Source organism: Cupressus sempervirens, chromosome 9, assembly GCF_028749045.1.
Source record: "Cupressus sempervirens isolate cs-2001-9-10 chromosome 9, ASM2874904v1, whole genome shotgun sequence".
Taxonomy (NCBI): Eukaryota; Viridiplantae; Streptophyta; class Pinopsida; order Cupressales; family Cupressaceae; genus Cupressus; species Cupressus sempervirens.
This window is the reverse complement of record NC_143126.1, coordinates 44196335-44340513: the sequence shown is the minus strand read 5'-3', so window position 1 is coordinate 44340513 and position 144179 is coordinate 44196335. Positions and strand designations below refer to the sequence as shown.

The 144179-nt window shown below is 34.4% G+C and overlaps 1 protein-coding gene across 3 annotated transcripts; it reads left to right on the top strand.

Annotated features, from left to right (window-relative positions):
• The first annotated feature begins 63700 nt into the window (after positions 1 to 63700).
• LOC149537536 (FAD-dependent oxidoreductase family protein) lies at positions 63701 to 111839 on the top strand. 3 transcript variants are annotated; one of them, XM_089798940.1, is made up of 9 exons: positions 63701 to 63948; positions 64035 to 64092; positions 77556 to 77664; positions 77903 to 78053; positions 79565 to 79616; positions 79743 to 79889; positions 80043 to 80154; positions 110905 to 111031; positions 111131 to 111839. In XM_089798940.1, the coding sequence occupies exons 1-9, from the start codon at positions 63833 to 63835 to the stop codon at positions 111636 to 111638; spliced, it is 1380 nt and encodes a 459-aa protein (XP_089655066.1). In that variant the 5' UTR covers positions 63701 to 63832; the 3' UTR covers positions 111639 to 111839. The 3 variants fall into 3 exon arrangements, with proteins under 3 accessions (XP_089655066.1, XP_089655067.1, XP_089655068.1); XM_089798941.1 differs by lacking the exon at positions 77556 to 77664 and having other exon boundaries at positions 63753 to 63948; XM_089798942.1 differs by lacking the exons at positions 63701 to 63948; positions 64035 to 64092 and adding an exon at positions 76147 to 76250.
• Positions 111840 to 144179: the final 32340 nt, after the last annotated feature.

Sequence of the window (144179 nt, the reverse complement as noted above, 5' to 3'; positions counted from 1 at the left end):
AATACATAGTCTTATGTACCTTTCAAATATCTCAATATCCTTTTTACTTGTTGGGATTTACAAGTAGGAAGAATATTTCTTGGGGGGGGAGGGGTGAATCAAAAGTACCAAACTTTAAGCTATAAAACTTTTAACTGACATTAATACATGCGTGTAACATTTCAATTAACATGAAAGTAAAGGCATGCATGAAAATAGATAACACAATATTTGATCACCTAGAAACCCTTCAAAATGAGAAGGTAAAAGTGGGGTGGAGATGACACCCATAACTTATCACTGCAGTAATATGTAACTTGTCAAGGTTACAAAGTTTGACCATCATCACTGGTCTACCCTATGAGAGGCTTGCCCTATTAAAGGCTCCAACAAACTGTTAAAAGTGTACCTATCTAAAGGATTTAGAAAACATTCACTTGGAATGTCACTCTGTTAAAGGATTTACAAAATGGTTGTTAAACCAACCTATCTTGATAGGATTTTTATTCTCCTAATAAAATGGCTATAAAGTATAATAGAATGTGTTGACCTGATAACTTACAATCTTCAATTGCTGATTTTAGATCGATGTTCAGTCCATTTTGATTTGATATGATTCTATACAAAGTGCTGATACTCTATTCTGATGTTCATTGATCTGGCAATTCCTCTGTTTTTATAAGTGACCTTGAATGTACTCTTCACCTTTCTGTTCTTCACTCTCTTTCACTCTGTCATTCCTCTCTTCAATTCTCTTCTCGCATACTCTCTCATACATTTTTGAATTATGAGGTTTCAACCTCCTTAAAAAGGTTTCATGACTTTGGGTTAGGTATGAATCTACGATTGAGATTCATCCATCTTTTCTACTCAATTCTTTCCATTTTTCTGATTGGTTGCATGTTGATTTCATAGGGAATCAAATAGATTCGATCTTATCTTTTAATCCTTTGAGATTTATCATATGTCGGCTCAAAAAATGGTTTACATCTTAGTTTTTGAGGGTACAAACTCTTATGCTAATTCTGCATTACTCGACACTTACTAATTACTGATGCTCGATACATATAGAAATTTTGTCTTGCTTGACACCTATAGTTTACTCAACACATACACTGGCTCGGCATCTATTAGTCACTCGGTAGTTGAAACTTGCTTAGCATTGTCTATCTGCTTGGCATCTGAATGACTTAGCACATATTGTAACTCGGCATCAACTTAGAAAATTTCTTAAGTGTGTTGACACTTAATTGTCAAAACCAATATGAGATCAACAATCTTCGTCTTTGACATGAGCGTCAAAAACACTTAACTATACATGATAAGTCTAATTTCTTCGAGTATAATATACATTCTGTTCGACATATATACAAAACTTCAAAATTGTATTTTTGTGAAGGATTTTATACCTCAAAATTTGTAACTCCCCCTGAGTTGATGTGCCTTTGCTATATCCAAAATTTCTTATGTTGGATTTGTCTCATGTTGATTCTGATATGCCTTGCTTTATCATTCTTTCTCTTATCTACTCCGTTCTAACTCCCCCTTTCACATATCTTCCCTTGTAGTTATAGTTTCCTTTTGGCTTTTCTATTTCTCCCCCTCAAAATTTATCTCCCCCTTTTTGACACTTATGTCAAAGGAGTCCATACATTAACTGAATATTTTTCTTAAAAGGATTTATTTACCTCCATTGCTATCCTCAAAGTAACATCCCAATTTTGTAGTGCAATTTCCAATGATTTTACCTAGATGGTTGACTCTACTGCAAGGTGAACTATACCATCTAATGTAGAAAGATTGGGGTATTTCTTTAACATATTTTCAACATATGCCAGTTCTTTCTACAAAATTTCCATGTGTGGGGTTATGACAGATTGTATTTGGATTAATTTGGCCTTTGTATTTGCCTCATCTGCTATTAACATAGCTATTTCCTTCTAAGTGTGAAGCATAGTGTTAAAATGCTTCTCACTCTGAGCTAGATCTTTGGGTAGTTGCATGCTTGATATCTTTAAATTCCCCTCCAAGCTCATTATTCGCTAGCTAGTTTCCTATGTGAAAATTGATGGGTCACACAATTTTGAGTACAATGAGAATATGTTCTCAAGTACTACCTTTACCTTTTCAATTTTCTTTGCCAGCTCAACTTGTGAAAGTGAAATTTCAATAGAGATTTTCTCATTTACCTTCACCTAAAATTTCCTTTCTGACCATTCTAGTAGTTTGGCATTTGTATCAAGGTCTTCATTTTGCACCTGGTCCACTATATTGGATAGTTGTCCATAATGGGCTTAGTTTCATCAGGTGTTTGCAAGCTGAAGGCACCTAGAAAGATGTCCTTTATTTCAATCATTGCTTGCCTCTATTTGTACTCATTTCTGAGTATCTCCTGCTTCTTTTTCATCTCTATTACCTCTTGCACTTCATTGATTTGATCAATGTTCATACTTTCATAGTCATACTTGGGGATGACTATGTCCTCATCTAATGCAAGGTCTCCATAGTGAAGTACCCTTGCTACTCTTGTTGAGCTCGAGCCTGGTGTAGATATTTTTAGTGGCATAGCAATAGTGCTCAAATTTTGAAGGATTGTTGGAGTCCCTGTTGTAGGGAAATTTACCAATGTTTGTATTGCATCTTGCTCCTTCTCCTTAGGACTTTCCTTGTCCTCTTTAGATCTTTTCTTATGAATTTTTGTGATCTACGAGGCTACACCTTGTCCTTGTGCTATAAAGATAGATGTATCTATCTGTCTTGTTTGCTCCCTTGTAGGCTCTGTCTCCTCTGTACTCTATGTCTTTTGTTCAATCATCAAGACTTGAACTGTGGAGTCAACCTTTGCAGATGTGTCTACTACTATTTGCACTATTGGTTGTCCACTTGTGGCTATAGGGATGTGAGAAGGTGGTTCTTGTGGATTCACCTTATCCCTTGTGATTTCAGCTACAACCTTTTGTAATTCTTCTACACTCACCAAGACTGGATTTGTACACAATTGTGCTTGTAGTGTAGTCTGGTGAAGGATCCTTTTAAGATCCTCTGTAGTTAGTGGATTTATGTTTTGACTAGAATTGTCAGGAACATCTTGTACAATTATTGTATCTACAGGTGTGGAGGTAACATGTGGAGGACTTGGGGGTGGCAATTGTGTGTCTTGCACACTCTATTCTATTTTTTGTACTTCAGTTGTTGCCATATCATCCTTTTGTGTTTCCTTCTCCACTGTATCATCCACCTTTTCTTTTTCACCTTCTTCTTCCTTATCATTATCCTCTTCTTCTCCATTTTTTTTTTCCCTCAAAGGGATCTATCTCTCCTTCTTTGATAGTTGTCAGGCCAGAAATTAATTTCCACATTTGAGTGGACTTTTTGACAACATCTTCAATTTTATTCTGAAGTATATTAATGCTCTATATTTGGGTGCAAATTTGCTCCCATGCTTTTTATTTGCCTTGCTAATTTTCCCTTTTGTGAGTTCAAGCATTACTCGAGCCAATGTTGTAATGCCCCGCCAAGGGATCCAAAGAATTAACCTAGTATTTCACTAAGTTTGGTAGCATTTTTTTTTTTTTGGTCATGAAAGTAAATACCGCATATAACTTATGCACAATAACGGAAGCAATAGCAATGTCCATCTAAAGAGTAAACATAACATGCACAACAGATTACATTCTTTGAGATCCCTTAACGTGAGTACTTACATGAATCCATCTAGTACAACCTCCACATGAATAAATAATGATAAGTCCAATGTTCAATTATTACATATCCAACTGCTCATTCATCCACTGTACATGTCACAGGGTATGAAGGCTTAAAAGAATATACATATGTAGAATAAGGTACATCATCCTATTCTAATCCATGATACATCAAGTAAAGAAAATCACATGATACTTATGATACAACATCATAAAAGTCATTTACATCTATCATAAAGATCAAAGTAAACTAAATGCACGGTTCCTCCCAACCGTTAATAGCATCATTAGACCATCGTGGGCCCTAGCCATCGCTCCGTGTGTAACATCCCAAATCACCGAAGAGATCATCGGTATTAACATAGTAGGAATGTCACTCCTAATAAATACAATATCATATGTAGAAAGTAATCTAACATGTAGATATAAGCATAAGATAACATCATCTAACATATGTTAATCATCAATGAAACGATACATATCCACCATCACGAAGGACGCATCAACCACGGTGTCTCAATGAATCTCAAATGATAAGAATGGAAAATACACTACCACCCGACCGCGTGGTACCTAAGTGGTCCACTCCCACCATGCTGAGGAGATAATCCCAAGTCTCAAACAGGCTATCAAAACCACATAGCACAAGTCTCTAAATTCCAAGAATCCTAAAAGTATACTAACTCAAAGGTTCCAATCACCAAAACAGACATCTACTTCCCAGAGGCACACAATGACATGTAGGAACCTACTATGCAAGCGGGAAAGTGTCATCGCATTTATCTCGTACAAGTTACCCTGGCAGTTAGCTAAACTCCACGGGTCCATACAGATCTCATGCGGCCACTAGTATCCTTTCATACTGACAAGGCATACTATGGAATGCAAGGTCGCAACCATGCGTTCTCTCTACTCCCATCCTAGCCTATACAAGCACTCAAGGCATGGGCGAGAACCAAAACTCTTATCTTTTTAGGTTCATTCAGTTAGTATTAAGTGTGAATGTTATCACTTATTAATCCAACTTACAATGAGTTACCCTAGCAGCCTCTTAGGGCCTCGGCCCCCATTGCAAGCCACTTTCTGACACTACATGCAGATATCCTACCCTAATGCTCATGGTATCATAATCATAAAGAAAGTCCATAAAATCATCAAATATCCATAATAAGAATCATCAAATATCCATGATAAAATCATCAAATATGCATAAAAGCATCAAATCTCCATGAGCAATATCCATAGAAAATCATGACTACAACAACTCTCTATTGGCAACTGAAGTATCACTGATAATCAAAGTATCCATTGGTTCTTAATAACCAGAATATATCTCAAAATAGATCATCATATCCATTGGTTCTCAACAAGCAACCAAGAATATCTCAAAACATACTGATCAAAGACTCCAAAATGGTTGAGTCATACATGTCACCACATGACATCATCAAGAATAAATCCACATATTAGTCCCATCATGGTGACTAGAATATATCCAAGGATAACTGATCGATGACAAAAAATAATGGTTAAGTCAAGGGTCTCAAACATAAGAATCTCAACTATAACAATCAGTATTCACAACCAATACATAGAGCATTCCATCACATAATCATGGTTGGGTTTATAAAGATCGAAAAATAAAACATCATCATGACATCACAATCACATAATCCCCCAAGCCTTTGGTAGAAGTCCTATAACTGGTCAACACTAGTCAACCCAAAACTCAAAACATTAGCATAAGGAATACACAATGTAAACACATGTTTTGGTTTTGCTAAGTTTCAAATTTAAATTTCTAATGTCTCAGTTTACGTTTTCTCAAATTTAATTTCAAGTGGAAAAATTTCACGTTTTACCTAACCCATGTATTTACTTGATAAATAAAAGTTCCTCCATTAGATTCAATTTTCTAATTGATCCAATAATATTTTATTTATAAAAAACTTCGTTTGAGAAATAACATTTCCAATAATCAAAACTTCGATTATGTATATGCTAATAATTAATCTTAATTAAAACTAATGTTTAATTAAATTAATTATTAAAATCTCTACTAACTCACATCTTTTATTGATATAATAATTACTTGTTATAAATTACATATATACATATATACTTATATATATATAAATATATATATAAATACATATATACATATATAATAATAAAAATCAAAATATATATAAAAATCAAAATATTGATAACTGATTTCATGAAATGTTTTATAAAAAATCAAAATGCTTAGACAAATCTTTGATGTCGCGCGGTACAAGGTACCTGCTATCGCAGGTCCGCCCGACAGCGGGTACAGAGTACCCCTGTCATCGCAGTCCCTGCGATGGTAGGCCCTCTGCATACCCGCGGGGTGATACGGCTCCGCCGAATTTTTTTTATATCATTTAAACTTTTTTTAAAAACGCATCCGCCCACACGGTGCGATTTGGTTTGTAAATAATGTTTAACGTTTTTTTCAAAATGTTTTTGATTAATGATATTCGACTTTATCACACATGAATGAATATATATAATATACATATGTATGTATATATATATAATATACATATGTATGTATATATACATATATATACATATATATACATATATATGTATGTATGTATATACATATATATAATATACATATATGTATATATATATACATACATATATATATATATATATATGTATATATATATATACATACATATGTATATTATATATATATACATATATATACATACATATGTATATTAGATATATGTATATATATATATAATATACATATGTATGTATATATATGTATATATATGTATATATATGTATATATATATATATACATATGTATATTATATATATGTATATATATATATATATATATGTATATATATATATACATATATATAATATACATATGTATGTATATATATATATATATATACATATATATACATACATATGTATATTATATATATACATATATATATATATATATAAAGGTATATGTGTATATATATATATATAATATACAGAATCACAGTATATATGTAAAAATGATAATTTATGAATACAAGCTTTCATTTTCAAAGTTTCTCTATGAAACTTGTTTTCTTCAAAAAAATTTAATAACTAATTCTAATGAGTTTGTCCATGAATTGTAACCCTAGCCCGTGTCATTTTAGATCTAAGCATATAGATTCCTCAAATAAATTTTAATTGCCCAAAATGCATAATGAAGACATATGGAAGACATGAAGAAGACAGGGGAAAACAAGATGCAGAAGTAGCATAAGTGAAAACACAAGAATCTACCCGGATTCTGATGCTAACTCGCTCTTCCTTAGATAACCCGCTGAGCAAGCTCCCCTTCTTCAGAATTCCCGAACCCTCCAATGCTTCAATTGTTCTCCACGCTATCCACACTATCCACGCTATGTCCAAGCTTCTAAGGAATGCCCGAATATAAAGAGCTCTCAGGAAAACCCTAGAATGCTTTTAGAACCAGCTGGAAGATGTCACCAACTAAGCATGGGCCTTTTTCCAACCTTTTTGATAAGCCCTAGGGTTGTAGACACCATGTGCTCAATTGATGTACTAACCCCCGTGTTGTTGACACATGAAAAATGGAGAACTGCATTAATTTCCAAGCGAGCTTATAATTCCAATTATTTTTAAATAATTTCCATTTAAATATTTATAACTCCCATTTTAATTTAATAACTTTTATTTTAATTTTTATAACTTTTATTATTATTATTTGTTTATTAATTTTATTAGTATTTTATAATTATTATTTATTTTAATTTTCTAATTTTCTTTTTATTTAATTATTTTCTCTCAATTAATTCTCCTTGAATTAATTATAATCAAAACATCAAAATCATGATATTTAATCTTCTCAAATAATTAATTTTATTAATTAAATCTATTTGTTAAGATTTAATTAACAGAAAATTCACCATAGACCTTCATAACAAAATATGAAAACCCATCATAGGTCAATTCATACAAAACCAGTCTAAAGGATTAAAAATCACGAAATATGTCATCCGACACATTCAGTGGGTGCTCAACTCTGATACTTGTCCCAACTCACTAGGACAAATGGTTTTAAGGTTTGGGATTTGGACTTGAGAACTTATCTCCCTTCTCTTATCATTGAGATAGTATAATAGGGTACGCTCATCCTGGCAATTCAGGGAAGTCGATACCTGGTACCTGCAACCTGCAGAAAAATCATGCATGTACATACAATATATATAGTGCTAAGCTAAACAGGCAATGGCAGGAAGTGGTGCATCGTGTAGATCCCGACTAAGCAGGTGATTACGACTCCCTTCCTTAACCACATCAGAAACACCATACAATAAGAACACACGCACACCATACACATGCAAGTATGGGGGTAAGTATCCATAATAAAACACATGAAATAATAACCATCTAACTAATCATCAACAATAACTAAAAAAAACAATATAATGATCATCATACATACATGAAATGTAAAGTCTAAATGATCTCATCATATAACAATTGAATCCATAACATAATGTCTGATAGTGTCAAAACAATACCTACTAATCCATCAACATAATACTAGTCCATCAAAGTCTGATAATAATAGCAACAATGAGTCTAGAAAAGATGTGAACGAGGGTAGGCACTACAAATGTTCACTCTCTTATTTCTTTTTCCATATTAAGGAAATGATGCCATTTATTTTCTACAATAGAATATAACTCCTTAGGCATTGAATTTTCAAGTTCAAGTGGAGTGTTCTTGAACTTGGCCATCCTAGTGTAGACTAATTCTTCAACTATTTTTTGTTCTTCTCTAATCAACTTATTAAAATCAATGCTTTTAAAGCTAGATAAGTCTGCATTATCTCTAATGTTATCACATATATTTTCTAAGTTAGACTTGGTGGCGTGACTTATCACTCTAAATTTGCCAATGTCATCAGATTTAGTCCTTTCCTCATCTGATTCAGGAGGTGCAACATACTTTCTTCTCAGCTTCTTTTTGGCTGGACCTTCCTGCTCAGTAGCCTTCTTCTTTTCTTGCTTCTTAGCCTCCTTTAATGTAGCTCTTTTACTTGCCCTTGTAGTAGGCTTTGTTGGGCTAGGCTTGGTTATCCTCTTGCCTTTGGGCTAAGCTGTCGGCTATTTTTGAGCTTTTCTCTTCTTTGGCTCTGGCTTGGTAGGTGCTTCCTTGGCTTTCTCTTCTTCCTCGGCACCTTCTACCTCTTCAACATCTTCTCCCATACCTTATGTCAAGGCAAGTGGCTCCTGGCCCTGTTCTTCTTCTTCTTCATCTTCATCATCTTCTTCTTCTGCTTTTGTTGTCTCTTCACCAAATCTGGCCTTAAGCTTCTTGACCAATCTGTCCTTTTTCTTTAGGGTTAAAGCAGTTTTCAACTCCATTTCTACTTTGGACTTTACAACATCAAAATTGCCAAAAGGTTTTGCACTTTTGTCAATGTCTTCTACAAGCAATGTTGTGATTGTTGTGGATGCATCATCACTGTTGATTTTATATCCAAGTGGCCTCAGCCATCTCACCCTTGGTACTACTGCTTGGATATATGTAAAGTCAATGTCAACTAGAAAATAGATGTCATTGATGTGCTACTCAACGAAGGAAACAAGTATCCTAAGCCTCTGTTTCATAGACTTCTTAAAGTCTTCAAAGTAACTAGTCATTATAGTTTCATAATTTTCCCTCATCTTCTCTATGTATTCATTAATCTGTACTGTTACTAACCTGTTTGTCTTCCAACTTACTTTACCAAAAGAGGGGAATTCATTCTGAACATAGAAAAATAAGCATATCAAAATTGAACCAAATTTACATTGAGTACTCTTGGATCTCCTTATTGCTCCTAAATTCTCCATAATATGTTGCAATTATAATTCAACTAGATCAAATGTATGATCCTTCTTGATAATTTTATATCTTACGTCAACTACAATGCAGGGTACACTATTCAGTCGGCTTGACTAGTAGAATTTATGGGATATGACCCTAACAGCAAATTCTACAAGTGGATCTTTGATTGTACCAATGGTCATCCCTCTTTTATTCCACTTAGCCCTAGTGTTCTTTTCTATGGCTTCTTTTGAATCACTCCTCAGGGTCTTTGGCCATTCTAGGGTTAGATACCCTGTGACTCGGTGAATGATTATCTTGGTTATCTTTACTAGTCCTCCTTCTAACCATAAGTAGTTTTCATAAATTTTGCTTAGAAAAGGTCTGATCCATTCCATTTTAAAGACTGTAGGGAAGTCTAGGGCATGGGTAAGTCCCTTTTTCTCAACTATGTTGTATTCTTCCTTCAACACTCTGTTCTCACGTAGTTTATTATATGCTTCCTTAATCTCTATGTCTCCAATTGCTCCAATCTTACAATTATAAAACCTTCTGACATCTTGCACCATGACAACTTTAGATGGAATAATGGACAAAGTGTCGCCAGGGTCATTTTTATATGCAACTTCAGGAATTGGTCTAAAATTTGGTTGTTTTACTTCATTACTGACCAACTAAACCACAAACAATTCGTTGTCCTTGGGATTCCTAGAGCTAGATGTCATTTCTGTAAATTAGGGTTTCAAGATGTAGAAATTGCGTAACTGCATAGCTCGACACTAGAGTAAATACCTTAAATCAATGAAACAATGTTGAATCTTGGCTAGAATCTTCGCAAAAACTTCAATCTCTACTTGGAAGTCGCTTATGTGATCTTCTTGCTCTTGCTCTATGTTTGTGATGTTGAAAATGTTGGAGTTGATGAAATCCAACTCTGAAGACGCCCAAGATCACCTGCATGCAATAACCTGTCAAAGGTAAGCCAAGGAGAGAAGAGCATGTAGTTAGGAAAAAACCTTAAACAGACATGAGAGAGAAAATATGCAAATAAAAAAAATATGTATTTACAATGAGAATGCAATGATGTTGTACAATGAGAGAGAGGCTGCTTATAAAGGCCTCAAGGAAGCTTGTAGAACAAGCTGGAAGGTGGTAGAAGATAAGATTGACAACCAAGCACCCTTCCACAAAAAGGTGGAACATGCTAGAAGGGAACAAACTCCCGTGTTGTCAACAACTCACCACAACATGCATTAAATACTAAATATTAAATAAATGCATTAACTTAAGTAAGCTTAAGTAAATAGAATAAATAATAAATAAATAATTAATTATTTACTCTAACACCCCCCCTTAAGTGCAACTTAGATAAATGCCTTAAGCTCACAAAACTAAGATGAAAATGCAAGGATGGGTCCTGGAAACAAGGCCATGTTAGGTACCCATGTACAATGCAAAGGATGCAACCTCTAAAAATGGGGAAAGAGAGAAAATCACGTGGGAAAAACCCTCCCCCAAAAAGAGGTAAGAACCTAGTGAAGAACTGAAGAAGCCTCCAACTAGGGAATGTCCCCTAAAATAGGAACAAGGAGTGATCATGAAGAGCATCACTGAAGCTTGAAGAAGCCACAAAATCTGCCATCTGAAAGAAAACTACTGATCTGAAGAACCTCCATGGAAAAAGAAGGCATGAACCGAGTGTTTCTATATGGTAGATGATCCATCTCACCGAAATGCATAGGTAGCCATCCATTGCAATCGCCTTGTATATAGGATCAACCACTAAATACATAGTTCTCACTATCAAACCATCGAACTAAGGATGCATTAGAACAACAACATAACCCCCCCTTAATGCAAATGAAGTGAGATGACAGAAAATTAAGAAGGTGGGCCAAAAATCTCCTGTAGACAAACCAAGAACAATGAGAGAGGAAGAGGTACAAACACCTATAAAGACACGGTCACAACGACGTTGCATGGGGCTAATGCCGTGGAAGGGACACTCACTTGACAAAGGGAGAAGGCCTAAAACAACAAACAACTATCCCCCCATGGTACTTTATAAAAATAGTATATGTACAACTGACTCAAAAACAATGTTCATGACCTCCAGAATGCAAAAGTGGCACTTTATCTCAGTGCGTATACAAAATTGCTTACAAGTGATGTCTACAATGATCAAAATAGGAAAAAGTTGACACAAAAAGAAATGACAGCCCAAAACAAAAGAAACCATGCCAGGAAAACGATCATCAGACCTAAAACACCCAAGATATCCACCATATAGAAAAAAATGCCAAAAATATGATAGAAAGAGCATGGGCTAGAATCTAAGGAAAAATACCACATTTATAAAAAGATGACAAAACCAGCTTTCCAAAAATATAACGTTTTCAAAAAACTGACATGGGACGCAAAAGATATGAAAGCTAGAGTCAAAAACATAACTTTGGACTTCAACTAAAAAATGGGCAAAAAAATCATCAAAACCTAAAAATACCTACACAATTATTTTCGTCTCGGAAACATCTTTCCAGCACTTCTTTTGGATAGGAAAAATACCTCTGTATGCTCAAGTTATGGCCAAAAAACTGCAAGTAGGTCAAAAAGACCTTGGAGAGGTGCAAGAGGATGATGCAGGTGATGTCATGCTGACATCTGCAATTCATTAGATTAAAATTGATGGCTTAATGGTCGTTGCAACAAAAAAGAGGCCACGTGGCAGCAAGCTGATGTGGCAGGGTCCACGTGGCAAAGTGCCACGTGGCACGCCTGCGACATGTCACGTGTTAACCTCAGCTAAGTTGGCAAAAATGCCACGTGGGCAAGCGGGTGAGCTGTTAGTGATTGGACAGTACAGTGTCCATGCGGTAGAAAATGATGTGGCAAATGTGTTGATAGGTCACGGGTGGAGAGCGAGCTGTAAACACCGGTGGCGACTAGTGCAGAGCGGAGTGTCGACAGTAGAAAGTGGCCACCGACGGGTGGCGGCTAGGCCGGGGCAGTGTTGTGGCCACGCAACCAACTGCAATGGCCTGCGGGCTGAGCACTAGTGGAGAGCAGGCTGCCCCGTGCTGCTGCAGTGGCGGCCCTTTTTTTTTTTTTTTTGATCCTACATTCGTTCGATCCGTACGACACCCTGCAACCAAATTTTTTTTGCCTCTCAAAGCTCTTCTCCAAAATTGACAAGTTTAATATGAATCCTGATTGCAAATGGCCTTTTGGATCCAATGGCAACATCTGTTTGGGCTCAATGTGCTCCGAAAATTTGTCGTCCCCCTGATTTGAAGAAAAATGCACAAACAAACTAGGGGTTGTGACTCCAAATCACGGCTTCAAAAAACCTTCAACGAAGTAGCAGTAGGAAGGCTCTGATACCATGTTGGAGTTGATGAAATCCAACTCCGAAGATGCTGAAGATCACCTGCATGCAATAACCTATCAAAGGGAAGCCAATGAGAGAAGAGCATGGAGCTAGGGAAAAACCCTAAATGAACATGAGAGAGAAAATATGCAAACACAAGAAAATATGTATTTACAACGAGAATGCAATGATGTTGTACAATGAGAGAGAGGCTGCTTATAAAGGCCTCTAGAAAGCTTGTAGAACAAGCTAGAAGGTGGTAGAAGATAAGGTTGACAACCAAGCACCCTTCCACAAAAAGGTGGAACATGCTAAAAGGGAACAAACTCCTGTGTTGTCAACAACTCACCACAACATACATTAAATACTAAATATTAAATAAATGCATTAACCTAAGTAAGCTTAAGTAAATAGAATAAATAATTAATTATTTACTCTAACAGAAAAATGATAGAAAACTCAACCTTATACCTTTCATTTCATAGCACTTAGTGCTTAGTGCATATACAGTTGTCCACTCAGCTCCTTATGCAATTTCATTTTACTTAGCTTCCATTGATTTTTCAACACTCAGTATTCACTGGAGTTTCCCTTACTTGGCTTCAATAAGATTTTCCCTTCACCCAACAGCTACTACTAACTCGACTTCCACTAGTTATGTCCAACAACTCGGCACATACTATGATTTCACTTGACAACTTAAGGTAACTTTTCATACTCGATAAAAATATGAAAGATTTTGAGGATAAACTTGCATCTTTATTCATGTTATTTATATCCTTTTCAATACTGACTTGTCTTGGAACTGATGTATGATATCAGTTCCTCATACCTTCTTTTGCTTAGTTGGATGAAGTGTGACCACTTGACCTTTTAGGTGAAGTGATCCCTCCATTGGGTGTGCTACTTCCATCTCTTTTCTTCCATATCTTATTCATTTCTCCTCTAATGTGTCCAACATTAACTTTCCCTTTTCCTTTGTTGTACTTAGAGTTGGGTGCCTTTGATCTTGTTGGGCAATACTTGCTGATGTGTCCTATCTTTAGATAGCTAAAACAAGTGGTTTGACTCAACCACCTATTATAGTTTCCACTAAAGTGTGTTCTTATGTAGTTCTCAGGAATGTGTCCATATTCTTGATAGTAGTGATAGCTCTGCCTAGTGTTGTAGTCCCAATTGTAGTGATGTCCATGACTATTTGTCTTTATTGGTTGGTTTGGTGTCCACATAGGCTAAGATCTGCATTCAAAGGCTCAATGTCCATACTTCTTGCAATTGTAGCAGTGACCTTCAAATCTTGTTTCCTTGATGGTTTTAGTTCTACAGTCATGGGTCTAATGACCTTGCTTGTTGCACTTGTGACAATGACCCATGTTTTTAGGTTTGTCATGATTATTGGCGTTCTTGCTCTTGCAAAAATTAGAGGTATGTCCCTTTCTACCACAAAAATGACAAGTGGGTTTTGTGTTCTTACCTTTGTCACTTCTTTCTTCTACAGTCTTAGATGACTCTCCTTCTTCAGTGCTAGTGTATCCTAGTCTTGAAGTGTCATTATTGGATCTTGGTGATTTTAGTAGTTGTTCAAAGTACTTGATGGCTTCATTAGGTTTGTTGAAGCTTTTTGCAATTTCTTTTTCTCTTCTCAAGTCATTTTGCAGTTTTTCATTCTGATCTTCAATGTTGAGATCTCAATGTCCTTGACATTCAGTTCATGATGGGCATTCATCATTTGGCTTAGGGTGTCTAGCTACATGTTGGAAACTCTTGCAAGCTCACTTGACTTTTCCTCTAGTCTATTGGCAAAGTTTCTCTTGTCATCTTCTATCATAGCTTTATCTTCAATGGCTCTCTTCTTCTGCTTAATCACTTCACAAAGCAACATGGCTTATGATTCTTGTTCAATCTTGAGATATCTGATCTCTTCTGCTTGAGCTCTCTTCTTCTCCATTAGGTCTGCAATTGCTGCATTAAACTCCTTAGAATTTCCATTGGCAAACACTTTTGTGGTGTCAAACTCCTTCTACTGTGTATCATTCTCATATATGGCAATTTCTTTTTTTCTTTGTAGGGATTTCCTCAATTCTTCCCTAGCTTCTTCCAGAGAATGTAGAATGAGATGTATTTCAATCTTTTGATTTTCTATAATCTTCCCAAGCTTGTAGACCTCTATTTCTAGATCTTTTCTTGAAGCTGTAAGACTTCTCCTTGTAAGAACTAGGCTCTGATACCAATTGTTGGAATTTATAAGTAGGAAGAATACTTCTGAGAAGGGGGGTGAATCAAAAGTACCAAAATTTAAGCTATAAAACTTTTAATTGAAATCAATACATGCATGTAACATTTCTAATTAACATGAAAGCAAACACATGCATGAAAATAGATTACACTATATTTGATCACTTAGAAAGCCTCCAAAATGAGAAGGTAAAACTGGGGTGGGGATGACACGCACAACTTATCACTGCAGAAATATGTAACTTGTCAAGGTTACTAAGTTTGTCCATCATTAATGGCTTGCCCTATGAGAGGCCTGCCCTATTAATAGCTCCAACACTCTATTAAAACTATACTTGTCTAAAGAATTTACAAAACATTCATTTGGAATGTCACCATGTTAAAGGATTTACAAAATGGTTGTTAAACCACCCTATGTTCATAGGATTTTCATTCTCCTAATACAATGGCTAGAAAGTGTAGTAGAATATGTTGACCTAATAACTTACAATCTTCAATTGTTGATTTTAGATTGATGTTCAGTTCATTCTTATCTGATCCTCTTTGATCTGATATGATTTTGTACAAATTGTTTATACTTTGTTCTGATGTTCATTGATCGGGCAATTCCTCTATTTTTCTAAGTCACCTTGAATGTACTCTTCACCCTATTGTTCTTCGCTCTTTTTCACTCTGTCATTCCTCTCTTCAATTCTCTTCTTGCATACTCTCTCATACATTTTTGAATTATGAGGTTTCGACCTCCTTAAAAAGGTTTCATGACTTAGGGTTAGGTATGAATCTACGATTGAGATTCATCCATCTTTCCTGCTCAATTCTTTCCATTTTTCTGATTGGTTGCATGTTGATTTCATAATGAATCAAATAGATTTGATCTTATCTTTTAATCCTTTGAGATTTATCATATGTCAGCTCAAAAAATGGTTTACATCTTAGTTTGTGAGGGCACAAACTCTTATGTTGATTCGGTGTTACTCGACACTTATTGATTACTAATGCTCGACACATATATAATTTTTTTCTTGCTCGACACCTATAGTTTACTTGGCACATATACTGGCTCGACATCTATTAGTCACTCGTTAGTTGAAACTTGCTCAACACTGTCTATCTACTCAGCATCGGAATGAGTCGACACATATTGTAACTCAACATGTATATTATACTAGGCATCAACTTAGAAAATTTCTTAAGTGTGTTGACACTTAATTGTCAAAACCAATCTTAGATCAACATTACTGTCATTATATGGTTCTCTTTAGGATTTGCTGAAAATCTAGCAACTATTCCAACAACTAATGCAATATCAGGTATGCTATGAACAACATATTGTAATTTTTCAATCATGGATCTATGTAGTGTTTGGTTCATATCAACAAATACATCATTTTTAGATAACTTATGTCATGTAGACATATGTGTGCTTACTAGTCTTGATTCTTCCATTCCACAAGCTATTAGTATCTCCTTGATATATTTGGATTGGGTAATGAAAATACCAACCTTCATTTGGCATACTTTCAAACTAACAAAGAATTTGATTTTACCAAACATTGACATCTCAAATTCCTTCTTCTTTTCATCAACAAATGAATTGCATAATGCTTCTTTTCTTCCAAATATAATGTCATCAATAAAATTTCAAATATCAATACCTCATTATTCTTACTAGTCTTCAAGTATAGATTATTGTTATCATTTGTCCTTTCTAAACCAATCTTCACCAAATAATTATGTAGTCTTTCATACTATCTCTTGGAGCTTGTTTCAATCCACATAGAGCTTTGTTCACTTTACATACCATATTCTTCTTGTCTAGGCCCACAAATCCTTCAAGTTGTTCTATGTACACTTCTTCCTCAAGTATACCATTCAAAAATGGGGATTTTACATCCATATGATATACCTTAAAGTTTTTGTAGGCTGAATATGCAAGAAAAGTTCTGACTCCTCAAGTCTTTTCACAGCAGCAAAAGTTTCTCCATGTTCAACTTCTTATTCTTGAGCATATCCTTTGCATACTAATCTTGCTTTGTTCCTTGTAAATTCACCTTTTTCATTTAGCTTATTCTTGAAAACCCATTTTGTTCCAATTATATTTTTGTCCTTTGGTCTAGGTACTAGGGTCCAAGTTTTATTCTTCTCAATATGTTCAATTTCTTCATTCATTTCCTAGATCCAATCTTCATTGTTTAAGAAATCTTTCACTAATTTGGGCTCAAATTCACAAAGTAAGCATGTGTAACTTCTTAATCTCTTTCTTGTCATAACACAAAATTTTGCATCTCTAATGATTTGTTCATATTTATGATGTCTTCTTACATACTTGGCTAGTATAGGTGGTCTCCTTCTTTGTTCTTCTACAGGTTCATCTTGAAAAATAATCTCAAGTTCATTATCTCTTTCTTATTTAGGTCCAGGTTCTATTCTACATGCTCGACATTATCTATTTGATGGTCAACATTGTCTGTTGATGGCTCAACATCTTCTTCCTGTTGCTCGACACCCACTATCTATTGCTCAACAACCTATTGTTGCACTTTGTCATTCCTTGTCTTCTGGGAAATTGCAGCTTGTTTTCATGTTCAGTAAGAGTTTTGAGAGTACCATCATCCTTATATATGAATGTACTCTAATCTTTAGGTTCTTTCTTACATTCAACATCATTTATTACTACAAATTCATCAACTTCACATTTTCACTTTCCACAAGTTTTTTGGTATTAGAGTTTAAACACTTGTAAGCTTTACTCTTGGTGGAATATCTTAGGAATATACCTTCATCACTCTTAGCATCAAGTTTTCCATTCCTATTATCTTAAAATATATAGCATTTGCTTCCAAATATTTTGAAATATTTCATATTAGGAGCATATGCGTACCATAGTTCAAAATGTGTAGCATTTGTACCTTTCTCGACTTGTACTCTGTTTAAAGTATATACAACAATATTGATAGCTTCTCTCCAATATTTATGTGATACATTATTCGCCATTATCAATATTTTAGCACAATCCATTATTGACCTGTTTCTCCTCTTAGCTATCCCATTATGAGGAGACCCTTTGGTTGACACCTATCTTTTAATTCCTCTATCATTTTTGAATACGTTGAACTCATTTGAATTCAACACCTCTATCAGATCTCAGACACTTCAGACTCTTCCCTGTTTCTTTTTCAACTCTGGCCAAATACCACTTAAATAATTGAAAAATATTAGATTTAGCTTTGAGAAACATCACAGTCATCGTCCTAGAGTATTTATCAACAAACATAATGAAATACTTATCTCCACGATATCTTTGAACATCAATAAGTCCACAAAGGTCACTATGAACCAATTCAAAAATATCGCTAGAAGTGTATGTTTTTCTCTTGAAACTAGAATTTGTCATTTTTCCCAATTGACATTATTTAAACATAGCATTGCCAGGCTTCTTTAGTTTTGGAAACCCTCTTACTCTCTTCATTTTACTAATGTTCACCAAATTGTCAAAATTTACATGACATAACCTTTTGTACCATAACCAAACATCTTCTTGTTGTGCAAACAAACATGTCTCATTAGATAAATTTAGATAGAACAAGTTACCTCTTGTCTGATCACCACTTCCACTCAGCTTACCATCAACATCATATGTCTTGGCCTTTTTGTGGTGGAATTCAGCTCTGTACCTTAACTTATTTAACTATAAAACACTCAACAAATTATAGTTAAGTCCTTACACCTAGTAAACATTATCACACTTGATTTTGACAATCAATTGAATTGTACCTTTACCTTTTACAACACATGGAATATCATTACCAAATTTAACACAACCACCCTTGTATGGTCCAATGCCCTCAAATTTATTTCTATCACCAATCATATGATTAGAGTATCCACTATCAATTATCCATCTATCACTTTTGTTCACATAAAAATTGAAGCAATTTTATCATCTTCATTAAAGTCCTCTTTCATAGCAACATAGACAGCTTCATCATCACTACTTTTAGATTTAGTGTCAATTTCTTCTTTAACAAATTAACAAGATTTTTTACCTTTGTCGTCCTTATTCTTCTTGTAGGCTCGGGCATCTCTCCTTCCTTTGTACTTATTTTTCTTTCTTTCATCCTTGTCTTCTCTGTCAGGACACCTTGCATCAATATGACCAACCTTGTTGCATGAAAAAAAAATTATAGGTAATTTATCTCTGGCTCTTCCAAATCTTTTTGCAGTAAGTGGTTCAAGTTCATCAAACTCATCATAAAAAATGTTATTGTCACTCTTCACATGTTTGCCTTTTCTTTTGCTAAGAACAAATTGTGACTTCAAAGTAGTTTCAACAATAGTAGGTGTGTAGTTATCAAAATTAGACATCTCAAAAGTAGTAAGTCTACCAATTACAACTTCTAAAGTCAAATAGTTACCTGGGGTACATCTCAATTCTTGTATTGCAAAAACCCTAATAGCATATATAGGAAGTAGAGTTATGAATACCTTGCTTATCATTATTTCCTTTTTAATCTCTCCATTTGTGCCTTGAATAACATTAACACCTTCCTTAATTCTTGTGTAATACTGCACTATGTTCTCACCTTGCATTATTCTCATTTTATCAAATCTTCCTCTTAGGCTCTTTGATTTGACTCTCAAAACATTATCATATCCTCCATCTATGGTCTTTAGTTTGTCCCCACATTTTTTTTGCACTGTCACACTTTTATTTCATCAAACTCATCATATTTTAGGGATGAGGCAATCTCCAACATTGTTTGATTGTGTTCTTGCTTTTCTTTCAGTTGTTGAGTAGTCAGAAGAACAATTGTTATCTTCACATATTCATTGTCCATAAAGCTTATCACAACATCCCAATATTGGATATGTATAACCTCATCAACATTTTCCATGTAGGAAATTTTTCCTTGTTTAGCTTTGGTACCTCATGTTTGTGAGTCACAATCTTTAGTTTTAAGTACTTTCAAACTTCTCTTTATAAGCACTAGTGCTTTGATGCCAATTGTTTGAATATTTAGAATAAATGGGATGGGGGAGGGGGGTGGTGAATCAGTTATTCAAGGTCCATAAGTACCATTTGAACAATCAAATATTTAAACATTATTTGTTATGCTTAACTTGCTGTAATTTGGTCTCTAATGTAATCTAAATAGTAATACTAGCTAGTACTTCATTGTCCTAAGCTAATAGACTTTGTTGAATGTAAACATGTAAATGTAAAACACTATAAAACATTCAACACAAGTTAGAGACTAGGATTTAACGTGGAAACCTAATTTGGAAAAAAACCACTAGCAACATGTCACCACTTTTTCACTCTTTTGAAGTGAGCCCTGTTAAGATCCAACCATGTTAAAGGTTACAATGCACATTGTTAAGTGTGACCTAGTTATAGGATTTGATCACTTTGTTAAGAGTGACCTTGTCAGAGGTCTTTAGATCATTCCATTAGAATGTCACCTTGTTAAAGATTTACATGGACTGTTAAGTGCTTAATGATTGTTAGGTCAACCTTTGATTAAAAGGATTTCAATATAAACTATTTACAATGATTAGAAAGAAAATAATAGGGCTTGATCTGTATGATTACAACTCACTTTGCAATTTTAGATCTTTGTTCAATTCATGTGTTGATTCCCTAATAATCCTTCATTTTCACCTCTATCCTTGATTTTTTTGCAACCCTTCAAGCATTCACCCTTCTATTCACAACAAACTCAAGCCTTCTACTAAGTTTCTTTATCAATCTAAGCAACTTTGTTCCATCTTACAAGAAACACACACAATTTATTTGTTCCATTATCTTCTTCACATATCTCATTCACACTCATTCTAAAGTTCACCTTTGTAGCTCCTTAAATAGGTGATTCTGGTCATTTTTCATTTTCACAATCACTATAGATCTTAGGGTTTGTGATTCTGTTCATCTGGTTCATTGTATTTGTACATCTCCTTCTTTATTAGGAACTTCTCATAAAATTCATCTCTTAGACTATTTACCTAATCCTCTCCTTGAATTAAATGATCCAACTCATCAATCCTTATCTTCAACATGCTCTCCATATCCCAAGAAATCAATTGAATTGGCTGGAAATCATGACTTCTCATATGCATTCAAAATATTGTCATTCAACCATTACTAAGTTCTATCACTCAGTCATCACTAAATTTCTCGATCACTATAAAACTATTGAAGTTGATAAAATATCAACCCCACAACTCCCAAGAATCACCTGCATGCAAATACTTGTCATAGAAAGAGAGAAGCAAAAGGTTGTGGTGGCTGGAATTCCTAGATCTAAAAATGAGACATTCTTGATGAGTAAAAAAGAGATTGCTATTAATCAAAAGTGAATGAATTATTACAAAAAGATAAATCTTTATAAAGGATATCAAAACCCTAAAAGGTAAAACCTAGGTTGAAAGATAATAATTAATAAAAGAATTAAGGATATGCCCAAAGTTAGCTTAAGTAAACTAGAGATAACAAGTGACTTAATAATTAAATCAATATGATTTAAGTAATAAGAAAATAATATATTACTCTAACACCCTCCCCCCTTAAGATAAACTTAGGAGTAGCTAAAAACTTAGAAACTACTACTGAAAGTAAATTTGGGTCTTGGCAAAAAAGCTTGATGAGGTACCCAAGCACAACCAAATATCTGAAAAGAGGAGAAATAGATAAAACCACATGGGAAAAACCCTACTCAAAAAAGAGATGAAAATAATTTTGAAAATAACTAGTAAATACTGAAGAAACCTCTAAACTAGGGAATGCCCTAGAAGATAGGAACAAAAGATGATCATGAATAACACCACTAAAAAATGAAGAACACCATTGAAACATGAAGATGCAAACACTGCCAAACTGCTAATTAGAAGAACTTCTAGTGTATAGAACATGACCAGGTAGAAAAGACTAAGTCTCCAAAAATAGGAATGAAAGAATAACTATATGGTAAATGATCCATCTCATCGAAATACATAGGTATCCAGCCACTGCAATCACCTAGTACATAGGATCAAATATTGAATACATAATTCACTCCATCAAACCAAGAAAACAATAGAACCAACATAACTCTCCTATAATTTTGATAGGTAAGACATGAAAACTGAAATTCAATGCAATATCTCTTATAGAAAAAAGAACCAGGAACATCGAGAGTGCAAAAGAAGTGCAAACACCTATAATGACACATATCATTGACACATCATGAGGTTAATGTCGTGGAAAGAACACTCACTTGACAAAAGAAAATGGCAAATATGACCAACATGAAACCCCTCAAGGCACTTTATAATGTAGTGTGAGTACAACAAAACACAAAGATGTGCAAGATCTTGAAATGCAATAGAGTGAGACTTTATCTTAGTATGTTTTCAAAAATACTACAAAAAAATGTCAACAAAGATCAAAAGAGAGATAAGGTTGATATAAGAGATAGTACAACCCATGAAAAATCATTTGAAGAAACAAAATTGATCCCTAGACTTGAAACAACCAAGATATCCACTAGAATGCAAAAAAAAAAAAATTGAATAGGATGTGCTTGGAGCAGAATCTGGAAAATAGAATGTCTCAAGATATATTTCTTGGAGTGAACAATAGAACCTCTAAATTTGACTACATAAATTGGAAACCAAACAACACCAAAAGTAGAAATAAATTGCACCATCATGATGGGCTCAGAATCAACTTTTCAATGATATCTTGTTTCCAAAAAATGAAGTTTGGATGAGCAAATTACGACCAAAAAATAATAGCTAGGGCAAAAAAGTGTTGGAAGGGCAAAAAAGCATTACCTCAAGATTTGTGCTAGAATGCATTAGGAAGTGTGCCAACCATTAGTATAAATTACCCCAAGATTTATGTCAAGAAACATCAATTTCTGTACCAAGGTGCCTTAATTTGCATACCAAAAATCTTGATTTGTGTACAAAAAATCTTGATGCACATGCCAAAAATCTCAAATTGCACACCAAAAAAACTCAATTTGTGTGCCAAAAATATCAATTTGAGCATAAAAATCTTGATTTGCATGCCCAAAAATCTCAAATTTATACAAAATTACAAAATTGCCACCTCGAGAAATGTGCCCAACACAGGAGCAATATATTTTAGCCTCAAATTCCAAATATGTCCAAATTTGATAAATTTTATATGAAAATAAGGGTTTTTGGGCGCTCTAAACTTAATGGTAAGGTCTATTTAGGCTCAAAGTGCACCAAAAATGGTGATCACCCAGATTCAATACAAAAAAACTCTAAAAAATGAAACCCTTTGAAAGAAAAAAAAAATCCCAGATTTGAAAGTCAAGCCAAACTTCTCATAAATAGGACAAGGGCATAAAGATCTAGAGCTCTAATACCATGTTGGAGTTTATAAAAAATCAACCCCACAGCTCTTAAGAATCACTTGCATGTAAACACCTGTCATAGAAAGAGAGAAGCCAAAACCTACGGAGGTTGGAATTCCTAGATCCATAGATGAGACATTCTTGATGAGAAAAAAAGAGATTTTTATTAATCAAAAGTGAATGAATTATTACAAAAAGATAAATCCTTATAAAGGAGATAAAAACCCTAAAAGGTAAAACCTAGTTGCATGATAATAATTAATAAAAGAATTAATTATTATATGCCCAAAGTTAGCTTAAGTAAACTAGAGATAATAAGTGACTTAATAATTAAATCAATATGATTTAATTAATAAGAAAAAATTTCATTACTCTAACAAGAACTTTTGGCTCGGCATCAAAATTGTATGCTCAGTCAATAGGAATGCTCGATCAACACTAATTTTGTTCAACAATTATTGTGACTCGGTTGACACTAGAATCGCTCGATATGAACTTCAAAGTTCTTTGTTATTTTACTCTATTGCTCGGTCAAGTCCTATATTAATGATCTAACTTGGATTGCAGTATTAAAACTTCAACATCAACATGATTTAAACAATCACTTCGTCTTGTCAAAGTCTAACTAATTAAATGTCCATTACAACTTTATTTTCATAACTCAACCTTTTCTTTAGGTGCTTTTGTTAGGAGTAACTTCTCAAATCCTCTTCATCAATCAAATAAATATGATAGATCATATAACAACATGTCTGATCAGTAGATTTGAGATCAATGACAATACAACAATTGTTCTAATTGTAGTTTCCAATAGTATTAGATCTAATCTATTGATGACAAGCATAAACATAAAAGTAAATGATCAACACATAACACAAAGTTTTGGTTACCTAGAAACCCTCCAAGATGAAGGTAAAACTAGGGTGGGGATGAGACTCACAAATATTCACTAATGCAGTAACAAAGTTTTCTTGTTAGGGCTACAATTTTGATCACTTCTCATGATCTACCCTGTGAAGAATCTGCCCTTCTAAGATCTTACAATACTAATTCAATCTACCTTGATTAAAGGATTCAAACTTACAATAAAGAAATAATTTTTTTAGGAGATTTACATAGGCCTGTTAGGACCACTGTATTAAGAGATTACCTTGATTCACTCTACTAAAATGTATTAGTAACTGATCCTTTGGTTAGCACTATAATGCTTGATTACAAATCTCCTATTTCCACTATCTTATCCTTCTCTGATCTGATATAACTTTGTTCTGCACTACACTACTCTAATCGATCAGTCTTCCTTACATTCACCTTTAAACTTTGCTTCAAGCATTTGAACTTTACTTCTTACATATACACTCTGATCATACTAAAATTAGGGTCTAGATCCTCCTTATATAACCAAGTAGAGAAGGTTCTAGATCAAGATCAATGATCCATATTTCTCCCTTTTGCCACTTAAACATTCATTTTTTGATTGGTTAAATACCTTGCATAGGGATTAATGATCCATCTCAAAACACTTAATCGACTCCTTAAATTACTCCTTGATTGTTAAACATGCAATAAGTTGGCCAAAAATTGTTTACCTTAGTGTTTGTGCAATTCCAAATAAATATGTTATAACTGATTTTCTTGTTACATGAACACTTTGACACTCAGTCATAACTAGTCTTCATGTTGTCCCTTGGCTTTTGAATACTCAACATTTACTATATAACTCAACATGAGCTAACTCTGTGTTGCTTAGCACAAACAAACTTCTATCTTACTTGACATGTATAGGAGCACTCAGTGACCATAGAATTGCTTGGCCTTAACCGAAATATGAAGGATTCTAAATACATTTCTTGACCTCAGTAGGATGGCTTGATCATAGTGATGACTAACCAACTTTGCCAAATAAATGACTAAGTGTTTGACACTAATAGACAACAAACTATAGGGATCAACAATCTCCCCCTTTGACATTAGTGACAAAAACACTTTGTCATGATTCAAAATTTAAAATTAGTACCCTGCCCTTAACTATGAATTGGTCTTCATAAAGACTTCAAAATGTACAACATATATGCATGACTTTGACATACTTTGTCTTCAAAAATGTTCAAATAATTATACTTGTAACTTTTTGTATTCATATCCACATCATGATTTATTTCCCCCATACATATATATTTCCCCCTTATTTTTGTCACTTATGGCTGCTGGGTGCAGGGATCAAACCATACTTATCCAAAAATAGTTTGTACAACTGGAGTATCATGACTAGGGCATGATCTCAACCATTTCTGACTGATTCTAGCAATTGAATCTCAATCTTTAGCATGGTAGCTAAATCAATTAAACTTTCATCCATTGAGAGATTTGAATCTCTTTGTGCAACCTTACTGGCTGTTATAAGCTCTCTCTGCATAACCTCTAAATGAGGTAACAACATTGTCTGAATAGAGACAAGTTTAACCCTTATTCTTGCATCATTAGCCACTAGCTTGACTAATCTCCCTTGGGAAAATGTTATTATTAAAATAATTTGAACTAGAACCTAGGCCCATGTTCAGAGAATGTGCTGATGCTCTCAAACCTATTAACTGTCTATCAATAAAATCTTGATTCTCTTTTATAAAGAATTCAACATCACACACCTTTTTGTACAAAGAAAGAATGTTGTTTACAACATCTTCTACAACATTGATTAGATTTGACAAATGTACTTGCCTTATTTCAATTTGAGTAGAGACCTTTTCAATGATTTTCTTCTAAATTTTTTCGAAACTCTACTCCATCAACTTTTCATTTGTATCTATGTCATCTTTGTTTATCTTTTCCACAATATGAACCAATTGACATATAACAGGAGCATTATCATCAAGATTTTCCACATCAATTGCTTCAAGAAAAATATCCTTCATCTAATGTATCACTTTCCTTTTCTATAGTTCTCTCCTCATTTCTTTGCGCTTGGTCTTTTTACCCAACAAATCTTTCAAAATTTTCATGTGTTCAAATGTCAGTCTATCAGTGTCTAATTTGGGTATGACAATAACTTCATCTAAGGTTACTAGCTTGTCATGTGACCTTGCTTTCTTCTTTAACAATTTATTCTTTGGTGTGCTGTTGCTCGATAGTGCTAGCTGAAGTGAGTGTGATGAAACACCAAAACTTAGTCTTGGTGGCTCTTTTGCTCCACTAGCATCCATGCTTGTTGAGACTAATTCCTTCTAAGTCACAATCACCTGTTGTTTAGGTGTACCACTTTCCTTAGCCTTAGATTGTGTAGAGAGGTCTACACTTGGTCTTGTCTTTGGTTTATCTTGCTTCTAACCCTATAACTTGGTCACTATAACACTTGTAACTTCTATCTCCTTATTTCCCTCAATAAGAGGTCTTGGGACTAGTGCATGTCCTTCACCTATAGTATTATTTATTACTTGAATGTTCATCACATCAACCTAATCATCTAAGGTCTAATTTTCCTTCGTAGGATCTTCAAATCCATTCTCTTCAATTGTCGATCAATTATGTTCCTTGGCATCTATGACCAAATTCTTCCATTGCATTTGTTCCAATTGTTCATTCAAGTCAACAGTAACAATAAGTGTTTCAGTAATTATTACAATTACTTGTTGCTCCATTACTTTCTCTCCAATCTTTGGATATTCTTTAGTTTGCACTAATACTGGATTGGATGTATCAATCAAAGTTTCCTTGATAGGATTTGGAGCTTGGTCTCCTTATTTTGTCTCAGAAGACAGTATCTTTTCTGGCTCAATTGATACTAGAGTCATTTCAGGTGTTTCGTCCTCAATGATGACTATCTCTTTTTGTTTTTCCTTGTCTTGAGCCATCTTCTATGAAGTCTCTACAAACTGTTTTTCATCATTATAAAAATCTTTTGTATTATCAAACTCTATTTTCTCATCTTATTTTCCCCCCTCCTCTACAGTTGGTGCCAATAATTTTAAAACTTTCTTCCACACCAACTTACTTTCCTAAACTATTTCCTCAATTTTGTATGCATGTGTCTTAGGTACAAACTTCTTTGCATAATCTCTAAGGGCTATAGACATATGTGTCTTGCCTAAATATGGCATAGTTTGGGCTAGAGTAGTTTTCGTTATTTGTCTATCAATAGAAAATGCCCATTTCCATTTAGAATCCATTTTATTATACAACTCCTCTATGAGTGCTTTGCCTAACTCTATGGGAGTATATTTAAAATTTACCATCATATCCAAAACTTCATGTTATACTTTTTCTTTATTTCCTTTATTTAAAGAATCATATTTTACATACTTAAATCTAGAAAGGCCTACTGGACTTCAAATATTCTCACATACCTTTTCTTATCTGAAGGAGCCTACCTGGGCACAGTTTGAAATTTTCTCAAATTGTCAAATTTTTTCCTTTCTCTTTCATCATCCTCTTCATCATCATTAGGCTTTACAGTCAACTTCCTCCTCGGTCACTTATTTTGACCTTTCTCAATTTCTTTAACCTCTAGTTTTGTTTTCTTAGGAGATGATAGGTGCTTAGTGTAGCCTAGACCAGATGTGTCATGGGGTCTTCTTTGTGATCTCATCAACTCTTCATAATATCTCACAAATTCTTTAGGTTTGTTCAACCTTTCACTGAATTCCTTTTCACATTTTAGTTCATTCTTCATATACTCATTCTCAAATTTTAGATTTGCAATCTCCACGAAACCCATTATCTACTTGAGACACCACATAGGTATCTCATTTATGCTCAAATTTCTTTTCTAGTTTTCCAATTTGACTTTTTTTTTTTGTATTTAAAATTAGATTTCGGTATTGTTATGCTGGAGGTTAAATGCAATATTCATTTATGAAAATATACTTCATTTGGGTATTTTTTTGTTATTTTTGCTAGCTAATGTAAAATCTATTCCCAGAATTATTGAACTCTTGAGTTATAAGGAGCAACCGATTAGCCATGTCAAATTGATTTTGAGTAAGCCTTTGTACTACATTGTTCTTGTCATCAAGTCTTGTAGATATATGACTTTTATCCTCTTCAGCTTTCTTTTTCTATTCAGTCACTTCACACAATCTTACTTTCTGGATTCCATGTTCCCTCTTTAGTGCTCTTACTTCTTCATTCAATGGGTTGTTCTTTTCTAATAGATTTTTTATTGTTGCATCACTTTTAATGGAATTTTCATCATCAAGTGAACCTTTAGTGTCTTCCAGATATTGTGTATCCTTCTGCATGATTGGCATTTTTGTTCTTTTCTTTATGGATTCCCTAAGTTCTTCTCTTGTTGATTCAAGTTGTTGTAGTATATGTTGTATCTCAAGCTTCTAGTTTTCGATGATATTTCCCAACTTTTAGAAATCTATCTCCAAGATCTTGACTCTCAAGTGGTTAGACTTCTAATAAGAGAACAAATCTCTTCTAGCAATTGTTGGAAGTCTATTGGGAAAGTGAGATACTGAGAAGGGGGTGAATCATGATCTATAAAACTGTAACGTTTTAAACAATTATCATTATGAAATCTTTCACCACGAACTCTTATCTTATCAATATGACAAATCACATAAACATATATTGTAATGATGTATCAAATCTAATCTACTAATTGCAATCATAAACTTAAAAGTAAATGAGAAACATATAACACAAAGATTTGGTTACCTAGAAACCCTCCAAGGTGAAGGTAAAAATTGGGGTGGGGATGAGACCGCAAATCTTCACTATTATAGTAATAAAGTTTACCTTTTAGAGCTACAATTTTGATCACTTTTGATGATCTACCCTATGAGGGGTCTGCCTTGCTAAGAGCTTACAAGACTAATTTAGTGTCCCTTGATTAAATGATTTAAACTTACAATAAACTAAGCAATTTGTTAGGAGATTTACATAGGCCTGTTAGGACCACTCTTCTAAGAGATTTACCCCAATTCACTTTGCTAAAATGTATTAGTACTTGATCCTTTGGTTAGCATTGTAATGCTTGATTACAGGTCTCCTCTTTCCATTGTCTAATCCTTCTTTGATATGATACAACTTTATTCTGCACTTCATTTCTTTTCTCAATCACTCTTCCTTGTATTCACCTTCAGACTTTTCTTCAAACATCCAAATTTGCTTCTCACACATACACTCTGACCATACTAAAATTAGGGCTCAGTTCCTCCTTATACTACCAACTAGAGAAGGTTCTAGATCAAGATCAATGATCCAGATTTCTTCCTTTTGTTGCTTAAACCTTCCATTTTTTGATTGGTTAAATACCTTGCATAGGGATTAATGATCCATCTCAAAATGCATAATCAACCCCTTAAATTACTCCTCAATCATTAGAACATGCAGTAAGTTGGTCAAAAACTATTTACCTCAATGTTTGTGCAATTCAAAACAAATATGTTATAACTGGCTTGCTCAACACACGAACACTCTAATACTTGGTCATAACTAGTCTTCATGTTGTCCTTCAACTTCTAAATGCTTGGCATTCACTATATAACTCGACATGAACTAACTTTGTGTTGCTTGGAAGAAACAAACTTTTGTCCTACTCGACATGGCTAGGAGCACTTAGTGACCATAGAATTGCTTGGCAATGACAACTGCTCAACCTTAACTAAAATATGAACAATTCTAGATACATTGCTCTACCTTACTAGGATGGCTCAACCACAGTGATGATCGACCAACTTTGTCGAATAAATGACTAAGTTTTTGACACTAGTAGACAAAAAACTATAGAGATCAATAATCACCATATACAATTTCACAGATTAGTTAGGTCCACTCAGTACTTTCAAGATTTTTTACTACAATGGCTAAAAAGTAACAGTAGAGATGATCTATTAAGAATAAAAACTAATTTTTCTTGTTCAGATCTGTGTTCCTTGCTCTTGTCTCTGTCTGATCACTCTCATGGATCTCCTTTCACTCTATACTTTTGACTAGCTAATTAACACCTTCTCTTTCCCCTTCTTGTTGCTTGGTTCTCCTGACTCAACTATCATCTTTTACCTTCTTCAACTTCGTATTAACACTTCAAGAATATGTTCAATAAAAAACTCAACCAACATAATGAACTTCTAACCAAAAACCTAAAATTGTCCTAATCTTCTCCTTAAATATAAATCTCGAAGCTTCTAGATTCTTCCTTCTTTTATCGCATAATCATAGTTGTCAATCTTAGGTTTATACCATATTTCTAGATTCGAACTTCATACAATAAATCTAGAGACTCAAAAAATATAACTTACATAGAACTTTGTACACATCATTATACTTCTTCAATCTCCATCATCATATCCTTATTGAATCTTCCTAGTCATTGATCTTGTAATAGAATTTGACTCGTGCCTTAAACCATTTCGAACTTTCCAAACTTCTATCGAAACTCGGCCTTAGATTCCAATTCTCCAAACTTGTTCATCTAGCTCTTACTCGATAAACATTACATTTACTTGGATAATAGAGAACTTGTTTAATACTGACTTTCTCAAGCAATACTATGTTTTCCTTTTCCTTTTCTAATCGCTTAGGCAATATTGTAGTCACTTAGTGAATACAATTTCCCTTCATTAACCTTGTCAAATGGTTAAGCTTGAGTTTTTCAATACATTGCAAGAATATATGACTGTAAAATAATCAAAGCAATATTACATTATCATTTTCCCACTCACTCAAGTAACCATTGAATACCATGCTTATCAATTTTGTCTTCATCATACTTTCTTCTCCATCAATCAAATGATATGGCACTCTACTGAGTTGGCATAATGTCTACCCAACTAGGAGTTTGACATTGATGGCAATATAACAATTGATATGAATCTTTTACATACATTCATAGCATTACCTATTACATTATGAGTTGGGGCTAACAATCTCCCCCTTTGGCATTAATGAAAACACACAACATATGATTTTATATTACAAAACATTACATAAGATAATCAAATGTATGCATTTTCAAGAATAGAACTTTTAATCTCTTTTTCTTCAATTGTAAAAACATTGTAATTTGATGTGTATCTTCACTAGCATCAACAACAATCATCTCCAATATATCTCCCCCTTAGGTTATGATATTCATTCACTTGTAATCTTCTTCAATTCCATCTTCATCTTTGTAGCAACTTTCTCTCTTTAATATGTTCTCTCCCCCTTGGGTAATCTTTGCCCTTTACTATTTGTCTTTCTTCACTCGTTGTTTGATTATCTTTTCCTTTTGATATTCTGATCCACTTCTCCTTCTTTGTTGTAATCCCTTTTTAGTAGTCATTTCTTTTCAATAATCTTCTCTCCCTTTTCATTATTTCTCTCCCCCCTTGACGACAATGCCAAAGGTCATTATAAGTTTCAACATGAAACTTATAAAACCTTGTAGTTATCCTTGTACTTTGCATGTACTAAATACATTAGTTTCATCATGGTCAACTTCACAACTTCATAAATACTCCTAAATTATGAACACTTTCACATCAACTCCATAAAGATATTACAATTCAACCATGAATTGATGCAACATGCTTCTTCGCCTAGTGAATTTTGGATAGGGGCAGGACCCCCAATTTACCTCTTAGATACTCAAAAGATGTTGGAAATGATTGAAATGATCATAAGAAAAGTTGTTGAAAAATTTATGGAACTGTTAAGGAATGTCCTCAATCATTGTTTTGTCATTGATGTCAAACTTGCTACTTGCAGGGATGACAATTGCTTTAGTGATCCAAATACTATCAATTAGTTGATTGTCAAGGTGGAGGCAATCAATAAGATGTAACTAGAACACCTAGAGAAAGGTTGAAGTTATGATGTTGTAATGAAGTACAAGGATCAGTTAAGCCATTGATGAAACAGTGTATTGGATGACATATACAAAGAATGAGCACACTAAAACATATCAAAGGTTTTAGCTAAGTCTTTTGTAAAGCTCAAACTAAGTTCATTAGAGAGAAGGAGCCGAGCAAATTCCTAGTTAAAGTGCCGAGCATAATTAAGTGCCGAGTAGAATCAAGTGCCGAGCAAAATCAAGTGCTGAGCAAAACCAAGTGCCGAGCAGAATCAAGTGCCGAGCAAAACTAAGTGTCGAGCAGAATCAAGTGCCGAGTAACACAGAGGTGTTGAGCACCAGTAACTCAATAATGCCGAGTAACACAGAGGTGTCGAGCACCAGCAACTCAATAATGTTGAGTTGCTACATTATTTTGAAAATCGAAGATTCGTCAGATCTAAGCCGACAAAGTTGTTATCTAGAAATCTGTGAATTAAAAGGAAGATAAAAATGATGAGTTGGTGGCACAGAACACCATGTAGAATGTTTTTTTTTTAAGATACAACTGGCAAAGTTTCTAGAAGAGAACAAGATATAGGGTAGATACATTGTATCCTACCTAATCCATTTTGAAATCCTAAAATTGGAAAGGAAAAATTGAGCGGAAAAAGGCAAATCAAACTTCTATATAAGAAGACATAAGTTAATAATTAAAGTGTGGAAAAGAGGGAGATAGTGAGAGAGAGAGAGTCGTGGTCAAGCATAAAAGCATGAAGTGCTGTAGAATGTGCTAAGGAGAAGAAAGCACAGGAACTCTGCTTAAATAGATGACCACAAGCATGATTGCATTGGCAGAATGAGTAAGAAGACTCAAGGAGACAAAGCTTGAGAGGGAAACAAGCAGTCAGAGCTGAAGTGATTGAAGCCAAGCATAAGGATTGAACTGAAAGAGAGATCTGAAATCTGCAAAGTATGTTGTAAGTTATGTCAGATCAAAAGACCATTATCATTACTTTCTAGCAATTATAACAGTAAGATAAATCCTATGGACTTAGGTTGGTTTAACAGCCATTAGATAAATCCTTTAACAGGGTGACATTCCAAGTGAATGTTCTAAAGACCTTTAACCAGGCCCATTCCTAACAGTTTGGTGAAATCCTATAACAAGGTCACATTTAATAGTGTGTTGTAAGCCTTTAACAAGCTAGGCTTTTAACAGGGCATCACTTCAGAAGAGTGAGAGTCAAGTAGCATGTTACTGGTGGTTTTTCCCAAATTGGGTTTCCACGTAATTCATTGTGTCATGTGTTGATCTTGAATGTTTTATTTTTGCATGTTGATTTATAGTAATTTGCTTATATGACCAATTTAAGTTTGAACATATGAAAAAGGTATTAATAGGGCATTTGGACCTTAAATAACTGATTCACCCCCCCCTCTCAGTTATTCTAAAGAATTCTAACAATTGGTATCAGAGCTGACTGTTGATTCAGTTTAAAGGGACTACTAGCAGAAAAGATCAAAATGCCAAAGAGAGAAGTTCCCAAGCTCAACAAAGACAACTTTCTTGCATGGCAAAGTTTGATGAAGCTACATCTTGGATCCATAGGAGATTATGCTCAAAATTCAATTGTCACTGAAAATGTAGATCCAACAGGTGTTCCTATTGCCGAAGACATGAAAAACAAGCAAGAACACAACCAGACAATGCTGAAAATTGCCTCTGCACTCAGCTATGCTGAATTTGATGATATCAAAGGATGTGACACTGCATTCAAAATGTGGAAAGCCCTATCAGACATCTATGGAGGAGATCAGAATGTACAAAGAGCAAAAAGAGAAAATCTCAGAGGAAAATTTGATGATATGAAAATGGAAGAAAATGAGAATGTTGCTCAGTATGGTGCAAGAATAAAAGAAGTGGTAAGTGCAATAAGATGCTTGAATGGCCAACTGGATGAAGATATTGTTAATAGTAAGTTCTTAAGAACCTTGCTTCCTATCTATGCTATTAGAGTATCAGCAATACAAGAGATAAGATGTATACCAGGAAATAATCTAAGCTTTGAAGGTATAATAAGTAGACTCACTGCATTTGAGTTATCTAACTTTGACAACTACAAACCTGAAAATGTTGAATCTGCTTTTAAGGCCAAGTTACCACTAAAAGATGCCGAACAGGTGAAATCAAGGAAAGGAAGAAAAATGAAGTATGTATCTAGTGAGAGTAGCACTGATGAGGAAGATGTGGAACAATTGGAAGCATTGCTCGCTAGAAGATTTCACAGGGGCAAAGGAAAATTCAAAGGTAAGATGCCTATCATTTGTTTCAATTGCAATGAAGTAGGTCATATTGCTGCAAGATGTCCACAGAAAAAGGATTCCAAGGAAGGCAACAAATACAAGAACAGAAGAGATGATGACAAGAGAGATTACAAAAAAAAAGGTAAGAAGTGTTATATTGTTGAAGAAAATTCTGATGACAATGATGATGAAGTTGTTTATGTAGCCATGAAGGACCAATCTGATGAAGAAGAAGCCACAACATTAGTGACATGTATAAACAAGAATGACAGATGGATCATAGACAGTGGATGCTCACATCACATGACAGGAGACAAAACTAAGTTTGTTAACTTTACTCAGTATGATGGAAACAGTGTTAGATTTGGTAATGATGCTCCATGTCAAATCAAAGGAAAAGGTTCCATTAAGCTCACAGACCAAATTTCATGTGACAATGCATACTATGTTGAAGGATTAAACTACAATTTAATGAGTGTCTCACAATTAGGCAATGAAGGTTGCAAAGTGGAATTTGAAAACAAAATTGCAAAAATCTATGACAATGATGGTAAACTGATAGGAAAAGGAGATCAAACAAAGAGTAATTTATTTTACCTTGATATGGATGATGTTTCTTGTCTATTTGCAAAATTTGATGATGAATGGTTATGGCATAGAAGATTATGTCATGTCAACTTTGACAATCTAGTCAACATCAGTAGAATGAAGAAAGTCAGAGGTTTACCAAAATTTAAAAAGCCTGATAATATCATGTGCAAACAATGTCAACTAGGAAAGATGACAAAATCAAGTTTCAAAAGCAAAAACTATACATCTAAAGAGATACTTGAGTTAGTTCACACTGACTTATGTGGTCCAATAGAAATACAAAGCTATAGAGGAGATAAATACATAATGTTATTTGTTGATGACTATTCCAAGATGATGACTGTTATTCTTTTAAAACAAAAATCTGATGTTTTTCAAATGTTTAAGTGGTATGTGGCCAGAGTTGAAAAGGAAACTGGAAAAAGCTTGAAATGTCTAAGATCAGATAGAGGTGGTGAATTTACATCAAATGAATTCGAGATATTCTGTAATGACAATGGAATCAAAAGACAAACATAAGCTCCTAGAACTCCCCCACAGAATGGAATTGCTGAGAGAAGAAACAGATCTATAATTGACTGTGCCAGAACATTAATGATGGGAAAGAATGTTGCTCTAAAATACTGGAGAGAAGCTGTAAGCATAGCTGTTCATACACTGAACCGAGTACAAGTCAAGAAAGGTACAAATACAACACCTTTTGAATTATGGTATGGTTACTCACCAAATGTAAAAAATTTCAAAGTGTTTGGTTGCAAATGTTTTATCCTTAAGGATGTTAGAAATGGAAAATCTGATGCAAAAAGTGATGAAGGTATATTTCTTGGTTACTCCACTAGAAGTAAGGCATATAAGTGTTTGAATATTAACACTAACAAAATTGTGAAAAGTGCAAATGTAAATTTTGATGAGCACACAGAAGTCCAAGCTGAAATACCAAAGAAAATGGAAGAATACAGAACCTTTGTATATTCTTATGAAAGAATGACTGCTGATGAGGATGATGTCAATCAAATTGAAAGTCAACAACAAGTGTCAGTTTCAGCCGATTCACAACCAATGAATGCCGAGTTGCATTCAGAAGTCGAGTTACAAAATGAAGAAAATTCACAATCTGATTCTGAAGATAGCATACATGATGAAGAACAACCTGACAATGAAGAGCATAGTGATCCTAAATCCGAAAGATCAAACATGGAAACAAGGATAGAGCCAAGATTATCCAAATATGTGAAAAGACATCACCCTGCTGAACAAATAATTAGTGACAAAGATGCAAGACCAATGACAAGGAACAAACTAAGACATGAATCATGTCTGATTAGCCAATCTAAACCCAAGATAGTACATGGCGCATTACAAGATGATGACTGGCATAAAGCTATGGAAGAAGAAATTGATCAAATAAGAAAAAATAAAACCTGGAGTTTGGTTCCTAAACCAAATGACAAAAATGTGATTGGCACCAAATGGGTATTCAGAAACAAACTAGATGAAACTGGTGAGATTACCAAAAACAAAGCCAGATTAGTATGCAAGGGTTATGCTCTAGAAGAAGGAATAGACTATGGAGAAACATTCGTTCCTGTTGCTAGAATGGAAGGAGTAAGAACTTTACTTGCATATGTTGCCTACAAAGATTTTAAAGTCTATCAGATGGATGTAAAATTCGCTTTCTTAAATGGTATACTAGAAGAAGAAGTCTACATTGAACAACTAGAAGGATTTGTTGATGAAAACAATAGGGATATGGTGTGTAAGTTACATAAAGCACTCTATGGTTTGAAACAAGCACCTAGAGCATGGTATGAGAGACTTCACAAGTATCTAGTGCAAATTGGATTTGAAAGAACTGATGATAACAACAACATGTACATCAAAGCTAAAGAAGGTAAAGACATTATTGTATCTGAAATTTTTGTGGATGACATAGTATTTGGCGGTAAGGAAGTACTTTGCAAAAGCTTTGCTGACAAAATGAAACATGAATTTGAGATGTTTATGTTTGGAGAAATCAAATTTTTTGTTGGATTGCAAGTACATCAACTCAAACATGGAATATTTGTTACACAATCAAAATACATCAAAGAAATTCTTAAAATGTTTGGATTGGAGGAATCCAAACCAGTCATCACACCAATGGCCAGAAGAAATAAGCTATCCAAAAATAATGAGTCAGCCAAAGTCAATCAAACAATGTACAGATCCATGATTGGAAAACTACAATATGTTGTACATAGTAGACCAGACATAGCATTAGCAGTTGGAATAGTGGCTAGGTTCTCTGCTAATCCTAAAGAAAATCATCTCATAGCAGTAAAAAGAATAATGAGATATCTCAAAGGGACTGATGATTTTAGTCTATACTACAAAAAGAATGGAAAATTTGAACTTAATGCATATACAGATGCAGACTAGGGAGGAAACATTGATGACAGATAAAGCACAAGTGGAGGTGCATTATTTCTAGGCAAAAGGTTGGTTACCTAGATTAGCAAGAAAGAAACATGTATATCCCAGTCCACTGCAAAATCAGAATATGTGGCAGTTGTAGTCAATTGTACAAACATTGTATGGCTCACACATCTATTGAATGGAATGAAAGAAGAAGTAATGAAACCGGTGATATTGTATTGTGATAATACAAGTGCTATAAATATATCCAAAAATTCAGTAATGTATGTGAAAACCAAGCATATTGCAATCAAGTATCATTATGTCAGAGAATTAGTAGAAGACAAACAAGTGAAGTTGGAATACATTCACACAAAGGAACAAACTGTAGATATCTTCACCAAGCCATTGCCCAAGGATGCCTATGAATATCTTAGAGGCAAGCTGGGGGTTATACCCCTAACTCAAGTAGTTTAAGGCAACAAGGAAGCTGTCTTGCATCAATAGGAATAAATCATTGAAATATTAACAGGTTGGTGCAAAGGATGACAGAAGGAATAGAAACTCCAAATCAGTTACAAGCATGGTGACAGAGGGAGAAAGACAACAAGAAGCCAAAGCTTATATTTTGTATGATAAAGATGCTACATCTTTGGCATTTATGTCAAAGAGGGGGAAATATGCAGAAAACTGATCAATGCAAAGAAAGAGGGAGATATATATGAAAGAGGGAGATATATGAGATAAGTAGTGAAAATGCAGCAAGCTAACGTATACAAACATGGTGGTAACTGAATTGATTACTTGATCAGTTTGGTTTGCCATCAATGCCAAAGAGGGAGATTGTTGAAAATGATTGAAATGATCATAAGAAAAGTTGTTGAAAAATTTATGGAACTGGTAAAGAATGTCCTCAATCATTTTTTTGTCATTGATGTCAAACTTGCTACTTGCAGGGATGACAATTGCTTTAGTGATCCAAATACTATCAATTAGTTGATTGTCAAGGTGGAGGCAATCAATAAGATGTAACTAGAACACCTAGAGAAAGGTTGAAGTTATGATGTTGTAATGAAGTACAAGGATCAGTTAAGCCATTGATGAAACAGTGTATTGGATGACATATACAAAGAATGAGCGCACTAAAACATATCAAAGGTTTTAGCTAAGTCTTTTGTAAAGCTCAAACTAAGTTCATTAGAGAGAAGGAGCTGAGCAAGCTAGTAAGAGCCGAGCAAATTTTTACTTAAAGTGCCAAGCAGAATTAAGTGCCAAGCAGAATCAAGTGCCGAGCAAAACCAAGTGCCGAGCAAAACTAAGTACCGAGCAGAATCAAGTGCCAAGTAACACAGAGGTGTCGAGCACCAGTTGTAAGGAAACTTGGCAACAAAGAATATAACCGTTTCCACATAACCCATAATAGATCTGAAATAAACACGAAATTAAAATCCACATGCAAGAGAATAGACAACATATGCACAAAATTGTGACACAAGATATACCCTGGGAATCCCTCATTGAGGGAAAAACCCAGCCTCCAAAAGCATCCATCACCATGTATTATTCAGCAAAAATACCATTGCCATACAACCATGGAAGCCCTCATGGCCATAGCGACAACCGAGCAAACTATGTGAACAAGCATGAATCCACACATCCCATGCCATGCTTTCAACCTTCACAAATGCTCCCTTGGCTAACCTGTCAAGCCTTGTCCCACTCAACTCTTGCCTTTTTTCTTCTCCTTGTCACTCTACAACAACTACCCATCACTATCACAAGCTCCCACTAAACCGTGTATCCAAGCTATCCATGACATCATGATGAAAACCCATCCGCTAACCATGAGAATCAACCAAGGCATCAAACTATCAAAGAACTCAAAGTGTACATCATGAGCTCCTCAAAAGAAACCAAATAACCATGATCCTCTACCAAGAAGATATACCACCATAACTGAATCAGAAATCCAAGCTAATGAACATCAAGGATGTACTTGTATAACCAATCATGTCATGCCAAAATCCATGACACCATGATCACATCCATGAACCAAGCATCTGTCTCTCAAAGTGTCCAACCTGTTAGCATAGTCAACCACAATCCTCCACCATGATTGTACCTGGTAACAATATCTCATCCCTTCTACATGAAGAAAATAGTAAATCATGTGACTTAGGGCATAGACAACCCAAATCCAAGCCACCAATCTGAATATGCATCAATAATGAAAGATCAATGGGCAAAGACAACCCATAACCAAGCTATAAATGCAACTTGTAAGTATAGACCGCTTATAACACTGCACAACTTGTAGACCCAACAAGTCATCATACATATCCAAACTGAACACTGATAACCATATCATCATGAGACCAATATGAAATATGAACTGAGTATACAATGACATCAAAACTTAAATCTTCAATGCCATAAACTCACAAGTTACCATAGTCAAAATATACCTATAAATTGTTCAGATAAATATATCAACAAATAAATCATGCCAAACTTGCACCAAATCTGAACCAATGTGTAGAGCTCTCCAAGAGCTTTCTGTTGACTACTCGAAGTTCAAAATCCGACTCTGTATGCCCAAGTTATGCCCTAATTTGTGCTCAAAATAAATAACATATGACTTTAGGGCTCTTAAAACTTGACAAAATCTCAAAATTATAGAACCAAACCTACACCATGTTGTAGTGCTTTGAATTAGCTTTCCAACGCCTATAAGAACTCTGAAATCTAATATTCTGAGAGAAAGTTATGGCCGTTTTACTAAGACAGTCTTTTTACCATTTTCAGTATGATTTTTCATTTTTTTTTTTTTTTTTCTGTGACAAAAATTCCGACGGGATTAAATTTGACGGCCATCATGGGCTGAAACCAAAAAACTCTTTCATTTCCTCTTAACATGGCCAAACTAGGGCATATTATATATCAAAATTTATGAAAATGTTGACCCGGATCCAATGGTGAGGTCTATTTTTACCCAGGAGGTCATTTCTGCAAGCTCCCCCTAAAACCCTCATTTAAAATGAGACATCCGAAAAATCCTTTTGTCCAAAAATTTCACATGCCCAAAATATTTTAACATCCCATCATAACAACAAATCCAAAACCCTCAGATTTGCAATAAATCATTCATATATCTTGCCCTTTCTTTTATCCTCTCATGCATTCCCATGGATTCAATCTAGGGTTACAATAAAAAAACCATAGCTCTGATACCACTTGTAAGGAAACTTGGCAACAAAGAATATAACCATTTCCACATAACCCATAATAGATCTGAAATAAACACGGAATTAAAATTCACATGCAAGAGAATAGACAACATACCCACAAAATTGTGACACAAGATATACCTTGGGAAACCCTCATTGAGGGAAAAACCCAGCCTCCAAAAGCATCCATCACCATGTATTATTCAGCAAAAATACCATTGCCATACAACCATGGAAGCCTTCATGGCCATAGCCACAACCGAGCAAACTATGTGAACAAACATGAATCCACACATCCCATGCCATGCTTTCAACCTTCACAAATGCTCCCTTGGCTAACCTGTCAAGCCTTGTCCCGCTCGACTCTTGGCTTTTGTCTTCTCCTTGTCACTCTACAACAACTACCCTTGTGGCTGCTTATATAGTAGCAAATCCCACAAAACCACTAAGTGGTATTACATAAACCATATGCTACCTAACCCACTGACCCCACATTTAATATTGGGCATTTAATTCTTTTTTTCCCAATATTAAATAATTACATGAAATATTTTCACAATGTTACAATACAACTCATCAAGAATATTCCATGGGAATCTTTACATGTTGCACGTCCATCTAGGTACAACATTACATAATAAAATAAAATAATAAAATAACAATATTATGCAATGTGTGCAACAACCATTATCTCAACACCAGTAACTCAATAATGCCGAGTAACACAGAGGTGTCGAGCACCAGCAACTCAATAATGTTGAGTTGCTGCATTATTTTGAAAATCGAAGATTCGTCAGATCTAAGCTGACAAAGTTGTTATCTAGAAATTTGTGAATTAAAAGGAAGATAAAAATGATGAGTTGGTGGCAGAGAACACCATGTAGAACGCTTTTTTTTTAAGATACAACTGGCAAAGTTTCTAGAAGAGAACAAGATATAGGGTAGATACATTGTATCCTACCTAATCCATTTTGAAATCCTTAAATTGGAAAGGACAAATTGAGCAACAAAAGGAAAATCAAACTTCTATATAAGAAGACATAAGTTAATAATTAAAGTGTGGAAAAGAGGGAGATAGTGAGAGAGAGAGTTGTGGTCAAGCATAAAAGCATAAAGTGCTGTAAAATATGCTAAGGAGAAGAAAGCACGGGAACTCTGCTTAAATAGACGACCACAAGCATGATTGCATTGGCAGAATGAGTAAGAAGACTCAAGGAGACAAAGCTTGAGAGGGAAACAAGCAGTCAAAGCTGAAGTGATTGAAGCCAAGCATAAGGATTGAACTGAAAGAGAGATCTGAAATCTGCAAAGTATGTTGTAAGTTATGTCAGATCAAAAGACCATTATCGTTACTTTCTAACAATTGTAACAGTAAGATAAATCCTATGGACTTAGGTTGGTTTAACAGCCATTAGATAAATCCTTTAACAGGGTGACATTCCAAGTGAATGTTCTAAAGACCTTTAACCAGGCCCATTCCTAACAATTTGGTGAAATCCTCTAACAAGGTCACATTTAACAGTGTGTTGTAAGCCTTTAACAGGGCATCACTTTAGAAGAGTGAGAATCAAGTAGCATGTTACTGGTGGTTTTTCCCAAATTGGGTTTCCACGTAAATCATTGTGTCATGTGTTGGTCTTGAATGTTTTATTTTTGCATGTTGATTTACAGTAATTTGCTTATATGACTGATTTAAGTTTGAACATATGAAAAAGGTATTAATAGGGCATTTGGACCTTGAATAATTGATTCACACCCGTCCACCCCCCCTCCCCCCCCCCCCCCCTCTCAGTTATTCTAAAGAATTCTAACAAAAGAATCCTTAGGTAATGGTTTAGTAAATATGTTAGCAATTTGTTAATTAGACTTTACATATTCAAGCCTCACTTGTTTCTCTCGAACCTGTTCCCTCAAATAGTGATATTTGATTGATAATGTGCTTTGTTTTTTGCATGTATCAACAAATTTTTAAAAATATTTATGATACTAGTATTATCATAATAAATAGCAATAGGCTCAGTTACCTTTTCTTGCATTCCTACCAATAATTGCTTAATTCATACAATATTTGAACAATTGATTCCAACAACAACATACTTAGCTTCAATAGTAGATTGTGAAATACAACTCTGTTTCTTGCTTATTGCATGTTATCATCCTTTCTTCTTAAAAAAAAATCCATCACTTGTGTTTTTTTTGTCATCAACATTACCAGCCCAATCAACATCTCTGTAAACTTTAAGACTAAAGTCATCCTTTTGTTTGTAGCATAAGCCATAATCTTCAGTTTGTTTGAGAATATTCTTTCACAAAAGTTTTATGTGTCTCCTTTGGTTTAGATGAAAACCTATCAAGAATCTTGACGACAAGTGCAATGTCTGGTCTACTATGTACAACATACTATAACTTTTCAATCATAGATATATATAGTGTTTCATTTACCCCACTACTAGTGTCTTCTTTTGATAATCTCACTCTAGTCACCATAGATGTACCGATTGGCTTAGACCAATCCATCCCAAATGTGTTCAAGACATCTTTCACATAATTAGATTGAGTAACATATATACATGTATTTGTTTGATGCACTTGTAATCCAATGAATTATTTTATCTCACCACGTATTGGCATTACAAATTCAGTACTCATTTGTTCAGTAAATATCTTACTCAACATGTCATTTCCTCCAAATATTATACCATCAATAAATATTTCAGCAATCAACAACATATCTTCTGAATCATTTTTCAAATCTAGATTATTGTTTTCACTTGTTCTAGAAAATCCAATCTTAATCAGATAAGAGTGTAATCTTTCATACCATGCTTTAGGGGCTTTCTTTAATCCAAACAACACTTTCTTCAACTTGTAGACCATGTTCTTCTTTTCAGGTTCAATGAATCCTTGAAGTTATTTAATGTATACTTCCTCTTCAAGTATCCCATTTAGAAATGCAGATTTGACATCCATTTGATATACTTCGAACTTTTTGTATGCATCATAGGCCAACAATGTTCCTACTCCTTCCAATCTTGTCATAGATGCAAAAGTTTCACCATAATCAATTCCTTCTTTTGCATAACCTTTGCAAACCAATATTGTCTAGTTCCTTACACTTCTCCATTCTCATTTAGATTGTTTCTAAAACTCCATTTGGTTCCAATCACATTTTTATCAATAGGTCTTCGTACTAATGTTCAGGTATTGTTCTTCTCAATCTCCTCATTCATGACATTAACCTAACATTCATCATCCAAAGTAGCTTTTACTGTTCTTGGTTCAAAATCAACAAATAAACACGTACCTTCTCTTAATTTGCTTGTTTTTTGTACTCCAACACTTCTATCTCCAATTATCTATTTAGGTGAATGATTCTTCCTTACATATTTGTCCAATTCAGGTTCAATTCTTTGATTTTCAACATTTCCTTCAGTCGGTAGAGGTTCAACTTCCTTTTCAGCTTGAATTGTCTAGTGCTCGAGTATAGAGTATTTGACTTAGTTGCTACTGTCTAGTTCTTGGTAGCTTTGTCTTATAACTTAGGTAGAGTATCAGGTGCCTCTTCATGAACATATACAAACTTATTGTAATATTTGGGTTCCTTCTTGCTTTTCACATCATTCCTCTCTACAAATTCACCAAATCTTACATTTACACTTTCAATCATCTTGTTAGTATCTTTGTTCAAATATTTATAAGCTTTACTTTTATATGAACAACCAAACAATATACCTTCATCTCCTTCCTTTATCTCCTTTAACATCAAGTGTACCATTCCTTGTATATTTATGAATGTAACACCTACTTCTGAAGATTTTGAAATAACTTACATTCTATGTATGATCATATCAAAGTTTATAGGGAGTCTTATTTGTTCCTTTCTTCAATTTAACTTAGTTAAGAGTGTAAACAATACTACTAATTGCTTCTCTCCAAAATATTTGAGAAATCTCCTTCTCAATCATCAATGTCCTTGCACGATCCATGATTAACCTATTTCTCCTTTCAACAATACCATTTTGTTGTTGTTTCCTCAGTGCAAGCAACTATCTTTTAATACCATTTTTAGTACAAAAGCTAGTGAATTCAACAAACATAAACTCACCACCTTTATCATATATTAAAAATTTCAAAGATTTAGCAATTTCCTTTTCAACTCTAACTTTATACCATTTGAACATATCAAAATCATGTGATTTCACCTTCATGAACATTATAGTCATCATCCTTGAATAATCATCCACAAATAATATGAAATATTTATCACCATAATAACACATCAACATTAGTCAGGCCACATAGATTTGTATGCACTAATTCCAAGATATCGTTTGAAGTGTATTACTTGCTAGAAAAACTAGACTTTGTCATCTTACCGAGTTCACATTCTTTGCACATAGCGTTCTCTAGTTTTTGTAGATTCGGTAAGCCTCTCACACTTTTCTTTCTATTGATTTTCACCATGTTCTCAAAGTTTACATGACACAACCTTTTATGCCATAAAAATTCATCCTTAATTCCAGAAAATAAGCATGTCTCAACTGTAGGATCAAGATAGAATAAGTTACCTTTTGTTTGAATTCTTGTTCCAATCAGATTTTCCCTCATCATCAATGATCATGACCTTCCTTTTCTCAAATTCCATCTTGCAACCTAAGTTATTCAGTTGTACAAAACTCAAAAGATTATAATTGATTCCTTGAACCCAATATGCATCATCACATCTGATCTTATCATTCAACATTAGTGATCCTTTACCTTTCACTAGGCATGGGACAACATTACCGAGCTTAACAGTTCCACCATCATCAACTTCTTCAAATTTATCTAACCTACTTTGACCACTAGTCATGTGATGTGAGCAATCACTATCAATAATCCATGAGTCATTCTTACTAACATGTGAAATAAGGGCAGTTTCATTCTCATATATTTCACCATTTTGATCTTCCTTGATTGCAACATAAACCATCTCAACTATTTCCTTGTCATCATCAAAATTGGACTCAATATGGTCTTCTTCAACAATGTAACATGATGTATTTCCTTTGTCTTTGTAATCTTTTTTCTTCTTGTACTTGAAATCTTTCTTTTCATTTCTACAAGTCTTGTTGAAAATAATTTTTCTATTGTATATTGTCTTTGATGTTACACAAATTGTCAAGTCTTTACTAGTCAGTGTCTACTAAGCTCACTCGGATGATGATGATAGTTTCCAGTATCTGTCGAGCATTCCAGAGATAATCAAGTTTAGAGTCAATGTCTACCAAGTTCACTTGGGCACCAAAGAGAGTTTGCAGGAAGACAGTGTCTACCGAGTTCACTCGGGCACCAAAGAGAATTGACATGGAACCAATGTTAACCGAGCTCACTCAGTTACTAAAGGGAATTTAGTTCAGGATGCATTATTAACCGAGCTCACTTAGTTGCCAAAGGAAGTTTGAAAAAAGTCTTTTCTAAGTTGACCGAGTTGGGTCGATTAAGGAAGGATTTTCTTGAGTCAACATATTTTGTTTAAAGAATTTATTTGTTAAGTATAGCTGACTTAAGGGATGAATATTGATTTTTTGAAAGTGTATTCAAGAAAACTTGACAAGGTAAATCATATAAGTATAAGGTCAAGTTGAGGATTGAAAGAGAGAAAGTGTGATATAGAAGAAAATGAATAAAGGAAGTGAATTGGAAGGATAGCAGAGTATTTGAGTACTGAGTTGCAAAGAACATTTTGATCAAGGAGGATCAAGTAATCAAGCTAGAACATAGATATGAAATTAGCAAGTCAGTTACATAAGCAATTAGGTTGAGTCATTGTTACTCTATAATAATTATAGTAGTTAATCAAATCTCTTAATAGAGTTAGATTAACAACTATTTGCCAAATCCTCTAACAAGGTGGCATTTATAGATTGAATGTCTAAAGACCTCTACCAAGGCTACTCCTAACATGGTGATCTAAATCCTTTAAGGTCACACCTAACAGTGTGTTTTGTAACCTTTCACAGGGTTGGCTCCTAACATGACTTGCTTTAGAAGAGTGAAAAATAGTAACTAGTTACAATCGGTGGTTTTTCCAAATTTGGTTTCCATGTTAAATCTTGGTGTTAACAACTATTTTCCAAATCCTCCAACAAGGTGGCATTTATAGATTGAATGTCTAAAGACCTCTACCAAGGCTACTCCTAACATGGTGATCTAAATCCTTTAGGGTCACACCTAACAGTGTGTTTTGTAACCTTTCACAGGGTTGGCTCCTAACAAGATTCACTTCAGAAGAGTGAAAAATAGTAACTAGCTACAATTGGTGGTTCTCCCAAATTTGGTTTCCATGTTAAATCTTGGTGTCACATGTGTTCATGTTATTTGCTTTATGTTTCTGCACACTAAGTTAATTAAGGTTAATCACATTTAATATCACAAGATCTACATGTTCAGTGTTAACTAAGTAATAGTGCATATATTCAATATTAACCAAGTGTTTGTTGGGTGCTAGTCATTCTTAGTGTAAACCAAGTTACTATGTTAATTGAGTGATTCAACGCTAACCAAGTTACAACAATATAATCAACACAGTTTTTTTTTTGTATTGAATTGACATCTTAAGGGATCTTGGATTTGTTTTTGTGGTATCTAATTCACCCCTCGCCTTTTAGTCACTCCTCTTATATTTCCAACAACTTCTATTAGTGCATTTAGCAGCAAAGTGACCAACCTCATTACATTTAACATAGATCAAGGGCAACTTACCTTTGTATTTATCTTAACCTCTAGATAGCCTTCTTGCAAGCAATACTTCAAGCTCATCTAGATCATCTTCAATTTAAGACTCAGATTCTTCTTTACTTTTTTTTTTCTCTTCCTTTGAGTTGTTGATGGTTAGTGAAGCCTTAAATGTGTTTCCCATTATAACCATACTATTGTCATAATTTCTCAACTTAAATGCAGTCAAACAACCAACTAGACCATCAAGTGTCAAATCATTTCCATGCGCAACTCTTAGTTCTTGGATTGTAAAACTTTAATAGCATAAATAGGCAAAATAGTCCTACAAACTTTACTTACAATTTCAGAATCAAGGATTGTTCCTTCAGCAACTCTAACCGCACTTGCAACATCTTTGATTTAGTTCACATATTATGTAACATTCTCACTTTCTTTCATTATCATATCATCATACTTACCTCTCAAACTTTCAGTTTTGGCTCTTCTAACATTACCATCTCCTCCATGTATGAGTTTTTGTTTATCCCAAATTTGTTTAACATTAGTGTAGTTCTTGATATCATTAAACTTGACATCTTTGAGAGTAGATGGAATCTCAGTCATCAAATTATTGTGATTTCTCTTCTCATTCATTTGCTCCACAATCAGGGGACCAATGGATGTAGTATATTTAGTTTCCAAGTGATGTGTAACATGATCTCCAATGTAAAAAAGAAGGAACTTCATTATGTCTTTCCATAATGAAATTTTTTGTCTGTTTCATCTTGGTAACTCTCTGTTGTACATCTTCGATCTTTAGCTCAGTTAGATAATGGAGTTGGGGGGGGGGGGGGGGGTGTGTGTAAATCAGTAATGTTTAGTTATCATACAATCCCTTTAAACATTTTGGTACCAAAAAAAATCATAAACTTGAAAACAATCACTCAATGTAAACATTAATCAACTTTGTCAATCAATATATTCCAAACTATTAACCCATTGTTCTTTGCATTATTGAGTATCAATTATTATCTAGTGATTACTTAGTTATTACTGAGTTGCAAAAAAAATTAAAACATTTAAAACAAATTGTAACACATATAACATTCACAAATTTGACACCATGATTTTAACGAAGAAACCTAAGTGAAAAAACACCTAGGACTGGCAACCCAAAAAATTCACTCTTCTCAAGTGAGCTCTGCTAGGAGCCAACCTTATTAAAGGTTACATAAACATTGTTAATGTGACTTTGTTAGATAATTTCACCAAAAGATCATCTAGACCTCATCACTCCTTATTCTTGACTAAAGAGTGCTATGATTTAAAGAACTTACAAACACTCCTAATCGATGTTATAATATAGAATTTCATAGGCTTGTTAGGTGCACTCGACACATAAGATTTTCTATTACAATGGTTAAAAAGTAATAGTAGAAATGATCTATTAAGAATAACAACTACCTTTGCTTGTTCAAATCTCTGTTCCTTTCTCTTGTCTCTATTTGATCTCTCTCTTGGATCTCCTTTCACGTTGTACTTTTTCCTAGATGATTAACACCTTTTCTTTCTCCTTCCTCTTTCTTGGTTCTCTTGGATCAACTATCTTCTATCACCTTCTTCAGCTTCGCATTAACAATCTAGTAATATGATCAATAACAAACACAACAACTAACATAATCAATTTCTAAACATCAAACTAAAATTGTCTTAATATCCTCCTTAAATAATCATCTCTAAGATTTTAGATTCTTCCATCTTTTATCACTTAATCATAGTTGTCGATCTAAGCTTCATACCACATTTCCAAATTTGAACTTCATACAATGAAGCTAGACACTCAAAAAATATAACTTACATAAAACTTTCTACACATTCTTATCCTTCTTCAATCTCCGTCATTAGATCCTTATTGAATTTTCCTAGTCATTGATCTTGTAATAAGTTTTGACTTGTGTCTTAGACCATCTCTAACTTTCCAAATTTCTATCAAAACTCAACCTTAGATTCCAATTCTCCAAACTTGTTCATCTAGTTGTAACACGATAAACATAACATTTACTTGGGTAATATAGAACTTGGTTAATATTGACTCTCTTGGGCAATATTGTAGTCACTCAGTGAATACAATCTCCCTTCATTAACCTTGTCCTTCAGGTAAGCTTGAGTTCTTCAATACATTGCAACAATATCTAATTGTAAAACAATCAAACCAATATTACATTGTCAATGTCCAACTCATTCAAGTACCCATTGAATACCATACTTATCAATTCTATCTTCATCATACTTTTTCAAATCCTCTCCGTCCATCAAATTCTCTTTGTCAATCAAATGATATGCCACTCTATTGAGTTAGCATAATGTCTAACCAACTAAAAGTTTGACATCAATGACAATATAATAAATGACATGACTCTTTTACATATATTCATAGCATTATCTATTAAATTATTTGTTGGGGCTAGCAATAATGGTACACTCCTTGATTATTTTCATTAATTTTATGAAAATATAGTAATTCATATGATAAAGTTCATTTTGATTATCATTAATTTATTTACACATGATAATTGATACAATTCAATGAATTCATTTTGCAAAAGTTAAAATTCAATACCCAATTTCATATTCACGAGTTATAAGTATTAAGTCTACAACCATTGCATTTAGCAAATGACCCTGAATTCCCTTCTATAGAAATATGAGACTAGCAAAAGTTTCAGCTTGATTTGCCTCATGGGAAGAGTGACATCAAATTCAACATCAAAAACATTTTTGCATTTGCATTTGACAAGCTTGTTTAGAGAAATAACATCGAGATTTTGCTACATTTATCCTATTCAAGAAACAAAGTTCAAACATTAAACTCATATCAAACCATTAGAAATAGAAATAAAATATACACTATAAAGATTATTAAAAGTACTTTGCAAGTTTCACATACTCTAAGTGATGTCTAATGAGATGATTGAAGATTTGGTTGACTTTTTTAGGGTATTCAATTATGCTTCATTTGGAATTTCAACAATTGTTATGTTATAGTAGATGACTTGCAACTTGGCCAGACATCCATAATTGAAAGATTTTATTTTAAGCAATGCTACATCCAATAGTGCATTTAGATTTTCTAATGGGTTGATGAAATTCACAATGCATTGAGGAGTTGTATCATGAGGAAACTTGACTATTTCAGACCTCATTTGGCCTCCAACTCTTTTTGGTAAGCTTCCCTATCAACAAATTTCATTGATAAGTTTAAAGGGAAAGGATTAGGAAAACCAAGACTTATCATTAATTTTTCTCTATCATTCATCTTGCTAGCTTTCTCCCAAATGAGTTCAAATATTCCTCTCCTTCACTTATACTATGACATGTTTGAATGATATATGATGTCTTTATTGATTCATAGATGCACTCAAGAATTCCATTGCTTGCCAAATACTTGTAACTATTTGTGTTGATTATGTGTATAATTTGTCTTGCAGTCTTCTTGAGCTTAAAAAGGTCTTTGATCTTCTCAACCTACTCTTTGATACTTCCGTAAACAACTTAATCACTTCTATGCAATTTAAACCAATCACACAACCTATCAACATTTGCCATAATTTTCCCCTACATTTCTTCTTTAATTTTCTTGACTGAATTGCTAATTTTGTCATTTGACTCATTCAAGCTATTTTTCGTAGGCCATGATTGTTTTATTTTCCTTATGTACCTCTTCTACCAATTGTGACTATTGATTTTCACTTTGTTTCTTTATTTCCTCTGCTTTCTCTTTCCACTATTTTTCTTTTGCCTCTCATTCTCTGATTCCTTATTTAAGTTAGTAATTGTATGTCCACGCGACTCCAACTCTTTCATTCTCTTTCATGTCCTCGAGTTCTTTGAATTTTACATTTGCATCCATATTTTCATGAGTATCACTAAATTTTTTTATTGCTTTCATCCAATTGTTCCTTCAAATTTTGAGTTTTTTTTCTCTCTCCATATTTACATTACTTACCTTTATGTTGCTTTCTTCCAATCGTTCTCTCATAATTTTTATTTCTACCTCCATATTTTTTGGTTGTGTAATTGCTTCTTAAGAGGAAGCATTTCTTATCCTTTTCTCTATTTCTTTGCACTTGTTATCTACTACTTTCTCCTTTGCCTTTGCATTTGCCATACCTACTTGTTTTCAATTGCCTTCTCTCTCTCTCTCTCTCTCTCTCTCTCTCTCTCTCTCTCTCTCTCTCTCTCTCTCTCTCTCTCTCTCTCTCTCGCTCTCCATCTTGAACAATGAACTATAGACCAAAGAGTTGGCATTTTTTGCCACGTTGACTTTGTCGATATTTTTAACTTTGGAGAAATCAACTAAAAGGGTGCTAACATGAAAATTTAGTGGATTTATCTCACTCTATGGTGGATTATTATCTAGCCATGGGGGTGAAACAATCATGAACACCATCATTTCTTTATTTAGGTAATATGCTAGAAATATCCTACCCGATGTTGGTTCTTGAAAATGAGCCACATCAAGTACATCCTTCTTGAATGTCTTATTATTTTTTCTATTCATTTGTTGGGTTTGTTCAAAATTTATTACAAATTATTGAATTCAAGATCTGGGTCTGCTGACACAATACCATGTTTGAAAGGAGAAAGAACACTTGCGACATTCTACTTGTCTCCACTAACACCAATGCCCAAGGTTGTAATAATTTCATTATGAGGATTAACAATGTCCTCACCCCTTCCTAATCCTACCTTGTTCCCACTAACAAGTGGATTTTTTGGACTATTCTAAGGGAATTTTTATTGGCATTGTATCAGTATGAGTGTCCATAACCTCTTTTGTCTTTGCATTGAGTTGTTGGTTACTATCAACTATAGTATTTACATAAAAGTGTAGTCATAATGTCCTTTTTATACCTCTAGAACTATCCATGTCATCCCTAAAGTTGGGATGAATGATGTTGGAATGGATTTACCTTTTTTTTATGAACCTAATAGATCATCTCCAATGATTGGTTTATAACCAGGTTTTGGTAGCTCTGGTATGAGAGGTGGATACCAAGGTCCTTGAATTGTTGGGCCTAGTCCACCATCACCTGAATAACCCATTTTTTCTATAATCACTACTCCTTTGCCATAGTTTCCCTTGTCTGCTAATTGAGTATAACATATGGTCTATGTTAATGAAATGTACTAATAGTAGTAGTTTGGGGAGTGGATTTAGTGGAACTAGTGTTGGTGGTGGTGGATGTAGGATCCTTGGAAATCTCATATTGATTGTCTTCATCCTCAACATCATGTTGTGTCGTTGCTGCATCTAGATGCTCATTATCCCATTATTTGCTAAATGTTTCATCCTCAACCAAGTCATCAAAATATATAGAAGTCTTAGGATCATTGCGAATTCTTCCTCAGTTCCCAAAAAACATTAATGTTTCCTCGAGGCCAATGTACAACTTCAAAATCTTTATTTATGACATCTAGAATAGATTTTTTAGTTGGATGATCCACTTTTTGTTAGAAATTGTAGGATGTCATGGGCTGCACTTTTTCCTTCTATTTGTGAAACTCTTTAATTTGTGCTAACAATTCCTCTATTGAAATGTTATTTTCACTAGTGTATTTCTCCATCTCTTTTTTGACGACTTCCCAGAGTTCATGTTTTTAAAAATTTTAATCAACGACATACTCTCATGCTGACATTTTCTTGCAGAGTTCTCATTCTATACAAGCTTTGTACCAATTATGTTTAGTGGATTATATTGAGAGTGCCTCACAACCTTAAATTTAAAAACTTTAAAAAAACTCAAGTGTCACTTTGAATGTTTTTCTCTCAAATGTGAACTCTCTGCATGAGAAATGGAAGGAAAGAAATATCGTTTTCTTTTGTCGACCAGGGAAGAGTACATTTGTCCTTTTCATCTAACATACATATTCCAATGCAAACACCCTCTCTGTCACATGTATTGGAAGTTTGTAGGGTTCTACCACTGAAATGTAAAACCTTAATATAATGCACTCTTCCATAAAGTACCAATTAGCCAATTGATTTTTTTTTTGAATAGAACTTTTCCATTAATTAAAATATTAAAGATACATGTTCACAAAAAAGGGGTCAGGGGATACTAGATCACCCCGCAAGTTCAAACAGCCTAAGGCTAGAAATCAACTATTCATCAAAAAATCATATAAAGAAAAAATATGAAACTTTAGGCTGCAAGAGTAGTGCCAGCTGAAGGAGGGTTTTTATCATCATAACCCCATAAATCCTTGGGCTTATTGGTTGGCTCAGGAGGAGCCCAACCGTCAGCAACAACAGTTTCTTTATCAACCTCATTGTCTTCTTCACCCTTGAGAGGATAAATGACAAGATCTAGCCAGGGGAAAGCCCACTTGGGGTCACGGTGAGCAGACGACCAACCCACATTAGCGGCAGTAGGGGGAGCCACTAGGGACCAGCTCGAGCCTAGCCTCCGAGGAGGTGAGGCTGAGCGTTGATGGCCATGAAAGCCACCATTGGGAGAGAAATGACAAAGTTGTGACTTGGGGGTCTACGAGCGGCGAGCAATACTAGTTACTCTGGCCTCACTGGCTGTCATGCCCAAAATATGAGGGCAAAAACATTTTTTTTTTTTTTTTTGAAAGATAAAAATAACTAGGTTCACTAGGGTTTAAGAGTTGATTCACAAAAATAGATTTAATAGATTTACTACGTTCATCTTAAGTTTATCATCATGAGAAGGAATCCATTTCTATAGTTAAATACTCGTTATTAAATTGGTATCAACTTTTGATTTCATTAGTTCATTTAACCAAAAAATTTACTAAACATTAATTAAGAGTGTAACATGTATCAATTTGCAAAATGGATATCACTAACTACATTTTACTAATCTAATCAAAACTAATTAATCTTTATAAACTAAAAACTAAACTACATAACTTGCATAAATTTTAAACTAATTAACTTTCTATTGATTAAATTTACTAACCATTTTAAATTTATAATAATTACTAACTAATATTAAGGAAAACATATAAATTTATCAAACTCTTAACTATAATTAAAAACTTTATTACTAACATACCAACACTTAACATATTTAAATTAACATCACTAAAATCCAATACTACAAATTTCCTAATTTTAACTAAATAACATAATATTAATATTTAGGATGACAACTAAATTAAATCCTAAAAGAACCCATCAATTCCTAAATTCAAACACAATTAGTCTTCCTACCCTTAATAACTACTAACCACTACATTAACAAAAAAAATAGAACTAACTAACATTAATCTCTTAACAACTAACTTCTAACTCTTACTATCTAACACTAACTAAAATCTAGTTTTAAAATACACTAATTTTCATTACTTAATAATTTAAATTAAAAACCTCACTACAAAAAAAAAATTCTACAATAACATATACTAACTACACTTTTAACTAGTACTAAAGGAAAAACAATTATTAACAATATATAAAAACAAATACTAATTAGAACATTCTTAAACTAATATTAATACTAATTAAAAATTTATACTAACTTAAACTAAAAAGAGATACCTTAAATTTAAGAAGAACATATAAAAGTAATACTAAACTAACCTGTACTAATTACCAACTAACTCCCTACATTCTAACTCTAGTTGCCCCACTCTAACTAAACCCTTAACTGCGCCCCCCACTAACTACCTACTCCCCACCTCCCTACATTATGACCACCTTCCCCAATCCCAAATCTGACGCAATCCCAAGTGCAGGTCGATGGGACAAGGGGATGGTATGAAATCCCAAGGCCATAAAAGCATACACATTACGCATGGAGGGCAGAGAGAATAAAAGCCCAATCAAATCAATTTGTTTTGTTTTTTAACTAAGATACTCACCCCCCCCCCACAACAACTTGCTTAGCGCTAAACAATGAGGTGTGAGGTGGTGATCGAAGGACAAGGGGATAGTTTGCATTAATCCAAATGTAGTCTCCAAAACATAACAAAACTCTAGCGCATCCTTCCAATGGAATTGACAACGGCAACAAAAGGATGGGGGAGTATAGGCTGATGTCACTCCAAATCATGTGCTTTGACTTTGTTAAAACTTTTTCCATGCCCTTCCAAGAGCTGGCGCCTAGGAGAGGAGAAAAAGGTTTGAGGTGACAACTTTTTCATATACAAACTTGCATCACCTTTTTTTTGCCTTATTTCTCATTGGTCAATGCAAGTGTCATGCCAACCTGGGGTATGTGAGGTGTCCAATGTAGATCTTTATGTTTCCAGCGCCAAGCAAGGAAAGGAGTGAGGAGTTATAGAATAAAGTTAAGTAGGTAGATTATGATAGGATATTAGGTTATTATGAAGTATTGGTTTTATTTATTTATTTTTATTTAAATTTTCTTAAACAAAGCATCAATAGAGAATATTCTCTGTTTTCACATGAGAAATAGATTTATTTGCCCATACAAAATCTAGAGAGTTTTTACTCTTTGGGGGCAATTTTTTTTTCGAAGTCTTTATTTCTCTAAGTATAGATTTTCAAGTTGATATATTAACCAAGGGGATTATAAATTTTTTTAAAGTTAAATTTAATCATAGAGTGTAATGGATTGCAACCATAATAAAGCAACATCAAATTTTTCTCCAATAAGCACGAAGCCAAATCAAGTTCCCAATATAACAAAATTTGTGTCTTAACATTTTTGAAAAGTGAATTTTTGCATAATTGAACATCATCATTTATCTCATTTTGATATTCATTCCTATACTTGAAAAGAAAAATACGAAGATCTCATGAGAAGCAATATTACTAGGTCACTAATTTATTGACAACCTGATTCAAAGGCTCAGCCGAGAAAGAACCAGGAAGAAAACTCGACGTCGTTTCCATTACAACAAAGGTTTTAAATACAATTTACATAGGATTCCAGTCCCGAAATTACAACAGTCCAATTTAAATTTCCTTTATGACCCTTATCAAGGGATCCATATCATTTTTTGCAATACATTGCTAAGATCGTGGAGGGAACGAAATTTGACCAGGTGACAAACAAACATAACAAGGAGACCAAATCAAACATTCATATCCATACTAGGTTTTCACAATAGGATTCAACATTGAATCAAAACTAGGGGAAGGTGGATTTTTCCAACAGGAGATGTCAGACACAACACCAAACCAAGTGCCCAATCGGGGCTATAACTCAAGAACTTCTATTCTTCCATTCTTACATGACAAAACTCATACGTGGTTTGTGCTGACAAGTAGGGGCCCATAACACCCTACCCTCTCTCCCTCTTCTCGTCCTGAGAAGAGACTCTACACTGTTGGAGTCCAACTAAAAAGACCTTTCCTGAAATTGGCCACTTCTGCCCTCTCCAAGGGTGAGTAATGCCAAAACACACATACAAGAAAACTTCAAAATTCAAGCAAAACATGAAAGAAAGTATTCAAGAAAACATGGTTTTCAATCCTTCCCAAACATACCCAACATACATACAAGCATACCAATGAACAACACAATAGCATAAGCATGAACCAAGCATGAACAATCTGAACAAAGGAGATGAAGAACTCCTACCTTCACAAAGTGGTTATGGTAAAATGAACAATTTGAGAAGAGCTTTTCCTTCCTTCCTTCAATCTTCCAAGACTTCTCTCTAAAAGTAGAGATTGGGTAACAACTAAAACTACTCCAAAAATGGCCTCTAAATAAGATCCAAACTCAACCACCAAAAAGGGCAATAACTTCCCCCACTCACCTAAACATCTAGAAGTTTCTAACTCAACCAAACCTAAGGTTAACCTCTAAGTGGAGTAGTGGTTATTCAACTCATGGTAACAACTTTCAATTTTCGCACAAAGGCAAAAATAGACTTTTTGAGTGACCTCAAAAGTCAACAAGAGGGGCTTAGGGGGTGGAAAATGCTCCCAACCCATACCCATACCCCTTGGGTATAAAGATTTCATGATTTAAGGCCTTAGGAATTGATTTGGGACCCAACAAATGCTAGGAATAATTAGGACCATCTAACAACTCCAAAATGTAGATTAAGCACTAATCTAGATTAGGGGGGACTAAATTCGATCAAAACAAATTAGCGAAGAGAACGCTAACTTAGTCCGACTTAGGTCCAAAGGTTACACAGTTAACCCTAACTAGCATGCTGAAATGCCTATGCAATTCACGAGTGTCAAGTGACACTATAAGAACACGGTTACGAAACATTAACATTTACTGATCACATAAAGATACATTCATACTTCTCACAATATAATTAAGTTATGAACAACAAGGTTTCCACAAATGGCACATAGGGATCAATTCCGTTCCTCCATTGGGTTTCTCAACTAAAATATCCTGCACACTCATTGCACACATCAGTAGTCCCATAAAATCACATGCACATATGTATATACGTATCAAGGAATCACATAAATTAAAACATACATCTATCAATCAATCAGGCTTTCTCTCATCCTTCTGATATTCTTAATCATTACAATTTCATAATAAAAGTGTTAATCCTACATTTACTTACTTTATCAACATACATGTTCATAAAGCATTAAATGACGAACTCAAATATCTAAAAGTAAGCATCACACAACATGAAATAATATAATATGTTCAAAGCATCAGGTAGAGTCTCGACATCTCGAGTCATGAGTATCAAAATAATAATGTATCACTATGCTACGATGGGTCGGGGCGAGGCCTTACACTGGTGACCATGGGGAGGAGTGCGATCATCGCAAAAAGTATCTGGAGGTACTTGGGAAACCGTACAAGGGGCATTTCCCTAGTGAGCAAGTAGGTCCTGTAGGTGAGTCACTTCTAGCGTGACTTTGTCAGTTTGTACTTGAATCTGCAACATGGCATTATTACATGTACATGCTTTAGAGTACATTGCAACATGAATATCAAGAAACCTATGAGAGAACAAAATAACATTGTGATCTTTCCAAATTGTAAACAATATCTCCATTCTGAAAGCATGCCAGATTTGGGCATATCCAAAAGGAAGTTTGGGAGCATCACCCAGAACCACCATATACCAAGTGAAAGCCTGTGGATGAAAATGCCTGAAAAAGTCATAAATCTAGAGCCAGTAATTCTGAGCTCTTCTACAAAACCAAAAAATATGTAGAAAGCTTTTAGGCTGACCACAAAAAGGGCATCTAAGATCTAGGACTCCCAAATGTCAAAGTCAAGGGCCCAAAGGAAAACCCCAGAAAAGGAGACACGAGGCAAAGTGATCAATCTTTGGCTCTGTGATGGCATGCTAGATAGTGGCAAATCTAAAACTCCAAGTCTTATGCGAAGAATGCAAATGTCAATGCTTGTTGAGAGTATTAACCATCAGAAGATGGGCCACTAACCATTGATACCATAGCTTGGGCTTATAACTGATCATTGGAGTGACAGGGTACCACTTCCAATCTTTCCACTATGGTCGGGATGAGTGAATTCCAAGTTTCTGTAATAGATTGGAGGAACTGCAAAAACTAGAAGATCAATTGTTTGTCAATCTAGATAGATAAGCTTATACTGGACCTGTAGATCCTCCCATGAGCAAAGGCTCATAGCAACCTTGGAGAATAAATCTTTGGGTGTTTTAATACCCTTGAAAAATAATCGCAAAGCACTGGCTCCTTGAATCTTGGCTAAAGGCACACCTTGTGTGGCAAACAACTTCCTACTTGAATGCATTCTTTACAAGACACACACTATCTAGGCATTGAAGTGACAATGACTTTATGATACAAAAATGCCAAAAAGAAGTATACAAAGTTGTTGTTGTCCATTTGGTTATCACTCATCCTTATCACAAGTGTCCATTCATTTATTATTTTATCAAAATCAAGGCGAAGCTTTAATAACATAAAATAGCACAATTAGGTCAAGTATCTAAATATCTTCTGTGAACCTTTTTCAATTATCAACAACTGTTCTTGCTTGTGATGAACAATGTGCTCAATAAAATTATAACTTACTGGTTGTTTTAGACAATGAATATTGAAAATCTTTTCCAGAATGCTAACACCCACTTTCTCATTACTTTCCAAACCCAAACACATTGATAGCATGGATATATTATCATGAACCCATTGCAAAAAAATATCAAATGCATAAGGCAGTTTATGATTATAAGGTTGATTGAATCCCTCTACTAATCTTTTGATATATGAATGGGTTTTTGTCTAGTTACAAGCTCTCATATGTTTCTACCTGTTTCTCTAGGTCAATATGGGTTGGGTTTTGTGCTTCATACCCTGGGGCCAATAGACTAGAAAATTCTCTGTGTTATTGACATAATTACTTTTCGTGTATTGTTATTGACAATTGCCTTTCTATTTACATCATTTTTTTTTTGGCATTAACCATTACAAATTTTGGACAAGGCAATACTAGAGGTAACCCAAGCGGGTTGTTCCCGCAATCTCTTAACAAATCCAAAGAAATTAAAAATTGTCAGAATGGGTGAGACAATGACCAGATGCTCACTTACCCCATATTTGCTTCTTTTAGGAATTCATAGATTGTCATCAATTTTGTCAAGAACCACATCTAGATTTGCCAAAATACAAATCTTGACTAGACTCACGCATAAATCATAAACAACTACCTTATCTTTATCCACATGTAAAATGGTAGCTACAAAAATGACAAAGATTTGAGTGTTAGATTTTGGTGTATTCACTAACATTAGAAATTATTTCCCCACAATTTTCATCACAACCCAACTGATTAGATTGTATTTGGCTTTCATTATCTTCTTTAGTCAGAGAGTTGAAACTTCTCCCCAGAAAGCCATCTCCTTTTTTCAAATTTCATCCTAATGGGCATATCCATCATAATTTTTTAATCTTTCACCTTTTGGTTATTATAAGAGAAGTAAAGGAATTATAGGGGCAAGTTTCTATTTCCCATAAACTGTGAGATTTCCACATCTCCTAATAATTACAACTCTAATGCCTTACAAGGATGGAGGTGTGAAATACAAGTTGCATTGTACCATGATTAAGGGTTGCCCTTATACAATGAGGCAAAGGAGCTTGCTTAGAGATTAAAATCATCTCCAAAAAATTACCATGAATGAACAACCCCAATAAACCAAAGACAAAGAATGAAGGGAAGATGACTAAGGCGATGACAACCTAAAAAAGAAATGAAGACAAGGCAAAAGAAACACCATCATCATAATGAAGGGGGAGCATGAAAGGACTATGACAACAAAAAAGTAAAACTAACTTGAAAAGACAAAAAAGGGAACAATAATTAAATGCCCACTATTAAATGTGGGTCAACGGGGGCATGGTAACACATGGTTTTAGCACACAGCTTATATAATACCACTTGGTGGTTTTGTGGGACCTTGCTACTATAAAGGCAACCGCAAAGGTAGTTGTAGAGGCAAGGGGCAAGAAAACAAAAGTCGAGCAAGATAAGACAAGTTAGCCAAGGGAGCATTTGTGAAGGTTGGAAACATGACGTGGGATGTGTTGATTCATGCTTGTTCACATGGGTTGCTTGGTTGTGGCTGTGTCTTTAAAGACTTTAATGGTTGTATTTGCAATTGTGTTTTTTGTTGAATAATACATGGTGACATGCTTTTGGAGGCTGGTTTTTTTTTTCCCTCAATGAAGGTTCCCAGGGTATATCTCGTGTTACATTTTGTGGGTATATTGTCTATTCTCTTGCATGTGGATTTTAAAGTGCTTATTTGTTTCAAGTTTATTACGGTTTATGTGGAAACAATAATATTTTTGGTTTCAAGTTTTCTTACATTATGATCATAAGGGTTTGTGCTAAGAAAAAATTTGATGTGTATTAATTAATATTAAATTTATATTTTGTATGCTAATTTTATTTAATTATATAATAATAATAATAATAATTATTAGATATATTATTTAGTTCTTATTTGATACACCCTTTCTTTGTAAAACTTCTACTAAACATATCTAATATTTTTTACACATAAAAGTCATCATTGTTACAATATTGATTAACTTTATTACATCTCTTATTTGTTATTGAAAACAAGTGCAACCTACTAGATAACACTTGCTTTATAGTATTGTGACAATAGTATTGGTGCCAAAGTGCACTTGGTTTAATGACAAAGTTGATGTTGTAAGTACCTAGATGGTGCTAAATTCAACTATTCTATAACACAAAAAAATAGTTGTACTTGTCAAGTAAATATATTCTATACAACAATTAATATACTATAGATATTATATTTAATATTTATAGTAAATTATGTATTTATTAAAATAATAGTATTTTAAGATAATATCTAACATATGACTTATTATATTACATTTCATATTTAAATTATTAGAAAATTATAAAAAAAATATAAATATAAATATATATTATAAAAAAATATGTCACCACTCTCAAAAGTCAATAAAACTAGGTCTTCTAATTGCCAAAATGGGAAACATTTTATGGACAATCTTCCTTGGTTTTGATAACCATGATTGGATGTTAAGACCCTTGCATCAATAGATGGTTTTGGTATTAAGCCCATTGAAGTTGGTTTGAGGTAAATGCCTCTCAAATTATTGCTAATAGGAGACTTTGACATAACTGGGATTCACGTTAAGAGTGCAGACTGGTGATTTGAGGATGACAATTCATGAAGGTGAAAATGACTAGTATCTCATGCTTTATGTATTTTGAATAGTGCATGCATAGATCATGTAAGGGTTAGAGGCAAGCCGTTCCTTACATTGCAATTTGTTCTTCCCGTGTCCTAGCATACGAAGTGTGCTTAGAAGGTTAAAATAGATATGAATGTTTTATAGGAGGTGTATGAACATATATATATATATCTTCCAAACACGATTTGATTGGTAGATTTAGAGGGTTTTGGATGAGCTCGATAGAATTCCATAATTGGTTTTGCAATACTTGACATCTCATTCTATTTGACTATATTTAGATTTATCCATGTGTGAGGAGGAACTTTGTTGTGGTTTTCAATATTGCTAAGGATCACCACATGGTTACATGTGATTACAAATGACATTACGACAAGAACCTACTAATGTTGATACTTCCATTTAATATTTCTTGATAATTTTGATCTGGATAAGATTCGGTACCTTGCTTTTTTAGTTTGATTCACTTTTTGAAGCTATTGGGAATTCCTTAGGGATATTTTTAGCAATTGATGAATGCTCTTGAAAAATATTTACACAACACCTATGCTCACATACTAGTTGAGATTGACATAAAACATAATCTCTCAGCAACAATCTCTCTTAGCACTAATTATGGAAGTTGGAACCAGATCATAGGTGATGTCATTGATGTTACAATATTGGTCATGTTGCAATCCAATGTACAAAATGGAGGTATGACAACAAGGTTACTTGGTGGAAGGATGCCTCCCCCCATCATTACTTCATAGAGAATAAAGAGCCAAGATTGGTTGGGAAAGTTGACGTAGAAGTGTTAAAGATGTCATTTGGGGAAGAAACAATATACTTTACCAAGTAGATAACAACTTGCACTAAGGACTCTAGATGGTTCCCCTCCTATAAGGTTGGATCATGTTAACATTACCTCATCACCAAGCAAGAATATGACTTGGAGTGATGAGAGATTAGAGCTTTTAGCCACCTAAGGTGTAGAAGAAGCCACTTAGAATTTGTTGGGGGTCTGGAAGATGAGACTTAAAAGGAAAAAAGGACAATAATATAGAGTAAGAAGAAGAAAAATAAAGTTATTTTTAACATAATCTCCAATTCCATGATAATTGTGGATAAATGTTCTAATGATGCAATCTATTTAGTATTGTTATTTAATCTATTAACATGATTATAATTTTGTTTATGGTGTGGTTTTGTAGATTTGATGTGTCCCATATTAATAAGTTAGATGCTAAATAGTAGTAGTTTAGTGGTTTTGAGCATTATGCTAGTTTCTAACTAGATTAATTCTATCTAAATATTTATCATCCTTTTTTCCTTTATCAATGAATGAGTTGGACTCCTTCCACATATTTGTCTAAAAAATCAATTAACATCTACTATTTTGTACTACTTGTTATATAAATGCATATTAACTTAAAATATTTTATTTATTTTATTGTAATAATAAATTTTTATTTAAAATTTTCTTCCAATTAAGAAATCTATCATTCTAGATTATATATATATATATATCACCAAATTTCGCTTCAGGGATTCAGTAATATAAATAGATAGACGCCCCCGCGGTATCTTTCTCTTCTACCTTTATCCGACAGACGAAAATTTTCCTTGAACGAACCATGGGCAATTTCTTTAAGCTAGTGCCGCATCAAATGTAATCATGGCCATTCTGCCAGAAAGCTTAGATTGGCTACGGTGGAAGTCAAAAAAAATTCCCAAACTGGCGTCCAAATGCACCACTGTATCCGTGTCTTCATTACCTTGCAGGCCTCGCAGGTTTAAAGGATTCACTTTTTACACTTCTAAATATATTTTTAACTCCCTTGTTTGATTAAATGTGGACTTATCTTATCTGTGGGTAGATATGCTTTACTGGGCGCTGGATTTGCTGGCATGTCGGTAACCTGGCATCTCTTACAGGTTATACTCTCTTGCTCATTTTTTTGCAATAAATTCTCTATAACTTCTTTTATAATTTGTTTTTGTTTGATAAACTTTGTAATTTCTATGAACTAGCTGAGATTCCAAGGACCACCTCTTAATATTCTATGAAATAATTTCGTATCTCTTCTAGGGTGTCTTCAGTCATAATTGCCAAAACACAGGTATTTTTAGGGCTCTTTTATGAAAACACCAATGTTTTTGCAACTAGAGCTCTGCCTTTTCTCACTAACGAATGCTATTGAATTACAAAATTTTGTATTTCTGTTGAGGTATTCTGTATCCAGGGAATGTAATGTAGTATAGTGTCTAATTTGGATACTTTTTATCATTGGTGGTTGGAACTAAACCTGTGGTTCTGTTGTCAAAACTCCAATGCGAGCGTCTCTCTAATTTATCCTATTTAACAAGCTCTATTTGATAGGGAACACAAACACAAGATCTTTCAACAACCAACTGAAAATTTGAAGCTCAACTGTACCTATATCTATGAACGATCCCTCTCGTAACAGAATGAGTTATGAGTCGCCGTTTTCTTTTTCCAAATTTGATAAGTTCTCTTAGTGGGATCGTGATAGGATGTCTCTTCAGTCAAATTCACCAAGGACTTGCACATGATACTTAGCAGATTAGATATATTATATTGCTACATTTCAACAGTTTGTGATGTGTTTTAGAAAGATAAGATTACTATGGTATATTAATATACTTATGATGTATAAAACATGGTATATCTCTACAATTTACTATATGAAAAGATTGAAACATGCTATTTGAAAGACACGGAGTAGTCTTCTAAGATTTTTTTTAGAAGAACAATTTCAAAGGAAGACATTTGGCGAAATTTTTCCGGATAAGATGCATAAAAGCTCAATCTAAATTTCAATACAGGTTATACAAATTAGCTTCAGGAAAACAGATGATTTTTTTTGCGCTCCACATGTCAGCTAAATAAATAGCTTCAGTAGCATAGCACACCAAGGTGGAGCAAGAGGACAATCCTGTTGGAAGGACTTTGGGGACCACTTTTCCAAGGACTGCACCGCCAGCCTTCACTGCCAGTGAAGTACTAAAAACAAAATCAACTGTGTATGGACAATTCTCAAGAACTTCTATTAGAGTTCAGTATAACCAACATTTGTTTATTTCATGCTTTCTCATAATCAATGAAAGCTCTGCTTTTGATGTTAGCGTTGGGAGCACGAACCAGAAGTTATTGAGAAGGATTCCTCCCTAGCTAAGAGGGAGTGTCAACACTCTCTCTTAGCTAGGAATGACCTTCTCAGCTATTGGAGTTATGGAGTAATGTCCACCATAGCCACTCCTAGAGGGTCGCTCCATCATGGCTGCTCCAATGAATGAAAATTGCAAACATACACAAGTTTTCATTACGGAAGCACTCACGTGATGTTGTCATCTCACGATGATGGTCACCATAACACTAATAGAGGGTGGCTCAACACAGGTGTTTAGTCATGGAATCACTCACATGACCTCCACCATGGCTACTCCCAGAGGGTGGCTCCATCATGTCTACTCCCACAAATGGAAATGCAGGAAAACACAAGAGTTCATTATAGAATCACTCATGTGATGTCATCATCTCAGGATGATAGTCGCCATAGCCACTTCTAGAGAGTGACTCAAAACAAGTGTTTTAGTCATGAAGTCATTCACATGAAATCCATTATGACTACTTCCAGAGGATGGATCCACCACAACTACTCCGAGAGGTGGAACAAGGGCTATCACCTCAAACTTCACTGTAACAAAGAAGAATGCATTAACAAGGGCTGATACCTCAAATTTCACCATCTCAGAGAAAAATGCTACAAGGGCTGACACCTCAAATTTCCGTCTTAGAGAAAAATGCTCCAAGGGCTTGCACCTCAAACTTCTGTTGCAAAGAAGAATGAAAATTGCACTTCACAATTCTCCCTCATAGAAAAGAATTCATTATAGTACATCTCCAGGAATCAGTGATGCTGTGACTCCCTCTCAAAGAGGGCTTTATTCTCCACAACTCCAAGGCTATCTTGAAAATACACAAACTTCACTTTGGCAAGAGGCTTGATGAGAATATCGGCCTTCTGTTCTTCAGTGCTAATGTACCTTAACTGAATAACATTCCTTCGCACCATATCTCCAACATAGTGATATCCGATCTCCACATGATTTTCCCTATCATGAAATACAAGGTTGGAGTCTGCATCATTCTTGGTGAATTTCAGGGTTCAACAACTATCCATCTATTAGGAATATCACGACCTAGGTGTCAGCATAAAGGCTTTCTGGCCTATATCCATGGGACTTCATCCCATCAATTAGAGTCCTCTGATTGCTACAATTTACCGATCACTGGAGAAACCCTCTCGATATGGTCTACTCCCTCTGAACTGATATGACTAAGATCCTCAAAAATCAAATGAAGCAGATCCAATAGCTGCTCCTCTAGAGCTCAAGATCTTGCATCAACCTCCTAACCTCTTTGTCCAAGGTTGCCTCTAATGGATTGTCAGACTTCCTCTTTTGAAGAAACATCTCCAGCTACCAACTCAGTCTCATAGTAGTAATTATCAAGTTCTTCCTTCATTGAATGCACTCTCTTATGCTTCTTGGTTTTCTTATCTCTTGTAGTCAAAGGATAACACCCTCTAGGCGATACTTGAACCCCTTGAGCAACAAAATGTTCAATTGAAATTGGGCCAGTCCTTCGGAAGATTAGAGAGCAGAGAGTCTTCCTTTACAACTCTAGCTTTGACCGAGAAATCATCAAGAATCATCTTCCCTTGATGCAAAGCATCATGAAAATCCCATCAACCTTCTAGGATCATCCTGATCCAATCATCATTTTCTCATGTGGTTGACCCAATCCAAGATTCTAGAGGCGTATCCACATCAGTAATCTCTTTCAAACATCAGTATATCCCCATATTGGAGGTATGAACAAACAATCAATCAACTAACATCATTAGGATTCTTACAGACCTAAGATTAAACATTCCAAACTTCTTGCCAATCACCGTAGGCTCATTACTTTTATACTTTGTCATATTTCAATGAGCCCATCACTCTATCTTCACACCACTATTAGATCGCATTAGTACCACGTTTTACCTCTTCCAATAAAGAGAATCCACTGTTAATGATAAAGAACACACATCAAACGGTTATGTTTTACTGACCACAAAAACAGTGACTGCACATAAGGATTAGCCATTATATTGCCCTTTCACATTCAAGTATCATGAGTATTTGATTCATCCAACATACCATTTCAGTCAATCATTTTCCAAATGATTATGTGATCAACTCACTCAAGGCACAATGGCTTTAACATAGACTGACTGTCATCATTTTAACAATTATAAACTGCAAATCCAATACAAATTGATTGTTCATCATCATTTGTTTTCCCATTTAATACTGTAGGTTGCCTATTGCATTGTCCTTGTCCTTAACAAACACTTTTAATTGGTTTCAAACCCTTAAACATCCATCATTTGATCAAACGAACCCATGTACAGTTAAAACAAGAAGTTTTCCACCATTTTTGCCAGCTAGGGCATCAAATTAGTAATAGCCAACAACATATTTCAATTCCAAATCAAATGCACATTAAAGTATCCTGAGTCTGCCTTTTAATGAATCAAGAAACTTCAATTTTCATCAGTTAAAACTTTAGTTAGTTTCAAACCCTTGTTGTCTGCCTTGTTACAGAGGGTTTTGAAACAGTTTATGCAAATCCCATTTGATCTTCTTCCAAATTTTATGGCATAAGAATATGGTACATACTCAGAAAACAACATATACAATCCCTCTTTCTTGTAGTTTGATCCCAAGACATCTTTCTAACCAGTAATTAAATTTTTCAAGATACATCGGGCTTCTGCAAAACATGTTTGAGAAGGGACAATCAAGGAAGAATGCTATTATTGCACATTGGAAATGCACAAAGCATTTTATAAGACATGCTTAGAAAATTTACAAGTTGCCAGTTCCTGATTTTTGCCTTCCTAATTACTTTTGAGGTTGACTTGGTGACTCCTCTATATGAATCTTAGTGTAAATTGTTAGAGTAATAAAGTATCTACTTTTTAATTAAATCATATTGATTTAATTATTAAGTCACTTATTAACTTTATTTCACTTAAGCTAAACTTTAGGCATATAACAATTAATTCTTTTATTAATAATTATAATGCAACCTAGGTTTCACCTTTTAGGGTTTTGGATCTCCTTTAGTAAAGATTGATCCGTCATTGTAATTTACTAATTAATTCACTTTTGATAGTAGCAATCGCTTTTTTGCTCATCAAGAATGTCTCATGTGTGGATTGGAGAATTCTAGCTTCCATAGCGTTTGCTTCTCTCTTTCTGTGATAGGTGTTTGCATGTAGGTGATTCTTGGGAGCTATAGGGTTGATCTTTCATCAATTTCAACATGGTAGCAGAGTTCCAGATCTTCATGCCACTGTTCTGTTCAGATTTGTGTTTTTTCTTTCAGACGGTTTCATTTTTCAGAGTTATTTTGTATTGAATTAGGGGAGTCACTGATTTTTGGGTTAGTTTAAGCCCAAACGGACGTCACCGCTGAGCTCAGAGCGCCCAAAAACTTTTGTTTTCATAGAAAATTTGTCCAATTTCGACACAGTTGAAATTTGAGGCAAAAAAATTATGGATCCCAAATTGGGCACGTTTCCCAAAGTGGCAATTTTGTGAATTCCAAGAATTTTTTGCTTGAAAATTGAGATTTTTTGGCACAAAAATTGAGATTTTTTGTTGCGCAATTTGAGATTTTGGGTGCACAAATTTAGATTTTTGGGAGTGTAAATCAACTTTTTTTGTGCATAAATTGAGACACTTGTGCGAAATTGACACACTTCCCAAGGCAATTTTGGTGCTATGGGCATGCTTCCCAAGACATTTTGGCATGGATCCCGAGGTGGTAATTTTTTTTTGCCTTTCTAGCTCTTTTTCAACCTACATGTGGTTATTTGGCCAAAACTTGCTCATCCAGACTCCGTTTATCACAAATGAGATATTGTTGGAAAGTTGATTCTGAGCCCATCGTGATGGTGCAATTTATTTGAACTTTTGATGCTGTTTGGTTTCTAGTTTATGCAGTCAAAGTCAGAAGTTCTATTTTGCACTCCTGGAGACATCTTGAGCATTTGATCTTCGATTTGAGAATTCTTTATATCATTGGAAAGGTCTTTCAGAGTTCTTTCCAGTGATGCTGGTTGTTTTCCGAGATTTTGCTCTAGGTATATTCTATTTAGTTTTTTGCATTTTTGCATTCTGGTGGATATCTTGGCTGTTTTAGTTTCGGGGATCGATTTCGTTGCTTTAGATGATTCGTCACGGGTTGTCCTATAATCTGTATTAGCGTCATGTCTTCTCTGGTCTATTTAGACATCATTTGTATGCATTCTTGCAAACGCACTAAGATAAAGTGTCATATTTCATCTGTATTTTTGTTTCAATTATTTTGCCTTTTGATTCGAGCAGTGTCATCTAAGGACACTCATGTAGATTATTGTATTTTTGGGACTCACTATATCTTGTACCTTATTGTACATGCACTACTCTGGTTAAAGTGCTAGGGGAGGTTGATGTTTTGCCCCTGTTTTCCATCTTCCTTTGTCCAATGAGTTTACCTTTTGTGACATTAACCTCTTGACGTGTTTGAGATTGAGCACCTCAGCACACACATATGTACTCTTTTGTGCATCTTGATTGTGGTTCCTTGACATGCAGTTCTTTGGCCCACTTTTCAAGTTGCCTATCACCTCACCCTTGTCTACATTAGGGGGGGGTTCTTTTGTTGTTTCTCATGGTTCCTCGGTTTGATGGAGTGAGCTATGTATTCAATATTTATTCCTATGTACTAGGTAGATGCAGTGGTTGGGTACGTATGCATTTTGGTGAGATGGATGATTTATCATATAGACACTTTTCTTTTCGTTCCTACTTTGGCTGCAATTTTCCGTATTGAATTAATCAACTCTTCAGGCTTTGGTGTTTCATGCCATCTGTATCTTCGAGTTCAGTTGTTTGCCTTTGTGTGCCTCCTGATTCAATGCAAATTATAGTCTTCTCTACCTAGTCATGTTTTATTTCAGTGGAGGTTCTTTAAATCAACAGTTAGTTTTGACAGAGCTTTGCAGCTTCTACATGCTTTAGTGGTGTTCTTCATGATCATATTTTGTTCCTATCTTCTGAGACATTCCCTAGTTTGGAGGCTTCTTTAGTTCTTCACTAGTTCTTTTCAGCATGTTTTCCATCTCTTTTTGGAGTAGGGTTTTTCTCATGTGGTTTTTTCTATTTTCAGAGATTTGGTTGTGCTTGGGTATCTCATCAAGCCTTGTTTGCCTAGACTCAAATTTATTTTCAGTAGTAGTTTCTAGGTTTTTAGCTACTCCCTAAGTTTATCTTAAGGGGGGGTGTTAGAGTAATGAAGTATTTACTTATTAATTAAATCATATTGAGTTAATTATTAAGTCAGTTATTAACTCTATTTCACTTAAGCTAAACTTTAGACATATGATAATTAATTTTTTTATTAATTACTATAATGCAACCTAGGTTTTACCTTTTAGGGTTTTGGATCTCCTTTTATAAGGATTGATCCCTCATTGTAATTTACTAATTAATTCACTTTTGATAATAGCAATCTCTTTTTTGCTCATCAAGAATGTCCCATCGGTGGATTTGGGAATTCTAGCCTCCATAGCTTTTGCTTCTCTCTTTCTGTGACAGGTGTTTGTATGTAGGTGATTCTTGGGAGGTGTGGGGTTCATCTTTCATCAACTTCAACATAAATTTTATAAGACATGCTTAGAAAATTTACAAGTTGCCAGTGTTAGATTTAGTGATCTCTGATAGATAAAACTGCTACTGCAGATATAGACAATAATAGATATCCTTACTTGAATAATCGCTGAATCAGAGATGCAGAGTTTGTTTTTCCAATGCTGATCGCTGAGTCTTTAACTTTGGTGCTAAAGGCTGTTGAAGATATAATGTCTTACAATGGAGATTGCTGAGGATGTAGAGAGTATGGGTAAATAGCCTTCCAATGAATAATGCCAAGAATTATCCTGCAAAGTGATTATGTAGTTCGCTGGGACTGTAATGCCGTAGATTGATTATCTTTTCCATCGATCTGCACTTACATTTATAGATATGTGAAAGGTCATACCCCGTAGAATCATGCCTCTATGGAGGCATAACTAACCATCTATTAGTTAATGTAAACAATAACAATATAATAGTTTATGTGATCGGCGGTAAAACACAAGGCCCCCCAATAATATACACATCTCATTGTTTGCCAATAATAGTATGAAGTGTTATGGTAATCATCCAAACGTCTATATATATGTGTGCGTGTGTGTGTAAGCATACGTCTGATGAACATAATTCACATAACATATATTTATCATTACTTCTATTGATGCTATACATCAACACTCCCTCTTAGCAAGGGAGAAGTAATACACCTTTTAATAGATTACAGAATAGAATATCTGAATATATTATCTGCTCTTAACACTCTAAAACAGTGACTAGTCAAATAATTAAAATCACCATGCTATGAACATTATCATAACATATATCATGATCTCTAATTGTCCGAAACAATATCTAGAGTAATCATAATGGATTCGCTATCAATGATCTCTAATTGTCCAAAACAATATTTAGAGATTTCCATGATAACAGGCCTATCATTTGTAAGATTGTCACCTTACAAACGATTACCTTCTGAATATGTATGTCCATGAAAGATTGTCACCTTTCATTACATATTTGATGCAACTAAACAACAATAGAAGCATAAACTCACATGAATTGAAAACTTAACTTCAATATTCAATATTATAATTTAATCATACCAAGTTTTCCTTTGAAGTAATCCAACTTTACTTTAGCAAGAGGCTTAGTAAAGATATCTGTTGTTTGTTTATTAGTACTGATGTACTCCAGTTGAATGACTCCTCGATCCACCATATCTCTAATGTAGTGGTAAGGAATTTCAATATGTTTGGAATGATTGTGAAAAAATTGGATTAGCTGAAAGCTGGATGCAACTTTGATTATCACAATGAATCACAGTGGGTTTCAAAGGTTTTTTGAACAAATCTACTAACAACTTCCATAGCCATACCGCTTCTCTAGCACCCAAGGAAAAGGCAATATATTCTGCTTTGGTAAAACTTAACACAACTGAAGACTGTTTTCTACTGAACCAAGAAACCATTCCAGAGCCTAGACTGAAGCAACACCCAGAAGTACTCTTACATTCAGTTGTACTGCTTGCTCAATCGAAATCAGAATATCCATGAAGGTTGATGTTGACTTGATCATATTTGATTCCCATGCCAATAGTACCTTTTAGATATCTCAAAATGTATTTAGCTACATGTAGATGTATTTTTTTTGGTGCACACATAAATTGATTCAAGGTGTTAGTTGCATAACATATGTCAGGACGAGTATTCACCAAATACATAAAAGATCCAATGATCTGCCTGTAATAGGTAGAATCTATAGATTTTGATTTGATCATATCATCCTTCAACTTGTGTAGATTGACTTTCATAGGACTAGAAGCTGGTTTACATTCCATCATTCCAAATTTTGTTACTATATATTTTTCTTGATTCAGAAAAATGTAGTTACCCTTTTGCCAGACTTCCAATCCAAGGAAGTAGTGTAGAAGACCTAAAATCCTTCATCTCAAACTCTGTTGTGAGTTCTTGTTTGCATTTTTTTATGAGATGTTCTTCACTTGTTATCAATAAATCATCAACATATAACACAAGAATAATGATATCATTGCCATCTATTTTGAAGTATAAGTTAGGATCAGCTTCATATTTAGAATATCCTAACTTCATTTGGTAGTTGTCTATCCTTTCATACCACACTCTGGGAGCTGTTTAAGACCATATAGTGCTTTCTTTAATTTACAAACGTGAGTTTTGCTGTCATGAGTGTAGAATCCTTCTGGTTGCTCGATATAAACTTCTTCAATTTTGCCATTTAGAAATGCTATTTTGACATCCATTTGATAAATTTTCCATCCTTTGGATGCTGCGATAGCCAAGATGGTTCTAATTGAAGTGTATCTAGCAACTGGCACAAACGTTTCTTCATAATCGATGCCTTCTTTCTATGAGAAACCCCGTGCTACAAATCTGGCTTTGTACTTTTCAATGTTGCCATCAAATGCATGCTTAATTTTAAACAAACATTTAGAAGAAACAACTGATTTGTTTTTAGACCTCGGTACAACATCCCATACATCCTTTTTTAGTATGGAATTATATTCTTCAATCATTGCTTCTTTCCAAGATCGACTTAACCGTGCTTCTTTTCAAGATTGACTTAATAGTGCTTCCTTAACATTTGAAGGTTCTGTTTTTATAAGTTCAGTTAATAATACAACATAACATGACTGATTTCTTGTTCGTTTACTTTTTCGAATCGCTTCATTAGGTTCAACCTGATTTTCTTCTATCATTTTCCTAGCCCAAAGCGGCCTTTTTTTATTGTTGATATTTTCAAAATTTTCATGATTAGATGTAGTGGTAGAAGATGGTTCAATATCATTCTCCCTCTCAATTTTTGCTTGGTGATTTTCATCTACTTCAGGAATAGATTCAACAATAGATTCATCACTGTTTCTAGAAATATTAAAGGTGATATCTTTTTCAAATTTCACATCTCTACTAATCTCAATTGTTCTTTGACCTGGAATGAAGGCCCTGTAGCCTTTGGTTGTTTCACTGTATCCAATGAGTATCCCCTTCTTTCTGGATGGTTCTAGTTTTGTTCTTTTCTCTTTAGGAATGTGGATATAAACAGGACACCCAAAAATTCTTAGAGGACTTAGATCTGGTTTAATACCCGTAAATACTTCTTTAGGAGTGGTGTTCTCTAATACTGAGTGTGGACATTTGTTTTGAATGTAGACTACAATATTAGATGCTTTAGCCCAAAAGGAAGTATGAAGATTTTGATCGTGCATCATTGCTCTGGTTGATTCAACAATTGATCTATTTTTACATTCTGCAATTCCATTTTGTTGAAGATTATATGGTACAGAAAACCCCCTCTTAATCCCAACAGCAATGCAAAAGTTTTTAAATTTTTTGGAGATGTATTCCCCTCCATTGTGTGACCTTAGTATTTTTATGTTTTGTCCTAACTGATTTTCAACTAGGGCTTTGAATTCGTTGAACTTTGATAATACTTAAGCTGATTCTTTCTGTTTTAGAAAGTAGATCCAAGTTCTTCTAGAGTAATCATCAATAAAAATTACATAAAAGAGGCACCTGTTAAGAGAAGGTACATACATAGGATCACAAAGGTTAGTGTGAACCGGTTCAAGAATGGATTTTGATTTGTGAACACTTTTAGGAAATGATTGCTTTGTGTTTTTGCCTAGGGCACATCTTTTGCAAATGCTTAAGTGATCAGTTTTGAGACTAGGTAAACCTTTTACAATTTTTCCTATAGATGATAATGCATGATAGTCAAGGTGACCTAGCCTCCTATGCCAAATTTCGGTAGAGTTTGATGTTTCAAGACTTAGAGCTAAGTTTTGATTGTTACATAGTTTATACAAACTTCCATCTCTAAATCCAATAGAAGTGGCTTTCTTGATATTAGAGTTCTTTGGCTAAGATAGAACTTTGTCTTCTTGAAAAGTGATTCTGAATCCTTAATCAGCAAGACCAGAAATAGAGACTAGATTTCTTTTTATTCCAGGTACATATAAAACATTTTTGAGTTGAAGAGTAATTCCTGAATTTAAATAAATTGAACAGGAACCAATACCTTTGATAGGATGAGTGGAGTTATCTCCAATGGTAACTTTTTCTGAGGAGTGTTCTGAGAAGGTTTCAAATTTGTCTCTAAAATTGGTTATGTGTTGAGATGCTCCACTGTCTATGATCCAAGTGTTGTTGCTTGAGTTTAATTCACTTGAAAGAGCTAAATAAAATGCATAGTTTTCTTTTTCTTCTTTCTCTACTTCCTCTTCTTTGATTTCTGCAAGAGCTGCTTGAATTCTCTTTCGTTCAGGGCAGAAGTTATGAGAGTGACCAATTTTATCACATTTGAAACATCTAACTTTGGACCAATCACGTTTCTTATATGATTTGTCAGTTCCCCTCCTATTGTGTTTGAATTTTCTTTTCTTGTTTGAATTTGCATAAAGGGCTTGAATGTCTCCCTCTTGATTAATGCTTAGTCCTCTTGAGACTAATCTTGATTCTTCTTGTGTGCATTTATTTTTTAGTATTTCAAATTTAGGAAGCTCAGGTCGAGAGCTTAGGCCTTGAATAAATGTTTCCCAAGATAGAGGAAGTCTTCTTAATGCTATCATGCTAAGTTCTTTGTCATCAACTCGATTTTCCATTGTTGCAAGTTGATCTTTTAATTTAGAAATCCTTAGAAAGTAGGATGTAATAGATTCTCCATTTTTCATCTTTATATATAGTAGATCTTGTTTTAGAGTTAACAATTTACTAGTATTGTTGATTTTAAATGTATCTTTGATAGTAGAGAACATTTCAAATGCATTCTTGAGACTGGATATGGATGGAAGAATATGATCTTTTACAGAATCTATTATAATTTTCATTGCCTTGTTATTGTGTCTTTTCCATGTTATTTTCTCTGGATCATTTTCAGGCATGGATATGTTTGTTTCTATATACTCCTCTAATTCCATTTCTCTTAATATTATCATGACTCAAATTTTCCATGATGAAAAATTTGATGCTCCCTCAAGTCTATCCTCTAGCCTTACATGATTCACCATTTTGATTTAAGAATATAGTTTAACTTTTATAAATCTGAGACGTTAGATTTTAATTCTGAGTAATAGATTTTCTTATTAGAATGGCTCTAATACCATGTTAGATTTAGTGATCTTTGATAGATAAAACTACTACTGCAGATATAGACAATAATGGATATCCTTACTTGAATAATCGCTGAACCAGAGATGCAGAGTTTGTTCTTCCAATGGTGATTGCTGAGTCTTTAACTTTGGTGCTGAAGGCTGCTGAAAATATAATGTCTTACAGTGGAGCTTGCTGAGGATGCAGAGAGTATAGGTAAATAGCCTTCCAATGAATAATGCTGAGAATTATCCTGCAAAGTGATTATGCAGATCGCTGGGACTGTAATGCCGTAGATTGATTATCTTTCCCATCGATTTGCACTTACATTTATAGATATGTGAAAGGTCATGTCCTGTAGAGTCATTACTCTACATGGCCTTTGGCCACTTAGGGTCATGCCTCTATGGAGGCATAACTAACCATCTGTTAGTTGATGTAAACAATAACAATATAACAGTTTATGTGATTGGCGGTAAAACACAAGGCTCCCCAATAATATACACATTTCATTGTCTGCCGATAATAGTATGAAGTGTTATGGTAATCATCCAAACGTCAATATATATATATATATATGTTGTGTGTGTGTGTGTGTGTGTGTAAGCATACGTTTGATGAACAAAATTCACATAGCTTAAATTTATCATTACTTCTACTGATGCTATACATCAACAGCCAGTTCCTGATTTTTTCCTTCCTAATTACTGTTGAGGTTGACTTGGTGACTCCTCTATACGAATCTTAGTGTAAGCAACTTAAATATGTAAAATCTTGATAAAATTTAAACAAAATTCTCTTTGGAACATTATCTCAGGTATCCCTAGCCAGATCAACATCTTTATGTAATTTCTCTAAGTCGAAAGGTCCTTTATTAATGGAAAACAAGGCCTCTTAAATTTTTCGGGGCTCTTATTCCCACATAACGAAAATGAACAAGAAGACTGTTCAAAGTTGTTTCTATTTCTAAAATACTATTTTAAGCTTTGTCCAAATGTGTCATAAGTAATTTTCAGCAATCAGCATTTTTCAGATGTAGTCAGATATTTGATGAGGTTTCTTTCCAGTCCTCACCACCACATGCTTTTGGGGCCATAATTTGCCACTTCATTGATATTTGTTAGCGGCACAGTGCTTTATTTTGTCTAATATACTTAATTTTAATTTTAATATTTTTGATTCTAAGGTTTTATTTTTCCTAGAACTTTTTATTGCTAACAACTTAATTGTTGTAAGCTCTAGTCATATTGACCTACTTTTAGTCGTCTGTGAACATTAATATACTTCATTTCTTTCTGCCAAAGCTTCTTCAAAATTGCCTTTAAGATAATGCTACAGTTCTCCGGCTGTTCATTTTTACTATGCCAAGAACTGGACAGATGTATTACTGCTTGTATGAACTATTGTCTTGGTGCTCCTGGTGCTCTTGTAATAAGATCCACGCGCCACCATTTTATATTTCTTCTATAGTTGCATCATATCTTCATGTCAAGACTTCAATGTTTAGGTTATATTTTACAGCATTGCTCCAAGACATCACCAATGTGGATTGAGATATATGATGATACTGGGCTTGGTGGGGGAGCTTCAGGTGTTTCTGGAGGACTTCTGCATCCTTATTCTCCAAAAGGTTTCAATAACATACTTTTGATTTTGGTATGTTAGGAGGTGCATTGCCTTTTATGTATTGTTTATTAAACTGCATTGTCTACTATGAAACCATTCCTGTGTGTATGCAACACAATTTATTTGCCGTTGTTTTGGTTTTTCAATATTAGATCTGAAGTAGGCTTCGTTTTAATATCTGTCTGCAGTCTACAGTTTACACTTTACAGTCTGTCTATTGACACACAGGTGCACTTTTGCAGGTAAGCTTCTTTGGAATGGTAGAGAATGTTGGGAAGAGGCTCTGAAACTTCTGACAGTTGCAGAAGCAGCAGCCAACACGGAATTGCAAAGAGCAGAAAAGAGCAGTGCCACCAAACAGAAGATTGTTGCAGAGCCTATAGTTTGGAGAAGGTTTCCGTTTCAACCTTGTTTGTCTAGATATCCTTCCTCTGAAAAGTTTAAATCCCTTGTTAACATAGTTTTCAACTTGTGCTTTGTTCTGTATTATCAAGATTGTTCTTTAGATAATTGCATTGTTTGATGTTTATATAAGGCAACATTCACTTCCAAGTGGTTCATCTCTTTGGAAGTTAATGATAGAACTGAACAGTGTGCTATCTCTTTGAAAAATGTCAAGGTTGACAAACTATCTATTTCCTTGGAAGGCTACCATAAAGTTTAAGTTAATGTATCTTCAAAAGCCTATCTTATGCCTGCTTGATGATCTATCATCTTTCTTGTTGAGCGGCTCTTAAGTACCATTCAGTGATCTAGATATATAATTTAAAGGCTTCTTTGGGTCTGTTGAGACTCATTACTTAGCTGAAGGAAAGATCAAATGTTGACAGTCTTAAATGAATGGGCATAATGGTGCTTGAACATTAAGCAACATCTATCTTCAAATGGATTTGGTTCTGATCATATGTTGAGCCAATTCTAGTAGGTTTACTTGTTGACACTTTTTGATTTATTAAAAAAGTTGCCATTTCTTCTTGTGTGCATGCTTTGGAGAATGGGTAATTTCTTATATTAAGATCAATTAACCTTCAGCACCTTTGGTGTTAGATGTGAAAGAACGTTAATGTTCATATCCACATGCAGTTCTTTATGCGAACAGTGCAAATGTTCCAAGCATTAGCCTGGACTTTAAGATAGTATAAATCATCCAACAATTTAAGATGAAAAAACTTAAAGGAAAAATAGTTTAAGATAGTAAAATTGTTACTTCCCTTCATACAAAACATGACAAACAACTTATGCTGTATTCTCTTTGGGCTAACAAGGATCCTTATGTGTGAAAAAACTGACATAAAGGTATGATCTAGGATCTTAACATTAAGAAATAGAGGGGCGGTGCCAAACTTTTGCTAAGATCTAAGAAGAATTTCCAGTTTTGCATACTATTTGTTAAGACCAATGCGTATTGTGATAATTTGATCAAGCCAGTTGCTGTTATTATTTTGCATAGTATTTGGAAAGACCAATGTGGATTGTGATAATTTGATCAAGAAGGATGGATAGCTTATGATATTCAAAAAGCTATATAACATAACATACTTTCTTGTTACCACAGTGGGGTATATGCAAGTCGGCTGCCATACTTCTGTGTCATAGTTGGTTACCGTTGGAAATTTGTTGGTTTTATACAATTATTTTAGGATGCTAGGGGGGTTTTGGGGCATGTTCAGTCAGTGTGTTGGTCCGAGTGAAGTTTGAAGCACATTCTTCCTTTGATGCTTGTTTGGGATTTAATTTTAGATGATGGGAACATTTTTAACCTCTGCAACCATGACTCCAGATAAGTTCAACTGTTTGTTTCATATGTTAGTCAGAGTTCAAGATTTCTTTTTTGGCATATTTTTAATTAGTTTGTCAACAGGATCTCTTTGAAGTTTGAACATTTTTTATTTTGTGCATCTCAGGGGCATTTTGAAACCCACACTAAATGCAAAGAATATCAATGACATAAGAAAAGTAAGCACAGATTCTTGATTGATTTATACATAGTCATTCATCTTAAATTGAAAAAGACAGTGCGAGCATGAATTTTCTTTTTATCCTCAATCTGATTTTCATCATTACCGTTACCATCTGTTACAGAGTGCCCATGTTTCTCTCTCCGATTGTAAAATATCCTATATAAATGGCGCTGCAGCCCAGGAACTATTGCCTGGAATGGTTCCCCCTTCAGAGTTTTCCCTATACATGCCACAAGCCATCAATATCCATCCTGGGCGATACCTTCAGGTACATGTCAATTACCTATTTTCTTTATGTAAAAAATATTTAGCACTGAAGAGATCATTAGTTCTGTCTTAAAAAAAAACCCATTTTCATGTCTATTGCACTCCATTTGCTGGTATAGTAGCATTGCTTTCAAAATATCATTGTCAAATGCAGGCCCTGTTTATGGCATGCCAAAATGAAGCAAGGATTTTGTCAGCTGAAGGATGTTCAGGAACTGAGGTATCATTGCACAAAAGAAATATTAATAGCCTCCTCCAACTTTCAGGTGATTTTTTCTCATAGCATCATTGATCATACATATATATGCGTCTGATTCTAATTGATTAGCAATGACCACTTTATTGTAAGCATTGTCAATGTCTATGCAAGAAGGCTCTTTGAAAAATTGATGCTTTTGATTTGGCTTCTGTACAAGATATTGTTTGCCTTTGAATTTTACCGTGACTTATGTCCTTTTGAACACCATAAATTGCACAAATGTATATTTTAATTGCTACCAAATGAACTATATACAATTGCATTGTATAGTCCAAGAGCTTTCGAACAAAACATAACAAGTAAATGAGACATGTATTTTGATTTCTGATATAGACCTAGTAACCACCATGAAGATCTACAGTGAGATCAGAACGTAATGTGAAGCCAAGTAAGTATTTGCAATTGTAGACATTGTTGAAACTACAGACTTTATCAAGACATGAATATTACACCATTCAAAAACAAGTTATAAGAGTATTGATAACATAAAGTTTCATTACTCCATATATAAATGTAATGAAATCTCTGGATTTAATTGTGTGCGAATTCTCACATCAACATTTCGGATCATACTTCATGATCCATCATAATTCTCCGACTCTTCATTCTGATGATAGATCATGATACATCGATATAAAGTTTTTAACAGTTAAAAATCCAGAAGTTTCATTACATTTATGTGTTAAGGCTTTATTATAATATAAATATATGATATGCCTGTATCCAAATTAATGATGAGGACCTATTACATGATTAAACTGTGGCACTAAAACTGTGCTTACAGGCCAAGCCAGGTCGTGTTCTAACAGAGGGTTTAAGTTCTACGGGCAACCCTAATGTAGGAACTTGGGCAGGTGATTGTAACAGTGTAAATATCAAAAATTGGTTTGAATTTATTAATTTTACTGTTCTGTGGTTATTTTCAAATTTGATTGTTATTCTTTGGCCATACGATTGATCATTGAATCATTTTGTGAAGGATGAGGAGAGCATCCGACTAGGAGTAAGATAATGTTTGTAGAATACTTTTAAAAGATGTGTTAATGTTATTTATCAAATATATTCATATCTGAAATTTACTTTTTAAAATTAAGCAAGATATTCCTGGAATAATTGATCTTTTTTTTTGAAATTGATGCTATGATCCACAATGTTTTTCACAATAATTCCCGAAACATCTCTCTTCTTAATATCATGGATTGTGGAAGCTTTAAGTCTCTAATACCATGAATTGTTTATCTTTATACAATATCATGGGCATAATATCATAATTCCTTGGGGTGTTGGTTAATAATTTGTTATTTGCAGCGCTCATACATTATTTTCAATTGCCAGGAACGTAGGAGTCTTAGAACTTATGACAATAAGATAAGAACTCTAGTAGAGAATTTTATATGTTGGTGAGAGAATGCAGGAGCTCGATAAACTTTTGATACAGTCCTCTAATATTTCTTATCTATGAGTTATACATAAACAAATAACCTGTTCAATCTCTTCTCGAAGGCCTTTAAGAACTCGGTTTAAAATATATTAAATTTGGGAAGGGAAAATATGTGGAGTTGGTTGGAGGCAGGAAGAAGTGAGATCCATGTCCAAATGACTGCCCTGTGACTTTACCTGGTTTATTTGTGGCCATATTTCTCTCCTTACTGTGGAATGTGAGTAGGACGATCAAATAGTAAATACAGGTTGTTGTAGTGCTAAAAAAGAATTTAGTTGTGCAGCTAGCTGAAAAAGGAAGGTGCTCAATAAACAAGGAAGCATATGAGGTCTACTTACCATGTTTGGGACGCAATTTTAGAACTATCTTAATCTTTTTGTTGATTACTTGCTTAAAAAATGCCTCCTTATTTCTTGTACGACTCCCAGGTTGTTATTGTCATCCTTTTCATTATGGCCAGAGGCTATCTTCAAAACCCATTTGTATCCAAACTCTCCAGGTGGCAATGTTACCGTACCAAAGAACAGCTTGCATTATTATGGAGGTAACTTTGTGTGGAGAGATTTAAGCCATACATAATGGAATGTGTAATGGGGAGAAAATTATTAATGAGTATATGCTATAAATGTCAACCTTGGGATGGCTTAAGGTTGACATTGCAACACTAGTTAGTAAAATGTCCACACTCAACCAAGTGAAATAATAATCAAGTAGTTAATCTTTCTTATCATTAAGATCTTAGTCTATGCCAAATGTGATTTCCAATTAATGTTATTGGACTGCATCCATGCATGCACACAATTTATAAAGGATAATCTATTTGCAGGTTGCAACTTTTAGTTCTATTTGGGTGCTAATTTGTCTTTATAACTATCGGATTACAACTGGAACTGGGAGAAATCACACTAACAACTATTTAATAAGGCTATATCATCATCAAGGTCCATAATACTTCTGCCACTTCCAAGCATACATGGATTACTAGGAAATTTCTTTCAGTAGTTTCATAGGTACTAGTTTTGTCCTATTCTGATGCCATTAAAGCCTATATTAGCTGTTCAGACCTTAATTGAAATACTTTGACTTGGCAACTTTTGTCAAGGCCCAAAAAAGAACTTGGCAAGAAATTTGGCAACATAAAAAAATACTTCAATTTAATCAGAAATGCATTTTTTTTTTTGCAAAAATCAATGAGGAGATAAATCCAATGAGTCAGTAAATGAGTAAACAAAAGAAAGAAGCTTTTAAATGCAAAATAGGTAGAAATTTACATCCTCATGTGGAATGTTGATGGCATGATATCATGATAGTCTGAAGCAAAATTAAACTAGCAAATTGTCTTTGTAAAACTATAAGCAAATACAACACCAAAACAGTCTACATCTTCCTTTCCCCTTTCTATCAGCTCTATAGTAAAAACTAGGGCAGGGCTAGGGGGTCTAGTCGTAGGAGTCTGTTGTTGATCTAGAGTGTCTAGGGAAACAGATCTGTGAAAAACCGAAAATTCAAAATTTTCGTTTTCTTTTTTGGTTTTTTTAAGGTTCTAGCAATTTGCAGTTTTGGAGGTCTTTGGAGCAGAATTTGAAGTTGAGACTTTCATTGGTTCCCAAAATTGGGCTGCCATAGGCACTCTATTTTAGGGACTAAAACTAAATTTTTAGTTTTTCTCTCCAATAGTGCAAATGGTTCTGAAATTCATGCACTGAGTCAAAAGTTATGACCCCATGAAGTTTGGGTAAATAAATCTGTAGTTTTTTGAATTTTTTTATGATTTTGTTTTATTATAGCCAGAGATTCATTTCAAATTCTTTTGGCTGTGGTGACTTTTGATGTTCTACGAGTTGTATATATTCTTACAATTTCGAATAATAAGATGGTTTTTGGATTGCATGCAGCTCTTTCACAAGTTTGCAATTTTTCCAAATTGAACATAAATCGTAGGTTTTTGTTTCAAGCCAGATATTATTACAACCCCTATCTTGATTCAAATCAGTGGTATCTGAGCAAGAATGCTTCTGTATGCCACTACAAGATCCTCCTAGTGGAGATTAGGTTTGGACCCACCAGATTTGTCAAAATACCTTCCTTTGAGATGCACACGATCAAAGATGTCAGACAATTCATCAGACGCTGTTAAGAAAATGATGGAAGAGGCTTTAAATAGGCAATGGGAAGAGATGATGAGTCAATTTTCAGGCCTCCTACAAAACTAGCAACCCTTTGGGTTAGGGGCACCATTTCATGGAAATACCCCCTTCAAAGTGTAGGTAAATTTTGATATCCTGAAATTTGGAGGAAAAGTTGATGCAGATGCTGTTGATAATTGGTTATCAAAACTGAATTGGTACTTCTTTGTAAATATTTCTTTGGCCATGTGAAACTAGCATTAGAATCTAAGACGACGAGTAGAGATAGGGAATCGTCTATTGGAGAAGTATTGGGAACATTCTCTGATAACAAACCCACATGGGGAGAATTTGTGGAATGCATAAAGGAAACATACTTGCCCGAGGATATACATGAACATAAATTTATAGAATGGCAATTTCTCCTACAAAAGAGGGACTATTTGTGCAAGTTATGCCAATACATTCCATGTACTTCCAATGAAACTTGTTATTGAAGATTCAAAGAAGCACCAAACCCTAAAATATGCAGTGGACGTCATAGATATATTCTAACTGAGATGGAGCTCTTGAATATTGAGAAATTAGCAACTGCCTTCAAATATGCTACAATAATTGAAGAGAAACTCAACTAGAAAGGGAAGAAAGAATACTTTGCAAATAATAAGCCAAGTAGTGAAGGTAGCAATAAATTTGCAAGAAAACAGGTGACCAAGGAACCTCCCTCAAATTAACCTAAGAATACATGGTGGGCTGCTAAAAAGATTCAAACAGATACAACTATCCCATGATTCAAAGGATTGTCGAAGCGTAAAAAAATTGATGACAAAAATACAAGAGGAAGCTGAGCCTGAATCATCACCAACAGATAACATGATATAAACTAGTTATAGAAGCAAACCTACATGCCATAGTTGCAATTGCCAAAGTATTGCCTCATGAAGATGAAGAGCAACTACTCCATTCAATAATGTGGGTTGATGGAAAGCCTCTACATTTTATTGTTGACAATGTTAGCCAAAACAACTTAATCTCTAGGGAGACAATCAAAAGACTAAATTTGAAAATGACAAGACACCCACAACCATACTTCATGGGATGGGTAAATGAGGGGCAAGATATTCAAATTAATCAATAGTCTCGTCTACCATACTCAATTAAACCATTCAAGGATGAAGTAATTTGTGATGTACCACCTTTAGATCTATGTGATGTCTTGTTGGGGAAGCCATAGGTGTATCAAAGGCATGGGATGCATGAATCTAGACCATGTAGCACCACAATTAAGCTTGGTGAAAAGGAATATTGAATACTAGAGGCATGTCCAACACAAACTGCTTCTTTGATTAGTGCTAAACAATGTAAATGTTTAGTTGCTCAAACTGGAAATTTTTTCCTACTCATGATTCGTCTCGAGGAAACAACATTAGTTGTCCTTGACACACATGCTCAGGTGGCCACAACAATAAACCAACAAAATGAAATGGGGCTCCAACACATTTTCAAGTCAAGCACTCTATTGATTTAATTCTAGGGATACCACTACAACATGAGCCAATATAAGAGGTCAGTTTAGAAAATGATGAAACCAAGAAATAAATTCAAGAGTTGATCCAGAAGGGACACATCCGGCCAAGTGCTTCACAATGTGCAGTCCAATTGTTCTTGCTAAGAAGAAATATGGGACATGGAGATTTTGCATTGATTACAGGCATAGAACAAAATTGCTGTGAAAAAAAGATATCCAATTCCTTAAATTGATGACCTCTTGGACCAACGTAGTAGTGGGGCTATGTTCTTTACAAAAGTTGACTTGAAATTTGGGTATTATGAAGTACCAATTGATCCACCAAATGTATGGAAGATTGCATGCAAGTCCAAGAAAGGTTTGTTTGAATGGATGGTTGTACCCTTTCATTATACAAATGCTCTTGCCACATTTATGATGTTGGTGAATGATGTGCTTAGATCATTCATTGATTCTTTTGTGGTTGTTTATTTGAATGACATACTCATTTTTAACAGAACTTGGTCTGAGCATTAGCAGCATGTTGAACAAGTGTTTTCAACTTCACAACAACTTAAATTCTATGCCAATGGTATGCAAAGTCTCCAGTACTTAGGGTATGCCATTGATAGTGAGGGTGTTCAGCTGGACCCTGCAAAGATACAAATAATCAGAGATTGGCCACCTCCTAAAATTTTTATAGAGCTTTGCAGTTTTTTTGGCCTAGCTAACTTCTATCGTAGATTTATGTTTGGTTTCTCACACTTATCATGGCCTCTTATCATTAAGGGTGGGGCACAAGCAAAATTCTAGTGGATAGAGGAAAAGCAACAACCATTTGAGGAATTGAAACTAAGCTTATGTTCAACATCCATATTGGTCCTTCCCAACATGCAACAATCATTTGAAATAGAAGCAGGTGCATCGGATTATGCTCTTAGTTGTACTCATGCAGCATGGACATCTGGTTGTCTATCATAGTGAAAGTTTTTATGACACAGTACATAGGTGCACCATTTATGACAAGGAGTTGTATGCCATTGATCAAGCCTGCAAACAATGAAAGCATAATATCTTGGGAAAGGAAATTGTTATATATACACACCATAAACCCCTTCAATTCTTGCAAACACGAGAAGTTACAAAATGATAGACATCAAAGATGGTCAACTTATCTACACCAATTTCACCTCAATATTTCTATAAAAAGGGAAGCATTAACAAAGTGGTAGATTGTTTGAGAAGGCATTCAAATGCAGGTTTGCCAGTGGTGTTGGATTTGTGTGGCCATTAAACACTAGCTTGGGATTAACTTTATGGTAATTGTTGGAAATATAATAGTGTATAACTATTTTTCTTTAACCTTAGAGGAAGACTCAATCTTCCTATATATATGATAGTGGTATCGTAGCCAAGGGACACCACCTTTCATTAAGTATAGTTATAATCATATAACATAATATATTAATTATTATGTTATTATATTATAGAAGAATTATATAATAATAATTATTTTCAGTTTAATATAATATAATTATTATTAAATCTCTTATAATATATATAAAATGACAATTGTTAATCTAATAATTATATTTTCATGACCTTTATATTATCTATGTTGGCCTGAAGGAACCCAACCATTGCTACAATAACATCAACACTCCCTCTTAGCTAGGGTAGAATCCTTCTTGATCACTTCTAGTTTGTTTTCCTTATGCTATCTATATAAATAAATCATAGTAAAATTAACTAACTAATGTCTTCAATTAATTCTTTGTATCATTTGAGGCATTATTGTGAATCAAATATGTAAGCCTCTTGTAGCTAACTTCATCACTCCCTCTTAGCTAGTAAGGCTTCCATATTAGGTTAAATCATAATGAACTTATCATTGAAGTTTAACATAAATATCACAATGTTATTTGGGATACATATCCTTGGATATCACTTCATTTGATATCCACCATAAAAAAAGGTTTCATGATCTCTGCCATTGTCTTTCGATAGTACCATATGCGCTATCCTCCATAATGGATTTATGATATCTATTATTATGGTATATCCTTGGGTCAGACCGTATGTGCTTTCCCACCTTCATGGCATGTCCATGGATATCACTGTATGTGTTATCACCATGAAGGATTTTAAGACATCTACCATTATGGTATTTCCTTGGATAACATTGTATGCGCTTTTTTTCCAAAATGGATTTACAATATCTACCATTATGGTATTGCCTTGGGTAACACCGTATGCACTTCCCCCCACAATATATCTACAATACCAACTACGGTTGTGAGATTGTCACATCGCAATGAAGTCAATAGAGTACAAATGTCTTATCATTGTGAGATCGTCACCTCCCAAGGATATTCATATCACAGGTGCAAACAAAAATCAGCACAGATTGTCTCATGTAGTGTTATCATGGTGTCGCACTCATGACATCCACCATGAACCATTTCAGAGGGTAATAAGAGTTTTTATCTCAGACCTCTTCCTTTATTGGCTGACATCTCAAATTTCACCGAAGAAATTCCACTTCAAACTTCTCCTTCTTAGAGAGGCATTCATCAAGCAGGCTCTTTTTAGAACAAATATCAACCATTTGACCTCCTTGTCTAAGGTTGCTTCTGATGAGGTGTCAGACACCCTCTGATTCTGATATCAGCCTTCTGACCTACTGTAGTCAAAGAATCCTCTAATAGAATATCAGACTTCCTTTGGTATCAATCTCCTGACATATTCGTCCGAGGTTGCCTCTAATGACCTGTTAAACTCCCTCTTTTAAAGAAGCGTACCCAGCTACCAATTTGGTCTCGTAGTAGCAATTATCAAGTTACACATTCTTTTAATGTAATCTCTTATGCTTCTTGGTCTGTCCTGAAAGCACTGAAGATATTATCTACTGCAAATGAAGCATACAAGATTCACTATCAAGGTAATAGCATGAATTTACTATATAAAATTCATAAATTCATGATCAAAGGTATAATCACAAGTATTCTCTTATATTCAAATGATAACACCCTCTTGACGCTAGATAGTTTGGAGTGCTTTGATACTTTCCCAAGCTTGAGCTGATTTTTCCCAGCCCCGTACAACAGTTATTTGAGTCTACTTCCAGATGACCATTATCCATCCAGACAGCTAGATGAACAGGTGAATTGCTGTTCCCAATGCTACCAGCAGTGATATGAGTGCTGAACATAATAGATAAATACAGTACAAAGTCTCCATTGAATTTCTGTTGAATATTCACACTCGTAATAATGTTTGGCTTTTGAACACAATTTTCATTGTCACTTTCCTTAACCATTTTGCATCTTTCAGCATCTCTCTAGTCACTTCAAAGCCATTTATTTGAAACTCTTCTTTGATACTTTCTTTACCTTCATTGTTGTATGTGCTTGACTTAATCTGTGGCACTTGAAAAAGATTTCGCTCTTATTATTATTGTATGTTGATTTTAATGAATCGATATATATATATATATATATATATATATATATATATATATATATGTTGTCTTCTTAACTCCTCTCTGGTGTTGGTATCTTTTCAGTACGACAAGTTCCTATCGACTCAGGGTGAATCACCCATTGTCAATACTCTGTGTTCTCAGTGATTCCTTGTGCACAACATTGTGTGGCTTCATCATCATTTTTACTAATTCACGCGGTTCAACTGAATCATCCAACTAAAACTTCAACTAAAGATGTAACTTTTGTTGGAAAATGTGAGATGATTTTGACTAATTGCACTTTGTTTGATACATATCTGCACTAAATAATTGAATTGTCAGTGATGTATGGCTCTCGTCATATGCCAATATTCAAACTCAATTTGAAGAATAATAATCATTCAAAGTCTATTTAACAGTAAATGGCCTGTAACAATTATTTAACCCATGATATATATCTCCACAACATTTATAGGGTGAATATAAAATTAGGTCTCAGAGTATGATGATGCACTATTCGGGATACCATGCAACTACTGAAATGCTTTCCAAATATTCCTCCCAGACAACTCACAATTGATTAATTAGCATGATAAAATTAAAAAATGAATCTCCTTTGATTTCTGATTGCTTATTTTCATTCATCCATCATCAACAAGAAATACATCCGCTCCTTAATCTTATGCTATGTGATGTCCTCTTCAATCTATAGGATAGATTGAACAAATGACTCCCTTAAATTTATGGATGCAGTCGTAATTTCCTTTAAATCTTAGTTGCGGTGTTCATCAAATGATAATCCCGATCACCTTTGATTTATTTATTTATGTTGTTGTTAATATAAAGTAATACTTATTTTGTCCATCTGAAATAAAAATAACACTAAAGAGGCCATGGCTTAATATTTATCGCCATCTTTAACAAATCAACCCTTTTGGTGGGATGATATCTCGGAAATCTCTCAGACTCTGATCTTTGTTTGTCACACAGTTGGCAATGCCAATGGGATGTAGACCTCATTCAAGTTCTAAGCAATATGATCCTCTTCAAGTTTTGCCTACAATATCTATTTGATCATTAACATTTTCAGTGATTTAAATCCATGGGCTACCATATCAAACTTTTGTAAGTCTCATTCACAATCATGAGCTGATAAATAGAGCTTTGTTCCATGGAAAGACTTCTGCATTAGCAGTTTACTTTGTGTCCAACACTTTTCCTTCATTTGCAACCAGTCCCTCAATTCTTTTGGGACAGATGCATCATTGAATATTTCTGTAGGGATCTCGTCTTTACAGTGTTTCAGGCAAGATTAAAAAAATTGTCATTGGCTTCATAATTTTCGAGATTAATTCTATCTTATCATGCATGAAATTGTAAACTTGACAGTGATATTGTCCAAGCCAACTAATAATGTTTAAACCAAGACTGTTATGGCTTCAGGTGAGCAGCTAGAGTTTGTTTCTTCATTCACAACAATTTCCAGTACATAGCTTTTGCTAATGGTAGTATCAGTTTAAAATCTATGCAATATAAAAAAAATGGCATATGCCAACATTAGAGTTCCAATGCATAGTCCCCGTGTAAATTTAGATGAAAATCTGTAAGTGATGTTGTCTGATTCACATACATGATTGATGTTGCCTGAGCACAATAAATAGAGAAATCCAATCTCTTCAAAAACTCCCATGTCTTATGGATCCAATTCAGTGATGGTTTTTTCATGTATTTTCGTTATTCATAAAACTTTACAGGTTGGTAGGGAATCTGCTCTGATACTATGCTGAAAATATAATAGTGTGTGATTACTTTTTGTCAAACTTAGAGGAAGACTCAATCTTCTTATATATATTATAATGATATCCCATAACTGAGGGACACCACCTTTCATTAGGCATAATTATAATTATATAACATAATATATTAATTATTATGTTATTATATAATCCAAGAATTTTATAATAATTATATTATTATTATTATTATTTTTTTAATTGGTGAACGGCCAAAGCCTAAATAATTTTTATTAAATTAATAAATGTTTATATAATTACAACTCTGTCTAGTGCGGGCACTGGTAGGAAAGAATGAAATAAAGGAAACCTCCGATCTTGCCTGAGATTCATTCAGTTCAAAGTCAAACTATATAAGTTTGCAATGTGTCAAGTTGATAATGTACATTATCATCATTACATGTTGAGATGTCATGTCCCCTATTTTCCTTCAATCAAATTAAATAATAAATGATTACAAAATAGTAATAAAATAAATAGATAAAGTATAATAGAAGTTTTAATAGAAAAATACAATAGTATATATTATAATGCAATAAAGATATAATATATTGGAATCAATAATAAATAAATATCAATGGTCAATAGAATGCTCATTATATATATATATATATATATATATATATATATATATATTGAATATCATTGATATATAAATTGATATATTTTAAATAATATCATTTACAATGCAATATATATCAAATGATAAATGAGAAATTATATTTCATAAATAATAACATACTATTATATGAAAGAATAAATACAATACAATATAACATATTAAGAGACTTCGGGAAAAGTTGCGACCTTTTGCTCAGAACCTATATATTCTGACGAGTCGGGGGGAAGAGGGAAGGTGATCCTATGGAAATCTTTGGTCTATGAAGAGTACAGATCGATTGAGCATTCCTTGCTTAGAATTTACACGACAACAGAAGATAGGTGTAAACGTTTTGGAATGCAACAATGTCATCTAGCATGAGGAAGGGAACCATTAGGGATCATAATCTTATCTTGGACAAATCACTCGAATTAGAGCAAGGTCTGAAGCTTTCTATCCAGTTTAGATAAGGAGGAGAAGATTTTCACTCAGAAAATTGGGATTAAGAACAAAAAAGAAGATTGAACCATTAAACGTCCGACAAAGGCAATCGATTAGAATTTAGGATTAGACACCTAGATTAGAGAACAAAGAGATATTCAGTATTCAATATTAAAGAGTGTTGACTGCAGTAAGTACGAAGGAAACATACATAGTCGAACACCAGAGCATGATAATACATAGTGCTGACACTATTGAAGACCATATGTGGCAATGAATAAATATAAGTGAGCTAGCAGAAGGATCAATACCAAAGTAGCAAACACCAGAACACAACTAGAGAGCCAGGAAGGTGTTTATGGTCTATCAAATACCCATCACAGTCCATGCAAGGGGATCTCGGTTTGCACATAGGGAGATTAGTAATTATAGGGAGATAGTCAGGGAGTAAGACAAAAAGAGGCCAATAGTATGAGAGCTTGACAACCCTAGTTAGCGAACAGGAAGATAACATCTTGGGAAGATAGCGAACATTTGATAAGGGGAGCAAATGAAATGAAAGTATATGCAACGCTTTCAGGAGTAGGAGAGTGGGCAGAGGAGAGGAAGACATACCCGATAATATATATATCCATCGCGGTAGGAGTCATACATGAGCAAAGAGAAGGGAAATAGAAGAATCATCAGCGGGAACATACAAGTATACAAGGGATATATACATATACATTCAACAATTCATTACTTGACCACCATACAGATAATGACAGTAAAGAGTATGCCCATATGGATTGATGGAAGTCAGAACAATACATAGACAACATATATTTCTATTGGGTTATTGTGGAGAGACTAACATAGAACTACCGCAAATAGGAACCAAGGACTGGTTCTGTTCAACTCACGATTCTTGGGCAAATGTTTAGATCAATTTGAAGCAAAAAAACTTTCTGTACATTCATATTTACCTTTACTGCCTCAATTTACTTTTCATCAACATTTGGAATGTAAATCAATCTTGGATGGTGAAGGGGGTCTCTATTGTAAGGAAGTTATAACATCACCAATGATCAACATGAAGGATTGTATTATTACCAAGGAGATTCAGAGATAATTGAGTATCTATATACATGATCAAAATACCAGCATCAAAACTCTAAAGGAAGAAGTTTCTTGTAATTAAAGTTGTAAGTAAATAGTCCTCTAAATCCTAAGAGATAGACAAGGGGATATTACACGAGAGAAAATACTTAATAAGAAATTTGAAGATTTTGAGCTAATTAGCCTTACACAAGAATTTTAATTTGCATAGAGTTCCATATCCTTATTTTTGGAAAGAAACAGATTGATTTGCACTGGAAACAAGTACACAATCTTTTTTGCCATGGATTAGTAATTCTACTGAAATGATCCAAGAAAGAAGCTATACCATTAAGAAGGACATGTGTGTATTATAGTTTTTGACTAATCATCAAGCTTGAAAAAAGGCTTCCATAGATATCTTAACATTTAAACTTATTAGAAATTAAATTTACCTCCATTAGAAAGTTAAACTTACTTAGCTTAAGCTATATCGTTGATAGGGAAGAAAAAGCTGCTACCTTCTAAATCACGCAGAAGGCCTCCTCTATACTCAGATGAATAATTAGTTGCTTAAGTGTTTTAAGCTATTTAACTGGACCCGTTTCTCAATTACATACAATTATGTTTGAAGTGAATAAGGAAGAGGTTCTTAATATCTAGCGATCAGATTAAGCCCTCAACCTTGCTGTTATGTGGAGCCTAATCAGACTCGAAGGTTAATTTTTTCCACTTCCTTCAGCGCAGTTTCCCCCCAGATTTCTTCCATGAAGTTTTGGAGTCAGCGCCCCCATGATAGGGATCAAGGGGTAGTGCCAGAGGCCAAAGATGGCTCCATCCTTATAATAGGTGTTTGGAGTTTAGTTAATTATTGGATGACATATTGTAGCCTTAATTTGTAAGTGACATAAGTCTTGTATAAAATGGCTTAGGGTTATGGATTTTGGTATGTATGATGATTTAGTACCTTCTTGTGGCAGTATTGAGTTGCAAGGAATTGCAGTCGTAATCGGGTTGAAATCTTTGGATAATAATATTGGACTCACTATTTGGTGGATGTAGCCTAGGGATCAGGATAACCATGTTAAATCTCTGCATCTTCTGTTCGCTTATGTGTGCTTTATTTCTTTGTGATATTGATTATATTTGCATTTAACTATTATTTCTGTATCTCTAATCCAAACAAACTTGTGTTCGCCTTATCTGCATAGATAGGAATCAGTATTAAGGATAGATCTTGTCAGTATAGGATTCTAAAATCCTCAATGTTTATAAGCATCAAAAAATCTATTCCAACCAAGGCCCAAAGTGTCCTGACATAAAATCTTTGCAAGAATGTAACTCCCCATCGACGGACCCCTGAATGGATAAAAAGAACAAGAAATGGTCCTAAGGTAGGAAGCCCAATATCCATAGGGAATGTATAATGATCATTTTATTGGTTTAATATAATATAAAAATTATTATATTATTACGTAATTATACAATATTTATTAATAAAATAATTATATTTTCAATCTCATATAATATACAATATAATTATTGTCAATCTAATAATTATAGTGTCATGACCTTTATATTATCTACGTCGGCTTGAAGGAGTCCAACCATAGCTACAATAAAATGAATAGCAATGGTCATGACTTTTAAGACATTTCCAATAAAGTACTAGGAGGAACATGTTTGGGTTCATTGTGGTTTGCCAAAAAGCATTATTTCTGATAGGGACAACAGATTCATCAATAATTTTTAGTCTTCAATATGGGCTAGAATAGATGCGAAGTTGACAAAGTCCATGACATTCCATCCTCAAACATATTGGTAGACATAAGTGGTAAATTGAGTGATTATTCATATCCTACAAATGCATCATTCCAAGTATCCTCGCACATGTGACCGGAGCTTGCCCTTCATGCAACACAACTACAACCGTGCACTTCATGGTACTACAAGGCAAAACCATTTGATGTTTGTCTTCGGTATCGACCATTGGCAGCTATGGATATAGTACTACCTGTTCTACAATTTGATTATGTATTGAATATTGACAAGAGGCAGATGGAGCAGAAAAGTTCATTGTAAAGATCAGACACGTACAACGAGTTCACGAGATTTTAGAGCAGAGCAATAAGACATATAAGGACAACTATGATCAGCATTGAACTCCTCATCACTTCCAGATTAAGATATGGTTACATCTATAAAAGGAGTATCTTCAAAGGACCTAATAGAAAGCTTTGTCCTCTTTGTTATGGCCCATATACCATTGTGAAGCAAGTTGGTGTACTTGATTTGCCATAATTTATGGGGTTGCATCCACTTCTCAATGTGGAATTGCTACGATCTTATTTTGCTCCTTTGCTGGACTTTTTTCAAGCTGCTAAACACATTCATGCTACAGATTTGAATCCATCTACTACTAATCTATTACAGTGTGACCATGTTACATAAGTCATGCTAAAAACTCAGAGAAATCAGAAAATTCCTCTTTATCGGGTGGCTTGAGCTGGTTAGTTCTCTCATTAGGGCAAGTGGTTAACCAAGGAATAGATTAGAGCACAATTTCCTCATTTGTTGACTATCTTAGTGCAATGGGGCTCATTGCATCTCAATGGGGGAGAAATGATCCAGAGTGTCTAGGGGAATAGAACTGAGGAAAACCAAAAATTCAAATTTTAATTTTTTTCTAGGTTCTAGTAATTTGCATTTTGGGGGGTCTTTAGAGCAGAATTTGAAGTTGAGACTTTCATGGGTCCCTAAAATTGGGATGTCAGAGGCACCTTGTTTAAGGGACTAAAACTAGATTGCTAGTTTTTCTTTCCAACGGTGCAAATGGTTCTTAAATTCATGCACGAAGTCAAAAGCTGTGACCTCACCAAGTTGGGGTAAATAAATTCCTATTTTTTTACAGCCATATATTCATTTCAAATTCTTATGGCTGTGGTGAATTTTGATGTTTTACAAATTGTATATATTCTTACTATTTTGAATGATAAGATGGTTTTTGGATTGCATACAACTCTTTCACAAGTTTGCAATTTTTCCAAATTGAACATAATATCCCACTTTTTTCTTTTACACCAGATTTTATTGTTGCAATCCCTATCTTGATTCAGATCAACTATGGTTGTGCTTCCTTGTTCGGCACAACTGCTTGTGACTCGATCTCCATCCTAGATGTAGATAGTTCTAGCATTCTCAATGACTCCTCATTATCCTCAACCTTCTCATCCTCCTCAATGTGATCTAATTTAAATCCGAATCCACCCCCTCCTCCATAGCTTGCCTCTCCAAATCATTGTAAGGACCTATGTCATCCAAATCAAGTGGACCAACTGGTATTTCCTCTACCTTCCTTGTGTTTAACCAAAGGTTATATTGCACAAAGACAAGGTTATTGGGGCATTCCTGCTTTAAATTTGTTCCTCTTCTTCGCGTGGATGGCCTCAAACAAGCTTCAATTGTTCTTACAACTGGACAAACTACAAGTATGGCATACCATTTGGAGGACAATGTTTTGTAGATTTTGAGCATTTCCACATCAATTTCTGCACCAAGCATATGCAAAATAAAATATTGAAGAGCTAGAAAGCAAGGTGAAAGCATATTTTAATTTTTACCTACTTATCATACATGTGAAAGAACCCAAAATCCGAAAATTCCAAATATTATACCTAAGATTTGAGTGGGTTTTCCTCACCTGGCCAAGCCTGGAGAGAATAGCTCCGCTCCTTGCATTTTGGTATATGTCCAATTCAGACACAATGAGGTCTCTCACTTCAATCTCAAGTATCATCCTTGGAAAGCATGAAGTGAAGCCCTTCATAACCTCTCCATTGGGATCTGACTAGGATGGTGAGACGTGAAAATGAAGGTTGAGAAGGTATCATGTTGCATGAATAGGGTGGTGGAGCTGATTGTTCCACCTCTATTAATAATTTCCCATATGGGGTCAAATTTGTTGTAGTAATTTGTGATAGACTCCTTGGCCCTATCCACAGCCTCATAAAGATACCTCATTGGGTTTGATCCCCATCTACCAAGCGTAAAACTCTAAACAAGGGCTCTAACTGCCACAATTGAAAAGTACAAAAAGAGTAATCATGCAAATTACAAATTAATAATGGAAGACTTGAATACAAAAAAAATAAATATTCAAGTTTTCAAGTTACCTTAACAATCTCTATAGCTCTATGTGCAAATTGGTTGTCGAAGACAATGTATGCAATACTCTCTTCATCAAGCTTCTTCGAACAATTCGAGTCTAGCCATACTTGACTCACAAACATTTTCTTCAAAGCCATCAAGATCTAATAATGCTTGCAACATTAAGAAAATTGTTGCAAATGTTGTGACATCCACTCACACCAACTCCTCTTGGGTGTGTTCTCTCATCAAACAAAGAAACCAAGGGTGATTTTAGATGTATTTTGTGATCTTCCTTGCATCCTCTTCAACTGGTCTCACCCAATTTTCCTATGTCCTCCGAAATAAGGTCAAAGACATGCCACACAAGGTGTTTAAAAAAGTGTACCATGTCAGATTCTATCAGCTGCCACATATGCTGTTGCATTATTAGTTATTATTTTGCACCACATTTTCAATTCACACCTTGAATACATCAGCATATGTCTTTGAATTGCATAATGAAAACACGGATTTCTATCTGCATTGAATGGAATAACACTTGTATAAAATAAATGAGCTAGTGCACCATCTCCTTGCTGTTTTTCAGCTGGTTTCCAAAGGCTCTTCAACGTTCCACTCTCCTTCATTATTCTTGTGGCCTTGGGTGGATTGGAAGAGTAAGACATTATAGCTGAGAATCTAAACACATCTTCAAAAACACAACACCTTCAGGAAAACCACTAAAACATTGCTCTATGTCCTTCGACACATATCTGACCATCCATCACTTAATATAGTGCAACCTCTTGTCTTCAACGACACTTTGACCTTAGTTAATTTCTCATACACTATCTTTTGACCTTCTGCGAAAGAGTTGAAGGGTTGTTCTGAAAGCTTAAGAAGAGGAAGGTATATTCCTTTTGTCAAACTCTGCAACTCTTTGAATTGCGTAATGAATAACATGAATTTCTAGCTACATTGAATGGAGTAGCACTTGTATAAAATAAATCAGCTAGTGCATCATGTACCTGCTGTTTTCCAGCTGGTTTCCAGAAACTGCTCAGTATTCCACTCTCTTTCAATGTTCCTGTGGCCTTTGGCTGGATTGGAAGAGGAACACATAATAGCTGAGAATTTAGACACATCTTCTTCAACTCTCGTCAAATAGGGAGGTGCATCAACAAGTAGACATTGCTTGTGCTGAAACTTGGTTCTCCAACGACGTACCTTCTTTGTCACAACATTGGGCATGGAATTTCGATTTTCCGAATATCAAATATTTCTTAAAAAATCGATAAAGTTCGCTATATTGTTCAAATGAAAATATTGACAGTTTTTTCATTAGCGGAAACATCTAAAAAACTGTTATTTTAAAAGTTTCTAATTTCTTTTCCATACTGTCCCACCCATTCGTTTCTATAAAGAACTGTCCTGGGGTCACTTGAATGCACAAATATCTTGAACCCAAAGGCAGTTTCTGTACGTTTCTTACACATTTTGATTTTTTTTTGTTGTTTCTGGGCAATTTGAGGGCTGAGTGGCAGAGTAATCCGGTGAGTGCTATAATGCTAACCCTGTTTTGATTTTGCCGGTCCTCGCCTCTGCTGTGACGCTCCTCGCCTCTGTTCTGCTGTGATGCACGCCGTGCGAGAGCCAAGAGGTAAGTTATTCTTTTTTAATTAAGTTTTTATGACTTCTATATAACTATAGACTATTGTTGATTGAATTATTTAATCTTACATTAATATATATTTGTCAGACATTAATATATATTTGTTGATAGTTTATTAAATTATTTAGTATTTACATTAATATATATTTATTAATAGTTTTATATTAAAATTTTAAATTTATAAATTGATTATTTTAAAAGCTTATATTAAATTTGTAAAAGAGAATGATAGAGAGTTTTAAAAAGTTATCGATTATTATGTAGATAATAATATTTGTTATCTTAAAAGTATTATATTAAAAAGTAAATACTTTATAAATGTTTTACATTATGATTTTTAATTTTTTATTAATAGACGTAAATTACTATTCCTAAATCTCATAATATATTCAGTTCTTAAAATTGAAATATTATTATTAAATCAATATTAGAAGTTAATATTATTTAATATTACTTTTATTATTCTACGTCACCATGTATTAAATTAAAATATCATTTAAAAATAATCAATATAGATTTTAAGCTAATATTCAACAAATGTAAAAATGAATAAATAAATGTAACAACTATGCTAAATACTAAGAATGTAATTTAAATTTAATAGATAAAATATTTAATAATTTAATATAAATTATGTTATTATAAATTAATATATTTAAATAGTAAAAATGTATATTTAATATTTGATCGGGTTATTTTGTTTTATAGAGTTAAAAGTAAAATATTATATTTTTGAAATTTCTTTTAAATAAATTTAGTTAATATTTTGCATTTAATCTTAATTTCTTTTGAATTTTATATATTAAAATGGCTCCTAACAGATCAAGAGGTATGAAAATATGTGACTCATAATGGTACTCAACTTCATTATGCTTGGTATTACGAGAGGTAAAGATGGAGGTGTTACTACATGTCTAGGTGTAACTACAAAGATTAGAGCTATTTTAGAGAAAGAGCATTCCTTCTCAATAGCAATAAAGATGAAGAAAGCACAAAAGAATCACAAAATTAAAGAATATGTGTCTAGATTCTCGACTATTATGTCTTCCTCTTTCAATCCACCCAAGGCCATATGAACATTGAGCAACTTTTGGAAACTAGCTAAAGAACAATAGGTAGATGATGCACTAGCTGATTTGTGTTATACAAGTGCTATTCTATTCAATGTAGCTAGAAATTTGTGTTTTCATTATGCAATTCAAAGAGTTGTAGAGTTTGACAAAGGGTACATACCTCCTATAGAAGCTTTCAAAACAACACTTTTCTAGAGGTCAAAAGATAGAGTGATTGAGAAATTAACTAAGGTCAAAGTCTCATGGAAGACAACAGGTTGCACTATATTAAGTGATGGATGGTCCAAAATGTGTCGAAGGCCATTGATTAATGTTTTGGTGGCTTGTCCAGAAGATGTTGTGTTTTGAAGTTGATTGACACTATGAGCAAAAAGAAGACTTCCGAGTATATATTTCAAATACTAGAGTAAGCAATTCTTGAAGTAGGGGTGGAAAATGTGGTTCAATTGGTATTTGATGGTGTAACAAATTGTGTGGGAGCTGGGAAACTGATAGTAGAGAAGTACCCATAGATATATTGGAGTCCATGTATGCTACATTGTTTGGATTTGTTGCTTCATGATTTGGCTAGATTCCCATGGACATATGAGTGTAGCTTGGGAGGTGTGTGATGTGCAAGTGTAGAGTGTGTTGCACAGTGTGTGGGCATGTAATGTGTGTAAAGGAAGGGTGTACATTATGGTGGAAGTGTACACGGTACTGTGGAACAATGGAGGTGTTAGCATATAGAGGGGACATTGGTATGAAAGAGTGTGAGTCTCGTATGATGGGGAGGCCCAGTCTGTCATTCGGTACATTATAGTGGTATTAGAGCTAGTGATTCTGCTAGTCTGTTAGAAGAATCATGACACATAGTGATGGAATGGAAAATTCCTATATAACAGTCTTGTTGAGAAAGTTAATAAGAAGTCAACAACTTTGTTTGATCCTTACAAGAGGATACTAGCAAGATGCAGGAGACACTCATTCACTGGACAAAAGAAAGGATGGAGATTCACAACGCATCAACCAAGGTTGATGATGCCAAACCTTCCTTCTTAAGATCGAGTAATGAGAAATGCAAGCATCCCCTTTGGACGAGTCATTGAAGCAATTTAAGCAAGATTGGGTTGATGGTGGATGACAAATGGTCATATCTCTCAAGGACTTCATAGATTTGTGAATAAAGTATCCATCCTCGAATGGTAATATCATCTACAACAATTATATGAAGCGGGAGATTGACAATGGGGTATGGGACACCTTAAATTATAAAGAGGATAAAGGCACGAGCACATATCCACTTAAGAAATGGGAGGATATGGACAAAAAAGAATCAACAATTGCCCCATTCAAGTAGATATCACCCAACACAAGGTCAAAGAAGATGCTTGCATGAATTTTGGCAACATTTATCCATCATCTTTATGGAGATGTAGACTCTACCAATGATGCGTCAAATGAGACAACTCTTTTGTTAGTTGAAGCAAAGAACACATTGGGAATGGTGTGGCAACATACAACTCTCAGCGTCACAAACCAATAGTTGTTGAGGATGACCAAGACACTTTAAGGTATCATGAGAATTTTCTTGGCAACTATGGGTAGGGGATTATTTATATCAGAGTAGAGCAGAAAAAGTTTATTGGAGATCTTTGTAGTGTTGGATCTAGAGCATTTAGGGAAGGAGCGCACACAATCATGATGCGGCATGGAGATTTCAACAGACATGGCTACTGCCATCTGTCTGTCCATGGTTTGGGATCCTACAACATGTTAGGCAATAAATAGTTTCCAGATTGCTTTAGGGAAAGCAGTCTTTGGGTTGAGAGGGTTGTATTGTTCCCAATTTTTATAAAATGTCTTAATTAAGTTAATTAATGAAGTGGTATCAAATAATATTTTGAGAACTTGTTTAGTTAATTAATTAAATTATTAAATAAAGGGACCAAAATAAGAAAATAATGTGGCCATATGGCCTATTATAAGTTTCTAGATGTATTTGAACTCTTTCTTGTATTGCCTAAAGCTAGAGGCTAAAGGTGGTTTGGTTGTTTATAGTTTCGGAGGTGGAAGACCTTCCCTAGTCTATATTAGCAATTTTGGTGGGAGTCATTTCTCACCCTTATCTTTTGTTGGAAATAGTATTATGATATTTCACATTGTACTTAAAATTTGTGCATACGAATATGATCTGAGAATACAACTCTCAAATTAACTCATTGTTCTGTGGTGATTACATTGGATGTATTAAATTAAGTTTGAATTGTATTTTGCATTTTATTTGCGATTCCATAGCTTAAGTGATTATAAAGTGTTGAAGGGTACCAAGTGTCAGAGGATGTTGAGTTTTGAAGAGTATTGAAGGTAGAGTACAACATGCATTCCTGCAGTGTGTGATGTGCGGAGTACAATCTTGTGGTGTGCACAGTGTTGGGTGTAGGGATTAAAGTGCAAAGTGTGGTCCTCAACTCATGTAGTATGCAGCATGCGAAGTGCATAGTGCAGTTCACAATGTGTAGATTATATTGTTGTGCGTGACATAGTGGAAGTGTGCACGGTATAGTGGAATGCCAAAGGCGTTAGTGTGAGTGCCATATGATGTGGAGACCTATTGTGTCATCCAATACATTACAAGAGGCGACATTTCCAATGGCAAATAGTGTGTTTGCTAACCACTGAAATTGCAAATATAGACTAGGGAGGGTATTCCACCTTTGAAATTGTAAACATGACTCAATTCCAATAGGAATCACTAATACACAAGAAATATAAAACTCTACGATGACTTCCTACAGTGCCAACCATGACCTTATAAAGAACTCTAGGAAATTTCATGAAGGGTTATAAATAGGGATGTTTTATTTATTATTTTATTATTTTGGCCCTTTTTAATTTATAACTAAATTAATTAATTAAGGAATTCCTTTATAATATTATTTAAATTTTGGGACTGACTGCAGTGCTGTACTAGAAATAGTAGAAGTGGTGGCCGAGGTGGTGGTGGATTTGTGGATACATTGGCCATTAAGAGAGCCCACTATGTCCTATAGTGTTGCTTCTTCAAGGTTGATTATAACACCTTGATATTTAATTATACATGCTTTCATGGCTAGTTTGCTCTTTCCCTTTGCAATTGTTTCTCTTCCTAGACAGAAAGAAAGACATTTCTTTCTTTCTTTATTATTTTATCTATGGTCTTCTCACAAACTCTTGCTTCATGCTTCATGATGCCTGCCTAAGTAGTGTATGCCTCGATAAATAATTTTTTTACACTTGATGCAAAGCATAGTATTATGCTACATTCCCCAAGGACACATCCCCATCCGAAAAGACCAAGTCTCAGAAATGGGCATGTCCCCAGGACGGGGGCATAGGTAGGGGACGTCCCACCCTGTCTCGCTTTTTTGAAAATTCCCAAGAAACATTCCAAAAACTTGGGGACTTTGGGAATTTTTTTTGGGGACGTCCATACGTCTCGGGAACGGTTGTGGATGCCTTGGAGATGCCTTGGAAGTCCTTGGGACGGATGGGCGTCTCCGACATCAACACTTAAAAATATTTTTCTTTTATAAAACATTTTCTTTTAGAATTTTAAAGTGGGCCTCTCCTTCCAAGTTCACCCTAACATGCTTATTACTGTTTGGTAGTTAATTCTTACTACTGGGGGCCCTCCGATTAGTATTGACATCGTTACGTTAAGAATCATGGAATTAATATTGCTGTTACAGTCATGCTATAGGCTCAGAATTATATAGCAGACTGTTTGCAAGGTGCTGGAAAAGTTTGAAAAGTGCATTATAGATCTAGAATATGCATCCTTATGTCATTTTTTGGCAATACAATAGTGCTTGGTTAATCTTGGGTTGCTTTGGGTCCTTTGTGGAAAATATGGTGAATATTGGAAGTTGCATCAAGATATTGTCTTACTGTAACAAACCTATATCATGATCAGAACTGTATAGAGGACCTTTTTGTATTAATTTCAGTCCACTTACAATGAATTGGAAATTTAGTTTCAGAATTAAATGATAGTAGTGTGTTTCAATTTGGAAGGTAGGTTATTGTTCTTGTTGCTAGTGAAAATGATTTCTAAATTATGTTCTTGGGTATATTTCAAAATTTTATGTTATTATTTTAATATGACATGTACATTAACAATAATTCCAAATTATGAATGCATTATAGTATATTGAGCATTGAGTTTGTGTCATGCCCAAAAATACAAGGGTAAAACACACACATTTTTTTTTAATATTATAGTTAATTAATCTACCCTAACATACTAAAACTTGATCTGGATATGATCGTAACTCACTTAGAACTAATTAAAATATTAAGGCGTCAACCAAATAACTTATCGATCATCGAGTCTCTTAATCATTAAACTTGATCCATATATCTTCTAAATTCGTCATTCCTCAAGCAAGGGATAGTACACTCTATTTAAATACTATTTATATATATATATATATATTTTAATTTAATAAAACGATCATGTACTAACATGTAACATTATCTAAACAATTAAATAACAACTAAAGCTATCATCGAAAATAACAACTAACTTCAATCTCTATTAACAGTCCTAACTCAACATAATATCTAACACAAAATTATGAAACTAGCTAAAATAATACTAAAAATTAAAACAAGATAAATAACTATATTAATTTAACTTCTAACATACCACTCCTAACTTTTAAACTTTAATGCATGACTTATTTAACAACAAAAATATTTAACAATATAATTAAAAACATGCTAACATATCCTTATCTATGTTATTTTAATTAACTTAATTTTCAATACAATCCTAACATTAAGCAACTTAAATACAAGACTAATCTACCCAACTTTCCACATCAAACCATACATACATGTTGTGTTTAAAATTTCTTCAAATAAAGTAACGCTAACTTATCTATTATTAAAATATGCTAATTTCTAATTTAACCAAGTACTAACTACTTTTAACTAACACTAATTTCAATTTAAAAACAATTATAATTGTTTAGCATTTAAAAGAAATATACAAATTAACTTCTTAAACATATTACTGGACTAACTTTTTAAAAAAAAAGAAGGAAACTTCATGTAAAAACATACTTACTAATAAATAAATAAACATACAAATTTTAACTAATTAAAACTTGATAAAATTTTGCCTATCACTAAACAATAATGATGTTACAAATACTATTAACAAAAAAATACTATATAAAAATTTAAAACTTTATAATTTTAAAACTCATACTAGACTACCACAAAATATACTAATTCTATACACAAATTTATTAAATCACTAATAAATTAAAACTAACTAAATTAATATTTAACTGCATAACAACTTAATTACTAAACATTAATCTAAACTAAATTTCAAAAAAAAAAAAACTTTATTTAAAATCTACTTACTAATCTAATCTTAATAAATAACAAAAATAATATTAACATCTTCCTTTTATTCAAAAAAAAGAATAATTCTATTTAATTCTTAAATTAAATTATATTAACCTAAATTTACAACTAAAATAAATTACATTTAAAATTATCTATATATTAATACTAAAACTAAAATAACATCTAAATATAAATAAATAAATAAGAATTTTTAAATAAATATGACATTTATGAAACTTTTAAATAAATAAAACAAAACAAACTAATCTAAGAACTAATATGAATTCATTCCCTTACCCCACATGCAACTATAAAACAAAAAAAACAAAACACCTTTTTCTTTCATGGAAGAAACTATATTATATAAATGAGTTCAACCCCACTTGTGATCAACTCGAAAAAGTGTACATAGGAGCCAACATTTCTTGGAGAGCTAAAATTCTTATTGATCAGCTGAGAACCAACTCTCACCAACTTCGTTGTGAGACTGGGCGTTGGAAGAGGCCAAAGGAGGCCTGGGAAGAGAGAATTTGCAGATTTTGCAATTCTGGGAAAGTGGAAACTGAACAGCACTTTATTCTAGAATGTGAGGCCTACAAGGATAGCAGGGATAAGTTTGCGGATACTATATGTGACAGTTCTTGGCATAACCTGTTCAACGAAGAGTACATTGAGCAATTGGGGGGGCTCATCATTAGTCTACACAAGAGGCGAACAACGCTACTTAAGTCTGCTTGAGTTGTCTTGCTGTCCCATAGGCTATTTTTGGCCTCGTGGACGTTAAAATTTTATCTATCTATCTATCTATCATTCTTGGGCACCTTCCGAAGACAACACATGCTGCCCAAGAGTCAAAGGAAGATACGTATGCATGGCAGGGGAGGGGTAAGGTAAAAGGTAAGATGTGATATTTAAAAAAAAATAAATTAAACTTGACTTTCCCCAAAACCATGCCGCCCACTTTACGAGGAAGGTATTAATGCTAAAAGTTAGTTAAGTAAAATCATGGATATTTAAGATATTTAGCTTATTTGCTTTATGCATTTTCTTTGCTTATTTAATTACTATATTTTTAAAAATATTTTTAAACAAATGATTTCAAAGAGAATCAAAGTAAGAATATTTTCTGTTGCATCTCAAACATTAAAACATTTGTCATACAAAGATCAGATACTTTTTTACTCTTTGGGGCATTTATTATTTCTAAGTCTATTTTGTCTAAGTGTAGATTTATTTATTTTATTTTATTTAAATTTTTTTTTGCAAATATTTTCTAAGTATAGATTTTTTCGAACAATGTATTTTCTTTTTATAACAAAAGGGTTTATATACTTTTCTAATAGCATTTGCTAAATACCTAGTTAAACCAAAATTTTGGATACTTCATTTTAACAACACAAGATTGATTTTTAATTCCCAACAATCACGAAAATAAATCAATATTCTAAACATAACATATTTTTTTTTCTAAGTATGAAATTCTTCAAGCAACATATATATTTTTTTTAAAACATGGGTTTTATAACTTAGAACTCACTAATTTGTTTTCACAATAATGCAAGATTTATTTTATCTTCAATAAAGCACGAAATCGAATCAAAGTATCAACCATATCCATTTATTTTTTCTTAATGAAATTGAACTCAAAATTGCATAAAATTGAATGCTACCATTTTTTCTAATTTTCTATACAACATGCATAAATGGGAAATTACAAAATTCACATGACAAAAATATTATCAAACTTTTTTATATTATTCTACCTAGTTCAAGGCTCTGCCGGGAAAGAACCAGTAAGAAAACTCGACGTCCTTGCCACTTCCACAAAAAAGTTTGAATACCATTTTACAAAATATTACAATACAATTTGAGATTTCTTCTAAGTCCTTAACAAGGAATCCTTTTCAATAGCTTCGATACATCACGGTGATCATGGAGAAGACAAGAACTGACCCGGAGACAATCAAGCATAACATCAAGAACAAAACAAACATGCATCCCCATCCCGGTTTTGCACAATAGGTTCAATATTGAACCAGACTAGGGAGAAGGTGGATTTTTCGGATAGGAGACGTTGACCACAATACCATAACACAACCCTTTTGAGGCTAAAATCTCAGGAACTTTTTTGTTCCACAATGCCTTTTTGAGGCCAATAATCCAAGGATATCCATTCTTTCACTTTTTTCAAATTTCACAATTTCAAACATGGTATTTGATGACAAGTAGGGGCCCATAACACTCTACCCTCTTTCACTCTTCTCATCATGAGAAGAGACTCTACACTATCAGGGTCCAACTAAAGCCCTTCTCCCATACATGGCCACTGCTTCTCTATCGAAGGGTGAGTAATGCCAAAACAATCCACAAAATATCTTCGAAAATCAAACAAAAACATGAAGGAAAACCATTCAAGAAAACATGATTCAAACCCTTCCAAACATACCCAACATACATACGAGCATACCAATGCACAACACAATAACATAAGTATAAATCAAGCATGAAACAACGTGAGCAACATGATCAAACATGAACAAAGGAGATGAAGAACTCCTAGCTCCACAATATGGTTATGAAAAAATGAACAAGTTGAGAAGAGCTTTTCCTTCCTTTCCTTTAACCTTCAAACTTTTCTTTAAAACTAGAGATTGGGTAACAACCAAGACTTCTCAAAAATGCCTTTAAATAAGATCAAAACTCAACTACCTCTAAATTGCAATAACTTCTCCCACTTGCATAACATTCTAGAGGCTTCTAACCCAACTAAACTTAAGGTTAACCTCTAAGTGGAGTTAAGGTCATACAACCCAAGGTAACAACATTCAATTTTCGCACTAAAGTAAAAATAGACTTTTTGCATGACCACAAAAGTCAACAAAAGGGGCTAAGGGGGTGGAAAATGCCCCCAACCCATACCCATACCCCTTGGGTATTTAGAAGGGGTATTTAGATTTCATGTTTTAAAGTCTTTAGGATTAAATTAGGGACCTAACAATTGCTAGGAAAATTCTATGACTTTCTAATAACTTTCTAAAATGCAGATTACTCACTAATCAAGATTAGGGTAATTAACCTTGATTACTCACTGATTAGCAAAAAAGTCACTAGCGTAATCCGACTTAAATCATTAGGTCACTCGGTTAACCCTAACTATCATTATGGAATGCATAAAAAATTCACAAGTGTCAAGCGACACTATAAAAACACTGTTACGAAACATTAACATTTAAAGATTACAGAATGATACATTCATTCAAACTATGACACAAATAAAATACAAACAACGAGGTTTGCATTTTTTATCAGATTCAACCTTGGTTTCCACAGTTCGGTACATAGGGTTCAGTCTCGTCTCTCTGTTAGATTTTCTAGCTAAAATACCCTGCACACTCATTACACACATTAGTAGCTCAAGAAATCATATGCATATATGTATATAACGTATCAGAGAAATCACATAACTAAAACATCCATCTTTCAAATAATTAGTTGTTTATCTCGTCCTTTTGGATATTCTTAATCTTTAACATTGCATAATCAAAGCGTTAATTCTACATTCACTTACTTCATCAGTATACAGATTCATAAAGCATTAAATGACGAAATCAAATATCCAAAAGTAAAACATCACACAACACACAACATTTCTTCATATCCATTTCAATCTCTTATAACGGTTTTAACAGAGAAATTCTTATTTAATGAGTCTGTGCGAGGAGGGACCTTACAGTTTGATTATTGAAATGTTGTATGTTAAGGTTCTATGATGTTTAAATGGCATGGTTTATCCATGTCTTCAGATGAATGTAATGTATAAATCAAATTTCCCTATATATTTTATTTTTTCTCTATATTTATATAACTGTCCCTGTTTGTCATCACCCTTGACCCCAAAATTGGCAATTTTTTTTTTGCCGTCCCGTCCTGCCATCCCCTTCTTGGAAACTCGGGCAAACATAGGTATTATGTTTTGGTCTTTCAAAGACATACTTCCAAGCCTTGTCTCTAGCCCTTTTAGGATGTGCACCTACGTAGCTAGATGGACATGCGTTTACTGAGGCACTCACGGGCCCTGGAGCTGAGCCAGTTGTAGAAGAATCTCTTTTTACCGTTATCAACCAAATTATCAACTTACATATACACGTTGAAACCACAAAATTACAAATCAATATTTTAATTAAAAAATTAGCAAACAAACTAAATTAATTTAAATAATTTTAGACAGTTGAAACTTGAAAAAAAACCAAGAAAAAGTGTTACAGTTTGAGTTTTTAGGAAAAGTTGAGATTCTTGAGAAACCAGTGAAAAGTTCAGAAAAAGACTGTTAAAAAATGGTGTTAATTTCTGTTCATTATACTCTAAAATAACATACAGTACTTAGGAAATGCCATTATTGAATTCTTATAAACCCAGATGCAACTATAAGAAGATAAAATAAAAGAAAGAAAAAGAAATCTAAAGACCTACCTAAGAATCGGATTTTGCTTCAAAATCCTCTTCAAATCCGCTTCACATCAGATTTAAATCCTTGCAAATGACCTTGCAATACCTTGGAAGAGTGTTTTATGGCTCATTTTTTACTTCCATTAATGGCTGAAAATGCTATTGCTTATTGATTTGTGCATAGTTACACTTTCCATTGAGCTTAATAGGATTCATCACATCCTTCTATTAGTTCATTTTTTTTTTATAGTGAGAACAATCAATTTCTCTCTGTCAGCCACAAACTATCATATGGATGACCGGGGATTTGTCACACAACACTTTGATACCAAGAGAGTTAACATATCAACCTGTTTTCTTAAATCCAAAGCCTAAATTTGGGTATTACTGTAGTTGTTACTCTCTTCTCAGACTAGAGCTTGTGGCTGGAGATATATCACCAACCTCTTTGTCTTTTTGATCTTGGGTGTAGGATAGTCTGGTACTTTCCACTTCATCCTTTCTAAAAACAGATGTCTTTCTCAAGTTGATTCTTAGGTATTGCATTTCCTGGTGGAAGTAGCAAGTATTAATGGCTATTTCTACTAGGCAAAGGCTAGAAGTGTGTGTGCTACACCCTATGCTCAGTTTAGAGCTTGGAGGTGGAGAAAAATCATCAACCTCTTCACTTGACAAATCTTTGACCTTGGATGTTAGAAGAGCCTCCTTGATTGTGCTTCATCATTCCTACACATTGTTGATTCCCTTAGGTTCCTTTGTTAAGGACCACCCTTTCCAGTGCACATGGCAAGCATTAATGGCTGAAGCCAGAAGCTCCAATGTGACCATAAAACTTCCATTTTAGCCGATTTCAACGAGAAACATTGCTGGGCCACAAAATAGTGTTAAATCATAGTAACATCAAAATAAATGCCGTGTGTGCCATTCAAATATGTATACATTAACTGCAAAAAGGTAACAATACTTTTCTTAACTTAGTGTGTCTATTTCTTGTAAATGCTTATACCATGAGACCTCATGGATACTCTCTTCCGAAGGATTTTAGATCATTTGCATAATTTGCTTCAATTATACTCTAATAATGTGAGGAAGTATTTGATTATTAAAAGGAAAGCCGTAACTGTTGTGACGATTGTCACTTTAAGATCCATTCAAAAAGAGTCTGATGGCCAAACTAAGGCTAGACAATAAACTTCAACTAAAGCTAGCTTAAGCCACCTAAAGAAGGATTACATTACAACCTCCAAATCTGTCATTTTTTTGTTGAAATTTCTATTGGATGCCTAGGTAAGCATTCTCCCTCACAGATCATCATGTAAATACTGATGAAGATGGTTTGACTAAAATTGTGACCATTGTGCTTTAGATATCTTTACAATCAATGGCACTTAAGGATACGTTCTATCGAGTGGAAGTTGGAACATTGCATGGCTGTTTACATGGGCCAGAAAGAAAATTTGATATCACCTTCAGATTTTTCACTACACCGCAACTAAAGGAAAATATGTTGGAAGCTTGGATGTATTATATTTATTTTGAACACACTGAATTCAAACTCGTCGACTTCCCCTTTTTTTCCCCCTAAAACAGTTTTACTTATTGTACAGGTGAATATGATGCAGTAATTGTCTGTTTGGGTGCAAAAGCTAGTTTGTTACCAGAGCTGGCAGGAAAATTACCTCTTTCCACTTGCAGAGGTGTAATAGCTCACTTGGAATTATCAAGTACTGATAGGTAAGCTTGTATTCGAAACAAAGTCTTATGGATAGTGTTACTATGGAAAAAAACATCAAGAATGTAAAATAGTAATTTAATAATCATATAATATTTCAGGGATACATATGAGAATGAACAACCTTGTATACTATCAAGTGCATGGCTTGCAGCTCAAGGTCCACGCAAAATTCTCATCGGAGCAACAAAAGAGTGGAAATCATCAAACATGTCCTCTGATGTATCTAAAGAGGAAGCTTCTTCAGCACTTGAAGAACTCCTGCCAAAGGTATCTGCAATATACCCTCCAATTCAAAGCTGGATGGTTATGGGTTATCAAGCAGGTGTGAGGGCCATGCCTCCTCGCACCTCTTTAGGTGCATTGCCTATTATAGGTTGCATCGATGATTTTATGATAGAATATATTCAAAAGGACAAGGCAACTGAAAAGAAAAGTTATCATGCCCCTCAGCAAAAGACAATTTCCAAGTACTGGTTTGTGGGTGGCCTTGGCTCAAGGGGTCTCATATACCATGGATGGCTCGGAAAGATGATTGCCAAAGCAGTAACTTCAGGAGATCAAGATATTCTTCCTACTCAATTAACATCTTGGATGCTGTCCAACTAACAGTTTATGTTGATTAACCCAAGGCTTCTAATCTTCAGTTATGTTGTCTATTAAAAATGTTCTTCGTATTTAGCTAGCATCATAAATGCTGTTCAATTAACACCAGTTGTCCTTCGAAAGTTCATAAAAAGTTATTATGCTTTTTACCATGTAAGAATAGTATTTATTAATGATTATAATATTTCTGCTACTTTCTCTTTAGTGAGTGTACACATGATTGACAAGAGGTTTCATTTCCTGCTACAAAGTACCCACTAGTTTCTTACAAAGCCATAGCCATTTTATATATTTCACCTATAGAGTTTGTCTTATGACTCATGACACCTAGATGATAAATGAATTAATTCTCTTCTTCATGATTTTTCAAAGTTGAGTGGATTAATGTTAATATTAGTTGTAAGGCTTTGCACAATCAAGTGCTTCTCAATGTACTTAATCCGTCGTTTTAAATCTTATGTTGGGGCTAGCTTTTCAAGCTCGGGTCATTAATGTGTTTGTTAGTATAATGTGTTTGAACCTAGGTCCTTCGTCATAGCGTATCCCATCTTAGCTAGTTAGTGTTGTCTAATGGACATTTCTTGATGATTAAGCTTAGGAAACAAATTGAGACACATAATAATTACACAAATTCAACCATATAGTTTGATAAAAGCCTCAAAGGGAAGAAAACTATATGGAATGTAAATTCTTGTTGCATGCCACTAAATCAAAGGTTATACAAACTTTGCATTACCGAAATGCTTCATTTGAACACCAAAAATGTAACCTCAATACTCATTGTTTTGCTCTGCCTCCAATACTTGGGAAAACTCTTTCATGCTACAAAACTATCTCCCACAAGTGTTACCAAAAGTTTGTACCTGATCTAACTTTCCATATTTCATAACATGCTCATCTAGCCATCTCATAGTTTCCCATGGCTAATGGAAAGTCAAAAAACATCACAATCTTTCAACTTGAAAACTATTCGAGCTCTTTCATTCCCCTATGTTAGGAAGAGTTTGTTGCTTTAGTAGCGATGTTTTTTTTGCTTTACTATTGATGTGTTTGTTGTTGTTACACATGTTCCAATGGTGAATGTCTTGTTCACTATATGGAAAAACCATTGAGTGAGGGAAAATGACGATTTTGCCCTTTGTGGAAGTGGTTAATGCATCAAAATTGCATTTACAAGCACTTCAATAATATGCATCAAAGCCTTCAAGGATGTGCCAAATCAGCCCTTACACCTTCACACATTTTTCCAACTAAAAACCATCAAGTGAGGGCAAATGACGATTTTACCCCTTGTGGAAGTGGCTAATGCATCAAAATTGCATTTACAAGCACTTCAATAATATGCATCAAAGTCTTCAAGGATGTTCCAAATCACCCCTTACAACTTCACAGATTTTTCCAACTAATATTCTCTTTAGTCTCATTTAATTTGGTGACAATTAAGTTCTTCCAATTCAACTCTTGATTGGTGATCTCTATAATGACATCAATGGTATAATGTGCTTGACTCACCTCATGGATCATTCCTCATTTGGCCTCCAAATGCTTATAAATTGATCTTGGAATCCCCTCCCCAATTCACCTCTAGAAACTCATTTTTGGCACTCAACCTTTAGTTTAGATCAACCATACCTCATTGTAATTTTAGAAATTGCATAATCTACAATTTATTATGAAGTGTCTTTACCTCGTTTACAAATAATTAGTATTGAAGTCGTGTGTTCATTTTGGTAATATATAAGGATCGCTGCAAATGTAGTTGCATTGTCATTTTGGTATATCCTTTCCAAATAATAGCCATCTATCTAATGTAGGATGAGGTATGGGTAGACACCTCCCTTTATGAAACATGTCTATTCATTAGTATTTAACTAATATAACGATAAATAACTATCTCATCTATTATATATATATATATATATATATATATATATATATCTCACACTTAAATATTATATATATATTTGCACTATAGTTTATCTAGCTAAAAATACCAAACATTAACACATTTGGATGTTCTTTACCTTTTTTCCATGTGTTCCTGTTCATTTAATAAGCCTTATTTACATGTCTGATGTGTTGCTTATACTTGAACAATAATATTTAATATTTTTGTTTTCCCTTATTATGTACAGTGAACCCCTCCCTTTTTCGTTCAATATCTTGACATAGGTCATGGATTGTGATGACATGAAATCATGATCATTTGTCTGTCTTTGATCCCTTTATCCTTTTTGAGAAAATTGAGTCTTAGATAAAAAGACAAGTCTCTCTCTCTCTCTCTCTCACACACACACACACACACACACACACACACACACACACAGACACATACACATACACAGACACAGACAAACACAGACACACACACACACACACACACATGTGATTAGTGATGTTGGTAACACCCGCCCTTTAGGTCCATGCGAAACACTTTTGACTTAGTGATGTTGTCACCACCTGCCCTTTAGGTTCACACAAAACACTTTTGACTTTGAGCTACATACAAGTGAGGCCACCAATGGGGGGCTTTGTACCCATTCGACAAAGCTAAGGCCCAAATTTGTAAGCATAGTGGATCAATGAGGGAACTAGCTCTCAATCACAATGTCTCAATGGTGGTTTGAACTTGGGTACACTTAAGTGGTGGCCTCCAAAAGTTTCTCTTTTTAGTAGAATTGCCTTTTGCTTATATTTCGACTAAAATTTAATGTGAGGCCCATCAGTTATCGCCTACCATGTTTACATCCTCTCATGAGAATTCCTCCTAGAAATCTATGTACACTCCCTCCTATTTCTCATGTCTCTATCATAAACTATCCACCCCTTATCTTACCCTCTTGGTGCTATTTTTGGTTCCCACAAGCTTCTATTTTGTAAATTTGAAGTCCTAATACATTGGAGCTTTGGGATCTTGGTAACAATTTTCTTTCGAAGTGTGGAATCCTTTGGCTTCATTTATCCTTTCTCTTGCCATTATGCTCTTTTGTTTTCTCGTGGGCGGGCAGTCCTTTGTCTACTTCTACCGAGGGCAGCAATAGGAGTTGGGAAAGAATTTCTGACAATCGACATCCGCGAGAAGTAGAGGGAGGTCGCTGGAAAATGCCACAAAGCTCTTATTTACTGAAATTTAAGTGAATAGACAAGAAGCTCGTGCCATATGCAAGCAAGGTATGGAGTTGCAAAGGAGTCCCTGTTGTGAGCCCTTGCCTTGATCAAATGTCGTTATACTGTGGGGGTGCTAGTACACTAGACCAAGTGTTTGACAATATACCTTTGAAAGCAGATTATCCACGGTACGCTGATATCAAGACCAGATTGCACAAGAACTATTTGACAGAATGTTTGGTATCATATTTGCTTTGGTTTATTCAAATACAACTTAGTATTGCTTATTCATATACTACTTAGTATTGTTTTGAATCATGAATCCCCCACCCAATCTAGCAACATTACAATAGATAGTTGACCACTTGACATTATTAGAGAAGGATAATGTAGCTTTGAAAGTCACAACTCTTTCTCTTGACAGTTTCTCAAGGTCTCTTACTACAGTTGCAAAAGTTCAAATCAGTGAACCAAACTCTCCAGGACAATATTCACTCCCTATTTGAATCATTAAATGACTTGAACCAACATGTTGTGGCTAATTCTTCATACATCCAAGATCTGTTTGAAACTTTTACGACACAAACAACAAGCATTACAAAAGATATCAACTCTATTATTGAAGACTTAGGGGATATTAGAAACCTCAAGGACAACCAAACTGAGCTTGTTTATAAACAAACATCTCTCTTAACTGAAATAGAGTAGCAAACTAAATCTTGGGCCTCCACTTGCAAAAACTCCAGCACTACGCCTCAACCTGAGTTCAAAAAAATTGTCCAAGAGAAGTTGGTAGAAGACCAGGTTAGGCGCTTCAGGGAACTCAATCTTCAGGTTAGAGGTCTTCTTTCGTCCTCCATTGATCCTCTCCCTACAGGCTACTCATTTCTTAGCGAGAAACTAGGTATTTCCAATATTATAGTAGACAGAGCATGGTTTGGACACGTGGCACCCTTTTTCTTAGGTTTCTCTCACTGTCTGATCGACTACAAGCTCTTAGGGCAAGTAAGAAGCTCTTCCTTCTTCCCACAAAGATATTTCTTGATGAGCACCTCACAAAATCACAGGTAGTTGAACTGAAGTACTTTAGGAGTCTTGTAGTAGAAGCAAGGAGTAACAAAAAATGGGCAATAATAAGGAATCTAAAAGCTATTATTCATGACTCACCTCCCAAGGGTTGGGATACGAGACATACCCAAGCCAAATGACGATCTGAGCACCAACAATTGGGTAAGTCTAAGCTCTCCATTGGCTCTTTGATTTGTTGGTTGTTACCGAGACTCATGAGTTCTGCTCGGTCTGTTCTAGGTTACACAGGGTATCAGTGGCTTTTAGTTTGCATAGAGGAGTTTGCACTTCAGGTGGTGTGTGTGGTTTTGGTGGGGTTGCTTGTTTGATTAGAGATGATTTGTTCAATACTACCACTTTGGTTCTTTTTGACATTCATGCCAGATTTATGTGGATCCGGGTTGGAGGCACTAGTCACTATCAGAGATATCTTCATTGTTGTATGTTACTTTCCGCCTGTAATGGGCACCCTAGAAATGCCCAAAAAACTGAACCAACTGCTGATAGTGATTTTAAAGTCTTTGCATAGATTTGAAACCACATAACATGAACAAGAAGGAATTTATGAAAAAATGAAGATTGAACTACTATTGAAATAATATTAGTTTTCAAGCTAATAAAATCAAATACATAACAAACTTTCCAACTCACTAATTACTCCAGCATTATAACATGTTATTCTAGTCATGATTTCCCAACTTGCTACTACAATAATATGAATAGTGTCATGCTACAATGCTAGTACAATAAAAACTGCCTATTAATGAAGCTAATAGCAATGAATTCCAAAGGCCAAACCCCAAGGGAATGACGTCTAGAATGTCACAAGAGGATAGACGTCCTCTACTACCAAGAACATATCCATAACTCATGCATCCAATTTCTTCTCATATTCAACCTCCCTAACATTAGCTACAAGCTCTCCTTTTATTCCTACTTCATAGGGTCGACCACTTTACACAAGCTGTGGGATAAATAAAATACAATAAAAGAAAAGAAAAGGCTAACAGTCACACAACTAGACAACTACTAAAGTGGGAACATTACACTGCCGACTTCCTCACCTTACGCCATTCATAATGTTGAGGATGGGAACCCTTTTATATACCTATTTGAGAGCATCTCCAAGTTTGGAGCTATGGGTGACATCATCATCTTAGGAGATTTTAATGCACGGACTAAAGATCTCCAGACCCCCTAGTATGACTATGGGTCCGACTTGATTTGTACTACTAAGAGGGATCCTACTAGTATGGGGCTTTAGCGTTTGTCTGAGGATCACAATGGACCTTTAACTTGCTATGGTCGCCACCTTCTCTAGCTTTGAGAGTCGTTTGACCTAGTGATTCTAAATGGCCTCTCTTGCTTTCTGGGTTTTGCGCTTTTTATGTGTTGGCTTCATAGTGGGGGTGCGAGCGTGGTTGATTATATCCTCGTTGTTGCTTCTTTCCTGCCCTCCATCCAAAACTTTACTATCTCCCATCTTCCCTTGGCTGATCATGCCCTCCTTAGCCTTTCGGTTCATGTTTCTTCCCACCCTCTACCACCCACCTCTAGTCACCCTACCTAGATCCGCCCCCATACCCATTTCTGTTTTGAGGATAGTGATCAAGACCTCTTCATTTTTCATTTGAGAAGATTCCTTTGCCCCGCTAGCTTCACGAATTATAGTTAGGTGTCCACCATGTTTCACTCACTAGCTACTGCGATTTGGGAGTCAACTCTCCTCTCTATCCCTAACCGCTCCATTCCCAACACTCTTAGATTTGTTCGATAGAATACTTGTCCCATGAACCAATGGTTTGATGATGCCTGTAAAACTTTCCACTGCTCCTTGCGCTTGGCTTTTGATACTCATTCCCCCACTTTCACCAATTTACAACTCTCTTACAAATGCTTTCTTCACCATAAGAAACAATTATTTATTGCTTGATAGGGTAGATCCCTCTGTGACACGCTTATTCAGTATCCCAAGTTATTTTAGCACATCATGTTCCCCCAGCATAGCCAACCCTAGTCCACTCCTGACCTTCACCCCCTTGCCTCCCATGTCTCCACATTGTATGACATCAGCTCACTCCCCTTCCCAACCCAGTCCCCCATTGTCACTTATTCTCCACCTCCAAAATTTACGAGGCCATCTGACTTATGAGATGTAGTAGGGTGGCTGATGAGGAGGGTTTTTAGGCTGAGCTCTTCAAGCTCAGTACCATGATCCTGGGCCCTTATCTCTTTACACTCTTTAATAGAGTGGTTTGTTTTGGTTTTCTAGACTCATGGTTGAGACATGTCATTCACCCGATCCATAAGTCTGGGCTGGCTTCCAATCCTAGAAATTATAGGACCATCATAATTGGGCATACATTTGTCGAACTTTATGCGACGACATTGAATACTATCTTATCTAGTAAGCTTGACAAGAGGAATTGCAGGGCTAAGGGTCAAGTAGGATTCAGGGTAGACTACTAGACCATGGATCATATCTTTACACTATGAGCTATTATCGGGGAGGCTCAACACCACTCAAAGAAAGTCTACTGCCTTTTTGTGGATTTTTGCAAGGCTTTTGATTCCATCCCTAGAGTGACCCTTTTTCAAAGGCTAAGAGATATTGGTATTTCTGAGATCATACTGACAACTATAATGAGGTTATATGAGACAGTGAATGGTAGACTCAAGACCACAGAGGGTCTCTCCAACCCTATCCACAACACCATTGGGGTGAAGCAGGGCTGCCCTCTTTTGCCCATCTTGTTCAAGATCTACATTGATGAGCTTGAGGCTTTTCTCAGTGACTCCTCGCTTTTGGGTGATGGTTGTCATCTACACCAAGTATTGATCTCCATCCTTCTCCTTGCTGATGATGTGATTCTTCTTGCCTCTTCTCCTGAGGGTCTTCAGAGGCTTTTGGATAGACTTGCATCTTTTTACGACATGAGATAGCTAGTCGTGAACCTTGAGAAGACTCGTGTTATGGTCTTCAATGGTTCGAAGACCTCACATCTCGATTTTCACTTCCAGGGTCGGGAAGTTGAGATTACATCATCTTACATATACCTTGTGATTAAGTTTTCTAGACCTTGTTTCAGCTTGAGACTAGCCATTCAAGCTCGGATCAGGAAAGGGTTGGGTTCCCTTGCCATGCTCGAGAGACAGTGCTTTAGACACCACTTTCAGGACACATCATCTAAGCTATCCCTCCTGGATTCCTTAGTAAGACCCACATTGCTCTATGGTTTGGTGGTTTGGAATCCTTCCCTTTTAGACTTGGATTGGGCCATGATTGAGCTTACCCAAACTTTGCTCCTCTCTCAAATTATTAGATTTCATAGATCTACCCCCAATAGTATTATTTTGGTTGAGTTTGGAGCTCACCCATTTAGGCTTGCAACCATTTTTGACCTGATTTGGGTTCTCCACCATCTTCATCGCTTTGCAGACTCAGCTGAAGGCTAACACAGATACCCTTATTTAGCCTACTACTCCTCAGTTGCTGTTGCAGACTCTGATCTAGCCGCGAGAGCCCTTTGTTGGTATGCTCAGGCTACTATCGTGTTGAGTTCAGTGGGGATCGAGATTGATCGTCTCCCTCCCTACCAGTTCTCATTGGATGCTCCTGCTCATCTACTCCCCTCTTGGCAAGAGTTGAATGGGCATGTCAGACTTGACATTTATAGGCAGTATATCATACAAACCTGGGCGGATCCTCTAGGAGGACTATGTCCAAGGATGGCTTTCTACATTTAGCACTTCTTAGATATTTGGGATGGGATTATTGTACGCCCTGAGTACTTACACAAATATTGGACACATGCAATGCGTATCTCCCTTGGATCCTTCAGGGTGGGCTTACATATTCTCCAGATCTAGGTCAATCACCATATTTCTAGAGAGGATCAAGTGTGTGGACTTTGTACCTCAACAGAGTCAAAATTTTAGATCCATTTCCTTTTCAGATGCCCCATATACTACGAGATTAGAGAGAGATTTGATTGTCTATTTAGAGATTGCAGATCCCTCTTGGATTTTTTCAGGTACATAGATCAACATTGCATTGCGCTCTATCTTCGTGAGTCCTTACAACTTCATGACCATACTTTACAACTATCATTTTCCAGGAGTCAGACCCATGCACAACTTATTACACCACCTTCTTGCCCTTAGCTTTGGCTCAGGGTGTGAAGCGACTATACAGTTTCCCTAACATGAGCCATTCTAGATCTGTGAGACCCTACAGGGGATCTCTTCACCAATGACACTCCTCTCACAGGATTTAGCTTCATCATAAGGCCTATAGTAGCCGCACAAATCAATCACTGTTAGACTTTTTCCCTGCAAGCACAGATACCTAATCTTTTTCGTGATGTCTCCTACTTTTTTCTTCTTTGTTGTACTTGTTCTTTTTTTAGACACCGTTTGGTGCTCCGTTTGTCTGCTTTATTCTTGGTGTAAGCTTCTAGTCCCATAGACTTGTGTTGTGGTCTTTTGTTGGACATTAATAAAATTATCTTATCTTAGCTTATCTTATCTAACACAACCATGAGAATTTCCTCATTCTCTTAGCTTTATCCCACATAAATATTGTTCTAGAATTCTTCTCGTCATCCAAAACTTTATTATATCCTTTCGTGTCTTTGTGACATTAGCTTTGTATCTCCTTGTACTGCTTTAGACTCCTAGTTTTATTATCATTATTATTAAACCACTTGTTACATCCCAAAGTTTGGCTCAACTTTAAATCCTCCTTTATAACCATTGAGGCTTCATTTGAAGTTGAATAATTAGTTAAATTTGTTATTTGTTGAAGTGTTGGTTATTCGTTATGATATCATGAGAAATTGGATAGTGGTTAATCGTTATGATGATATATCAATTGGAAATGGATGGCTAATATGTGTTGGAAACTACAATTGAAACAATTGCTAAGTTATCATTGATGTCAAACCTATTGGTGAGATAGTTTGCTATCTAATCTAAGTGTCATATCTATTTGATTGATGAAGAGGATTTGAGAAGCTGCTCATAACAAAAATACCTAGAGGAAAGGTTGAGCTATGAAACGGAAACTACAAATGGATACTTGATTAGTTGGACTTTGATAAGATGTATTGATTGTTTAAATCAAGTAACAGAGTAGAAGACTAAAGAATTTTGATCTACATGCTGAGCGATGCTAGTGTTAATCGAGCCATAGTAAGTGCCAAGCAAAGTTAATGTTGACCAAGCATTACTGTTGACCAAACAACCGAGCATCAATGTTGACTAAGTAACAATGCATGTGTCGAGCAAGAAGTTTTATAGTGACTAAGTGATTCAATAATGGCCAAGTGTCAGAAAACCATGTTGGGTAAGGAATTTTTCTTAACTATTTGCAAGGAATCATAATTTTTAGCTGACTAAGTTGATTTCTTGGGATATGGAAAGCATGTTGAAGATAATGACTGATGGGTTGGATCATTTAATTCAAGGAGAGGATTAGGTAAACGCCCTAAGAGATGGATTCTAAGAGAAGTTTCTAGAAAACAAGAGATAAACAAAATGACAATTAGATTCATTGAATTTGATCGATCAAATTGTAAACCCTAAGATCTACGGTGGTGTTTAAGACTAGAATTACCCACGTAAGGAGGTACAAAGGCGAAATTTCTAAGTATGCAGAGAGGCTATGTGTGCGTGAAGGAGTTCTAGAAAGTTGGAGTTGTTACTGATGTTGTTGATTGGGAAATCTAAGTAGAAGGCTAAATTGAGTTGAGAAGAACTAAAGGGTGATTGCTTGAAGGGCTACCAAGCAAATTAGAGATTGAGATGACAATAGATGCCAAACATTGAATCAAGTACATGAGAGATGAACAAAAATCTTTACATGCAAAGTGGCTTGTACTTAATAGATCAAACCTACTATTACTTTCTAACCATTGTGAACAATATTTGAAATCCTTTAATCAAGGTTGACCTAACAGTCATAGTAACTTAATAGTCTATGTAAATCCTTTAATAGGGTGATATTCTAATATAATGTTTTAAAGTCCTCTAACAAAGCCACTCCTAATAGGGTGATTAAATCCTTTAACAAGGTAACCTTTAATAGGGGTGGCTCCTAACATGGCTCACTCCAGAAGAGTGAAAATTGGTGACATGTTGTTGGTGATTTTTCTCAAATTGGGTTTCCACGTTAAATCCTAGTGTCAAACTTGTGTGGATGTTATTATGGTGTTTTACTAATTAATGTTTATATTCTGTAAGTTTTTAATTTTAGAACCGTGGACAACTAGCTAATGTTACCGAAAGTTTACAATAGAGACCTATCAATGAAATGATAAGATCTAAAGTTGTTTAAGTGATTGTTTGCTGAATTGGTAAATCTGGACCTTGGATACCTGATTCACCACCCCAGTTATTCTAAATCTTCTAACAAATATGATCATATGATAATTTTAATTTCTTTGAATAATGAGAAATATGTTAATAACATGACAAATTTCCCTTGCAAAAATGTGGCAAAAGTGGGGGAAGCATTGCCAAAGAAGGAATTGGGCATGAGGGCACCACTTACCATTGAGCCAATGGGTATGAGTCTTAACCACCATAGCTAAGGGAAAATGACTAGGCAAGCAATGGTATGCTAAGGGACAGCCATGAGCTAACCAGTTAATACATAACATTTAAAAATATAGAAAAACACCAAGCATTGGTTAAAGTAAGACCATGTTGTTACCTATATTATTTGAGATACTTGTGGAGCCTCCTAGTGTGTTAGGTATGTCTTAATATATCAGCACCATGATACCTAGATACCTACACACACACACACACACACACACACACACACACACACACACACAAACATATGTGGAAATCAAATTAAGAATGTATACATAAGAAATATATGATGGAAATTTATGCATGTATATATGTATGTGTATGTGCAAATACAAGTAGATGTAGATACCATGGTGTCTATACATTAAAACATTAGGAGGATGAGCCATTATTATTTATTGGCAATAGTACATTATTTTGTTTTGGGTGAGCCTCTGTATTGCTTTCAAATATTTGAACTCAGTGGCTTTTAATTTTATTGAGTGATTACTTTGTGTAACTCTCTACCACCTCTTTCTTGCATAATTGAGCATGCATTTATGAGGAGCTTTCTTATATTTTACTCACCTCTCAAGATTGGAAGATCATCTTCCTTTTCCCCTTTCACTATGTAGTTTCCCATCACTCCACTCTGTTCTCATTGTCACGAATCCTCTTTCTCCATAGTTACTATTACATCCAAAGCTTGCATGCATTTTATATCTATTAGTCACATAAGTATATACAATTCTACTGTCTTGACTTGATTGGATGCCAACCACAAATCTACAAATCAGAGCCTTTGATAACACTTTGTATGAAAGTACCCACTCCTTCTTTCAGCCTTGACTGATTACAACTAGCACTCAAGCTAATTCATACAACTTTCAGCAATAGTTAGGTTGGATTTTATACTTTGCTCTTTATTCCTTCAAGGTTCGAGTGATAGATTTTTACTTGTTCCAACCTAACTTAAGAAGGAAAAAAGATTATTATTGAATCCAATAATTGGAATGGTATTATAGCCTTGTGTTTCTTTTCTTTTACTTTTCTTCCTTTGTTTTTTACAAGAAAGTGCCATCATGCTGCCAAAATTGTTGTTCTCATAATGACACTTCGAGTATGAAGGTGCAATGTAATGAATCTCTACTAAAGAGTGCAAGCTTGTATAGGGGTATCATCAATATACCTTTGAGATGAGTGTAATGTCTATATGATATTGAGAACAATCTGATAAGAATTATATTTCTCATTTGTAATGTCATCGACCATATTTGGGCAAATGAGATGGTCATGACTATATTCAGTAATCAAATTTTACTTATGAAACCACTTAGGAATTCATCCAGAAGGACCAACATGGTTGAGATAAAGTGTGAGAATGGAAATATCCCTACATGATAAAAGATAGAACGATCAGTAACAATAATCAAGAAAGAAAAGATTTCATAAAAAAATGGTGTCAGCTCATGGTGGTCTAAGGGTATGAATCTTGTTGTCAAGTCAGTTGCAATACGAAATTCTATCACCAAGATGCTCAGTGGTAGGATAGAGGTGTCCCATGCCTAATCCCAGGGTTGGGAGGGCAGGTGGGGATACTTAAGGGTTTTCAATTGGTAGGTTATGCCCCTAATAATGCTTCTCCTCTCTACTAGATCCCAAGGCTTTCTCAAGACAAAGATACAAATTGCATTTAGCGATCTTATTTAAATCGGTATTTTATTTTATGCACTTGCAAGTTTAGTTGAACATGTGTTAGATGGTTGATACTATTTCATTGGTTACCCTTCTTTATGTACTTTAGAACTCAATCGATTTGTTATGGCCATTGATTTGTTTCATTTGAATATGTAAAATAGTTAATAGAATCATACATCATTCATGTGAATATGAGTAGTAGTGTACCTTTAATTTACATTTAATTGTTAATTTTGAGATGAGAGAAAAGAATGTTAGATTTGTTGTAAATATATTTCTTCAATATTGAACAATTGAACTTAGTAGAACAAGATTCTATTTTTTCATCAAGGGACACATAGTTACAATGACAAGAATGTATACATTGTATTGTTGGTAGATCCCTTAGTTGTTCGTTAAGACCTTTCAGTAATTTAGTTATAATTGTCAACCCCCTTCATAATAACATGTAAGATAGTTGTTAGGACCATCATCTCATGCTCATGGATATGAAATCGTATCTATGTTCTGTAATATGATAGTTGTTAGCTAAGGTTGGAAAAATGGGTTGTTACATATGGTATTAGAGCTTTGGGTTCAATAATTAAGCTTGGTCCCAACATTGTTTCAGGGACATTGAATATGTAACATTGAATGAGACAGAATGGATATTTATTTTGCATAGCTAAATATTTTACAATCCAAGCTGGAAAATCACACCAGAGATCATCCATAATAGCTAGGAAGGGCTAAGATGATGGTGTGGTCCATATGAATTGGATAGATGAATAAATTTGCAAAATCATAAACATGAATTAGAACTAAAAAAATTAACATAATTGGCAAGTTGAGTGGTGGGTGATCGACACACAGTGTCCATTGGAAATCCCTAGCTGGGGAGGGTTTAGTGGCAATATTGTTGTTGTGATCCCTAGAGGTTAGATTTCTATCAATTAGATGATAGGTTGATGGAAGGTGTCCACAACCTCATCGATTAACTAGCTAGCACTCTTAACACCAGGATGCTCAATTGGTAGGACTAGAATGGTGTACACATGCCTTATCCTAGGTAGGGAGAGCCATTCTTAGTGGAGAATGTGTGAGAATTACACTAGGTTCAAATGCCTATACTTGCATGATACATACTGGTTTCTACTTCTCTTGATGCAGGATTAACTAAACCTTGATTGGAACTACTTATTTCTTTTAATTGTATGTTTTCAACATTGTACTTAATGCAATTACATTCCTATTCATATGAAATGGTAGCTAAGATTTTGTTATCCATTTTTGGACATGAATTGAAAATTGTGAACCATGATTTTGAGATTCCTTGATCTTAAAGTGGCAAGGAGTGCCTATATGTCATTAGTTTTTGTCTCTTCTAATGATGATTAAATGGCGAGAGGACCATATGTTACGTTTTGTGCTTATGTATGGAGTAAACAAACATGCATAAATGGAACTATCAATTCTTATTTATGATAAGATGTAACTTTTGATTGACTTAAATTATTCTTTGAAATTGTTGTGGTGACAAGATGGGCATAAGAGCCTAGGTCACAAAAATGGGAAAAGTGGATTCCCAAATCTTTATAGGTAATTGGCGAGCACACCCTGATGATCTACCTACTTGACAATAACTCTATGTAAACTTCTTTTAGATGCTTATGATGAATTTATGACCCAAGGATGAGTTAAGCTAAGATATTTCAGCTTGAAAGGTAATGATTTTTAACATGGGACTTGATTGAATGTTAAAGGAGTAGATTAAGAAAAACATACAATTGCATTATGTCCCACTTGTTATAAAATGATTAAAATAAATCGGTATGCACATAGGTGCATAGATTAGAGATGTATTATATGAACAAGATACATGTTATAAGTTGATGCTACATCCTTAATGATTTGTTTTTCAGATATTACTAACACATGGATGACTAATCATACATGAGACATTGCATGTTTTACCAAAGCACATTATTATGAACTTGATTTTGGTTAAGCGAGGGAAGCTGAACACCATATGGTTGGGAACTCTATAGGTAGAATTCCAAGGAAATCTAAAAGTTTGTAGACAGATCAGGTTCAAGGTTTGAGCCACAATTGGAATGTTATGGATAGAACATACAAGCATTTGGGCCACACCCCCATCTCAAGAATTGCATGCACACGTATTGTCCAAGTGCTTAGGAAACTGAGATACAGATAGTGTGGTACCATGTTTATCATAATATATATGATCTTGATCAGATGTATGATGATCTTTCATAGTATATTATGATTTTACCTTTTGACACATTGTTATGTACATGTATAATAAACATGCGGTATTGATTTGATACGATAATAAATTATCAAGACATACTAAGTTGTTTAACCACTTTTAAGGCTTATATTGTCTTAGAGATGAAATATCCTATCATGAAATGATTATTCTAATGAAATACTCTTGTGATAAGATGGGAATGAAGGCTAAATTACATAAATGCAAACATGGATACACTACCATTTTAGCTGATCTGTGAGCCTACTGTATGCACACAAAAATGGTCGCCTAGACTATGGGCCCCCATTATTCAATTTATCAATTTATCAAATTTTTTGAATCAATGGTTTGTAATATTTTATTAAATCAATTCAAATCAATTTCCTTGATCAAATTCAATTTATTTCATTTCTAAGATTGATCATTTTATTCCAAGTCTTATTTAATTAAAAGAAAATCTTCTCTTTTAATTAAATAAAATAAAATCTCTATTTAATTAAAAGAAAACCTCTCTTTTAATTAAACAGTTCATCCACATTTAATTAATTAAGAGAAAAACCTCTCTTTTAATTTAATTAAATATCATCTATTTAATTAAAAAAAATTGCTTCAATTTAATTAAATAAAAATCCCACTTAAATATCTCTTTTGATGAAAAAAAAGAAATAAAATAATTTCTTTTTATTTAATTTCTCTACACTTAAAAATGTGATCTAAGTGGAATTTATCTTTCCACTTTCTCCTCAACCACTCTTTTCTAATTGGTGGAATCTTGTCTCACATGGATCACCACTTTCTTCTCAACCACTCCTCTTTTCTCATTGGTGGAATTTTGTCTCACATGGATCAAGCTCTATTATCCCATATTGGTTGTGAAAAGCCTCTCACCTCCATAATTTCCTTTATAAGGGAGAGCCCTCTCCTCATGTTAGACACCCATGATTATGCTATCGTTATGCTGCAGGTTTGAAAACCAATTTTTGAAGGAGTTTGAATACAAAAGCTTTTTGTGGAGAACTTCTATTTTCTTGTCTTTTTCTCTCTTGCACCCATCATGGGCTTTTAGCTTAGATTTTGCATTTATAGATTAGATTTTGATTTCATAGATTAGATCTTATTTTCATGCATATTTGAAGATCATGGAGACTAGCATTCTTGCTTTTCCTCTTTGAATCTCTCATCTCATGGTGTACTTGCATGGGCACAAAAATAGGTCAAACTGAGGGCCTCCATTGCAAACCCTTGCACTCTATGAGTAGAGAGGTATGGATCGATTTTTGAGGGCTCATTCTTGAGTTTTCTTACATGTAATGATTCATAGAAGCGTGGCAACATTTTAGCACACATTTTTGGCGCCCACCGTGGGGCTTGAATCAAGTTTCTAGCTTCATTTGCTTTTATTTTTCATCTCTGATTTTTTACAGCAGCATATTGGATCTAATCAAGTGCTTTTGTAAAATTTTCACTTTGGTTTTAAGGCCAACCCATATATAGATTGGTTTGCAGGCAAAAAATCTAGTTGGTTTAAAGATTCAATCATATCTTTTAAACCACTTAGAGTTTGGTTCTGAAATTGTTTTTGTGGGTTGGGTATGTGCCCAACATGTCCCAGTTCGATTTTTAGAGCATTTTGACATGATTTGCGTAAGTTATGAATTTCTCTTTATTTTTCATAAAAAACCATTTTTGATCGCAAATCAGTGTATTTTTCAGAAAAATTTACATTTTCAAAAATATTTTTGAATTCTAAGGGGGGTTCTTTCTTTGTGTTTTGAATTTTGAGGCCGTATTAAGGATCAAAAACTCGATTTGATGAATCTGACCTATTTTAAAAAATTTGGTCCCTAGGGCACAAATGAAGAGATTTTTTTGAATTTCTTACATTTTTGGAAAGCTCTTTAGTTTTTAGTAGGGGTCTCTTCTTTTCATTTCTATTTTTGGGTCCGAAATCATTAAAAAAAAAAGGTCTAATCATGTTGACTAGGTTATTCGTATTTTTTTTGCAGGGATTTTCATGTTTTTCTAGTTTTTTCTGCTAACTGCTTACTGTTTTGGGTTTTTCTATGTTTTTTGATTTTTTTGGAACAACATAGCAGCAAGTTGTGATTTCATTGGAAAAACGTGCTAAAGTTGTTAAAAATAGGTAAGATCTACTAAGTGCGTTGCGAGGACTTCAGGTATTCTTCTTTGGCTGATAACACTTTGATTTGAAACCTTAAAATGAACCTCTCATGTGTCTAGCTTGTGTGTTTTGCTTATGCTTTTATTTTTCAAACACATGCATAATTGATACTAGGTTGTAATCTCCATTGATTTTTATTTAGCAAGCTTGATTATTAGTGATAGATTTAGATAGCTATATTGGGTTATTGGACTCGCTGAATCCGCCGGCCCCTCATTCCACCCCGTGGTTGCAAGATCAGCACCACATTAAAGGGGAGGGCTCTACAGGATAGAAGCGTTAAGTGCTCCACTTGGCAACCCTCTTCTGCTTTCTAGAACTCACTAATTTTTGAGTTGTGGACTCGTTTTGGCTTGTGTGAGGGGTTAAGTGTTCCACATCTTTGGACTCACCTTGCATTAGTTAAAGCGTTAAGTGTACCACCTTGTGCTTTTTGATTATTCTTGGATAGATTTGCTTTTGGAGAATTAACATCTGTACACACATAGTAATTAGGCCCCATGAATACTATTTGTGGATCTTGAGGGAGTGAGTTCCTAGTGAAACTCCTCTCAAAGACGAATTCCTTGTAGGTGGGGAGGATACTTTGAGAATCTCTTAGATAGATGGATCTTCAACTTGTTGAGTGAGGCATCCTGTCTCCGGAGAGGTTGATAGATCACTAGGGGTTGATATCATAGATCTTGAGATAATCTTAGTTAGCGTGTCGGATTAATCTGCTTGCTTTGATTGGGCTAAAAGTGAAAAGGTGTCAAAACCTTGGATCTGAAAGCTAAGTCCCCTTGTGGTCCACTATTGTGAGTCGGTCACCTTTAGAGACGATTAACCATAGCAAACAATCCCTATACAGGGAAAACTGCGGACAAAACCTCAAGCGGTAATAGCCACTTCTGCCGTGGTTGCAACAATCGCTATATAAATGTCCTCGTGGAAGAAATCTCCATGGGGTATGGTTCATTGTGGGTTGTCAGATCTCCCTAGCAGCTCTTGAAGATTAAGTTCTCAAACTGTGTCAAAACCTCGGTGCGCCGGGATTGGAGGTGACCCCTGTGAATCATAAAAGTTGCAGAGTCAAACCATTACTAAAAACCTTAGAGAGGCCAACTTTTATTTTTTAGGGATGTATGCAATGATTGTGAAACTCTTTGAGAACATACACAATTAGCTCTCCTAGGGATTAACATAAACTAAGTCACTTGATTGCTCATGCGCAAGGTTGCTTTGCCCCTTATTCATTGTTTGAAGACTATTTGCTTGAAATCCCTTGGTTTATGATAAAAAATCTATTGATACATCTAGTTGGATATTTAAAATGAACAAAATCTGAGTTCTTGAGTTGAGACTTTACGATCGAATAACTTTGTTATCCCATTATTTCTAGTCTCCCTAGGTTGGTCCTATTTGGATTAGGCTACTTTTCTCATTGTTAAAAGCCTTTTTGCACCATGGGTTATTGTGCTTTGACCTCTTGAATTAGTAATCATTGATTTCACAAGAGACCTTGTTTGGAGTTAGTAAGTTAGAAACCGTCCTTATTGAGAAAGATATACACTTGGATCTTTTGATATTACACTTGGAGAGTCTTAGTAATCTCTTGTCCATTCACTTTCATCAAAGTTCAATTTTAATTATTTATAATTTGGGTCAATTATCCTCCTGGTCCATATGTGCTAGGGTATTCACCCAAAGTTGTGGGCACCTCTGTGGCAGTGTTGGTTTACACCTATTGCAAAATTCTATCTTATCACATCTCTTTTGGACAAGTGAGAGTTTTTACTATCCTAGTTTGGTACCAACGTTTCTTAGGGTTATCCTATCAACTAGTGCCTTTTCTTTCATGTTGATTACAAGTGCTATTACATGTTGCTCAACATTCAAATGATCTCAAATGGTATCAAATTTTTCAAAATGACTCTTGGTATTCTTTCTTCTTTATCTTCCATGTCTTTCTAATCTGTCATTTCCACTCTTCCTCTTCTTCATGTCTTCTTGATTCTTTTCCTCCTATTATCATATAGTCTATCTTCTTCTATTCATTCTTTCTCTTCTTCCATACTTGATTCTTCTTCTTCTAGAACCATGGATCTTGGATATCTTTTTAGGGATCCTCATTTGAGCTCAAATGAAATCCACCTCCTTCTTGAATTTGAAAAGTGTTGTCACTCCAATAGATGCATGGATGCTAACGTTGCAACAAAAATGATTAAAAAAATGGATAAATCAGACACTTTTGCTAGGATCATGTGCAAGATTAAATCACAATATCCTTCTTCCAAATATTTTCCATCTTCCAAGTCTTATCATGATTCTTCTAAATATCATACAGATTCTTCATCCTCCAAGTCTTATCATGATTCTTCTAAATATCGTTCAAATTCCTTATCTTCCAAGTCTTATCATGATTCTTCTAAATATCCTTCATATTCTTCATCTTCTAAGTCTTACGATAATTCTTCTAAATATCATTCACATACTTCATCTTCTAAATCTTACCATGACTCTTCTAGATATCATCCATCTAGGTCTTCACCTACCTCTTTTTCATGATATCATTCTTCTTCTACTTCTACCAAGAGTCTTATTTCTCTTATTAAGACATATGATAATGAACAACATGAAAAGTCTTGTGATATGCCTATCTATAATTCTTCTAGTGACAATGATTATGATGGTGATGATTATTACATTCCAACAGTTCCTAAAAGTCCTCCTAGTCCTATGCTTGTTCTTAAAGGGGATGAGTCACGAAAAGAAATTGATGGTAATTCACATGAATCAAATCTTGAAAACAACATTGATAAATTTTGTGAACAATACCTAAATGATAAATCTGCATTTTTTGATGAAGAGAAAGCATTTTTTTGTCCTGAAATACAAAATCAATGGGATAAGAGTTCCTCTTCTAAGAACCCTCATGCTAAAAATAAAGATTACACTCTTGAGCAAGATCATGTTAATTTTGAACCTTTGTCTTCTGATGCTCCGCTTCCATCTTCTACTTCCTCCATTATCCATATATTTCCTAAAGATTCTGAGACTCTCAAATCTTCTACCAATCATTCGTCCAACAAAGATCCTAATGCTTTTCATGCAGTTCCCTATAGTTATTCTCAAGGGCTACCTCTTAAAGAAACTCAAGCTAACCTTCACTTGGCTACAAATACATTTGACAATGCTAAACCTAAAGAGCCTAAGCCTTCATGCACTATAATGCCTACTTCAGCTAGTCCTTCATCATCTATTCCAAAGTCTTCCATACAATTCCAACATGCTTCCTTCTCCTTAGCATTGGCTTCATGTCAAGAGGACTCTAAAAATGATAAAGAAAAGAATATAAAAAAAGATCAAGATCAAGAACCTTCCATGTCATTCAATCCTTTTCACAATGTTTCTGATACATTTCATGGTTCTTTTGATCCCTTACACCCTTTCTCATTCATTCCACCATGTCTTAAGCTTTCTCCTAAGCAAGATCAAGATACTGCTTGCACTACTGAGCCTATTGACAATAAAAATGGCCTTAGTACACTTGCTCCTTCCAAAGATGATACTTCCATAAAGGTAATAAAAAATGATGTTGTTACTTCCAATGTTGAGCCTATTGAAAATCAAGAGAACAATTCTATGCTTATGTTATTCAAAGATCCTTGTCAAGATCAAAGTCTTCCATCTTCTTGTTCTACCACACCATGTTCCCTTCCACTTTCTACTCTTCCTAAGTCTTCTCAAGCTTTAAGTAATCCTATCAAAGAAGTTGCTCCTATTCAAGATATTCATGATCCTGTTGAAAATCCTAATGCTCACTCTAAAGATGCTGATGTCCTTGATTGTGATATAGATGTTGATGAACTTATTGATTAGCCTTTTGCATCTTCCACACCCATCCTTGGACCTCCCCCACCAATACTAAATCCTTCACATTTTCCTTCCATTTTGGGTCCTTATGTCCCTTCACTTTCCCCTCCCAATTCTCCTAGTTCTTCATCCATTTTGGGTCCTTATGTCCCTCCCTCTCTTATCTTTCCTCAAGATCAACATAGATGCATATCCTTGAATCCTTTTCATCCACCCACTCACCTAAACCAGTCATATCATCCTTCTTCTTCCACAAGTCCCAAGTCTTTTGGAAGTAACTTGAATGTTCAATACAATAAAAAGAAGCAATTCAAGAATCCATATAAAAAACACCACCATGTCTCCTCTAATCGACATGGGGGCATAAAGTCAAAAGAGATATCTAAGAAAAAAATTATAGGACAAGTATGGGTTCCAAAATCCATCATTGAAGATATTATCTCTAAATCATCAAAAAGAAATGAAAAGAAGCCTAAGGCTATATGGATTCCAAAGTCTCTCTTGAGAGAGTCTAATGTTGAACAAAAATAAAATTTGACATTCAAGCTTCCAAAGAATTTTGCTTCATCTTCTTCCAAAAGCATTCTTCCATTCCATGTGCCTAAATTGCAACCTTTTCTATCCACTCACCATATTCCTTCACATATTCCTTCATTCACATTTTCTCCATCCTTTCACCACCCTTCAAGGTGTGTGTTGACGTTGATCTTGCCTTCATTTCCATTTTTCAATCTCACTCACTTCGCATAAAGCCATATCCTCCATTTTTGTCTCCCATCTTCCTTTCCCTATTAGCATCTTTGAGCATATCATTTGAATTCCTTTGTATATCATGGTTTAAACATTCAAAGAGCATTATCTCAAAAGCTTGACTTCTTCCAAAAAAAATTGAAAAAGATTGAGACAAAAAAGAAAGAAAAAAATGAAAAATTTGAAAATGTGCCTTGGTGAAAACCTGGTAATCAGGCACCTTGGTAGCAAAAGTAAAGAGAAATAAATTCATCCTATGGTGAAAACCACTCCCTTGTGGTGCCTTGGATAAGTACCATGATGAAAACCTAACAAATAGGCATCATGCGTAGTTCTTCTACATCTTTCATTCATTTCGTCTTCTCTCTTTGATCTTGACAATGTTGACCTATAGACAAACATTTGGCTATCTTGTGAGATATCTTATGATGATCTTGTTTTCATTCCTTTCATGTTTAGCCTTCATATCTATTTTCCTCCATTCATTCTAGTCTTTCGCTATCCTTTTCCCATTTACCCTTTTGGTCTTGATCTAATAAAAAAGAGTAAAATATGATGCTATGAAGCCTCTTGACATATCTACTCCTTTGGGTTACATCTTTCCCACTTTTACATTATGCTTTCTTGAATTATCCTATACCGGCCTTTCATTTCTTGTCCAAATGTTCTTTACATGACAAATTTTCCCTAGCTTGGGTACTCTTGAGGAGTCAACCTTTGAAGATCACTTTCACTTGCTTCATACACTCCTTGCTTATCCATAATATCCATTAGCTTATTGCTTCATCATGTCCTCCACCTTGTTAGACGTTGGGACTGCACGATGTGATCTTTCTTAAGAGTTTAATGCCCATTCTGTCTAGGGGCATCTTTGTACATATTTATTGATCCTAAAAAAAAAAAATCCAAAAAAATGATATATTGTAAAAATTTTGAAAATTGAAAAATGTCCTGAAAAAATGATCATCTTAGTGATAACCTAGCAAAAGGCACTTTGATGTATCTTCAAAAAAATTATATATTCCAAAAATACAAAAATTTTTTTTATAAAAAGTTTTGAAAAAAAAATAAAAAAAAATAAAAAAAATCCAAGTGGTGAAAACCTGGAAACGAGCGCTACTTGAGGTCTTTGCACCCCTGTTTCTTAGCACATGTCCTCGACACTTAGCCTTTCTCCACCATGCTTTGTCCTTGTTACCTTGGTTTGGAATTGGTATTTGTCTAGGGAGGATAACTATGTTAGCTTTGGTTTCTTAGATGTGTGAGTCTTTAGGACACCTTACAAATGGTGTTTTTCAACAACCATTGACATCGAGTGTTTTTCAACACTTATTGGTTTGGTCTTACCCAGTATCATCATGTGATCTTACCTTCCTACAAGCATTTGATCCTTATCCTCAGAACTCAGTATCAGTTAACACACTTAAATTTTTAAATGCAACACTTAATGCTTGACTTATGTCATGATTTTTTTTCTCTGTGTACTAACAGTTATTGATTTTTGTTGAGTGTCTTTGTCTGATAAGTCTCTTCATGATGCATCGCTAGAAGAATTGGGGCATGAGACATGTTTTTATTTATTTATTTTTTCTTGTGGGTGTGGTCTTGAACTCTAGAGTGTCTTTTTTTGTCCCCCTAAAACACTTAGGAGATTTGAGACATCATCCTTGATTGTTTTTGCACAACCATTCTTATAGTCATCTTGGCATCTATGCCTTGATGCGAGCATAGTTTTTCTATATTAAATTGGGTAAGCTAACATCGAAGTCATCTTGACCTTTATGTCTTTGATGCTTATGTTAGAATCTTTCCACATTTCAATCCAATATAAGTCACATTCATATCTTCATAGGTGCATTTGTAACTAGTGATGATTGTGTGATTTTTCGATGTCTGTTAATAATGGCCCAATGATGAAAATAAGTTCTTTTACATTCTCTAATGAATGATGAACACAAAATCCTATGTTACAGTTGCTCTTTTGCAAGTACACCATTGCATTTCATGTAGCTTGCATTATTAGACTTCATGTTAGTTTGCATTTTTAGGCTGCATTATGAGTTTGAGAGGATTCTCCTTTCATCTTTATTGTGGACATTTAATCAATTATGGTCACATTTTGATCTTCATTTCCTTATTTTCTTTCGTGATCTCAATCGAAATTTCTATTTTAAACAGTTGATTGATTTTTGGAGCATTTTCTTTTCTTATTTCTATTTCTTTCCATATCTTTCAAACTTCTATCTTCCATTTTCTTTTTCCCCACTTCTTTTTTTCTAAATCACCTTTGGGGCATAATATTTCATGCTTGATGATCTACCTTGGTTCTATGATTCTTATATCTTTCATCTTACATCAAGAACCTTATCTTTTGTTCGATTTGATCAAATTTATCAATTTGTTGTTTCTCCTCTATCTCATTTCGATTTCGATCACGAGGGGGCAGTAATTATCAATTTCAATCCTTGATTCAGTTTTATCAATTTTATCCTCGACTTTTTCAAGTTAAAATTTATTTGTATTCTTTGTCCTGATGTGTTCCCGAGTCGACCACACATTTGGGTTGTTTTGTGATCCCAAATTGACCTCACACTTCAATTTCTTTCTTTGACTACATGTGTTTCCGAATCGATCACACATTAGTCAAAGAGGGGCAAATATATGCACACAAAAATGGTCGCCTAGACTATGGGCCCCCATTATTCAATTTATCAATTTATCAAATTTTTTGAATCAATGGTTTGTAATATTTTATTAAATCAATTCAAATCAATTTCCTTGATCAAATTCGATTTATTTCATTTCTAAGATTGATCATTTTATTCCAAGTCTTATTTAATTAAAAGAAAATCTTATCTTTTAATTAAATAAAATAAAATCTCCATTTAATTAAAAGAAAACCTCTCTTTTAATTAAACAGTTCATCCACATTTAATTAATTAAGAGAAAAACCTCTCTTTTAATTTAATTAAATATCATCTATTTAATTAAAAAAAACTTGCTCCCTTTTAATTAAATAAAAATCCCACTTAAATATCTCTTTTGATGAAAAAAAAGAAATAAAATAAATTCTTTTTATTTAATTTCTCTACACTTAAAAATGTGATCTAAGTGGAATTTATCTTTCCACTTTCTCCTCAACCACTCCTCTTTTCTAATTGGTGGAATCTTGTCTCACATGGATCACCACTTTCTTCTCAACCACTCCTCTTTTCTCATTGGTGGAATTTTGCCTCACATGGATCAAGCTCTATTATCCCATATTGGTTGTGAAAAGCCTCTCACCTCCATAATTTCCTTTATAAGGGAGAGCCCTCTCCTCATGTTAGACACCCATGATTATGCTATCATTATGCTGCAGGTTTGAAGACCAATTTTTGAAAGAGTTTGAATACAAAAGCTTTTTGTGGAGAACTTCTATTTTCTTGTCTTTTTCTCTCTTGCACCCATCATGGGCTTTTAGCTTAGATCTTGTATTTATAGATTAGATTTTGATTTCATAGATTAGATCTTATTTTCATGCATATTTGAAGATCATGGAGACTAGCATTCTTGGTTTTCCTCTTTGAATCTCTCATCTCATGGTGTACTTGCATGGGCACAAAAATAGGTCAAACTGAGGGCCTCCATTGCAAACCCTTGCACTCTATGAGTAGAGAGCTATGGATCGATTTGTGAGGGCTCATTCTTGAGTTTTCTTACATGTAATGATTCATAGAAGTGTGGCAACATTTTAGCACACATTTTTACCTACAAGGATGATCTACTCATTTAATGAGTACTAGTACTATATACAAGATGGTATGTATGAGTGATTTAATTTTGGTGATAAATTTATGATCTAGAGCATGTTAGTTGAGGAATTGCAAGTTTTTAAATGATTATCTTACCCTTGATATTGAACACTGGAAATTCTCTTACACAAGGCATCAATATGAGAATTGAACTAAAATATTTTAAGTGGCTACATGAGTGTGACATGAATATGAAATATGACATCCTAAAACATGATCAATTCAAAGTGATGCTAAGAGGATCACATGTATGGTAAATTAAACACATGTATGTGTATGATTTGCTTTTGATTTTTTGGTATCACATAAGATTTTTTTTGAAAGCTTTGAGATGAGGGAATGATAGACTTTGATTTTGATCACAACTTAGATTGAGAATTCAAATTGGAATGAGATGACTTCATAATGCTATATATGTATTTTTGAATATTCTTTTAGTATCAAAAAGAGAAATTACAATGTTCATCGAGGATGATGAAACACATGGGGGGTGGGGGAAGTTACATCCCAATTTTTGGCTCGACTTTAAAATCTCCTTTATAACCATTGAGACTTCATGAGAATTTGAATGATTGGTTAAATTCTTTATTCTTTATGGTTACATGTTGAAATGAAGTGTTGGCTATTTGTTATGATATCATGGGAAATTGGATAGTGGTTAGTCATTATGATGGGATATGAATAGGAAATGGATGGCTAATATGAACATATGATAATTTTGATTTCTTTAAATGATGAAAAATGTGTTATTAACATGATAAATTTCCCTTGTGAGAATGTGGTGAAAGGGGGAAGCATTGCGAGAGAAGGAATTGGGCATGAAGGTACCACTTGCCATTGAGCCACTAGGTATGAGTCTTAACCACCATAGCTAAGGGAAAGTGGATAGGAAAGCAAGGGTATAGTAAGGGAGAACCATGATCTAACCAATTAATATATAACATTTAACAATAAAGGAAAATACTAAGCATTAATTAAAGTAAGAGCAAGTTGTTACCTTTATTATTTGAGATACTTGTGGAACCTCCTAGTGTGTTAGGTATGTCTTAATATATTGACACCATGATACCTAGATACCTATACTTTTATATACATGTATATGTATATATGTAAAAATCAAATTAAGAACGTATAAATAAGAAATATATGATTGAAATTTACACGTATATGTATATGTTTACATGTAAATACAGGTAGATGTAGATACTATGATGCCTATACATTAAAACATTAGAAGACAATAGTTCATTATTTTTTTTTTTGGGCGAGCCTCTGTATTGATTTCTTCTTCCATCAGGCTTTATTATTATAAGATAATATTTCAAATATTTGAACCCAATAGCTCTTAATTTTATTGAGCGATGGCTATGTTTAACTCCCCGCCACCTCTTTCTTACATAACTGAGCATGCATTTATGAGGAGATTTCTTATATTTTACTTACCTCTCAAGAGTGGAAGATTGTTCTTCCTTCTCCCCTTTCGGTTTGTAATTTTTCATCGCTCCATCATGCTCACGTTTGCATGAATCCTCTATCTCCATATTTACAATTACCTCCAAATATTTTGTGCATTTCATACCTATCAGTCACACAAGTATGTATGATCCTATTGATTGGACGTCGCACGCCAATCTACAAATCGGGGCCATTGATACCACTTTGTACAGGAGTGTTGGTTCCTCCTTTAAGTCTTTCTTAGTTACAACTAGCGCTCGAGTTGAGCCATACAACTTTCAACAACAACCAGGTCGCATTTTATACTTTGCTATTTATGCCTTCAAGGTTTGAGTGATAGGTTTTTAACTATTATAGCCTAACTTAAGAAGGAAACAATAATATTATTGAATCCAAAAATTGGAATGGTATTGCAACCTTGTGGTTCTTTTCTTTTACTTTTTTCCCTCTATTTCTTATAAGAAAGTGTCATCATGCTGCCGAAATGGCTATTCTCATAATGACACTTCAAGTATGAATGTGTAATGTAATGAATTTCTACCAAAGAGTGCAAGATTGTACATGGGTATCATCAGTATACCTCTAAGATGAGTGCAACACATGTATGATATTGAGAACAATGTGGTGATAATTATAATTCTCAATTGTAATACCATGGGCTAGATTTGGGAAAATTAGACGGCTTTGACTATATTCAGTAATCAATTTTTACTTACAAAACCACCCTGGAATTCATCCAAAAGGGCCAGCATGGTTGAAATGAAGGGTGAGAATGGAGATATCTCTGTATAATAAAAGATAAAATAATCAATAACAATAAGAAATAAAGAGAATATGTCATTAAAAAAATTGTATCAGCTCATGGTGGTCTAAGGGTGTGAATCTTGTCATCAAGCCGTTTATGGTATGATATTCTATCACTAGATGCTTAGTAGCAAGATAGTGGTGTCCCATACCTAATCCCAAGGTAGGGAGGGCCTTTTTTAGTTGAGATTGTGTAGGGATACTTGAGGGTTTGCGGTTGGGAGGTGAAGTCCTAGACAATGCTTCTCCCTCTACACTAGATGCCAAGGCTTGCGCAAGAAAGAGGTACAAACTGCATTCAATGATATTCTTTAAACATGTATTTTATTTTTATACACTTGGATGTTCAGTTGAACATGTGTCAGATGGTTGATATTCTTGATATTCTTAAATTGGTTACTCTCATTTCAATTCTTTAGAACTTGGTCAATCTGTTATAGCCATTGATCTCTTTCATTTGAATATGTAAAGTAGGTTCTATAATTGTATGTCATTCATGTGAACATGAGTAATCTACAATTGATTGTTAAATTTGAGTTGGGAAAATAACATGTTATATTTGTTGTAAATATATTTCTTCAGTATTGAACAATTGAACTTAGTAGAACAAGATTCTCTTTTTTCATTAACTAATAATTAGTTACGATGGGAAATATGTATACCTTGTATTGTTGGTTGATCTCTCAAATGTTCGTTAAGACCTTTTAGTTATTCAGGTATAATTGTCAACCTCCTTGATATGACAGGTAAGATAGTTGTTATAACCACCATCTCATGCTCATGAATATAAAATAGTATATGTTTTCTATGATATGATAGTTGTTAGCCAAGGTTGGAAAAATGGGTTGTCACACCCAATGTTTAATGCTATTTTTACCATTATTGCATATTCTTTTATCATAAATTTGATTATATACTTTCAATTGATCATTTGCATATAAATACTTTTGGAACACACAAAATGAGAATGACTAAGCTAGTCTGTCCTTCAAGGTTGCAATGAGAGAGAGAGATAATCTAAAATCAAATGCAAACCAAATGAATAAATCAACATAAATCAATCGTGAACAATTTCACCCATTTCTCCTTTATTTCTTTCCTTCTAATTCAATGTTGGTTTTCAAGTTTACTCAAATGTGACAATGCAAGAACTCAAGAATTGTGATGGTTGAAATTATAAGGAATCACCCTCTTTTATAAAATTGTAGAATTTAATAAATGGTTTAGATTTAGGAATGTTGATTGATAATGAATGACTAGGATTTATTTAGACTTGACTAATTGGTTACATTACTGAGATAGATTGATAGTTGATTGGATGCATGATAAAGCTAATTGAATAGTTAAATTGGTTGATTGAAAGTAGATTGAAGAGATTGAGAAAAGAACTATTTTCCTGATTGAGAAGATTAAATTGGTTGATTAATCAAGTTAAAATGATTGAAAAGAGAAAACACTATTGGTGGTAGAGGGGTGGAACTGGTAGAATAATTAACTTTAAATAATTTAAACAACTATTTAAGTGTGTGCATAAGGGAATATATGAAATATACATTTTATTTATTTTCAAAAAAATACGATCTCTTAGGAGAAATGGAATAATTAAATATGTCGCATCCTAGTGATTCCTCTTGAATTGGTTCTAGAGCATGTAGATTATTGGAATTGACATTCTTTGATTTGTAAAATACTTAGGATTCCTATTTCTCTATTGGTGCCTAAGGCATGGATTCATCACACATGGTAGGCTGAAGGTGATTGGAGATCATGGTAGCCATGAGAAACTATTTCTTGGTTGTCTTTACAATCATGGTAGATAGGAATCAATTTTTTGAGGGAGGCCCATATTTTTATAACCACATGGGATTGTTTTTAAAACCATGGAATACAAGGTTTGATTCAACGAAAGAGATGCCTTTAAAGATACTTGCATGGGTTCATTTTCTAAGGCTTCCTTTTGAGCTTTGACATGAGGATATTTTAAAATAGATTTCTACTTTTCTTCATAACCTTACTAGAATTACTCAACAAACCCAGGACAAAAAAGATTTTTTGTTTTTTCCTGCATCTTTGTTGAGACTTAAATAATCCATTGCAAGATTCTTTGAAAATTCGTTTGCAATCTACTTCATGAGTCTCTCCCCTTCCATTGTCAACTATATCATGAGTACAATCATCTATAACATCAGTATCCCCAAGTTAGTTAGAACGTTATTACTTCTATTGGGGGCTCTCCTCTACTTGTTTGAAAGACTGATAAAGAAGATAAGGGTAAGGGCTCTATGTAGGAAAATGACCTAGATAAAGACAAATACATATCCGTAGGTATTGTGATGATAACTTAAAATGTTTCGGGACACTAGTGTTAGAGGAAGGGAGTCCACTAAATGTTTCTTTCAGGGAGACTACAATAGTTATGGACATTGTGCCAGAGCATACACTCCCTATTTTGAGTTAGCATGTTGGTCTAGAATATGATGGTTCTTCAATTATCTCTTTACTAGGGGTTCCCTCTGCTCCCATTGACTTACATGATGACATTATTTTGGTAGGTTTGGCTAAGGAGATGATGCTGGTTGGAAAGGCTCAAGGCTCATCATTGGGTTTGGGTTTGCAACAACTTCGTCATAAGAAAGTATCATATGATAATTCTTCTCAAGGTGGTTGTAAGAAGGATTAGGAGAAGACTAAATATGTTGGGGATTTTTTAGTGAAATATGGGGCTGTAAGCATTGATGTTCACCTCTCCCAATCTTCTCAATGATTTTTATTTATTGGATTGTTAGGGGTTGAATAAAATCCCTAGAAAATTAATATTCATGATTTGGATGCAACTCATTCACCAAACATATTCTATGTTTAGGAGATACTATTTCTATTGATGACATGTTTTACTATGTTTCTTGTATTTGATATATTGGGTAATGTCAATGTATTGGTTCTAGGGGACATCTTGGAGGTTTGGCACTTTTTTGGGATCCATTCATGATTGCTCCCCTTTTGTGGATTTCTAGTCATTCCTCTATTTCTATGGTTTACTTGTCTTGATTTTGGCGAGACTATTCTTACTAGCACTTGCACTAAATAAGGTGCAATGGTTTAGCCGATAGTGACATAAACTTGATGATTTCAAATTTAAAAATGTTAATGGTGCATCTATATTAGTAGATATAGGATTATTTTAGAGACAATTTGATGAAGGTATGCTCCAACAATATGAGAGAGCTTCCAAAAAAGAAAGCTTCCAAACCAAGAGCTTCTAACTAGCTTGCACACCAAGAACTTCTACACAAGAAGAGCTTACAACCAAAGAGCTTCACCAAGAAGAGCCTCCAACAGAAGATCATATAGCCTCCAACAGAAGATCATATACACTAAGATCTTTCACCTCCAAAGCTTCTACTAAGAAGAGACCACACCTTGAGAGCTTCTATCACAAGATCGTTCACCTCCAAGCTTGCTTACAAGAGATTACACTATGGGAACTTGATTACAAATGCTCACATCCCTTGCTTATATAGGAACTTACCATCCAAGATATTACAAACACAACTAGTATGGGATAAAAGGTAAACACAACTACCTTACAACAAATATTAAATTCCCACCCAAGAACAACTAAGCACTACCATGTGGCCAATTAGCAAATTACATTTCCTTTGTGGATCACAAAAAATATTAAATGCATGATTTAAGGAACTTCCACAAACTTCTAAAATGACACTTACACACCTTGATAAATGAAATGCCATCTTTTTTTCTTAATTTTCTCTTTATGCCACCCATGCACCTTGGTAAATGAAATGCCTTTTTATCCTCTTTTTCCATTTTCTATTTATTATTATTGTTCTTTCTATTTTGTCTTTTTCTCTCTCCTCCACAAATTTAAAAAATAAAATAAATAATATACTGTTTAAATATTATTATCATGCCCCCTTTTATTTTGTGATGCAAGATGCTACTACATTAGACACCCATGGTACAAAAATTCATGTGAATATGGATTCACAAAATGAAGTAGCCACTACTAATATAATTTTTTTCCTTCTCTTCCAATACCTTGCTAGCGCGCAAGTATCCACAATCTATATATTTCTTTCTTTCTTCTTTTCCAACACCTAGTTGGAACAAGTGTTTGTTGTTGAAAATACTCCTCTGCAATAAAATCTGTCCTAGTATAATTCTTTCCCTCCAATATTTTTGGATTAAGCACACCTATAATAAACTTAGCAACACCATACCAATCTTCCTTTGCATACCACACATCACTAAGAATATCCTCATGTAAACCATCATCATTATCTTTCAATTTCATCTCAAATTTAGCATACCATAATTCATATAAATTTACCTCCTTCACATCTTCAACAAGGCATGTAACCACTTGACATGTTTGATCTCCAACCAAGGCATTGTACTCTTCTTATGATTTTGCAATCTTCAAATAATCTTGATCTACTTTGAGTTCACAAATCTTGTAATCTTCATGCTCTTCCTCTTCACTTTTATCTTCTTCAACTTCAGGTTCACAAATATGTTTAGCTTCATCCTCTTGCTCTTAATTTTTGTCACATGTTTGATACTCCACTACATCTTCTTTGTTTTTTGTAGCTAAACAATTCTCAAAATTTCTTTTGTAATGAAGAACTCTTCTCTTTTGCAACTATTCTTCCATCTTATTCATCTGCTTCTACAAATCCCAAAATATTTATTCTTGTATTCTCTTTCTAAATCTCAAGTCTAGGAATCCTAGGAATCCACCCAATCATGAAAGTCATCTTCTTCTTTCTCTTCTCCATGCTCAAGTCTTCATAAGAAAAACTTCATGCAATACAAGCACTTCATGCAATACAATAAAATTGTGGAAAATGCCTCATAACCAAAGATCTGTCTGCTTAGCTCAAATCACAATCCTAGTGCAAACTGCTTCACAATTGGCAATCTATCTACACACTCAAGAACTCATTCTTGAAAAAATTCACCCAACCTAGGTCCTAGTG

Bases quoted from the DNA above. Each gene is read 5' to 3' on its own strand.
- LOC149537536 (XM_089798940.1), top strand. From the start codon at position 63,833: ATGGCCATTCTGCCAGAAAGCTTAGATTGGCTACGGTGGAAGTCAAAA. The intron at 63,949-64,034 runs GTTTAAAGGATT...ATCTGTGGGTAG, and splicing joins TTACCTTGCAGGCCTCGCAG to ATATGCTTTACTGGGCGCTG. The intron at 64,093-77,555 runs GTTATACTCTCT...TATATTTTACAG, and splicing joins TAACCTGGCATCTCTTACAG to CATTGCTCCAAGACATCACC.